Genomic DNA, 143,312 nt, shown 5'->3' with positions numbered 1-143,312 from the left:
ATCATTGAAAGTGTTGCACAATTTCCCAAGTGCAATTCAGCCCACTCTCTTCCTTCTGTTCAATTCTGGAAGTAGGTCATTATCCATCTGTAATGTCTGTCTTAGATATATGTAGGGATGTGTCCGCTCAGTGGGGTGCCCAGCCAACTGAATATCATAACCTGGATAATAGTCATTCTTCATCCACTTAATTTTTCCTGTGTAGACAATAAGATTTTGTGCTTTACCTTTTTCCCCTCCACAACATGGGAGGTTAAAAGAAAATGATTGAAAAGGCCAATTGGTCAGCTTCTCCTATTCATATTACTTTCTACATTGAAAGACAATTGCCTTCTAAATAGGCAGCTAGGAGACTCAGTAGATAGAGTATTGGGTTCAGGATCAGATAGACATCTTCCTGAGTTCAAATCCAGCCTCAGACACTTACTAGCTGTGTGATCCTAGGCAAGTCACTTAACTCTCTTTGCCTCAGCTTCCTCATGGGTGAAATGAGCTGGAGAAGGAAATGACAACTACTGCTCCAGTATTTTTGCCAAAAAAAACCCCAAATAGGTTTGGAAAGAATTAGACATCACTGAACAACAGCAACCAAAGCCATTTAATGAGTGGTTTTATGATACTCTTCAACATAAACAAGGGGAAAAAAGAAAAAAACCCCAAGAGCACAAACATAAAACTTCTGAATCCTAGTGAGGATTTATGAATGATTTTCTCTATACCCAGTACAGGTCTCTGGATGGATAGAGAAGGAATGAGCTTCTTCTCAAGTCTTAATTTGGATGTCCACCAGCTTATCTGAGACTCCAGAGGCACGGAGAAGAAGGGGTGAAAAAATCCTAAATAGCTAGGTGGGAGTGGGAGTGGGAAGGTGTGTGGTGGACGATGGAGAGCACTTTCCCTTTTTGTAGAAAAAAGCCAAAGCTTGTGAAGTCACATATTAGAGGTATCTTAATTTTCTAGTTCCAAGAATTCTAGGTCAGTGATTGGCAGAAAGGAATGATGAGCATATAATCAGAGGGTGCATCTTTCTTAACTCTGATTAAGATTCAGAAATCTTATATATAAGAACTAGGCTGTTAACAAAGAAAAATATTTCACTTAGTCTGAGCAGAATTGTTTTAACCATTTTGAAAACAGGAAGAGATTTTCTTAGCAGTTTAGAAATGTTAGACAAAATAGTAAAATTTCAATAAATTGCATAGGCAAGAAAAAACTAAACAAAACAGCCAAAGGAGTTGTCTCAAAGTAGCTAGGCCCACATCAAGGGTAATTATCTCTAAATTCGATTCTTTAGAAAGAATAATAGAGCCTTTGCTTTAAGAAATAACAATTTCCTCTTTGAATTCTACATACAAATGCTGACTAGATTAAGAGAAGATTTTCATTTGAATTCTAATTTCTAATTTTAAATATAAAGGGCCTCCATTTATCAATATAGCTTCCTAGACTTGTATTCTTTCTCTAGCAAGTAATATTAATTCTTTTAGATTCACAAAAGATGACCCTTACACTTACAAAAGTTTTAAATGCAAACACAATTTAAAATACAGAACTGTAGGGATTAGACATTATAGAAAACATAATATCAGTTAAATGTTTTATTTGACCCACTCACACAAGACTATTTCTTCCTAATGGTTAGGATTCTCATTGAGAAAGCCCTCTGTCATCAGGGGCTTCAAGGAATTAGGACCAGGAGGATGGGATGAAGACCTCACTCTCTCCAGAGAGTCTCCTTCCATTTGGACTCCATGCAGGACATCTCCCTTACTCTAGGCAATGGTCCTACTTTAGGCAAGCATACATGTCCCTATTTTATACCTTACTTAAACATTTTCAGAAAAGAATTGGACAAACTTCTTTCATGATTGTATCTTTCAAGGAAACTGGTATAATTTGTAAGTATGAATATAAGGCATCTAATCGAAAGAATGAGTAAAAAATAATTTAAATGCTTATTGCATGCTAAGTCTGTGCAAAGCTCTGGGGATATAAATGTTAAAAAAAACTACAAAATAAAAGGAAGTTTGTGGTATAAAAAGTTACAAAAAATTTAAGAATGAATGTCTTACACTACTGCTAGTACTGTTATCAAGATTTTCTTCCCCATTGCAATGATTATTGCTATGTCAAAACATAGTTCTTGTTCATCAGTGCTTCTGAATAAGCAGTTAAACTGTATGATTTCTTGGCAGATGCACAATGTTTATGGAAAAGCTTATGAAAAGATCAGAGATACCACATAAATACATTTGCAATTCTGATAAATTCTTGGTACAAAATATCCACACCAACTGAAAGTCTTCTACTATATACATTTTCTAGGAGCACTCTAATGTTAACATAAAAATTGATGTTCAACAAATAGCATTTGCAGACAACCCAAGGGGGAAGGGATGCTATCTTGTTTGTTCCAAACCAACAGCACCAAAGAAAGTATTATATTCCTCTATCTGTATTTCAACTTAATTATGTTTGATGGAAACACTAAAAATCTGACATTAAAAATAAAAGAAAATTTGGCTCTGGGGCAGATGGAATTAGGGAAGTCCCAAGAGTTTGGTAGGGGAGGGCAGGGGGTACAGACGTTGTTGTTACTATGACATCAGGGAGGTGAATGCCATGACATGAAAGTGATGGAGTGCTGTGCAAGGCCACCTGCCTCACTACCTGAGCCATCTGGGCCAATAGTCAGATATTGATCAGGATGACTGGAGATGGCCGGCAAGGCTCAGAGGCCCTCCCATAACTTATATGGTTAATACAAGAGTGCTGGGGGACTTCTGGGGCACAATGGCCATGTAGATGTCAAGGTTTGGCGGTCCTGTATCCTATCAGAAGGGATGGAGTTGTTGACTTCCATTTCCTTCTGCTCAGGAAAGCAGGGGGATCGGAGCTCCCCACGGTGGGCCACCAAAACCCTATGGGTCCCGGAACTGCCTGAGGCTGGAGGAAGGGGCCAAGGAGGGGGAGATGAGGAGGCAGAACGCCGATAAGCTGTATTGTCCCTCTAGGGAAGGGAAGAACCTTCAAATAATGCCTGCTAATGTGCCAGACATTGCGTTAAGCTTGTTACAAATATCTCCTTCAATTGTCACTTTATGAGGAAGGTGCTGTTATTAACTCCATTTTATAGTTGTAGAAATTGAGGCAAATAGCAGTTCAGGATCCTCAGCAAGGAAGAATCCTATCGGAACTTGTTTTTCTGATTCTAGGTCCATCCAGAGCTCTTTCTGGCTTTATCAGGTTAAATGCTTTTAAAAAAATAACTACACACTAAAACATAACTTCTATTCTTCCTACACTTCAGTAAGCCCCCCTATGTATTTACAATTTTTACTTTGTACCCCAGCTGTCAATCCTATCCTTCTCATTAGCTAGTAGTCGCCTGTGAGAACAGTGACTATATCTTACTTTGCACTCCCCTGGCATACAACACAGCTCTTGCTCATGATGGATGTCCATTAAATGTTTGTTGAACGAATAGATAAATGAATGAATGAGTGAGTGACATTTGAACTATGAAATTTTTTATGGAGAAGATGGAAATGTGTCTAGAAGGCTGACGGGGGTGGGATGGTGGGGTAGAGGGCAGAATTGGAAATCTCTAAAACAATGGGGAGACACAGGGAGGACCGTTTTGTAGGTGAACTGCTCTTTTTCCTCTGCAGGGGGCCTGGGGTACACCGTGAGGTATTAAGGTAGATGCTAGGACTGACTGCCTTGTGACAAAGGGAAAGGAAACCCTAGAATGTGCTGCAGACAGTTTTTCCGGGAGATTTTTAACAAAAGGCAAGAAATAAAAATTTCACAACTGAATGTTGACCTTGTTCAGAGTGATGTGAGTTTGTAAAGGTCCCTTCCTGCTCAAAGGCGCTGCTTGAGTCAGCCAGGTTTCTGCAGTTACTAAACTACTGTCTCTGCCATTGAGAAGCCTGGGAAAAACCAACTCGCTGGCTTAGCCTCCAATTGCTTAAATCTGATAAAAATAGGAGCCGAAATACCATCTCCAGGCTGCTATTTTTAAAAAGCATCTGAGGTGCCAGATTGGGTTTATTTCCCCCTCAACAGAGAACAGCTACAGAGCCTTTCCCTTCTTCCAAAAGGCAAGATGCTAACGTGGCACACGTGACAGAAGCCAAAAAACTGGCAAGATGTTTTTCATTGCCCATCCCTCCATCCCCATCTTCCTCTCTTTCACTACCCAAAAGTTGAAAAATAACATTAGTGGAGCCCACAGATGCTCTGACCTACACTTGCCTCTCACGTCTACCATAGTCTGACTTCATAATGCCCTCTTATTTCCCAGAGATTTTTTTAATACACCTGAAAGATAAACATTTTTCTCCCTTCACAGAGAGAGACTGAGGCCCTGAGAAAACAGATGAATTATTAAGTATCAAATAGCACAAAATTTGTTATTCTCAGATAGACTCTTGTATCTCCGACTGCCAGTGGGAAAAAGGATTTGAAATTTAAGGACATGGATTAGATTTTTGCCCATGTGTGACAACAGGTAAATCACTTACCCGCTCTGGGCCTCAGTTTCTGCCTTGCAAATAAAACAAGAAGTTTGAACTAGATGACCAAAAGTCCCTTGTAGTTCTGCCACTGGCTTCCTTTTCTGGGACCACGGACAAGTCATTTTGTTTCCTCTTTTGAGCCTGGATGACAAAGCCTGCTTTATTTACCTTACAAAGATTTTGTGAGAATTAAAAAAGTGCTGCCATGTAAATATAAGCTTCTATTATAGGAAGTAGTTGACTGAAATTCTTTATTTTCCTATCATGTAGAAGAAACACATGATTAAAAAAAAACAACAACCACCTTTTTATTTTTAAAACAGATGCAGTTTTCAACATTCATCTTTGCAAAATCTTGTGTTCCAAATTTTTCTCTCCCTTTCCCCCATCCCCTCCTCTAGAAGGTAAGTGATCCAATATATGTTAAGCATGTGCAATTCTTCTATACATATTTCCACAATTCTCATGCTGCATAAGAAAAATCAGATCAAAAAGGAAAAAAAGAAGTGAAAAAGAAAACAAGGTGTAAGCAAATAACAAAAATGGTGAAAATATTATGTTGTGATCCACACTCAGTCCCCATAGTCGTCTCTTTGCGTTCAGTCCATCACAAGGCCATTAGAACTAGCCTGAATTATCTCATTGTTGAAAAGAGCCAAGTCTGTCAGAATTGATCCTCACGTAATCTTGTTATTGTCATGTACACTGTTCTCTTGGTTCCACTCATTTCATTTAGCATGAGTTTGTGTAAATCTTTCCAGACCTTTCTGAAATCATCTTGCTGATCATTTCTTATAGAATAATATTTCATAATATTCATAGACATAATTTATTTAGCCATTCTCCAACTGATGGGAATCCATTAAGTTTCCAGTTCCTTGCCACTACAAAAAGAACTGCTACAAATGTTTTTGCGTATGTGGATGAAACACGATCAACCAACTTTTTTGTGATCTGCATTATTTTTTAAAATTTATTTATTGGGGCAGCTAGGTGGCTCAGTGGATAGAACTCCAGCTCTGAAGTCAGGAGGACTTGACTTTAAATCTGGCCTCAGAAAAAGAAAATTAATATTTCCCCAATTACATTTATTTGTTTTTTCTTTTTCTCTTTTATTAAAGCTTTTTATTTTCAAAACACATGCATGGATGATTTTTCCCCCCCTGAGGCTGGGGTTAAGTGACTTGCCAGGGTCACACAGCTAGGAAGTGTTAAGTGTCTGAGACCAGATTTGAACTCCGGTCCTCCTGAATTCAAGGCTGGTGCTCTATCCACTGCTCCACCTAGCTGGCCCTATGGATAATTTTTCAACACTGACCCCTGCAAAACCTTGCATTCCAAATTTCCCCCCCCACTCCCTCCCCTATATGTCAAGTAATACAACATGTATTAAATATGTTAAAATAGATATTAAATCCAATATATGTGTACATATTTATACAATTATCTTGCTGCACAAGAAAAATCAGATCAAAAAGGGAAAAAATGAGAAAGAAAACAAAATACCAGCAAACAACAACAAAAAGATTGAAAATACTATCTTGCCATCCACACTCAGTTCCCACAGTCCTCTCTCTGGGTGTAGATGGCCCTCTTCATAACAAAATCATTGGAAATGGCCTCAGTCATCTCATTGTTGAAAAGAGTCACGGTCCCCAAATCACATTTAAAACAATTTTTATTTATTTATTTATTTATTTTAATTAAAGCTTTTTATTTACAAAAGATATGCATGTGTAATTTTTTAACATTGACCCTTGCAAAGCTTTCTGTTCCAACTTTTCCCCTCCTTCTCCCACCCCTTCCCCTAGATGGCAGGTAATCCAATACATGTTAAATATGTTAAAATATATGTTAAATCCAATATATGTATACATATTTATACAGTTATCTTGCTGCACAAGAAAAATTGGATCAAGAAGGAAAAAAAAACACAAAATACAAGCAAACAATAAATAAAGTGAAAATGCTATGTTGCCATCCACACTCAGCTGCCACAGTCCTCTCTTTGGGTGTAGATGGCTCTCTTCATCACTGAACAATTGGAACTTATTTTGCATTTGTTTTTAAAACTTTTGAGTTCCAGGTTCTCTCTGTTATTCCCATCACTAGCACCAAGTAAGAAATAGCATGTGAATTCATGCAAAACATTTCCATAAAAGTCATGATGTGAAAAAAATAGATCTCCAACCCTAATGAAAAAAATCCTTAAGAAAAATAAAGTTTGACAAAGAGAAAGAGAGAGTGTTCGTCAATCTGTATTGAGCCAGAATCAGTTCCTTCACTGGATAGGGATAGGATTTTTCCTTATAAATCTTTCAAAGTAGCCATGGACCATATACTCCTAAGAATAGCAAAGTCAGTTATAACTGGTCATCCTGTAGCATTGCTATTACTTAGTACATTTCACTTTGCTTGAGTTCATGGAAAAGTTTCCTTGGGCCTAGCATTTTTTTTCTGAGAGCATCCTGTTCATCATTTCCCACAGAACAATATTTCATCACAAACATATCACAATTTATTCAGCCATTCCCCAGTTGATGGGCATCCCCTTAAGCCAACTTTCAATAAACTAAGCTTTGTCAAGTTTATAACTTTTGCAAGGTTAGTCAGCACAAATTGGGATTTCACCCTCATAATGTCTGGTCCTCTTCAAGAACCAAGGATGAAGAGCAGCAACTTCAGCACCGACCTACAGCGCATTTATTAAAGGCCTGTTGATTGGTTGAATTGATTGAATTGACTTGTCTCTCTTCCTTCTTTGAACTTCATTTCAGCAACAAGTATTATTACAATTATCTCTTCCACATCAGACTTTTCTCATCCATGTTTCGATATACTGAGGGTCAACATGAGAAATTAAATTGGAATTTTGGGGGGCTTTGTAGAAGTTGCAGATGACATGAGAAAGCCAGCAAAAGATAGAGCCTATGACCAAATATTTAGCCCAAATTTTACAATAAAGTACTATAAATATTCCATAAAAGAAAAAAATTTCAGATTTCTCTGGTATAATAGGAGAGACAAAAATTTTACATGACTTTTCCTGACTTCAGGGGAACTGAGTCTCTAATCTCCACAACGTGGGAGCTACACCGACTATACATAAGACATTGTGCCATACCTTAGGCCTTGGCTGTGGTAAGTGCTAGACTGAACCTGTAGCATTTAATTTTACGACAACCTGGATTATTCTCCAACTGGTCACGTGTGTATGTGTGATCTCATTTGCATTCCACGTCCTTACACACCTCTTACATTCCTCCTAGGAAAGCGTTGGGACACATAATCCAGAACTCCCTGGATTCGTTTTTTAGTGACCAAGTGACCCAATTCATTGTAGCTGCTTTGAGGCTGAGAAAGTTGTGGATTTTTTTTTTTAATCACAAAGGCAGCCAGTGGTTAATGACATTAAAAATAAGAGGCTCTTATGTATATTTACAAATCTTTTACAAGGCAAGGTTTGAGCTCCAGAATAAGTCACTTGGAGGATTGGGGTGGGTCTAAGGCAAAGGAAAGGAAAATTATACATTTCTACCACTAGAAAAACAAAGGTTATAATGAGGTCACTCAGCTGGACAAGGAAGAACATGATGATCCTAGGAGAGACTACCCTTTGGCCCTTATGTGGCTCACACAGATTATATATTTGAATCTGACATGGCACACCCAGGTAGCGTCTTTGGAACTGGCCTGGAACACCCAGGTTTTAGTTAATTCTTTTCACTCTTTCCTGTTGGATGACCTCTTTTAACCCCCCTTGCTGCCTTTGAGATTTTAGAGAAGATGGTGAATTTGAGAGAGATTAAATGATTTGTCCAGGATTACCCAGATCTTGTCAGGCAAGATTCAAAATCAAAATTCAAAATCAGGTTTTTCCTTTTTATTTTTTTTCACTTTATATTTCTGCTGTGATGCCTATATTTTTACTTGACTATAACTTCCTTCAAAGTAGGAATTTTTTTAGTACTTGTATCCCTGGGCCTAGCATTTGTACCTAAGACATAGCAGGTGCCTAATAAGTGCTTATTGATTCACTGATTAAGAGATTTGGACATTGCACTAAGCTCTGAGGATATAAATTCAAACATAACAATAATCTTTTTTCCTCAGGGAACTTACTTTACTTTTCTTTCTTTTTTTTCTTTTTCTTTTTGTGATCAAGACAATTGGGATTAAGTGACTTGCCTAGGGTCACACAGCTAGTAAGTCAAGAGTGATTTGAACTCAGGCCCTCCTGATTCCAGGAGTGTTCTCTCCACTGCCCCAAAGAGCTTAGTTCTGATGTGGTTAACTATCCACTTAGGGGAGTGATGGCCAGGGAAAGGCATTTGGTCAGAAAGAGAATAGAGGGACACAACAGTATAAGGTGAGTTGATTTTGTGGTTTTAGAATTTGGGAGGGCAAGAATGGCTCATTTCACCAACCAGGAAAGTAAATCCAACTGTGGGAAGTCCTCCAGGATATGGTCTTTGGTGTTCAGGTCAAGGCTGCATGGCCAGTTGCTGTTATTCCCTTGTTTTAGCCCCATTTGGGATTTTCTTGGCAAAGATACTAGAGTGTTTTTTTATCATGTCCTTTTCCTGCTCATTTTACGGATGAGGAAACTGAGGCGTACAAGCTTAAATGATTTGCCCACATAGCTGAGACCAGATTTGAAGTCACAAAGAGGAGTCTCCCTGACTCCAGCCCCCCCCCCCCACTACAGCACTGAGTGCTTTCTTGAAATAATGAGACTGTTACAAATTAGGTGGGAGGTCCCAGAGAATGGGGAATGGGAGAGAGGGAGGGGATTACTTTGAAGACTCAGTTGGAAAGAGGGGACCTAGAATCAAGAAGACCCAAGTTCAAAAGTGGCCTAGCTGAAAATGGGAGTAATGATAGCACTTAGCTCCCCAAGGATATTAGGAACAGAATGTCTGTAAAGCATTTAGCACAGTGCTTAGCACATAGTAGGCAATATACAAAAGTATATTTTCACCGACAGCCATTTTTGGGGAAAAAAGACACCTAGCAGCTGTGAGGGGGCTTGCTGAGATCAGATATCATGAGTTTGCACTAGCCCCATTTGGGATCTTTATGGGATTTTCTTTAGAGGAATTCTGAAGCTTATGAATTAAGAGTGAAGAAGGCAGATGGTAGGGTTTGGCAAGGCCTGAGAAGAAACAGGACAAAGGAGCAAGGGAGCCTAGGGGGAGAGGTCTGTATAACGGAACTGGTTATGTGCAAGGTCTTCAACCCTAAAGGGGGGAAGCGGGGCCAGAGAGGAGCTATACTGGGAGAACAGGGCAGTGTGCAAGAATTAGAGACTGACAGAGAGATGAAAAATTATTGTAGAAAATAGTCATTTTACAAAACAGTTTGGACTGAGGCCTCCAGAATTGCAAGCCCTTTGCTGAATGAGTGTGAGAAAGAAAAGGATCCATATGTATAAAAGTATTCTCTTTTTGTGGTGGCAAAGACTTGGAATCTAAGGGTATATTTTGAATTTCAACTGGGGAACAGCTGAACAAAATATGTATACTATAGGACACCATTTTGCCCAAAAAAAATGAAGAAATGGGGGTTCCAGAGAAATGTAGCAAGACTGAGTGAAAGGGACAAGATCAAGAGGATAACAATATAAAGAAAGACAAACAACTTTGAAAGACTTTAAAAACTCAGATCAACCCCAAAGACCAATGACTGATTACAAAGAACCTTACTCTGTTCTTGAATGATAAGAAATGAGAGATGAAACTTGCAGAATGAGACACACATTGGTGCATGAGGCGAATGTGGAATTTGTTTTGCTTGACAATGCTTTATGGGTGACGAGGATTTTTTCCCTCTGTGGAGGGAGAGAGGATCAATGCTTGTTAGCTGAAAATAACAATAACGATAAGAATGGATTTTTAAAAAGCACAGGAAGTGATGGAAAGAGCCGCTGGCAGTTATGATTGGGGACCTCTCAGAGTCAGCTGTGTCCTTTAGGTCAATCATTTGGACAGCTGGGTGAAGGATAGATTTCAGAGTTCTAAGGCAGGGACACTAGGAGGCCCTTGAAACGAAACAGGGGAGACAGGAGGAGGGCCTCACAGTGCCCCGGCTGTGAGCAGGGAGAAGGGAACACAAATGAGAGGAGTTAGGCTGAAATGGCAACCGATTGGTTTTGTGGGAGCAAGGAAGAGAAGGGTATTAAAATATGAGGGTAGATGTGGTAGTTAGGTTCCATCAGAAAAGTGTGGGACTTGAGAGGAGGGAGGACATTTGAATGTTATGGATTTCATGGAGTTGGAGAGCAAAAGCTAGAATTTTTTGTGAAACTTTTCATTTTATAGCCGTGCAAACCGAGGCCTAGTAAAGGTGACTTGCCAAAGGTAGAACAGATTCAGGAAGGGTGGTACATTATTGTAGAGGCTAAACCTCAGCACAAGGTTATAGAGGGGAAGGAAGTTTAAGGTTTGTGGTTTCTTTTTTTCCGGTAAATTTTTTTATTTTAAACTTAAATACAAAATGAGAAAAAAAATTTTTAAAATGCCATAAGAGCATTCATAGCAAGTCATAAGACAACTCAATAGAAAACAATAAATTTCCATTTCAATAAAAATCTATATAATAAATACTACACATTGTTTTCAAAGCTGCCTAGCTTTTCTTGACTTCCTTGTTGATTTTCTTTTATTCTCTGCTGTACAGTTTTTATTTTTTTTCTCCCTTTTTCCTTCCCCTACAAAGGCTACACTTAAGCATGAATATATCACTCTATGTATAGATATAGATGTCTATGTATGTTATATAATATATATATAGAAACACACTCATACCCACACATATAAGACCATACTGTTTATTTTTATCTGTCATTTTTCTGTGACAGTGGATCGCATCTTTATTCATAGGTCCAAGTCTTTTTATGTTTTTTTTTCTACATCAACCGGCTCATTTCCTGCACCACAGCAAAATTCCAACCCAATCATAGATTGTGTAAGAAAGTTTTGAGGTTTATTTTCAATTTCTCTTTTTTAAAAGATTCTGAAAGTACTAAATGGCAAATGTGATCATTTCCATTATCAAGTAGAATAGAAAAAAACGATTGAATGCAGAACTGAAATTTTTTATTAGGTAGTTCGCTTTTTAAGTATAATATATTTTATATGCAACTTTCAAAGTTATCCTGCTAGTTTGTGTTTCCTTCTGGCCTTCCTTCTCTTCTGTGCATTGATAAAAATACTTCAGTGACCTACTTCTTTCTCATAAGCCCATTTCCATCTCCTTCCCTACTCTCCAAAAACAAATAAATTCAACAACAACCGTGGTAATCAATATGCACCAGAAAGAAAAAAACCCCAAACTACACATTGGCTGCCCCTTAGAACTTATTCTGAAAAGTCTTGTTATCTTCTTGATTGTGAATGAGGGAAAAAAGGGCTAGCAAATGGGGGGGGGGGCGTGGGGAGCCTCCATGGGGCAAAGAGGTTATTCCAAGCTGCTGTTTTTCTTCTCCAAGAACCTACTCTTCTAATCATTTCCTAAACCCTCCCCACTTGGTACCTACCCCACCCCCTCTCTGGGCTTGGCTCCTCAGCCTACTCCACAGTCAGGGCTACCGGAGCAGCTCTGCCCCTCTCTGGCCCGGCAGCTCGGGCCTCCTGGCCTTGGGGTCCGGTCTACAGTGGCCCTTGCAGCCTCGTTTGTGTTTAAAGACTTGGAGCTCTCCGTTTGATCCCCTAGATGTAGGGTATCGAGTTAATGCCGAGGAAAGGCAACTTTGTATCCCAGCCCAGGACACCCTGCACTGCGGGGAAGTGCACCAGGGATACGGACACGAGCTTTACTGCCTTGTGCCTTGTTGGTGTCAGAGTCTCTCTGCTCCAGACCAGATTACGGGGCCCATTTTTGGGAGGGAAGTCCCTGAGCAATTCCACACTCCGGGATGTCCGTGCTGTCGGGGACCTCGGCCTGACAGATCTCTAAGGTATCCCCAGCCCTCCTCCCCTCCCTCTCATTCCCACTTCCCCTTCTGCTCCTTCTTTTCCCCATTTTCTCTCTGCCCTTTTCTTTCTCTCTCCTTTCTTCCTCCTTTCCTTTCTCCCTATCCCTTTTCCCTCCCTCTCTTCCTCTCCTTTCTTCCCCCCTTTCCTTTCTCCCTATCCCTTTCCCTCCCTCTCTTCCTCTCCTTTCTTCCCCCCTTTCCTTTCTCCCTATCCCTTTCCCTCCCTCTCTTCCTCTCCTTTCTTCCCCCCTTTCCTTTCTCCCTATCCCTTTCCCTCCCTCTCTTCCTCTCCTTTCTTCCCCCCTTTCCTTTCTCCCTATCCCTTTCCCTCCCTCTCTTCCTCTCCTTTCTTCCCCCCTTTCCTTTCTCCCTATCCCTTTCCCTCCCTCTCTTCCTCTCCTTTCTTCCCCCCTTTCCTTTCTCCCTATCCCTTTCCCTCCCTTCTCCTCTCCTTTCTCCCCCTCTCTTTGAACGTTTCCCTCTCCCCTTACTTTTCGTTCCCTCTCTCCTCTCCTTCTCCATGCCCTCTGCCTCCACCCCTTCCCTTCTCTCTCCTCTTTTCCCCTCCTTTCTCTCCTCTCCCTCACCTTTCTCCTTTTCCTTCCATCCTTTCTTCTCTCCCTCCCTCATTTCCTTTTCTCTTCCCCCCTCTCCCAATGCTTCCCCCATCCCTTCCCTCCCTTCTTTTCTTTCCTCCCCCCAGTCCTTCTCTCCCACCCCACTCCTGCCCCCTTCCTCCCTCTCAGCTTCTCTCCTCCCCCTCCCTCCTCCTCCCTCCTTCTCCCTTCCTCTGCTCCCCCCCCTTCCCGCTCCTCACAGAGCTCGGGGGCCGTGTGCGCAAGCGTGTCCATCCCTGAGCCGGCCCCTTCCCCGCTCGCCGCCGCCCGCCCGGGTCCCCCTCCGGCGCGGACTTTCGCAGCTCGCCGGGCCAGCCGCGGTCCGGACAGGCCCGGGCCCCGGAGCCGCCGCCGCCGCCGCCGCCTCCTCCGCGCCCGGCCGCCCGGCGCCTAGCGGATCGGAGCGGCGTCCCCGCCCTGACCTGTCCGGCCGCCGGGTCCGCCCCGCCTGGAGGGTGAGTACCGACGTCGTGTGGAGGGGGGGGTCGGAGAGGGACCTTCGGCGGGGCTGGGAAGGAGAGGAGGTGGCTGTGAGGAAAGCGGGGGGCCGGGGCCTGGGGCTTGGGGTCAGGCGGGGTGGGAGGGGGCGTGGGAAGGAGGGACGCCCTGCCTCGGCCCGGCCCGGCTTCGGGGCTCCCTGGGGCTCGGCGGAGGGCTGCCCGCTGTGGGGGGCCGCTGCCTCCCGGATGCACAAAGTTTCTTTAGCCCGGATGGAGGGCATCCTCCGGGGCCCGGAGAGCAGGCTGGCAGTGCCCACGCGCCCACCCGCGCCGATTACCCGGGCTCCCAGGGTTCGAGCAGGGGCTTCATTGCCCCCGTAACTGCTCGCCCTCCCCTTTGGTGTTGGACGAGTTAGGCGCCTCTTCAGGCACGGGTCCCCCTGGCACACAGCCTCGGGTTTGCCAACATGTCTGCCCACTGCTTCCCCTCTGTGTTTGGGCTCTCCTGCCCTCCCTTTACTTCATAGCTCTGGCATGTGCCCTAAAAGTCTGCATTTGACCTGATTTTTGCACCTGGGAGAGGGAAGGGGAATGGTGATCCTCCGCCTAGATTTCACGGCCAGCGTGGTCAAGGCTCCGGGGACCCCCTGGGGGGCCGGACAGTGTTTGCAGGAGCTTGGTGCTCCCCTCCCCGGCTCCACACGGTGCCAGAACGGGCAGAATTGGGGGGAACTGGTGCTGAAGCTTCCTCTCCTCCCCACAGCAGAATTCTGGATCCCACAGAACTTTGAAGTCTGGCCCCAGGACTCTATCCTGGGCTCAAACGGTCTTGTACGTCTGGGTCTCTAGCTAGGAGGATTCTTGGGGGTCCCAACTAGGTTCTTTTCTGCCGCGGGTGGGGAAAGCTGCTTGGGGCAGATGAAGGCTTTCCTCTTCTGGCCCTAATAGTGACATCCGTCTGGGACATTGTCTCCCACACCCTCGCTCCTGGCAGCAGCCACTGCCCAGTGACAGACTTGGAGCCCAGGGCACCCCTGCTGTCAGGCTCTTGTTTCCCTGAAACATACATAGTCTGTGGGCGGCTGTGCCGGAGGTTTGTCTTTGAACCCCGTGCCGGGACCACAGCATAAGGCAGAGGAGCGGGCCCCTGGCACTGCCTCCAAGCACTGCTGCTACTTCAGGAACACTTCCCAGCCCATCCCCAAGCTGGCAGCGGGAAGGGAGCTCTGAGATGCAGGCTATCCCCGAAGCCATTGTGGACTTTGATAAAAAGAGAATGAAGGGCTGAGGGGAAAAAAGTAACAGGGCCTTGGCCAGGGTGGGCTGGGGTAAGAAAAGCAGAACCGGCATGTTTCAGGGGAGAGACTGGGTCACTTTAGTCACTTAGCCGCTGTGATGTTGAGAAGGATGTGTATTCTAGTGCCTGGGAAGCCTTTGGAGGCAGCCTGGTGCCTTTTGTTCTGTTTCTGCCCTCCTACTCTACTCTTAGTCCCAGTGCAGGGGCTTGTTTATCTGAAACTGGATGATAATCTGCCCTTTACACTACCAAGGTTTTGTTCCTGACCCAATGGAGGGCCCCTAAGGGCGGCTTTTCTGGGTGGAACCACTTTTCAGTCTCTTGCTCTGTTTATCATGGTTTGGAGGAATAATGCTAATCATAAGGATTGGCAATAAGGTTTGCAAAAGTCTTTACATCTGTGATCTCACTTGATCCTCCTCCCTCCCCTGTAAGATTAGTTAGTGTTTGTTGTTTAGTCCTTGCATCAAGGAAGAAATACTGGAGTGGTTTGCCTTTTCCAGCTCACTTTACAGATGCGGAACTGAGGAAAACGGGGTTCAGTGACTTGCCCAGGGTCACACAGCTACAAAGAACCTGAGGCTGGATTTGAACTCATGAAGATGTGTCTTCCGGTTTTCCCAGTAAGCGCTTGAGAAATCCAAATTCAGGACTTCCTGACTCCAGCTCTGCTATACGGATGCTCCCAGATTACTTCTTCTCTTTGTATCTCTGCTTGCCCTGCAGTGACCCAGCCAAAAAATATATATGTGTGTGTGTGTGTGTGTGTATTTTTTTTTAATCTCCCGCTGGCCCCAGCTTCCCCTGCTTGTCCTAGGTGCAAGTGAGGTCAGTCACCCAGTGGAATCCTCAAGACTGTTTATAGGCTTTGGAAGGACCAGGGGTTTGATTAACCCTCTCTCCTCCCCAACAATTTATCAGTCCTTCTTCCTTCCCTCTGTGACCTTGGGCAAGGACAATACACTGCTGACATTTATGTAACATTTTAAACTCTGAAAAGTTATTTTATTTTAACTTTCTGGGCCACAGCTTCTTCATCTGTAAAGCGAAGGGATGGAGTTGGGTTAGGTTACCTTTAAGTTTCCTCCTTCACTCAAAATCTTATTGGTGGCTGAGGATCTTTGCAGAAAGGGCAGTTTAGAAGAAGTTGGTGAACCTTGTGGTGCCCTGGCCCCCTCATTGTTAACTTTTACCTCCCCAATTCCGTTCTCTGTGGTTGTTCGCCTGCCTAGTCACTTCCCCTCCCTTGGAAACTTTACTCTCTGTGTTGCAGTTGTTTCTCCAACAGCTGTGGTGGGCAGAGTGGGGCAGGGCAGGGCTGGGGTTTCCCTCTCTCTTGCACCCTTCAGAATTGCTTTCAGTGGGGACTTCTGCCTGCCACCCCAAGTGCCCTGGAGCTCTGATAAGCATAATTTACTTATTATCTTAATCCTACATGTTTGAGGGGGCCCCAGATAAAAATTATCTAGTTCAAACCCTCCCATTTTTCATTCTTCAAAGAAAGTGAAGTGGAAAGGGAGTCTGGAGGCCATTGTTTCAGTCCTACTCTGAGCTAGCTCTGTGACTTCGGAATAGTCACTTCCCTGGCAGCTTCTTCCTTTTTAAAATGGAGAGTTTAGACTACACGATCCCTTAAGGTCCTTTCCAGTTCTTGAGAGTCTATAACTGGCTCTCTGGACTGATTAATCTGCCAAAAGTTAAGTCCCGTAGCTCCATAGGAAGAGTAATGCCGGAGTCCTCACCTGGCAACAGTGATTTCAAGGGTCCCAGGTCCAGGCCAGGCTAACTTGGAGGCTGGTTCAGTCCAGATAATTGTACCACGGATAATTTATATTTTTATGTTGTTGTTTGTCCTTCCTTCTCTGAGAGGGCTATGACATCAGGGAGAGGTGGTGCCTTGACATGCAAATGAATTGGACTGAAGTGAGGGAGGGCTGTGCAAAGTCATCTGCTCCACTTTCCCCTCCAGAGCCAACTGGGTCCAGTGGCAAGATGTAGATCAGGACGACTGGAGCTGCCCCTGGATGAAAATTACCTGATCTTTGAAAATGTTTTTATATTCATTGTCTTGTTTGAGTTTCACTGCAGATGCATCCCAAAGGATTGAGGAGATGGTCTATAATTCTATCCTTGAAAGACTGGGTGAGGAAAAAATTCCCGGTACATTTTCTTTGGGGTTCCCTTGGCTGGGACATTGCAGAAGTGGTCAGTGGTCTGAAGACATGAGCTCTGTGTTTCTGCTATTTCTTTAGCTGATCCTTCCTCTGCCAGTGTACTGGGGGGCAGAATCTGTGCACCCGCAGGGGCTTACACATCTTTTCTCTTTCCTACTTCCCTTCCACCCTCATTCCCAGATCTGGTTCATAGCTTTGGGCTCCACTCACCATCTAAGTAGGAACAGTGGATGGACTTTCAGACCTGAAGTCTGGAAGATGAGTCTTCCTGCCTCAGACACAGCAAGTCAGCTTAATTCTGTTTGCCCTGGCTTCTTAACCTGTAAAATGAGTGGGAGAAGGAAGTACCGAAGCATTCCAATATCTGCCAAAAAAACTCCCATCATCCACAGCACCAGTTAGGTGGCTCTTCCCTATGCCTCAGAGCTCCCTCTTTTCCTCCCCATGTTCATTATTTTAGCCTGTGGTTTCTCCAAAGATGAAGCTCAAGATACATGTGAATGGCAGATCTTCATGAATTCTTATTTACTTTGATTCTTACCTTCTTCCAGAATCTTGGGTATGGCATGAAAAACTTAAACAGCCATATCCAGTCACCAATCAGACTTCCCGCTTTTCTGTGGCCCTGAAGGGGCTGCTGGAATCCAGAGGGCTCAGTTTTATTCCTTTGCACCACCTTTAGCACCTAGGTGACTAGTAAGTAGAGCAGTGGGTTTGGACCCAAGTTCAAATTCAGCTTCAGACATGTGTTAGCTGTGTGACCCTGGGCAAATCACTTAGCCCGCGTGCCTCTGTTTCCTTAACTTTAAAGTGAGACTAAAAAGTGCCTACCTAGTACAGTGTCTGGTTCTGTCCCTCCCCTCTACTAATTCACACATTAGTAATTGGGGGTGGGAGGGAGGAGGGTAACCCGCTTTGTTCAGACTTGGGGACCAGAGGTGTCCAGCTTAAAACTAGTTTGCCAGCTTGTCTGTGGAGTAAAATGTAAACTCAACATAGATAATGTTAATTGATGGTTTTCTAAGTCAATATCTCTTTCTGTTGTAATTAACACCCCTGTTGGAGGTGAAGGAAGGGGACAACTCCAGGCTGTTTGGGGTTCTGGATGTGGGCCATGGGGTTTCTTCTGGAAGAGCTGTTGCTCCCAGGTGTGTTTAGACTTTGGTCTGGTGTTTTAAGTGTGGCCTCGGGTGATTCCCCAGACTTCTTACCTCCCAGGCTTTGTCTCAAGTCCAGGCAGGATTGACTTCAACTTTGCTGAGTTTGTGTAGGTCTTGGGAGGCTGTGCAGATCTGGGCCTAGAGCTAGAGGAAGCAAATGCTGCTTCTCTCTGTGGGATTTTAGGCAGATCCTTTCCCTTCCTCTGGCTCTGAGATTTTCCATCCATAAAAACGAGAGGCTGGATTAGAAAGATGCTCGTTCAACCCGGTCGTCCCAAGGAATGAAGTGACCAAGTGGTCCCCTCCCAAGATGAGCGGCAGAGGCAGGCTTGCCCGGACTTAGTGATTAGCTAAGCCCGTCTTTAGCACAGGGCCCGGCGTGGAGCAGGGCTTCACAAACACCTGTTTAATTGGGTTTTCAATTAGAGTCCATTTCTGGTTCTTCAGGAAGAGAAGGACCGGCTGGTTCTGACCTCTCCCTGTTTTCCTGCTGAGACCCACCAGACAAAGCCTCTGTGCATTCTCAGGGAGATGCCAGAGCCGTGAAGACTGCGCAGCTGGATTCCGGATCCGAGTAGTTTTCCCCACTGCCCCATTTCATTCTTGGGCTTTGGGGGATTTGGGCTCCTTGGGGGACACAGGATGGGGAGGGCTGGGGTTGGGAGGTAGGTGACCTTGTGGGCGGGGCTCTAAGAGTTAAGGAGCACTTGGGAGCTTTTCTCCTTTTCGGGGTGAGGAGGAGAGATGACTTTTGCAGACGGGATAGTAGTCCCCTTAATCCCCCTGAGCAAGTGGTGTGGTACAAATTACAGGACTCTGCCTCTAGAGGCTTCGGGTTCAGGCCTAGTTAGTATGGGCCCCTGCCCTGGCCCCGGGCCCTGTGCCTGAGAGCATCTCCGTCCCCAGCCTGCTTGGGCTTGTGCAGAGCCCATATAGTAAATTAACAGAATGTTTTCTCCCGGCACTCCCTCAGAGCCAGCTTCTTAAATTGTACGTAACGACCCCATAGGGGGCCTCATTGCTGAATATGGTGGTCATGAAATTATTAATGTCAGTCAGTGTTCGCTATCTATACCTCTTTCGTATGTCCAGGGGAAAATGGCCGTGGTTGTGAAATCTGTGTTGTGTAAGAATTTCTCGGGCGAAAAGGGGTTGTGAGTGGAAAAAAGTTTAAGAAGCCCTGTGCTAGAGCATGTCTAGTTTGACCCTTCCTCTCTCTCTACAGATTAGGAAACCAAAACCAGCACTGTCTTGTCATGTGTTCTAGTCTCCATCCCCTGAATCTTTTCCTGGAGGCGCAGTAACCTGAGCTCAGCCAGTTGGAATGTTAGCCCCTCCATCCATCGGGTAGGGCTCCATTCCCTCCCTCCCTCCTCCCTGCTTTCCCACTCTTCCTCACCCCCCCCACTGTCTCCCTTTCTCCTGGCTCCCCTCCGCCTTCTCTCCGTTTTCCGCCCTCCTATAATTGCTTCCATCTGGCCGGCCGACTCTGACTCTTCCTTTGGAAAGAGGGTTTCCAGGCTCCGGCTTCCCACACGCTGAAGAGAACAAGCCTCAGAACCGTCAGACCCGACGGAAAGGGATGGTGGAGGCGGCTGCCCAGGCTTGAGCCCCGTCTTCCCGGGGAAACATCGGACGCGGGGCTGAAGTAATGATAGCTAACGCTTCTCAGCACTGCGGGGCTCGCCGAGGTTTTTACGTTTAGTACGTCATCGTGAGGTAGACGCGGGGAGCCTTGTTTTACAGATGAAGAAACTGAGGCTGAGAGATGGGGTGACTTAGGATCACACAACTCGAAAGTGTCTGACCTGGGGCCTCCTGACCCCGTGCTGCCCAGCCTCCGCCAGCATGGGGCAATGGCAGCTTCACCTCGGGGTGCACTCACTCTTTTAGGCCTGCTGTCCTGGGGGACTCGGCCCACACCCGGAACTTCCCACCTAGTTTGGCTTGTCAGTAGCCTTGCTTGGGGGTTTAGAAAGAATGCCGCGTAAGGAGCCTAGGGATGAGAACTTAAGTCTTGTTGCCCAGAGGAACGAATTTATGGCCGTCCTCTCTCACTGGTACCCGACTATCGCTGTAAAACTGAATTAAACAAGCGTTCATTAAGTGTCCGCTCTGTGCAAGGTGGAGAGCCTTCCTCCAAGGCCGGGCGACTTGTGTTCAAACTTGACCTTTGACACGTCCTGGCTTTGACTCTCTAAAATGGGAAGTGGCCGATAGTTACCAGTTTGCTTTGTAGAAGGATGTTCCCCAACGTGTAAGAAGTCGCGGCTGCGGGTCTCCCCTTGCCTTGCCCCTACATGTCTCCTGGAAGCACACCTGTGCCCAGACAAGCATCCAGATCTTAGCAGCTTCACTCTGGCCAGAAGCATGGTCAGACAAAGAGGAGGACTCCTGGCTCAGCTACACGGGGACTCCCCCCGGAGGGGGGACAGAGCCGTCAGAGGGGCCGGGCCGGGCGAGAACCTCCCAGGAGCCCTCCGGGCCCGGCCCTCGCTCCTTCTGAGCACCAGGCTGCTGGGAGCGTAGACCCGGGACAGGGCTTGGCTCCCCCCTTCCTCTTTTCCTGTTCTAGACACTAGTGCGAGCACTTAACAAACTGGTGTAGTCCCTTCACCTCAAGGAGCTTAGCTCTTCCTGGGGCGGCAGGTCGACACTAAGACAGGCTTCAGAAACGTTATGGTGGGACAATCGTGGGAGGCTTCCTGGAGGAGGAGGTGTCTGGAGCGGGGGCCTTGAAGCAAGATTCTGAAGGCAGAGATAAGAATAGGTACCAGGTCTACACATGGAGGTGAATTTAAATTCAGAGGACAGCTTTGACTGGATCAGAGGATCCAGTTTGGTTGGAACAGTCTGGGTGAACTATGGGAACAGGGAAAGCTAAGTTGGAGCTGCAGGTGCAAAACCTGGTTTCTTAAGTAACCCTTGTAGGATTCATCTGGGACCTGCATCAGAATCTGTGTCCTGGGGGGAGGTGGGGCCTTCTCCTCCCTCCTGAGTTCTGGTGGTCCTCCTCCTCCTCCTCCTCCCTTCCCCCAGCACTTCAACCCCGGGAGCTCTGCTGTCCCCGAAGGAACAGAGCCATCTAGTGGCCTCGGGAGGTGCCTGGGGGAGGGGGCTGCCCGGGTTTTCAGCGGCAGTTGTCTGAAGGATGGGAAAGGATGGATGTTATGGTTCTGCACCCTTCGTTCTTCACTCATCCTCCTGGGGGGCCCGGCCCCTTCTCGTTCCCTCAGAGTGGGGGGTCACTCCTGACCTGCCCCCTGTGGGGACGAGCAGGGGCTCTGGGGACTCAGGGAGGGCAGCCGTTGTGACCGGGGCCGCGAGTCACACTCCCTGCCAGCCCCTTCTCGTCCGGGCCCTGGCACTCGGTGCAGCGTGCCCATGGCTGCTGGCTCGGGTCCTGCGGGCACCTCTCCTGGGCTCTGCCTTGGGCCCGGCTCTGGGTGGTGGGGCCAGGCCGTGGGCAGCCCGCCGCTGGAGTCGTGTCTCCTGAGACTTGGGGGGAAGGAGAGGTGGGGCCGGGGTCTCCGCGAGGGGACCCTCAGCCGTGCCCGGGGAAACAGCTGCACTGGCTCCGGGCGGGTTTGGTGTGACAACAAAGATCTCTGTGTGTTCCCAGGCTTTTACATAACTAGAGGGAGAGAAGGGTGGGGTGTGGGAGAGGCAGGGATGGGGACAGAGAGATACCGAGAGGGGAGAGGTCAGGGGCAGAGAGAGGGGAGAGAGAGACAGAGACAGAGAGAGTCAGAGACTGAGAGACAGAGACAGAGAGACAGAGACAGAGAGAGACTGAGAGAAAGAGACAGAGAGAAGGACAGAGAGACAGACAGAGAGACAGAGACAGACAAAGAGGCTGAGAGACAGAGACTGAAAGACAGAGAGACAGAGACTGAGAGAAAGACAGAGAGACAGAGACTGAGAGAAAGAGACAGAGAGACAGATTGAGAGACAGAGACAGAGACTGAAAGACAGAGACAGAGAGAAAGAAGGAGAGAGGGAGGGAGAGAGGGGGAGAGAGAGAGAGACAGAGAGAAAGAAGAGAGACAGAGACAGACAAAGAGGCTGAGAGACAGACTGAAAGACAGAGAGACAGAGACAGAGACTGAGAGACAGAGAGAAAGAAGGAGGGAGGGAGGGAGAGAGGAGGAGAGAGAGAGAGACAGAGAGACAGAGACAGAGACTGAAAGACAGAGAAGGAGGGAGGGAGGGAGAGAGGAGGAGAGAGAGAGAGATAAAATGGGAGAGACTCTAGGAAATGAGAACAGACATGGAAAAAAAACAACATGAGAAAGACCAATGAAGACATAAGAAGAGAGAGAAAACCCTTCCTGCTCCGGGTGGCTGGGCCGCTTTTCTGGGTCCCCTCGGCTCTGCGCTGCTTATTTTCCAGCTTCCTGTCTCTGGGCGGCATGGGAGAAGGGGCAGGCTCAGGAAGGAGAGCTGGCAGCTTTCCTCGGGTCCTTTGCCTTGTTCTCTGGGCGGCCTGCAGAGAGAGGGAAGAAAGAAGAGGGCTGAAGGCGGGGGTCCCAGGACTCATCCTTCTCTCAATCTTCTCGTCCTCTCCTTTCACTGGCGTCCAGTCCCCGCTCGTTGGCCCCGGCTCGGTTGGAAGCCCTCGGCCTGTCGGAGCTGGAGGGAAGCTTTGGCTCCTGTGCCAGGGGACGGCTTCCTGCCGGTGACAGAAGTCGGCGTGCGCCTCCTGATCCCTGTCCAGCCCGGCCCGGGCACAAACCTGGCTGTGCTTGCTCCACAACGCTCTGGGGCCCGGAGCCCTCGCTGATCGGGCTTGCCCCCCCCCAAGGGGCCTGGGTAGTCGGCAGCCCTCTCCCTCTCTCCATCCCCACCCACTCTCCCTCTATCCCAAGCGTGATGAAGCCTTCCTTCTCCCTCTGCTGCCCTTGTACCTCTCCAGAGGGGAGAGGCTGCCCACTTAGGCAGGCAGTGGTTGTTCTCCTGGGGGAGGGGCTTTTGGTCCGTGGGGCCCCAGCCTTCCAGCCCCAGCTCCTCTGGGTCGCTCTTATGGCTGTCTCTGCAGGGGCTCAGAAACTGAAGATAGTCCAGAAGGAAACGACCTGAGACGATTGTCAGGAATCTTCCTCTCTTTATGGACCGGAGCCCGGGCCCTTCTTTCTGGGGTGCGTGGGGGGGCACGGGTCAGAGACTTAGGGCCGGAGGGAACCTTGGGCATCATTTGGTCCAGAGATGGAGAACCTTTTACTGCGGTGAGGGCCGTTTGGATATCCATAACCTCATTCAGACCCTACCATATTGCCAACTTACAGAAGGGAAGGAGTGGAGGTCGTTGGAGGAGGTCGGTCTGCCTAGCTTTCAGCTCATCATTGCCCGGGGCTACCCCACCCCCAAATCCAAGCTTCTCATTTTATAGGGAGGAAACAGGTTCCAGGTAAGGGCAGGACGGAGGAGGGGCTGAGGGTCCCGTCCATCCAGGGAAGTGAGTGGCAGAGGTGTGATTGTGATTGGGGGATGCGGTCCTGAGCCCAGGGCAGAAAGAGGAGACCCAGGCTGCTCCGCTGCCGGCCTTGGGAGTGCAGGAGGAGCCGGAGGTCTGGCCGCCCCCTCTCCCCTGGGCTCCCCTGGGCTCCCGCTCTGACTGGTCACGCCCTTCGGGTGTCCTTACTCCGGGGCGTCCCAACGATCCCCGGGGGAGCAGAGTGGCGGGGGACTGGTAAGGTCTGGGTGGGGTTTGGCGCTGCTTGTGTGTGTGATAGAAGGGGATGAGCCTTCGTGTGACCGTAGTGGTCTGTGCCCATGCTTCCCCCCCTCTGGGAGCCTCGGGACCCTCAGCCCCTCCTCCGTCCTGCCCTAAGCCTTCTGCCGCATTCCCGGACGTCTCAGGGAGAAGAGTGGATGGAGGTCAGCAGGGACTGGGAGCCCTTTCAGACCCGGCTGGCCGCGGGGGGCCCTCTCCCCAGAGTTCTCTCCCGCAGCTAAGGCAGCTTCGGGTGGGGCTGAGGGGCCGGACCCCTCTGGGGAGCTGCCCCAGGTCACTGGTAGGCAGAACATCACGCCTGCCTTCTCCCCAGCAGGGGAGGATGACGAGGTCCCCAGGCGCTCAGGCGGCCGCCTTCCCTTCTACCTGGCTCCCCTGCCAGTTGCTTCTGGGACCTGTGACTTGACAAACAAACTGGCTTTGATAGAGGGAGTGAGAGCATTGGAAAGGGAGAAAGCTGCAGCAGCAGGACCTGGGATACCCCAAGCAGAGGAATGGGGGAAGGGAACACTCCTCCAGAGGGGGTCCTACCGGCGGCTGACACAGTAAGTCCTGGGGCGGACGATGGCCGGAGGGAGGAGACAGAGTAAAGCAGTGCGAGGCCCTGGGAATCCCCACCCGTGCATGACGCTCACAGGGCGATGGAGGAGCTTGTAAGGGCGTGGGATGTGTGTGAGAGAGCTTTCAGGCTCCTGGAGCCGGCGGGGATCTGGATCCCTCCACAGATCTTCCTGCCCCTCTCCGTGAAGAGCTCAGAGTGAGGGGAGATGGGTGCCAGCCCCTCTGCCCTTCCCTCCCCACTCTGGGTTTCAGTGTCCCTCTCCCCTGTGCCAGGTTGGGGGGGAGGGGGCCTCCTGCTCGCTTCCACCACCAGAAGTGCATGTAGAGGCCATTAGAGACTGTAGATGAGAGGCATTTATCTCTCCACCCCCTCCTCTGGTCAGCCCCGGGAAGGGCTTTCAGGAAACCTGGGCACTCTGCTTCCTTCCTCAGAAGCCCTCGTCCCCGTCGGCCGGGCGCCGCTCCAACCCCTTACAGCCGGCGGGCAGCGGGGGCCGGCGGGCAGCGGGGGCCGGCGGGCAGCGGGGGCCGGCGGGCAGCGGGGGCCGGCCGGCCTGCCAGGCCCCGTGGCCCTGGAGCCGGGAGCCGTTGTGGCTCCTCCTGTCACAAGGAGGCGGCCGCTGGGTGACCGCCCCGGGTCTTGTCCCGCCATCGTCAGCTGTGAATGGCCTGCTCGGTCCCTGACTTTGTTTGGTTTCTCGGGAAGTGGGAGTAATGATCAGGAAAGCCTATTCAGACCATTGATTGAGTCCCATCTCGTAATTTTGCAGGTGAGCAAAAGGAAGTTCACCGAGGTTAATTGTCAGGTTACACAGTAAATGTCTGAGGTAGCCTTTGGGTCTAGGACTCTGTGGTACTAAGTCCGTGGCTCCAGGCCACTTCCAGGATATCTGTACCACAAAGTAATACAGTTGTTGTGTCAGGCTCAAGCTGAGTAATATGGGTGATTGCAAACTGTAAAATGCTTTATGACCTCGGTGACTGACGGGGATAGGACTGGGCTGTATGTTTTGACTGCGGGGCAGAGTTGACTGGCAGCAGCCAGGGTAGAAACAGACTTTTTGGTATCAAAAAGATCCCACTGCACCCTTGGCGTGTTCCTCTGAGCTTCAGAATGGGGAGCAGCTGTTCGGAGAGGGACTGCGGGAGGGAGCAGAGGGAAACCGTTGTGACGTCGCCGTCCCTTCTGGATTCACACGGACACTCACTCTGGGGATGATCGCTGGGGGCTGGCCCTGGTCTAAGCAGAGACCCCGTGACACAAGTGGCCTGGCTCTCTGCACTCTTTACTTTTCTCTGAACAAGCGTGGCCCTATCCCAGGAGGCGGTACTGATTCTGCGGCCAGACTGGCCTTCTTCCCCAGAGGAAGTGCACGTCAGGGCGATTTGCTGCGGGAGACCCTTTCTAGGGCGGCACGGGGGTAACTTCCATCCCTGGCGGAGATTTTCCAGGAGACACCTTCCCCTCCTACAGGGACGGGGCGCTGACAGCGGGTGCTCAGTGATGTTTGACGGCCACAGGCCCGGGGGTTTGCTCGCCTCGGCGTCTCAGTTGCGTGGTGACTATTTTGGAGTTGTGGGGCGGATGCTGGCGTCTCTTGTCATTAATCCTGGCCACAGCTGGGTGCCAGGCCCCCAAGCCACAGCTTTCCGCAGCAGGGGGGGCAGGCTTCATCGGTCCCGCTGCACGCTGGGCAAGACAAACACGGAGAGCGCTCCCCCCGGACAGCCCCGTGGCGCAGGGAGGCCAGCCTGGCCCTCCCCTGGTGAACGTCCGCGTAAGGACTCGCGCCTTTGGCTCCCCGAGGACAGTTGGAAAGCAGTGGGGGGAGGGTCCTGGTCAGGAAAGGCTGAGCCGCAGGGGCTCAGAGGGGCAGCGGGACCTGCACCCCCTTGTCCCTGGCTCTTGAGGTCAGTCTGGCCTGGGAGAGGAGGAGAGGGAGAGGAGAGCTCCAGGAGAAGGGGCTGAGCAGAGCTTCCAGGCCATTCTAGCCCGTTTGCCTCTTTGGCGGGGCAGGGTTATCTCCTAGGCAGGACACCAGAGCGGGTCAGGCGGCGCAGCGCCTGAGTCAGCATCTCAGCTGTATTTACATTTGTCCTCCCACTGTCTCCTATCTTATCTATCCCTAGCTCAGCAGTCTGGCCCTGGAATGCTCTGCAGCGCTTGTTATTTCCAGATGATCCCCTGTAATGACGGTGGCTCCCGGCCGGAGGGGCGGCTCCCACTGCTGAGGAGGGGGCTTCTCGTTCAGGGCCCTCCCTCTCCGAAAGGCTCCGTGGGCCAGAGGAAAATCCGCGCTCCCTTGGAGTGGGGAGACCGGTTCAGCTCCGACCGAGGAGTCCCTCACTTCTTCTAGCACCCGGCACAGGCTGCTCTATGAGTTGGGACCACCAGATCAGAAAATGGGTACGAAGCCCTTTGTAAGCGCCAGGAGCCATCAGGTGCTCGCTTCGACGCTGTGGGGACTGAAGGACAGCAAAGAAAAGGGCTCCTAAAGTCAGTCTCCCCCATCCCAGGAGGTTTGCTTTCTCCTGTGCTCTTTGGAACTCGGGCTTTCCCGGGACTGGGGCTCAACCTCTGGGGAGGAAGGAGCCATCTAACTGCTAAACACTTCTCTCTCTCCTCCTCTCCCCGGACTTCCCGCAGCTTTGGACAGGAGGGGTACTTCTCTTTGTTTCTGTGACTATACTGCTCCTACCTGGCCGGCTCCTGCTGCATGTCCTTTCCTGGATCCTCATCCCTCTCCTGACTTGTGGCCTAGGCGCCCCCTCTGCAGATTGAACCTCGATGCCCTCATTACCATGGATTGATGCACATGTCCAGCCCTAATCTCTCCCCAGAACCAGAATCACACTGCCTGCTGGACAGCTTCCTTAGAGAAATGTTCAGTCAGCGCCTCAAATTACCTGTGTCCAAAACAAAATTCATTATCTGGCCTCTTCAACCTGCCCCTCCTCCTGCTCTATTGTGAGAACCCCCTCCTAGTCACCCAATTGCAATCTCAAGTTGGACTTTGGCTCGTGGCTTGCCTCGGCCCCTGGCCTAGTCCAGACCTTGTATTATAGAGCACCGCAGCCTCCTGATTGGTTCCTCTATCTTTAGTCTTTATCCTCTTAGTCTGTGCTCCACTCAAATGCCAAAATAATCTTCCTAAAGCTTCAGAGGCTCCCTCTTACACATAGGGTAAAATACCAACAATTTAGCCTAACATTTAAATAAACTGCTCTAAAACCTGCCTTCAGCGTACTTTTCCAGGCAAATTTATTTCATAGTGTTCCCCTTTTTTTTTTAATTCATTTTTCCAAATTATAGTGTTCCCTTTTGAACAATCAGTACACCTTCCAGCTTGTTAACTCTTTGCTGAGCTCAACCTCTGCCTCTGCAGGTGCAGCTCATCGTTCCCATGTACATCTTCCTCATTCATTTTCAGAATTCTTTTCTTCCTTCATCCCCCATGGAGACTTCTCTTCTCTCTTCCATGCTTATCTTATACTTTTCTGTTATCTGTGGATATGTGTGGCTATATTCCTCTTAGGACACTCTGTATATGTTGTCCCTTCCAAATCTCAAAGCCTAGAAAGATGCTCCTGTACACAGTAGGTACAATAAATGTTCGCCATTTCATCTCAGAGGCTGTGAGAGAACCCAGTAAGTAGAATGGAATTTTAAGGCCTATGGAAATGAAGAACAGCTTTGGCACAGTGGCATGAACTTTTATGAGTGAAAAAGGATCGTTTTAATACTTTACTATGTTTTTAGTATTTATTTTATAATATATCCTTTACTAATATAATGTCCAAAGAGTACTGATTAATGGATCAGGATCAGTCTACAAAAGGAGGGCTCTAGTGGTATACCTCAGCTTTCTGTCCTTGGTCTTGTTCTATTGTTATCATTTCAACAGCTTAGCTAAAGGAATGTATGGGAAAGATGCTTCGAAAAGTTGTAAATAACACAAACTGGAAGGTATTGCTGGTATGACATGAGGATTTTTTTAAGCTTTTAGCAGGCCAAAACAATGAGGTTGAAAGCAAGACAATGACATTTAAGTAAAACAGAATTCAGACTCAGGAGGTACAAAAAAATTACATAATAATATGAGTGGGGAGGAATTTTTCTATAAAGTGGATGTTTAAATTTTATTTTATTTATTATTATTATTATTTATTTCCTGAGGCTGGGGTTAAGTGACTTGCCAGGGTCACACAGCTAGGAAGTGTTAAGTGTCTGAGGCCAGATTTGAACTCGGGTCCTCCTGAATTCAGGGCTGGTGCTCTATCCACTGCGCCACCGAGCTGCCCCTAAAATTTTTTTGTCAAATTGTATTGAAAGACTGACCCTGCATTTTAGTGAACCATGAACTTATCATATTATCTAGCTGTCAAAAAATTAATTTTGTTGTTCAGACCTGTGTGACTCTTTGTGATCCCATTCGGGGTTTTCTTGGCAGAGATAACTAGAGTGGTTTGCCATTTTCTTCTCCAGCTCATTTTACAGATGAAGAAACTGAGGCAGAGTTAAGTGACTTGCTCAAGGTCATGCAGCTACTGAGTGTCTGAGGCCATATCTGAACTCAGGAAGATGAAGAGTCTTCTTTCTTCGGGCCCAGCACTCTGACCCCTGAGCTCCTAGCATCCCAATTTTGTTAGGCTTCACTAATAGAAATAGAGGGAAAGGAAACAGTCATCTTGTGCTGGGCTGGCCTGGCCACATCAGGGGAGTGGGTTCGTTTCTGAGTACCACATTTTATTGGAAGATGACCGCTGTGTATGCTTGAGGGAAAGTGACCAGGATGGTGAAAGGTCAGGAAAACATGCCACACGAACAAGCATTGAAAAAACAGGCGGTGATTAGGGTGGAAAGGGGATATCGTCAATCTCTGTGCATGTGTGAAGAGGAAGGAGACTTATTTATGTAGTATATGGATATAAGTTAGAGAGCCAGATTTTGACTGCAATAAGAAAAACTCTTCAGTTAGTATTTTAGATGGAAAGAAAAAAGCAATACTAGCAATCATTTAGATCATTATAAATTTTTAAAAATAAAATGCAATAAACATCTAAAGTTTTCAAGTAAGGAATGACCATACATAAATATTAATCCCAAATTATTTAAAATTGCCCTCATGTCATAACAACGGGTTGCATCTTGATTTAAAGTGTTCCCCTGTGGACATCCCATGTTCATTCTGTTCAGGGAACTAGTAGCACCACATCGGGCCTCAGGGAGATTTCTCACTCTCTTGGCTCCTTTGGCTTCGGTGGGGCGAGCTCCCTTTTTGTCCTTTTTTCCAGCTGAGACAGAGGGGCATCTCTCAAAGGCTGAGGAGCAGGAGAGAGCGGGCTGAGACTTGAAGGAGGAGTCTGTCTTATTGGACTGGTGCGAGAAAAATCTTATAATCCTTGGTAGGATTTTGGGCTGGAACTGGAGAAATTATTACAGGACAGCCTTTCTTTTTAACCAGAGGATTACAGAACTGGTCTGACTCCAAAGTCAGTCACTTAGCAACTAAGCATTTATTAAGAGCCTCTCCTTCCAATAAGCACTACAAAGAGATGCAAAGGGCAGTCCCCTGTCTGGGAGGCGCGACTGTGAGCAACCCAGGTACAGACAGGACGAATTAGGATCACCTCAGAGGAGAGCCAGCAGTAAGTCCGGAAAAATTTATTAAGCTCAGCTTAGCTTTAAAAGGCCAAGGTCTCCCTCTGCAACCCCGTCAGTGGCTGGCCCCTGGACCCACGGCTCTGGGGGGGGAGTGCGGCGGGTGCCCTGCCCAGCCTCCTCACTGACGCCCCCTTCCCCTGCCTGTCACAGCGGCACCTCCCAGAAGTCCCCAGGACAAGGGACAAACAAGCCCCCGCGAAATACAGTTCCTGCCTCTAATCTAAGGCTTACTATTGGGTGGAGGGAGATGGCCTGCAAAAGGAAATACTCAGCAGGTCCGCAGGAGGACAAATGTAAACACTGATTCTGGTTCGGACCAATTGGGCAAATTCAGGAAATAAGGCAGGGGTGACTTTTGGGCACTAGGCACAGGCCATCGGGCGCGGCCAACCCCCATTACAGAGAACTCATGGCTTTGACAGACCACCACTTCCATATAAGGACCAAAGAGTCCCGCCCGGTGCTTGTGTGAAGAAAGGGCTGTTAGGCCGTTGGGCTTGTCCCCAGTCTGAGGGCGGCGCACAGGTGCCCACCACCTTCTCCGCAGGCTGGCCTCCCTGGGAGTCACTTAAGCACTGCGCCGAGCTAAGGCGGGCTGCAGCGGGAGGAGGGTGGGAAAGGCTTCTGGAGATGAGCCCAGAAGGGAGTCTCCAGGGGGACATAAGGAGGGAGGGAGTTCCCGGCATGGGGAAGGGTCTGGGAGTGGAAGGGAGGGAATGTGGGGCACGGGGCGGCAGGAGCTCTGTGCTGGGGAGTGAGGTCTGCCAGGCTGGAGAGGGCCGGCGGAGCCAGGGCTTTCGGTGCTGCGTCCTGCGGGACATGGAGCTGCTAGAGTGGATCGGACGGGATGGAAGGTTTTAGTCCGGGGCTTCAGAAACCTGTGACCTGCCGCCGCCTCAGCCGCTGGGGTGCTCAGTTTTGCCCTCTGTAAGACGGGGCTGGCGAGCGAGTGCGCTGCCAGGCCTTTCCCTCCCGAAGACAGGCAGAGGTCCGCGCGGGGCGCACCCAGGTTGCAGGGCTCGGCTCTCTGACCAAGGGGAGAAGAAGCCCCGTTGACTTGGGTCTCTTAGGGAAGATCTTGTGCTCCAAGGCCTTCTTCGGTGGGTCATCTTAAGGCCCGCTCCTGGCACAGCGGATCTCCAAGACGAGGCTAACGGGACTCCTTTAAGGTCGCACGCCGTCCAGCGGTTTAGGAGCTAGGGGTTCAGCCCTGGGCATCAACCACCCCCCGGGGGCACTGCTGCTTCCGCTCACTCCCGGTGGCGCCTAACAGCTGTCTCCGGTCCTTGAAAAGCAGTCTTTGGGAAGAAGGGTTTCATGTCTGCTGTTTGTTCCCCCTAGGCAGATCCGGGAGCCGCGGGTGGGGGTGGGGAACTCTAGGAGACCGGTTTAGTCTGGCATTTCGTGTCCTCCGAGTGTGTGGCAGGCTCCTCCTCCACTGGGGAGAGCAGGGCCCGACTCTCCAGGAGGGGGAACTTGTGCAGAAAGATGGGACCTGGGGGAGGAGGAGAGGCCTCTGACTATTTTAACTTTGTCTTCTTGGCATCTCCCTTTCTGAATACATCCCTGCCTCCTACTCCATCCCTTACTTAAAGTAGCGAAAGGCTCACTGCGCGGGCCCTGGGGGACGCGACACAGAAGGGAAGCGGGCTCCCCCCGGAGCCCAGCGCGCAGTTACCTACGCGCTCTCCCGGTTTCCGGGCCCTTTGCTTTATTGCACTTCCGAAGGTACGGCCCTTCTTAGAGATGGAAGGCTTGTGGCCACCAGGCCTAGCAAGCCCGCTGGCCCACCGCGGGCAGCCACACTCTCTGTGCCACATTTTGGCAATTTTCTGAACATTTCGGGCTTTTCCGTTATTATTCCGTGTCGCAGTGACCTGTGGTCAGGGTCGCCGAGGTCACTGCCGTAACCTTCTGGGCAGCACAGATCACATCCGTATAGGCTGCAAACTTCGCCCCAGGGCCGGTCCAGCCTCTTCCCCGCCGCTCTGCTCCCTGAGATACAGCGCTGTTGAAATGGGCCAGTTAGGGGCCTGCCGCCGCGGGAAACGTTCGGGGGAAAGGAAGAGCGAGGGGTGTGGCAGATGTAACTGGTGACTTATTACAAGAAATTGCCCCCGCTACCTGACCTCCAGCCACCCCCGCCCCGCGGGCCAGTCAGCCGGCAGGCGGCCGAGCTTCCGCGAGCAAAAGGATGATGATTTGCTGCCGGCTCAGATGGTGGTCAGCCGTTTTTAACAAGCAAGTCTCTTTTAAATGAAGGTACATGCATTTTCTCAAGATATGCTACCATTTCACAATTCATAGACTATAGTGTAGTTTAAACATGATTTTTATATGCACTAGGAAACCAAAGAATGTATGTAACTTACTTTATTGCAGTGTTCCTTATTGCCGCGGTCTGGAAACAGCCCTCCGCATTTCCAAGCTATGCTGATACATAAGGCAGGGTGCAGGAAATAGATTCAGGGTGATTTGTGAAAGACCTAACGCGGGGGCTCGGCCAGGGTCCCTGGGAGAAGGCAGTCCTTGCGCCGGGCTTCGCCCAGAAGGATGGGGAGGGCTCCGGCGCGGGGCAAGCCAGTGCAGCGGCGGGGAGGCCGGAATGCTCACTTCCGGGAAGCGTCCAGAAGGCCGGCGTGCAGAGACTGCGGCGTGCAGAGGGGCTAAGGCGATCACTTCGGGAAATTATGTTGAAACCATATTATAAAGGGCTTTAAATGCCAGACTGAGGAGTTCAATCTTAGAGGCCATAGGGATCCACTGGAGGTTGATCAGGGGAGTCACGGGGTCAGAGTCGTATTCTTGGTCCGTGAGTTGACACTTTGTTTCCAGTTGATTGAATGTTTCAGAAGGATGCCACACGAGAGGAAAGTAAGACATGGAGAACCAGGACTGGCGCCCCCTAGGCCTGGCTTCAGGTTGCTCAGCTCCATTGTGTGACACTGGGCAAACCATTCAAGGTCTCGGCTCTCCGGGCAAATGAGATTTATACTTTAAGAAAAATCAGTTGTGCTGATGGAAAAGTGAGCGAGGGAGGCCTGTTTGGAGGCTCTTGTAGGAATACCTGGGCCTGAGAGTGAGGGGAGATGTGAGAGAGATGTGAAGGTAAAGGGAACCCCGGGTACGGGGCCTCCCGCACATGGGGGGGAGGGAGAGGGGTGAAGTGCCCGGGGGGCAGCTGGAAATGAAGGCCCGGAGCTGGGGAGAGCTTGAAACAGAGAGCTGGAAGCCCGGGCCTGGAGATGGCAAGTAAATTCTTGTGAGGTGATGAGGTCCGCGACAGAACTGGGGGGAGAACATGCCCCGGATGGAGCCTGGGGCACCCAGGCCCTCAGCGGGTGTGTCCTGGACAGGGACTCGGAGTCCAGAAGGAGCGGGGCCAGGTGGGAGGAGCAGCCTCCCTCTGTCCTCCAGGCGGGGAGGTCCATTGGCCAGGCGAAAGTCTGGCAGACCCCGGGCTGTTCTAAGTCACCACCCATCAAAGGGGGCAACGACAGATTCCACTATTGTGGGAGCAGTCTGCGGGGGAAAGTAGGAGGTTTGGGACCTGGGTTTGAGCTGGGCGAGAAGGGCCCTCTCTCAACCAGCTCCAGCTGCCTGCCCTAGCTGCACCGCCTTTGCAAGGTAGGGAAAGAAGTCCATTCTTATAGCTCTCTTTGGGATCCTGCCTTGTCATTTGTAGTTTACAAGTGATTCGGTTTTTTCTTGTTTCCATTTATAATGCTGTCGTCACTGGAACTTCCTGGTCCTCTTTACTTTGATCAATTCACATAAATAAGTCTTCTTATTCCTTCCTGTATTCCTCATAATTACAATTTCCTGTGTATTATATTTGTGTACCGCAGTTGATTTAGCCATTCCCCAGTCTTTGAGCCACTAATTTGTTTGCAATAGTTTGCTGCTACAAAAACCGTTTTTATGAATATTTTGGTGTATAAGGGAACTCTATTTTATTTACACATATATCACATATGTCTGTATGCATAGTGGGATCTTTGAGTCAAAGGTTATTGACATTTTAGACATTCTTAGCATAGTTCTAAATAGATTTCCAGAATAATTGGACTAACTCAGCTCCCCCAACAGAGCCTACTGTAGCACCGAGGAATCCCATCTTTTGCCATCCTTACCCCTTTATGAAGTGTCGAGGTGAAATCTCGCAGCTGCATGTATTTGCATTTCTCTCATTGTTAGTGCCTCTGGACATTCTTGTGTGTCATTGTTAATAGTTGTCTTCAAAGCCAGCTCTTCCGGGAACTGTTATATCCTTTCACCATTTTCTAGATCTGAGATCGTCAGATTTTGTCCTACCTGTGCAATACTTTATCCTAGGCACGACTCCCTTCCTAGCAAGTCTTCTGGAGATCCAAGTGGGCTTATTTGCATCTCTTTATTGAAATTTCATGTTTACTGTATCATATTCATTACTTTGGCATATTGATATTTGAGGTGATAGTTCTATACCCTCTTTAATCAATCAACACATTTATTATTTAATTACATTAAGCTGCATGCGAGGCATTCTGTTATTACTGAAAACGGTGGCTGTTAAGACTCTTTTGGGCCTTATCTGGAACGACTCTAGGATCATTCTTAAGAGCAGGTGTTGATGTAGAGGGGAAAGAACCTGCAAGTGCTTGATGCCAGAGAGGGGGAAACAAGTGACTGGAGGGATTGGCAGGAAACAGGAAGACATTTATTTGTTTAGGGCTGGTCCTCTTCAGATGGATCAGATTAAAAAGGCCGAGTTGGCGGTGTCTCTCGCTTTGGGAGTTCCTGGGTGATAACAGCAGTCGGGTAAGTTCCTTTCCCTGGATGGAGTGGTGCTCACCCTGTCTGCGCCACCTGCTTTCCAGGCAGGATCCCAGCGGCGTGGGCCCCTCCCTCTGCCGTCCCTCTGCTCTGGCGCAGGAAGATGCAGGGAGCCACTTGTTCACTTGTTTGGTGGAGGGAGAAAGGTCTGATTAAAAGAAGTCCTTTACAAAATTTGTGTTTTTAAGGAAAGTTTACTTGTTAATTTAAAGATAGTTCAGTTAAGTTTTGGTTTCTGTAGTTTAAGGACTAAAAATAGTCTACTTTGTGATTGTGTAGTCAAGTAACATTGGCCTTTAAAACAATGTGAAATTCCCTTAATGTGTATCCTGAAAAAATGTGCTTCCCGGGCCACTAAGGTTAAGGATGGCATTGGGCTCTTCGCCCTAGACCAACAGGTGGGTGAGCCTTGGCAGGGCTTTTCACCGTGAGCTTTTCCAGCTGAAGTGGGCCTCCCAGGTGGGGGGGGGGCTGTGGAGAGAGGAGCTTGCGGCCATTCCCCTTGCACCGGCCGGGTTGTTGCTCAGCTTTGTGTGGTGGATACTTTCCCAGATTGGAAAAGGAGAGGAAGACAGTATCTCTGCATCTCATGAAGATCTGGGGGGGGGGGGGGAGAATAGCCTTAGGGCTGGGTTTTCCTGACTACTAGGGATTTCAGAGATTCAGTCCAAACCTCATTTTGCACATAAAGAAATTGAGATTGAGATTACTGAATTTGTTCTTGCCAGCCCTACTCCTATGTACCCGATGCTTCTTGCAGCTTTTTGGTGCCTCCTCACTGTTGAATAGATGGCTAATTTAATAATGAATATGGTAGTTCCTCCCTTTTTAAAAAAAATGAACTTTTAAAAACTAAAATTCATCTTGTTCTCTTTTCCCATAATTATTCAGCTGGACTGGGTGGTTCCCTGAATTTAAATGTGCCAGATCACCTCTGGGCCATGCCTTCCTCCAGAACGGCACCTGCTTCTTTTCTTTCTCCTCATCCTCTCTCTTCCTCCTAGACATTCAGAATCCAGCTCGGTGGGTACCACTTTCTCCATGAATTCCTGATTCTCCCCACTTGTTAATGATCTCCCCCAAATCACCTTATTTTTAAAATTTGTTTCAGACATGTCACATCCCCTGTCTTTGATGTCAATGACTTTTTTCCCCCTGTGTCTTTGTGACCTGGAGCTTAGGATATTGTCATAGAAACTTCAAAGTTTGTTGCGAAAACTGAAGCAAATATACACTGTATCACCGGCCTCTAAGTTTATATGTTAGTAATGTTTCCCAGTCTGCTGCTGTGGAGGATATTTCCACACTGGGAAAGTCCTTAAAATAAAACCACAAGTACAACAAAGAATATATGATTAGTATAGTTTTATTGGGTGGAGGTGGGGACTGATTATCCCCACGCCTCTCTATTGCCCCTCTCCTCTTCCTCTTCGGCTGGTTATGTTTCCCCACCTTTCCTGCCTCCCTGCGCCCGTTCCCTCCCTCCCAGGGAGTCCTTGGATTTTGTTCTCTTTTTTCCCTACCACAGCCCGGGCTAGAGCTTCTTAGGGGCAGTCATTGCCCTAGCGGCAACCATTTTTTAGAAGGGCTGTGAGCGTGTGTGAAATTTTATATACAAGAAGTGTTTTCAAGAGGCTTCAAAAGGAGCATACAACACTGTCTTGCCCTTTCCCAGCTTACTCTCCGGGTTGGGTGGCGAACACAAATGATGTTGGTGTTAATAGAAATAGCAACTTATATTTGTACAGCATTTTAAGGCTTATAAAGTGCTTCTCAGTGTTTATAAAAGAAAGTACTTTCTCAGCCCCTGCCGGGCGGGGAGTGGGGAGAAGGACGCCATGGCTCTGACCACTCTGATGCTGTGACTCCCGGGGAGTCACATCCGTAAGTTACACTGCGGCCATGACCTTGTGATTTTTGTCTGAAAAAGATGAATGGGTCTTTTGTTCTTCCATCATTCTTATCTTCCAACAGGCCTTTTTTTCTTTTCCCTTTTCCCAAATCCAATAATCAAAAAGGCTAAATAGGAAATTATTTACAGAGGAAGACACTAGAATTAATAGGAGTTGAGAAAGGCTTTGTGTAGAAGGTAGGATTTTAGTTGGGATTTTAAGGAAGCCAGATAGGTCAGAAGCCAGAGCAGAGGAAGGAAGGAAGGAAGGAGGTATATTTTCTTATCTCTTCAGGGCTGAGATTGGTCAATTATAAATACTCAGGATTCAGTTTTGTTTGTTAGCAAATAAGAATTCTCAAGCAAAAGGATACCACACATCGGCTGTATCTGAAAATATGTCTCCTTCCATATCCCTCTAATTCATCACCTCCCGCCAAGAGGTGAGTCATCTGTTTCCTGGATGTGTAATTGTGTCAATCATTTATTAAGTGTCACAGCTGACTTCTTTTTTTCTTTTTTTTTCTGAGGCCATTTGGGGTTAAGTGACTTGCCCAGGGTCACACAGCCTGGACGGCTTTAAGTGTCTGAGGCCAGACTTGAATTCTGGTCCTCCCAACTACAAGATTGGTGCTTTATTCTGTTGCACCAGCTGGAGTTTTTTTAAAGTTAAAACAACTTTTAGTATGTTATAATTATTATGTAAATTGTTACGGTTCTGCTCACTTCACTCTTCCGCAGTTCTTACAAGTCTTCCTGGGATTTTCCGAATCTGTCTCTCATCATTTCTCATGTTTTCCTCTCACTCCATGAAACTCCGGTGGCTCCCTTTTACCTTCAGCAGCAAATACAAAATGCTCGCTTTCCCATTCAGAGCCCTTCATAACCCAACCCCTCCTACCTTTTCAGCCTTCTTATATTTCACTCCCAAACTATACTCACCCGTTCAGGGATACAGGCCTCCTGGCTGTGCCATGAACGAAATTCTTCATCTTGTGGTTCCTGGTATTTTCTATGTCTGTCCCTCTTGCCTGAAACCTTTTTCCTCCTCTATCCTGATTACTGACCTCCCTGGCTTCCTTTTAAGTGCTAACTAAAATTCTACCTTCCCCAGGAAGCCTTCTCCAACTCCTTTTAATTCTAGTGCCTTTTTTTCTGTTAATTATTTCCTGTTTATCCTGTATGTAACTTATTTTGTATATATTTATTTGCCCCTTGACTCCCCCACTAGATTATAAGTTCCTCGAGGGAGGAACTTTTTTTTTGACAATTTTTAAAAATCTCCAATGCTTAGTTTAGTGCCTAACATGTAGAAGGCGTTTATTAGATGCTTGTGAGTTACCTGAATGATATTCCATTACATTTATAAGCCATAATTTATTTATGTATTCCTCAATTGATGGGTACCCACTTTGTTTCTACTTCTCTTCTTCAACCAAAAGTATGGCTATATAAAAATTGTAGGGGGTGTGCATGTCGCATGTATGTGGAAACTTTCCTTTTTTCCTCATTTCTTTGGGGAAATATACTTAGTATTTATATGACATTGCCAATAGATATGTGCAGCTTAGTGATTTTGGGGGGCATGTATTTCCAAATTTGAGCCTCTATTTCTTAACTTGTAAAAAAGAAATGATGATTTGCACTGTTCTCAGAGCTTTTACTATTGTTATAGAAGACATTTGAATAACAGTATAAGAGTGTAAATGATAAATTCTGTGAGATTTCAAAAAAGAGTGATGAGGATGAATACTAGTGGTTTGGGAGAGTTCTGGTAAAAGAATTGAGTCTTTTTTTAATTGCTTATTTAATTTTTATTTTATAATTATAACTCTTTTTTTTGACAGTACATATGCATGGGTAATTTTTTACAACATTATCCCTTGCACTTACGTCTGTTCAGATTTTTTCCCTTCCTCCCCCAAACCCCTCCCCCAGATGGCAGGCAGTCTTATACATGTGAAATATAGTACAATATATTCTAGATACAATATATGTGTGTAGAACCGAATTTCTTGTTGCACAGAAAGAATTGGATTCAGAAGGTAAAAATAACAATTTACACTCATTTCCCAGTGTTCCTTTTCTGGATGTAGCTGATTCTGTCCATCATTAATCAATTGGAATTGGATTAGCTCTTCTATGTTGAAGATATCCACTTCCATCAGAATACATCCTCATACAGTATCATTAGTTGAAGTGTATAATGATCTTCTGGTTCATGCTCGTTTCACTTAGCATCAGTTGATGTAAGTCTCTCCAAGCCTCTCTGTGTTTCTGTTGTTGGTCATTTCTTACAGAACAATAATATTCCATATTCATATACCATAATTTACCCAACCATTCTCCAATTGATGGACATCCATTCATCTTCCAGCTTCTAGCCACTATGAAAAGGGCTGCCACAAACATTTTGGCACATACAGGTCCCTTTCCCTTCTTTAGTATTTCCTTGGGATATAAGCCCAGGAGTAGTATGGCTGGGTCAAAGGGTATGCACATTTTGATAACTTTTTGGGCATAATTCCAGATTGCTCTCCAGAATGGTTGGATTCTTTCACAACTCCACCAACAATGCATCAGTGTCCCAGTTTTCCCACAGCCCCTCCAACATTCATCATTATTTGTTCCTGTCATCTTAGCCAATCTGACAGGTGTGTAATGATATCTCAGAGTTGTCTTAATTTGCATTTCTCTGATCAATAGTGATTTGGAACACTCTTTCATATGAGCGGAAATAGTTTTAATTTCATCATCTGAAAATTGTCTGTTCATATCCTTTGACTATTTATCAATTGGAGAATGGCTTGATTTCTTATAAATTAAAGTCAATTCTCTGTATATTTTGGAGATGAGGCCTTTATAGAACCTTTAACTGTAAAAATGTTTTCCCAATTTGTTACTTCCCTTTTAATCTTGTTTGCATTAGTTTTGTTTGTGCAGAAACTTTTTAATTTGGTGTAATCAAAATTTTCTATTTTGTGATCAATAATGGTCTCTAGTTCTCCCTTGGACACAAACTCCTTCCTCCTCCACAAGTCTGAGAGGTAAACCATCCCATGTTCCTCCAATTTATTTATGATTTCGTTCTTTATGCCTAAATCTTGGACCCATTTTGATCTAATCTTAGTATGTGGTGTTAAATGTGGGTCCATGCCTAGTTTCTGCCATACTAATTTCCAGTTTTCCCAGCAGTTTTTGTCAAATATTGAATTCTTATCCCAAAATTTGGGATCTTTGGGTTTGTCAAACACTAGATTGCTATTTTTATTCACTATCTTGCCCTGTGAACCTAACCTATGCCACTGATCAACTTGTCTATTTCTTAGCCAATACCAAATGGTTTTGGTGACTGTTGCTTTATAATATAGTTCTAGATCAGGTACAGCTAGACCACCTTCACTTAATTTTTTTTTCATTACTTCCCTTGAAATTCTCGACCTTTTGTTGTTCCATATGAATTCTGTTGTTATTTTTTCTAGGTTATTGAAATAGTTTCTTGGAAGTCTGATTGGTATAGCACTAAATAAATAGATTAGTTTAGGGAGTATTGTCATCTTAATTATATTTGCTCGTCCTATCCAGGAGCACTGAATGTCTTTCCAATTATTTAAATCTGACTTTATTTTTGTGTCAAGTGTTTTGTAATTTTGCTCATATAGTTCCTGACTCTCCTTTGGTAGATATATTCCCAAATATTTTATACTATCAACCGTTATTTTGAATGGAATTTCTCTTTGTATCTCTTGCTATTGGATTGTGTTGGTAATGTATAAAAATGCTGAGGATTTATGTGGATTTATTTTGTATCCTGCAACTTTGCTAAATTTCTGAATTATTTCTGATACTTTTTTAGCAGAGTCTTTGGGGTTCTCTAAGTATACCATCATGTCATCTGCGAAAAGTGATAATTTGATTTCCTCATTTCCTCCTCTAATTCCTTGAATCTCTTTCTCGGCTCTTATTGCCAAGGCTAGAGTTTCTAGTACTATATTGAAAAGTAATGGTGATAGTGGGCAACCTTGTTTCACTCCTGATCTTATAGGGAAAGGCTCTAGTTTATCGCCATTACATATGATGTTTACTGAAGGTTTTAAATATATGCTCCTTATTATTTTAAGGAATAGTCCATTTATTCCTATACTCTCAAGCGTTTTTAGTAGGAATGGATGTTGGATTTTATCAAATGCTTTTTCTGCATCTATTGAGATGATCATATGGTTTTTATTAATTTGATTATTAATATGGTCAATTATACTAATAGTTTTCCTAATATTAAACCAGCCCTGCATTCCTGGTATAAATCCCACTTGGTCATAGTGTATTATCCTGGGGATGATTTTCTGAAGTCTTTTTGCTAATATCTTATTTAAGATTTTAGCATCAATATTCATTAAGGAGATTGGTCTATAGTTTTCTTTCTCAGTTTTCGATCTACCTGGTTTAGGTATCAGTACCATGTCTGTGTCATAGAAGGAATTTGGTAGGACTCCTTCAATCCCTATTTTTTCAAATAGTTTACATAGCATTGGAGTTAGTTGTTCTTTAAATGTTTGGTAGAATTCACATGTAAATCCATCTGGTCCTGGGGACTTTTTCTTAGGAAGTTGGTTAATAGCTTGGTCTATTTCTTTTTCTGAGATGGGACTATTTAGACTACTTACTTCTTCCTCTGTTAATCTGGGCAAGCTATATTTTTGAAGGTATTCTTCCATTTCATTTAAGTTATCGAATTTATCGGCATAAAGTTGAGTAAAGTAGTTCCTAACTATTGTTCTAATTTCCTCTTCATTAGTGGTGAGTTCACCCTTTTCATTTTCAAGACTAACAATTTGCTTTTTCTCTTTCCTTTTTTTAATCAGGTTTACTAAGGGTTTGTCTATTTTGTTGGTTTTTTCATAGAACCAACTCTTAGTTTTATTAATTAATTCAATAGTTTTTTTACTTTCAATTTTATTAATCTCACCTTTTATTTTTTAAATTTCAAGTTTTGTGTTTGTCTGGGGGTTTTTAATTTGTTCCTTTTCTAGCAATTTGAGTTGTAAGCCCAGTTCGTTGGCCCTCTCTTTCTCTATTTTATGCAAGTAGGCCTGTAGAGATATAAAACTTCCCCTTATTACTGCTTTGGCTGTATCCCACACATTTTGGTATGATGTCTAATTATTGTCATTTTCTTGGGTGAAGTTATTATGTCTATGATTTGCTGTTTTACCCAGTCATTCTTTAGTATAAGATTATTTAGTTTCCAATTATTTTTTGGTTTATTTTCCCCTGGCTTTTTACTAAATGTAATTTTGATTGCATTAGGGTCTGAAAAGGATGCATTTACTATTTCTGCCTTTACTGCATTTGATTTTGAGGTTTTTATGCCCTAGTATATGATCAATTTTTGTATAGGTTCCATGAACCGCTGAGAAGAAAGTATACTCCTTTCTGTCTCCATTTAGCTTTCGCCAAAAATCTATCATATCAAACTTTTCTAGTATTCTATTTACCTCTTTGACTTCTTTCTTATTTATTTTGTGGTTTGATTTATCTAATTCTGAGAGTGCAAGGTTGAGATCTCCCACTATTATGTTTTGCTATCTATTTCCTCTTGCAGCTCTCTTAATTTCTCTTTTAAGAATTTAGATGCTGCACCACTTGGTGCATATATGTTTAATATTGATACTACTTCATTATTGATGCTGCCCTTTAGCAGGATATAATGCCCTTCCTTATCTCTTTTAATTAGATCAATTTTTGTTTTTGCTTGATCTGAGATGAGGATGGCTACTCCTGCTTTTTTGGTTTTGCCTGAAGCATAATAGATTCTGCTCCACCCTTTTACTTTTAGTTTGAATGTATCACCCTGTTTCAGGTGTGTTTCCTGTAAACAACATATAGTAGGATTCTGACTTTTAATCCAGTCTGCTAACTGCTTCCTCTTTATGAGGCAGTTTGCCCCATTCACATTTATGGTTAGAAGGACTAGTTCTATATTGCTTGCCATCCTATTAACCCCTGCTTATGCTTTTCCCCTTTCCTTCCCTTTTACCCTCCTATCCAGTATTAAACTGGTAAACACCACTTGCTTTTCCCAGCCCTCCCTTTTTAGGATCCCTCCCCCACCTTAAAGTTCCTCCCCTTATTTTACCCCTTTTCCTCAAAATTTCTATATTCCCTTCCCCTTAGTTTACTCCTTCCCTTTCACTTTTCAATGAAGTGGAAGAAGTTTCACCATAAATCGAATATGTCTATTGATACACACTATGTTCATCTCCCTCCTTTCTTTCTCTCAGATACAATAGGTTACCTTTGCCTCTTCATGAGATGTAGTACCACCACTTTACACTTTTTTATGATATAATTTCCTTTCCACCTCTAGTTTCTAAGACAAATTATACATTTGTTCTTTACATATTTTTTTGGCAGAAGTATAGTTCTCAAGATTTCTTTTTACCTTTTTAGAAATCTCTTGAGTTCTGTATTTGAAGATCAAACCTTTTATGTAGGTCTGGTTTTTTCATCAAAAATAGATGGAATTCATTTATTTCGTTAAATGTCCATCTTCTTCCCTGGAAAACGATGCTCATTCTTGCTGGGTAAGTTATTCTTGGCTGCATACCAAGTTCCTTAGCCTTTCAGAATATCATGTTCCAGGCCCTTTGTTCTTTTAATGTGGATGCTGCTAGATCCTGGGTTATCCTTATTGTGGCTCCTCCATATCTGAATTGTTTTTTTCTAGCAGCTTCCAGTATTTTTTCCTTCGTCTGATGGTTCTTGAACTTGGCCACTATATTTCTTGGTGTTTTGATTTTAGGGTCCCTTTCAGTAGGTGATCGATGCATTTTTTCAATGTCTATTTTACCCTCTGTTTCCAGAACGTCTGGGCAGTTCTCTTTGATAATTTCCTCGAAAATGGTGTCCAAGCTCTTTTTTTCCTCACATTTTTCAGGGTGTCCGATTATTCTCAAATTGTCTCTCCTGGATCTGTTCTCCAGGTCTGTTGTCTTTCTGATAAGGTACTTGACAGTCTTTTCAATTGTTTCATTTCTCTGGTTTTGCTTGACTCCCTCTTGGTTTCTCCTTGAGTCATTCATTTCTACTTGTTCCAGTCTAATTTTCAATGATGTATTTTCTTCACTCACTTTTTTTTTACATCTCTTTGTAATTGTCCAATTGAGTTTTTATCTTCTATGGAATTTTTTTTCCATTTTATCCATTTTATTTTTTAGAGAGCTGCTTTCTTTTTCCAGCTCACTAATCCTGTTTTCCTTGGAGCTGTTTACCTTTTCCAGCTCATTAATCTTGTTTCTCAATGATTTGATTTCTTTATCCACTCTGTCTTTGAATGCACGGGATGACTTCTCCAGGCTCTCTTGCCAAGTTTCCCTTTCCTTTTCCCATTTCTCTTCCAGCTCTCTTGTGAGAGCCTTTTTGATTTCCTCTATGAGGTTCTTTTGTATTGAGGAGCAGCTCATATCCCCCTTAGGGGGTTCCTCTGGGGACAGTCTGTTTTTAGTCTCCTCAGTGTTTGAAGTCTGCTCCCTCTCCATACAAAAGCTGTCAATGGTTAGAGCCCTTTTGAATTTTTTGTTCATTTTGTCAGAGCTGGAATGGAAGAAAACAAACTGACAAGAGAAACAATTGGTCTGTTTTGGGGGGGATGGGGCTGGATGGTATTAATGGGCTTCCTCTACAGACTGGGGGAGACAGCAGAGAGCCACCAACAGAACAGCAATGACTGTACTGAGTCTGCGCTCTGAGGCTCCGAGAACGCACCGAGTCAGTCCAGGTGGGGGTGGGGGTGGCTGGTCCTGAGAGAAGCTGGCTTTCTGGGGTTTTAATCTTCACCTCAGGTGTTTACACCCTCTCCGCTGCTCCTGGCTTGCTGCCAAGACGGAGTATCCACACTGGGGGAAAAGTCTTTTCTCAGAAAAGGAAGAGATTGTACCCCTCCCCCTCCAGTCTGACCTGTGTGAGCTGCCAGTCTTGCTCTGGCTGCCTGCCCTCAGTCTGCGCCCAGTCTGATTGACCCTCCCCCGAGCAAACACAGACCTTTTCTGGCGAATTTAAGGATGTCTTCTCTTGGTGATTATTTGTGGATTTCTTTTCTGGTCAAGCATTAAGTCAGAGGCTTGTCATGAAGTAAGTTCTGAGAGAAAACGAGGAGCTCAAGCAGCTGTCTGCCTCCACGCCGCCATCCTGGCCGGAAGTCTCAAGAATTGAGTCTTAAGATTTGATTTGGGGAAGTAGAAAGGAAGGGAGGGGGCAGTGGGAGCAGGAGGGGGAACTTGGTGAGTTGGGGACAATGACTGGACTAGTCTGGCTCGTTGAGAAAGTCGGTATCAGCGAATCCTAGCAGGTAAAATTGAAGCCTGATTGTGGAAATTCCTGACTGCTTGGCAACATACATTCCTGTTTAATGATGATTGTAATTTGACAGTCATCTTCTTACAATGCAAGTTGGACCCTACCACCCTCTTATTCACCAAAGTACAATTCTGTATTACCTCCAGAATTGAATAGAAAACCCTTTTTGACTAATATTAATCACTCATTTTCAGTTAACTCTAAGTGACTCCTTATTATCTTCAGGACCAAATAGAATATCCTCTATTTAGCTTTTAAAGCTCTTCATGCCAGACACCCCTTCTTACCTTTTCAGTCTTCTTACATCTTAATCCCCTCCCCATATGTTTCAGTCCTGTGACACTGCCTTTTCTAATCTTCCTTACGCACAACAGTCCATCTCCCAAGTCCATGCATTTTCACTAACTGTTCCCCATTTCCGGAAGTCTCACCTGCAGCTCCACACCCCAGACATACTCCTTCTTTGAGTCTTAACTAAACTACTTTGGGCAAGAAGACTTTTCCTGATCCCCCTCAGTTCTGGTGCTTTCTCTTTGAAATTATCTTGTAAATCTCCAGTTTGTATACTGTTGTTTAACACAGTACCTGGAACATAGGAAGTGCTTAATAAATGTCAACTTACTACTGACTGGTCCTTTAGCCTGTCCATAACAGGTTCAGTAGTTATATAGCTTAATGGGAAAACTCTCCTTTTGAAATCAAGAAAAAACCTGGGTTCTTAGTTCCTAAGCTTCCTTGACCATGTGCCAAGCATTTCTCTTTCAGCCTCAATTTCCTGGGTTGTAGATGGGCAAATTGATTCTTGTACTACTTATTTAATAATAGGGTTGTCATGATTTGGAAGGTAAATTACAAATTTTTAAATGCTCTGTCTCTCTCTGTCTCTGTCTCTCTCTGTCTCTCTATGTATGTGTGTGTGTATATATATATATATATATATATATATATATATATGCTTATTCTATACATCCTCTAAATCTCCTGGTTAGGATTTTGGTCAGTCAGTTCAAAAGAAAATAAGTAAGATTGTGCTGGACTGAAAGGGAAGTTGAAAGGGAGGTACTTGCTTGGGGCATAGGGAGTATCCTCGTGGCTTGAACCCTGGAAAGGCCAACAGCCTCTGAGCCATTGTTTCTGGGTTTTCTCTCAGTGGGAACTTTTCGGAATATTTCTGCCTGCCATCCTGCTCTGATTTCTTGTCAGGGACAACGATAGCTGACCTTGGGTGGTCGTCTGCGTGGTGGGAACGTGAATCCAACCCTTGCCGGTCTAGTTTAACTAAGATGGTGGCCGTCTCCTGCCACACTGATTCCTTCTAGGGGGGCGAGCGGGGTGGGGAAGAGGAGAAACTTTCTTGCTGCAAAGTGGATGTGAGACAACCCACATTTGTCCATAATACCTGAAAGCAGAGCTGCAAGTCAGAGGGATTCAGCTACAGATGTTAAAGCCTGAGTTCTGGTTTTTACACTGGGCGGAAAAAGGCCTTTTCTAGACCAGTGGTTGCCCTCTTAATTTGTCTCCTAGGATGTCAGAAAGTAGCTGAGGGAGGGGGAGGGAGAGGGGTCCTCAGTAAGGTAGGATTTGGAACTTAAGATATGGAGCAGGCAGTCAGCTAAAATCTAGGCCCAGCCCCATACCTCCTCAGGGTGGGGAGCTGGCAGGTGGGCAGGGAAGCAGTCAGCCAGCCCATAAGTATGGTCTCCTCAGAAGGTCTAGAAATTAACTTTCTGGAGCTGAACAAACACCTGTTTCTTTCTTCCCAGGTGGCCCGAGGCAGCCGAGATGAAAGCTCTCCTTGGGAGCCGTGCTACCTGCTGAGAAACATGATCAGCAAGTCTCGTGAGTGTCTTCCCTGATGGGGAGGGGGCGGTGACCCTACATCAGTGGGGTGGTGCTGCCTTGTAGATTAGAGCGGACCATTTCTTCAGGAACGAGAGAGAAGGGAGCCCCTTTTGTATTGTACGAGATGTGAGAACGTGTCCATCTTGAGTTGAATGAGCTTGCTTGGCTGGGGTGCGGGTGGAAGGATGTCAGTGGGAAGGAAGGTGGGTGTGACTGGGAGAGGTGGGAGCGGGGCCGTGGTCCCACGCCTCCTCTAGTCTCTTTGGATGTCCTGTCTGTAGGCTGGAAGATCTTGGCCGTGCTGGCTCTGTTCCTGGTCATGGCCTGGTACTCCATCTCCCGAGAAGACAGGTACGTGGTGCCTGAGGATAGCTTTTATCTCCATTACATTACTTTGTCCTCCCCCTCAGACTCCTGAGCAACTGGTGGGGAATGGAGGTGGGGCAGGGGCAAAGCTGAGAGCCGAGGAGAAGCTGACGCCTGACAAGGCTGTGCTTGGCCGGTAAGGGGCACGTGTGCAGCAGGTGCTCCCCGTCACCCCCTCTCCGTCTCCTTCTTGGAGAAGTGGAAATGAGGTGCTGTACTACCTGCTTCCAGGGCTGTGCCACGATCAGCCCAGACAACTTTTTGCTTAGAAGGAAGTTAAAGAGCTTTATAGATTAAGGGTTGTCCTTCAGATGTCCCCTGAACAGGGGCGAGCCTGGGACCCGTCCCCGCCATTGGCCAGGATCTGGGGTGGGCCTGTAAGAGTAGGGCTTGGGACGCTCTCTTAGGCCTGGGAGACATACAGTGGGGACACAGTTCTCCTCATGGCGCTTACATCCTACTGGCTCAAGGCTCATTCTCTCTACGTCCTGGACGTTTCTAAGAGTAGCCCTAGTTGGACCTGTCAGGTTGGGGGGCAGTCTTGGGTGCCAGGCTCCCGGTGTCCTTGGCAGGAGAGCAAGGGAGCCCCTAACTCCTTTCCCTCCCTCTGTTCTAGTTTTTATTTCCCTGTCCAAATGGAAGGGCTGAAGTGCCCCCAGGGTGAGGTGGAAAAGAAGGCTGCTCAGCTGATTGGCAAGTATGTGGGGATGGGGTGGGGGGAGAGGGAGGGGCACTGTGGGTAAAAGTCGAGGGCGGGGCTGATTTCTGGGTGAGCTGGCAGGTCCCCTGTGAAGATGGATCCATTCCTAGTAATGGCAGCCTTGTGAGAGTTGTAGGGAGAGTCAAACTGCGAGTCTGAGAACAAGGTGGGCTGGGGCTGGTGGGCCAGCCAGTGGGTGTGGGAACGGTGCGAGGCAGAAGCCTGGCTCTGCTTTTAATGGGTGGGTGCACTTCACCCTTCCCTTTCGCCCCCTTCCTCTGCCCGATGCTGTAGCTACTCTCGAGACCAACCCACCTTTTTGCAGTTGAAGGATTTTTTCTGGATACAGACAACTTCCACCTACCAGCTGCCTTATGGTGTCAAGGGGAGTGGTAAGTGCGAGTGCTTGGGCTGGGCTGTTAACTCCATTCTGGGGCTCGCTTCCTTCTCTCCTGGTTCCGATCTTACACGTTGTTCTCCACGATGCCAGCGGACTTAGCCCTGAGCCGCAGAGGGACTCTCAGTGACTCAACCAGCAAACGTTTATTAAGTGTCTCCTGTGTGCCAGGTTATCTCCTAGCTGCTGGAGATGGAGAAGCAGAAGCCAAAAAACCCTGCCCTCAAGGAGTCTTCATTAGTGCTGGTGTGCATAGAATAAGAGAGGCATCCAGCTCTAGAGACCTAAAGGGAGGAGCTTAGCTGGGCTGTTTGTGTGTGTCAGGAGAGACTGCGATACTGGGGGGAGGAGAAAGAAAGGGGGGCCTGGGGACCACGCTGCTGCTTCTACCACCTCCCTAATTCTGTTGTTCTTGCAGAAGATGTGCTCCTGAGGGTCCTGGCCATTACCAATTATGCCATGCCAGAGAGCATCCAGAAGTGAGCAAACCCCCCCTCCCCTCGCTCCCTGTCCCTTTAGTCTGTCCCCGCTGTAGCACTAAGTGCTGCCCCTCTTCTCTTCTCCATCCTCTCTCTGTCACTGCAGTCTGGGGCTGTAGGTTACTTCTCTGCCTTGATCTGTGGGGACACAGTTCTCCTCAGGGCGCTTACATCCCACTGGCTCATGGCTCATTCTCTCAACATCCTGGATATTTCTAGGGGTAGTCCTAATTGGACCTGTCAGGATGGGGGGCAGTCTTGGGTGTGGTTTCTGGTCCTGGTATAACCCTTCCTATCCTTGGTTTTCTTCTTGCCCCATCTTGAGGCATTTGTGGCCACAGATCAGTTTCAGTTACACCTGGTCCCCCGAGTCAGAACCAGGCCCAAAGCCAAGTCTCCTTTTCTCCCAGGTGCGCCAGGTCTGCCAGTCCCCATGGTGACATAGACTGCTGTAGGTGTCACCTTGGTGACAGGATGGAGATGGGTAGAAGGATGCTTAGAAAGTCAAGAGCAGAATTCTACTGATTTCTGCCATTCATAATACTCTCCCTGTCTCCTTCATTTTCTTTTCCATCCCCAGTTTCTCTTTCTCCTTGTCTGTCTCTCTCCACTAAATCTTCCTTTTCTTCTCCTTCCTTGGCACCCTTGAAGTCCAATCTTAGGAATTGGATTCCAATTGGATGCCAGGTACCCCTGGGACTCTGTAGTAAACCCTGTGGGGAATTCTGATTAATGAGACTGAAGGGGGGGTTGAGATTTTGGCACTTGTCCATGATGTGTTGACGAGAGGGGAGTCAGTAATTGGTTGTCTGGCTGTGGCGGGGGGTGGAGGAGGGAGCAGGTAGGGTTCCCTGATACTCTGCCCACTCTGTGACAGGTTGAAGTGCCTCCGGTGCGTGGTGGTGGGAAATGGCCATCGACTAAAGAACAGTTCTTTGGGGAACACCATTGACAAATATGATGTGGTCATCAGGTTGGTGCCGTGTTCTGGGATGTCTTTCCCAGCCTTCCTCCTGGAAGTGCAGGTGGTAGCAGCCACACTTGTGTGTCTGTCCAGGAGAGGGGCCACCTCCTCACCTCGGAGGGATCACCTCAGCGCCCTTGTGCTCTGATGATCTAGTGACTGTGGGTGGACCTACATACATTTCTTCCACTTATGTGTGGTCTTGGACAAGTCATTTTTGTCCCTGGGCCATCTATGAAATGAGGAGTTTATTGTTGTTCTTTTAAGTCTCTTTTATCTCCAAATCAGAGAATGTAGGGGACAAGCAAAATCCCCATGAATGACGAGCAGACCGTTTCCTCCATCCCAGGCTGAACAACGCTCCAGTGGTTGGCTATGAGAGTGACGTGGGATCCAAGACCACCATGCGTCTGTTCTACCCCGAGTCTGCCCACTTTAGCCCCAAAGTGCAGAACAACCCTGATACCCTCTTGGTGCTGGTACCCTTCAAGGCGATTGACTTTCACTGGATTGAGACCATCTTGAGGGATAAAAATCGAGTAAGTGCAAGGACCCTGCAGAGTAGGGTAAACCGGAGATCAGGACCTGCACTCGGAGTCAACCTCCACTCCTTCTATGCCCGGGATTCCAGCCCTGGGCCTCTGGAAATCAATACATAATTACTCTCCCTTTACCTGGGGTCGGTGTCTAGCAGGCTGGTGTCCCAGGCCTTGGACCTGCTGGGGAAGATTGGCAGAGGGTGGAAGGTTCCTGAGAGGAGTAGAGGCTGTAGTAGGTATGGAGTGAGAGTGGGAGGCAGGCCCCCAGCACCGGCCTTCTTCCCCTTCCCCCACAGGCATTCCTGGGGCTTGAGAGCTGTCTGCCTGAAGGGAATGAGCTCGCGCGTTTTCTCTCTCTCTCTCTCTCTCTCTCTCTCTCTCTCTCTCTCTCTCTCTCTCTGTCTCTCTCTGTCTCTCTGTCTCTCTCTGTCTCTCTCTGTCTCTCTCTGTCTCTCTCTGTCTCTCTCTGTCTCTCTCTGTCTCTCTCTGTCTCTCTCTCTCTCTCTCTCTGTCTCTCTCTCTGTCTCTCTCTCTCTCTCTCTTGTCTCTCTCTCTCTCTCTCTCTCTCTGTCTCTGTCTCTGTCTCTCTCTCCTCTCTCTCTCTCTCTCTCTCTCTCTCTCTCTCTCTCTCTCTCTCTCTCTCTCTCTCTCTCTCTCTCTCTCTTTCTCTGCTCTCCTCCGGGAAATAGAAAATTCCATGCAGATAAGGGCCCTTATCTCTAACTTATCTTGTCCTGGGAGCCGGACTGCAGTTTAGAGCTCTAGGGGATCTGTGGTTCACTCCCTGGGAGATCTTTTAGGAGATTCCACAGCCCCCCACCCAGGGCATTTTCTGTGCCTCCAGTCCCTCTGGGGAGGAGAGTAGGCTACTGGGCTTGTCTCGGCAGAGACAGAGAACAGCTGTCTTTACTGTGACCCAGGCTGTACAAACTAGGACAGCTTCTTGCTGCTTCCCCTCACTGCCTGCCCTCCAGCCCCCTCTCTTTTCTCCTCCCTCCTCTCCCTGCAGGGAGCCCCTCTTTCGGCTTTCCCCTGCCTTGGGGCTGGGCTCCTCCACCTCTCATCTCAGACCTATTTCTCCTATCATTTCCTCTCCCTCTGCCATGCCAGGCTAAAGCCTACTCTTTAATTCTTCTCTTACTCCAGGTGCTAAAGGGCTTCTGGAAACAGCCCCCCCTCATCTGGGATGTCAACCCTAAGCAGGTTCGGATCCTTAACCCCTTCTTCATGGAGGTCACTGCTGCTAAACTGCTGAGCCTGCCCATCCGGCCATCCCGGAAGATCAAGCAGGTGACCAGCTGCCTGGGAAGGGGAAGGCAAGCAGAGGGGCGGTGGGATGGGTTGGGGTCCTGCACCTGGAAGCAGCTCAGAGGGATGGGACCTGCCCTCTGGGGCTATGAAACCTGAGGATTTCTTCCTAAATCCTTTCACTGCTCCTTTCCTCCCACTCCCCACTTCCCCCTAATCCTCCGCCTCCTCCCAGAAACCCACCACCGGGCTGCTGGCCATCACGCTGGCGCTACACCTCTGTGACCTGGTGCACATCGCCGGCTTCGGCTATCCGGATTCCTCTAACAAGAAGCAGACCATTCACTACTATGAGCAGATTACTCTCAAGTCAATGTCTGTGAGTCTCAGACCATTTCTTGGGGATCCCTGCCATCTCTTATGAACTTTAGCTAGGGAGAAAAGGAAGTCAAGGCCGTGGAGGGAGTGATCGATGAGCCGGGAGAGAAGGGAGGGGCGCGGCGTGGGGGCAGGTGGTCCGGTTCCTCAGAAATGGGGGCCAGGCTAGTGCTAGGGTAAAAGAGAGTCCGTGCTGGGGACACCGCACCTAGCCCCGGCTCGGGGGGAGAACCAGGAGATGTGGCTCCAGACCAAGGTTCCCTCTGCACTGGGTTACTCGTGATTTACAATCCCAGCCTTTTTTCTATTGAGGAGTCAGGACCTGGGAATGAGGGAAGTCCTCCGGGATGGTGATCGTGGTGAGAAGGGACTTTCATGGGGACTGGAATAGGACAAAGAAACCGTGTGAGTTCCTAAGTGTGTTCTCTTGAAATTCCCAAAGGCTTCGGAACACAACGTCTCTCACGAGGCCCTGGCCATCAAGCGGATGCTGGAGATCGGAGCTGTCAAGAACCTCACTTACTTCTGACTTGGACAAGAGCTGTACCGGGCGGTCTGTCCACCTTATTGCCAGAGGAACCACTCCTGCGTGGCTATGGGGAACCCTGGTGCTTGTGAAATGCACTTGGACCCCTCTCTCTTCAGCTGCAGGAGGCGGGCCCCGGGACTGGCCAAGAGTGGGTTGGGGGCAGTGCCCCAGGCTACACCTGAGAAGTCCAAGGCCCAGCAGGTCATGAGGCCGTGGAGTCTTAATGAAGAATATGGAGTTGGTGCTTTCATGACCACTTTCCCCACTGGGGCCAGGAGACTGTTTAATGTTCTATTTAATTGGGATATAGGGGGATGGCAGGAAGAGTCGATGCCTTAGCCACATGGGAGGGAGTTATGGGCTGGACCCATAGGACTCCCTGGAAGAGAGAACCGGGCCTTCATGGGCACAATACAGTATTTTTTCCATTTTTTATACCCATACAAATGTGATGGGGCCTTTGAGGCCTGGACTTAAGAGTACTGACAGCCCGAGAAGTAGGCACAGATTCTGAAAATGTGGTTTGGGACGGGGGCTGCTGCCTCCTAGCTGGCATGGGAGGAGAACGCAGGCATGCAGGGCTTCTTCAGGGGAGGGCCCCCTTTTTTGAAATAGGTTTATGAACCTGTCATTAAATATTTTTCCTCAAAGGAAGATGGAGTCACATTTTATGATGAGGTGGGAATGGGATGGGGGGGGGGTTCCGGTGGCAGAGGGGTAGCTGTAAGAGCCAAAGGGATAGCTCCCGTTTTTGGCACGGGGCAGCAGTCTTGTTGTTTGTCATCTTCCCAGCGTCCTTGGGGCTGGGAATGCATGGGAATCAGGCTTGGCCTTGTTGTGGAGGGAGTGTTCCCTCTCCCCCGCAGCTTGTGCGAGTCACGGCCGGGAGCTCTGGCCAGAGCCCGTCCCCGTGTTCAGAGCTGCGCTGCCCACCGTGTAGCGTCAGGTTTGGATTTCTGACAGCTGCCTCTGCTTCCTAAAGGGCTGGAGACTGGGGGCCCAGGCAACAGGGCAGGCGACGAGGGTGGGGCAGAGCCTACTCTCTTCCGCTGGGCATTTGTGCCCGCCCTGCTTATCACTTCACAGAATCCCAGGACGGCAAGCGTGCTTTGGAGAGTGGGGAGGACTCCCCTTGTCTTGATGCTCCTAATAGTCAGAGCTGGTGCAAGCCAGGTGCTTTGTGCCAGTTCCAGGAGGTGACGGGTAGGAGAAGGCAGGGGGCTGGGTCAGGCCAGCGTTCCCATCTCGAGTCTCGGCCCTTCTCGGGCTGTGCATGCTGCTGCCGCTCTCCCTCCACCCACTCCTCCGGCCGTCACTGCCGGCTGCCAGCTGGGCCTCCTGCCACCACACATCTGGGCCCATCTGTCCCGGAGCGGGCTGGGACCCACAGCTGTGTTCTTGGCCTTTCCCAGGCTCTGGGAGGTGGCCAGTCCCAGGCAGGACAGACGGAAGGGCTGGAGAGAATTCCTGTGGGGATGTCGGGGTGTGTGTGCATGTGTGTGGGGGGAGGCCCTGATCCCAGGGAAGAGGAAGAGGAATCCTGACCACAGAGCAGGGGTGCTTAACTTGGGCTCAGAGACTCCGGGAATTTGGCTGCAGAAAAGTTTTATCCTTATTTTTACTGATCATTGACTGAGATTTAGCATTTCCTTCAATTGTATAAAAACATAGTTCTGAGAAGGGCTTCTTCGGCTTAACCAGATTGTTGGAGCAGACCGGGGAGCAAACAAGGCAAAGAATCCCGAGCCGAGCTTCATGAGGGGAGGGTTGGACGCCTCTCCCCGTTTCAGACAGTGCAGACATGGCTTGGACCTACTTCACGACCACCCATTTGACTTCCCAGCTCCCCAGCTAAGACCTTCGGGGACATCAGCGCCCACCACCCACCACGGGGAGTCCTGGGGGGCAGGCCCTCTCCTGGCGGTGCCTCGTCAGTGCTGGCATCTAGTACCCCGCTTCCCCTCTGTGGGACCAGCAGGAAAGGCTGCTCTCACATGCGATCCAGCTGTTCTGGACTCCGGCCACAGCCCCTTACTGAATGTGCCTGAGTGTGAGCCAGAGATCCGCCCCCATCACGGTCCTTAGCTGTGCAACACACGCACGCTCACACAACCCACCCACATGCACACAGCACACACGTCCGCCACAGCCCACCACACACAAGCACACCCACATGTACACACGCGCACACATACACATGGATATACGCACACAGTACACACTCACGCCACACGTATGTGGCCATGCTCCCACAATAGCCGCGGAGAGATCCGGGCGCACGTGCACAAACGTTCATTACTCAGCCATGGGGGGGGGATCACGTGACAGTGGCTTTGGGGAAGGAGCCACACTTGGGTCGGGACGCATGTGTAGGAAGGTTCCCGCTCTGAAAGGAGGAGGAAACGGTCCTTTCTAGAACCGCTCCACGATAAGTTGAAGGAGCTCGGTGCAGAGCCTCACACCTCCCCCTTTCTCCCCCACCCCCTACTTCTTGGGACAAAGCCGCCGTGTCCTGCCTGCGGGGCTCTGGAGAGGAGCCGGAGTGCCCCGGGGGTCCTTGGAGACAAGTCTGGGGGGGAGTTTTCTTTTATTATGCTGTTTCCCTTGTGAGGCCATCTAGAAGACACTCCTGCAGCTCAATGTATGGTAGGTGGGAGCAAGAGGGAACGCAGGGAGAACCCTGGGGAGGAAAGGTGACCCCAGGAATCCCAGCGGGGTTCCGGGACAAAGGTCAGGGGGCTGGGTTTTCTGTTCCGGTGTTACCAGTGCGATCTCGGATGAGTGTCCCAAGCAGCTTGACCGTAATAAATTTCAGAGGTGCAGCCCCCAGTGCCCTTGGAGGGTTCTCCGTCTTTCCAACACAGGGAGTTTATAGAGCTATAAAATCCCAACTCTGTACCTCCTCCTCTAATTTAAAAAGTCTCAAGGTCAAAGGGTCCCAATCGCAGTATGGGCGGGCACCAGGTAGCCGACTCAATCACTAAGGCCTGCGCCAGGCCCTTTCTTTTCCCTTCTCCATCGAGTGCGGGACACAGGGCTGGTCACATCCGAGCCCGCTCCCCCTCCCCCTCAGGGAGGCTCTGCTGTGCAGGTCGCGTGGGGGGTGGCATACCGGGCCGCCGAAGCCTCCAGGGGCCGTCTTGGGGGAGGGTCACGGGTCCTGGGAGCTAGCGTTCCTTTGGTCATTGCTTTAATTAGCCGGATGAATCCCTCGCCAGCTTGTCTGGCTTTGATTAAGCCATGTTCTACTCCCACGTCGGAGAGAGGGGGAAGGGGCGCAGGCCGAGCCAGGAAGTGAAGCCCGGAGGGGAGGGGACGTTGCACTTTTGGGGCGGAGAAGGGAGGGGGCGAATGGGACCAGAGATCTGGGGCTGGAGGGTATGAAGAGGTCACCAAGTCCAAACCCGCAATTTTACAAGTTAGAAGGAGGAGCGGAGGCAAGGAGGGGGAGGGGAGTTTAATTACGCGGGCGCGCCCGTTCTGTGGGGGTGCTTTGAGTGGTGGACCAGCGCCCAGTAACATTTCCGACCACCTGCTGTCTTCAAAGTCACCGGAGTCTGGTGTGGGCGGCATGCGCTTGCGCAGTCCCGGGAGGCAGCTTCGGCCCGCGTTCTCTGCCCGCTTGCCCCTGCGGCTCGGTTCCGGAGGGTGGGGGGCTTTTTAAGCCTCAGCACGTGCTCGGGGGCCCAAGTTAGAGGCTCCTCCCGGGCCTGGCGGCCGCGGGAGAAAGAGCAGCCCGGGCGCCCCCAGCCCCGAGCGAGGGACCCCGGCCCGCGCAGGGGCCAGGCTCCCCTTTGCGCACCGCCGCCGCAGCGGGAGTGTCTCGCCTTGGAAACTGCAGCCTTCCGTGGGGGGCAGCCTTTATTGCCAGTCCTTTCAGCTTTCAGTAAAAATGTGCACCCAACTCCTGCCCTCCTTCGTCCCCAAACCCCGGCTCCGACAGTTATGGCTCGGAAGGAGAAATAACGGGGGGGGGTTACCTCTAGGGGAGAGCGCCGGGCTGGTGACTCGGCTTTGATGGCTGAAAGTGCGCCCCAGAGTTCCCCTCAGAAATAGATCGCCCGCTCCCCAGGGCAGCGCCCAGCGGGGGGGGGGGGGGAAGGGGGAGGGCGGGCGGAAATGGCGCGGGGAAGATGCTCCTGCTCTGGTGTGCGGCGGTCCAGCTGAGAGAGGGAGAGGATGGCGGGTGAGGTGGGGGGCGGCCCGACGCGATCGAGGACAGGGCCCAGTCTGGGTGCCCCGTAGTAGAGGGACCGAAGCGAGCGGGGGAGCGACAGACCGCGAGGGAGAGGTGACGTCATGGGAAGATGGAAGACTGGCGGAGGGCTGGAAACGTTTAGCCTGGAGGATGTTAGCCCATAGGCAGATCACTCTTAATATCTGAAGGAAGGACTGTTACGTGAAAGAAGGATGAGATTGGTTCCGCCTGGCCCCCGAGGGTGGGACTGTGGCGGGAGGATGAAGAGAAGCAGATTGTAGCTCGGCAAACGGAAAAACTACTGCCAAGTAACTAAGAGGGGTCCAGAACTGAAATGGGCCGCCTGGGGGTGGGGGTCTCCGGAACTTAGCGCAATACAGTCCGGCTAGGAGAGGGCGGCGAGCTCCCGACCCCGGAGGGGTCCGAGCGCAGCCCGCTGGCTTGGGAGTGGACGCTCTGAGCCACCCACAAGGTCCTTTGGGGCCTGCAGTGAAAGGCCCCTTCCAACGCTATGGATTTATGAAAAATTATGAATAATTATTAAATGTAGATTTATAATTATGAAAATGATCCTTGGCGCAGGGAGTAGGTGCGACGTTTAAAGGTCCGGTTAAAAAAGAGACTTGGGGATATAGGAGATGGATGCCATTGAGTAACTACAGGATTCTAGGAGAAATTGTGTGATAACTTTGTGTAAGAACTAAAAGTGAGGGAAGTCAGACCAGTAACGTGACCTCAGGCCTCTCTGAGAGTCGCGGTGCCCGGCACTGGGAGTGATCATTCCTGTGCACTCTGCCCTGGCCAGACCGCGCACGGAGGGTTCTGTCCGAGTCCACGGCCCCACTTAAAGACATGCGTACATCATCAAGGAGCATTCAGCTGGGGGGGGGGGGGGTGACCTGGCAGGGGAAGATGAGGATCAGCAGGAAGACCCGGAGGAGAAAGGACTTCGGGCGCTTTTAGACGTCTTGTTTCCGAAGTTTTAGAGGGATGTTGGGGTTAGATTTCTGCTCAGCCCCGAGGGGGGACAAGGAAATAGCAGAGGAGCAGAAGCTGGGGCAGGGGGAAAAGGACAAACAACTTTAAACCAATTCGCTCTAACACCTAAGGATTGCCTTAAGTCCTATGGTCTTCCTCCCAGAAAGTGTTCAAACAAAGGCGAACGGCTGCTTGTCCGACTTGCTGTAGGGCGACTGTACGAGGTAGTCTGAGACATCCTTTCTGACCGAGATTCTGTGAACTGACCCTTATACAAGTAAAGACCAGGCGAGGAGAGCGCTTGTGAACAAGGTTTGTGAAACACTCCCGGGGTTTTGGAGAGTAATAATAAACTGCATCTTATATAGTGTTTTAAGGTTTTGATTTTCACAGCAACCCTAGGAAATAGATGCATCATTTTCTATTTTGCAGATGAGGAAACTGAGACATGAAGAGGTGAGGTGACTTGCCTAGAGCCGCACAAGTAATAAATGCCTGTGATTGGATCTGAGCTCTGCTCTTCCCGGTTCCACTGATTGCGTCCTATCAGGGAAACAAGCAAACTTGTGACGGGTGATGAAGGTGAGGGATGATTTTGCAATCACAAAATTTCAAAAGTCTTCTTATGCTAAAATTTTTTGTTATATTTAGCATCTCTTTGGTGTTCCACCAAAATAAGTGCCCCCTAAGACCCATGTTTAGCAATTCAGTCTAAGGAATCGGTTATTTATTTATCATTGGTTTCCTTTTAAGTGGTTGCTGTTGACCCTTTTGGATAGGCGGCATTTTGAGGTTGTAGGATGTGTCCAGTGCTGGAAATTTCCTATGCTTGCAATCTCATTTGAGGGGGGAAATCATTTTGGAATGAAGTCATTGGGGAAAGGAAAGTTCCGTCTGAATTAATTGGGAGACTTATCTGTTCATGAGAAGGGGAAAAAGAAGGAGGAAAACAACAGCAGCTTTGGGAGACTGAAATACTCTCACAATTATAGAACTTGTTCAAGCAAAAACTTATGAATTCTGGAAAGTCGAAAGTCTCATATGCTATTTCAAGCTTCCAGAGAGGGCCAAGCTTTTCTCCACTGAAAGCAGGCATGGTTCTTTCTCATGTAGGGTCTGCAATACTTGCAGTGCAACAATTTGAAGGAACCCCAAGAGCCCCATCTAGTGAGTTGCTGTGATACTTCTACCTACTTAAAAATTCTAATCATCAAAGGAAATTCTCATTCCAAAATATATGAAATGCTCTATTTACATACAATGCTTAATTCACTTAAACTGAATAATAACTAACAATAATAAACTGGTAAACTTTAACTACTTAACAGAAAATCAATTTGTTCACATTTATTCAGGGTCAATTACTCTGGATCTTGTTTGTCTAGGGCAGTGCTCCTCAAACTTTTAAAATAGGGGCCAGTTCACTGTCCCTCAGACTGTTGGAGGGCCGGACTATAGTAAAAACAAAAACTCACACTCTGTCTCCGCCCCTCAGCCCATTTGCCATAACCCAGCAGGCCAAATAAACGTCCTCAGAGGGGCCTCATCTGGCCTTCGGGCTGTAGTTTGAGAACCCCCTGGTCTAGGGAAAGTGACAAAAGCAGGCAGATGGGAGCTCTCTTCATTTTGTAATTAAAATATGCATGTAGGGTTCTCTGCAAAATTTGCTTTCCAAGTCAATTTTTGGGTGATTTCACCTTGGGGGCCTTCTTATCAGCATTGCTTCCAATAGCAGCATTATAAATTTACATTTAAACATCAGGCACCATTCTCATAATATTGGAAGAAGATTGGTTAGGCCAGACCACCTGAACTGTTCTTCTTGCCTGAGCAATTAGAGGATGGTCTTTCAGGATGGATAATCTCATCCATGAGGACGAGTTACACAAAAATATGTGGAATTTGTCTTCAGTTACCTTCATTTTCAAAGGTTGGGAAAGGAGGTCAACTCCATTCAGACTCCTAAGGTGACAGAGAAGTGAACCTCAGATCTTGGAGAAGACATTCTTCTAGGTTTAATTTGCTTTATCAAGATTCTCCCTAACCTTCTCACCTATACCCTCCCAGAACTTAAACTTGTAGCATGGGTAGTGAATGATCAAACTTGACTCTGGAGCTGCTATATCCCTCCGTCCCAAAAGATTTCTGCAAACTCCAGGCTTATTCTAAGAGTTTCCTGGGCGTATGTGTGTGTTCACGCAGGTGTCTGTGTCAAGGTGAGATAATATAGTTGGTAGAGAAGAATTTTTTCAGTTGTACGGCACCTCCTCTGGTGAAATAACCCTTTTCTCTAGGAAAGAGGAAATATTGCCTCAGAATGTTGTGTTTATTCATGTCTTAATATAAACTTAGGAAATGCCTTTCAGACACTATTGTTGAAATGACTGGTATATGAGGAACTCTTACTTCATCTTCTCTTGTAACAGGGTAACTGACGGGTAGCATAAGAGGAAAAATCCTTAAGAAATTGAGAAAGGAGATTTTTTTTTTGGTGGGGAGGGCAGAGTTTTCAAGAATTAAGATGCTTTGCTTTTTTATTTTTTATTTTTTGATTTACTTTAGGAACTTTAAAAAAAAACTAATTTTGTCTAGATTGAATTCTGGGAGAAGTTAATTTATCTCAAGGTAAAAATAACTAAGGGAATCTGAGTCACCCCTAGGATCCTGGTGTGGTAGTGGCAAATGTGACAAATATATGGGACTTGTGGAGGGAGTAAGATAAACTTCGGGTTAAGGAATACTTGGAATCTGGTTTTACTGACTAGAATATTCCCTTACTCCTTTTCATTCAGAAACTCAAGATTCTAGTCCTGGAGTTGGATATTTTCATATTCTCCCTTAGGGAGAGAAATCATGTGAGTTCTTTGTGCTTCTTGTTTCAGAGAAGGGAGTATCAGAACACAGAACAAGAACACGGAGACAGACATAGACTGGATGGATAAAATCTGTGATCTATGATCTATCTTTAAATGGCTTAAAAAGGAGGAAAAGACTAAAAGCTATATTTAAGGAAATTCTGCTTAAGTACAAGACTTTTTAAGTGAAGCAGTCTATCAAATTACAGAGTCTGCAGCATCAAAAACTTTCATTTGTCTGCTAAAGACAGTCCTCGGAAAGGATGAGGAAAAGTGAAAGTTAGCAAGTAGAAAGGGAAGCAAGTAAACTATTCCCTACATTAATAATTTAGTTCTTCAGTTATCCATGACCTCACTAGAAGAAAGCATAATCTGACTTCTTCTTTTTTTTTTTCCCCAAATTTCTGTTTCAAACTTTTGGAGAGAAGGGAAATTATGATTATAAGGAAAAGTTTGAAGATTTATCAGAAACTAGATTGTTTAATGAGAGAAGAGCATGAGGCAAAAGAGAATATAATGCTGATAGTGATTCATTGTTGTGCCCCAACTTTTAAGAGGTTGCTTTAATTTAAAGGTTTTAAAAATATACTGATAAAATTTAAAATAGTTAAGAGGACATTAGAGAAAAGGTGCCAATTTGTACCTAAGAATTGATATTTTCTTACCTCTTACTTCAAATAGCATTTTAGTTTAAATTTAACACTAAATATAGAAGATTAGGCGAACTAAATATTTATGCTACCTATTAATCAATGACTTATTTTTATTGAAAAAGCTCACATAAATGTGGACTTAACTAGGAAAGACATTAATTGCTTTGTCTTTTTCTACACAAAACAAACATCACTTTTTACCTACTCAGTGTGACCAACTATAACTGAAGGCCTAATGCTTAGAAGGAATTCGGGAAAGTATCTGAAAAGTCAATCTTGTTTCAATTATGGCATATATCACAAATAAGATGATGAGGGCCACTGTACTTCTGTATCTTAAGTAAAAAAAAAAAGGATTTTTGATAATTCCTCTTATTATCATAAATAATATCCAAATAATCTCCAAGAGATTGAAGCAGATAGGTACCAAATGATGTTTTCTTGTAGGGTCTCTTGAAGAAATTAGACTCTTATCATTGGTATGTGTATCATTATCTGTATTATCACTATATAAAAGTATATTTGATACTGAAAAAGTTAAAGATCTCCTTTTGAAAGATGTTTGAGGAGGAATCATTAAAGAGAAACTGACTTGTGCCAGGAAAATCAAGAGTTAAAAATGTTTCTCCTGCCAGTCTCAGCTCTGGCCAGTGTATTCTGGATCAAAACCAGAACTTAATGGTATGTGCTAATGGGAGGGTGTTTCTTTAAACAGAAAAAAAAAATAACAATTCAGTTGGTTTTGAATATTAGCAGATGGACTCAAATGTACTAATAATGATTTTAATGACCTCAGGGCAAGTCTACTTAGGATAATAGATTTAGAATTGAAAGGGACCTCAAAAGTCACTTAGTTTTTGATTTTACAGTTGAAGAAACTATGAGAACCAGAGAGGTTACCAAGGTCACACAGATGATGGTCAGTTACTAGAATCAGGAGTAAAATTCAGGTTCTTGTATTTTAAGTTCAGTGTTCATTCTAAATTGATTTTGCAGCCTCTCAAGAAGGAAAAAAAATTAAGTCTGACTTTTCTTAAAAGATAGAATTTGCCTGGAGAAAATGTTCCATATATATAAATTCTGGACAGAAAAAGTAGATTAAAGTCAATAAAGTCTTCCTAAATAGCAACATACCCAAATCTCATATATTCTGAAAGAAAAAAAAAATCACTCAGGTCCTACCATCTCCACAAACTATCTTTTCTCTTTTCTTTTAGAGCCAAATTGCTACAAAAATTTCTCTACACACACAGCTTCTACTTTCTCTCTTTATTTACTTTTTAATCCTCTGCAGTCTGACTCCCAACCCCATCACTCAACTGCAACTGCCCCCTCCAAAGTCACCAGTGATCAGTTCTAAATCTGAATATCTTTTCTCAGACTTCATCCTTCTTTCAATAGCAGTTGATGCTGTTGATCTCCCTTCTCAGAATACTTTCTTCCCTCTGGGTTTTCATCACAATACTCTCTTTTGGTTCTCCTACCTGTATGAAAGTTTCTTCTTTTCTCATATAGTATATCCCATTACTGTGACTGTGTCCCAAGGCTCTGTACTATTCTATTCTTTCTCCACATTCTCTCAATTGGTGACTTTATTGGTTCTCATAGATGACTCCCAAATCTATTTAGATATAATTGCTCTCCTGATTTTAAGTTGTTCATCTTCAACTACTATTAGATATTACAAACTGAATGTTCTGTTGGCTCAATATGTCCAGACAGAACTCATTATCTTTTCCCTTTTTTCTTTCTAAACTCTGTTTCTGTCAAGCTCACTATCATCCTTAGAGTTACCTAGGTTTGAAGATTCCTCAATTTACCTCACTCCACATAGCTAATCAGTTGCCATATCTTGCCATTTCTACCTCTCACATCCCTCCCCTTCTCTTTACACACTTAGCTACCACTCTTGTTCAGGTCCTTGCTTGGACTATTGCAATAGTCTAATTGGTCTCTTCCTGCTTCAAGTATCTCACTTCCCTGGGAGTCCACTCTCCACTCATCTGCTAAGTGATTTTTTAAAAAGCCCAAGTTTGACTATGTTACTTTAATCAATACACTCCAGTGACTACCCATTGCCTCATGGATCAAATTTAAGCTCCTCTTTTTAGTTTGTAAAGCTTTCCATAGCCTGTCCCTAATGGACCTTCCAGCCTTCCCTTTCCTATATTCTATGGCCCAACCAAACTTTTTTCTTCCTGTTTCTTACACATAACACCTTTGTGTATTTGTGTTGGCTGTCCTCTTTGCCTAGAATAAGCCTCTATCTCTCACTTCTTAAAATACTTTTATTTCCTCAAAACTTTTCAATATCACTGTTGCTATTGAATCACTATATACCTTCTATTTAACGTTTTCAGGAAATTCCCTCCCTATCCTATTTCAAGTTCCCATTCCCCAAATTTAACTTGTCTTTATCTTTACATATATTTATATGTTTGTGTGTGTATATCACATATACATTTAAAATATATACATACACACAAACATATATATGTATATAGTCTTTATAGAATATAAGCTACTTGAAAGCAGGAACTATTCATGTTTTTGGCTTTATTTTCATTGTCTAGCTTATAGCAAGTGCTCAATAAATGTTGATTGATTGATTCCAATGGCCACAGAAACTTTTTGGAGAAGATATTTACTAATTTATTGTGGGATTCCTTGAATACTGGAGGGAAGACTCTGGGACCCAGGTAGGCAGGGACCATCTCCAATCAAAAATTCCTCAGAGTAGAAGCAAGGAATAGGAACTTAGACTGTGACATTTAAGTTCATCTATGGGGTTAGACTGAAGTTATCTAGGGAAAAGATTTCTATATCCTTTAAAATGATCAATTCTATGCTTGTATAAGCTATTTTAATTTCCTTTAGTATTCAAGCTTTTAAAAATAATCCAGCCTTTTTTTATTATGGAATAAGGTAAGAAGGTGTTTGTACTATTTGGTAGGGGTGGTAGGAAAGGTAGTAACCAAATATGATAGTGGCAATGTTAGGGATGCTGGAAGAGGTACAGAGCAGAAGGAAACTTTCAGATCTATCAGAACTTCAGTTAATGAGTACTCCCTACCTGCCCACGTGCCTTTCTTTACTCAGTAAGCCCAGAGGCATCATCTACCCCCAAAGGCAAAGGGATTTAATATGACATTTATGAAAGAATTGCAGCCTATTATTCTAGGAAATACAAAGAAATGGTAAAAATAGCCACCTATGTCTACTTGAACTATGCTACTAGAACTTGAGGTGTTCGAGGTTCTAGGGTAGCAGCAAGACCCGACCCCGTGCAGCCTTGGTGACAGGTGACACCTGCATTTCCTGATGGGCTTGTCTTTTGGAGGTCACAAGACTTAACCCTTATTTCCAGTTTATCTTGTTTGAATATAGTTGCTGGCATGATGTTTCTCCCATAAGAGTGTGATCTCCTTGAGATAGAATTTTCTTTTACCTTTCTTTGTATCCTTAGCAAGTAGTACAATGGTTGGCACTTAGTTGGTACTTAATGTTTATTGACTGACTTTCTATTCCCTCCCAGTCTTTCAGTATTGTCTCTGAAACGAAGGCCTAGGGGGCACTGTCTGATTACTGTGTTGGAAAAGGAGCTTCCTCTTATGGATCCCAGAGCTCTCCCTGTTTTCCTGGGCTGTCCCAAGTTCTCCAGTAGCCCTGACTGCAAGGGTGTAAGTGAGATATATGCAGGGTAGAAGGCCATAGACTGGCTCTTGGCTCACTTCTCATGGACCAGCTGCTGAGGATCTTCAGAAGAATGGAGAATCAGCAAGGGACTATTCCCACTGCACCAAGTGGGGTGAGAGTCAGACTGTGCTGCCATCCCAGAGAGTGGAGGATCCTAAGGAATGCTGGGGCCCATATATTCCTGTCCACACACTGCCCATATTCCCTTTGCAATCCCGTGTTCATTTTCAAAATACCTGCCCCACCTTTCCACTGAAAGAAACCTCACCAGAGAAACTCTCACACCTCTTATATTAACTCCAGTTGTGCTATGGGGGTACACAAAGCAATGGGGAGCGCAGAGAGGTTCTGTTACAGAAGGAGGGATAGGTTTTGGCAGGGGCTACTTTCCGGGCAGAAATTCTCCCTCATCCTTCTCCCTCTCAGTGCCATCAGCCTCCAAGTGGACCAGCCCCTGCCTCAGAATCCAGGGATGTTGAGTCCAAAGACAGAATTGCAATAATATGGACACAAAACACCAAACAGAAATGGGGGGGTCCCCACCAAGTTGGTTGGGGGCGTATCCCACTCAGGGCTGCTATTGGCTTCCCAGTCTCCAAAGAAGTAGCTATGAACAGCAAGGAAAGATAAGGGGTGCCCGGGGTGACTTAGGAAGAGGTTCCTGGTTTCCCCAAGACTGCAGAGGAGCATAGGAGGAGGGCGTGGTGGGGGAGTGTGGGTACCTGGGGGAGAGCCCCAAGAATGAAAAGCAGTTTCATTAAAGCAAAGTGGCAGCTACTCCCGGAACCCGGGGGAAGGAGAGGTAGCAGAGCCGGGACCCTGGGAAATGGGCTGGGGGCTGGAGTGGTCCAGCACTGGGCTCTCCGCCTCCGCTACACTCTGCGTCCTTGTTTCCCAGCCGGGACAGGGAGGGAGATTTGTGCTTGTTCCGAGCTCTGCAGTGGGTCGGTGCGGGGCGCGATGCCGTCCCGGGGCTCGGCCGGTCCCGGGGCCCCCGCACAGTCCCCTGGGCTGCCCCCCAGGCCCTCCCCAGAGGTTTGGGCCCTCAGACGTGAGTCTGCATCCTCCGCTGCAGGGGCCGGCTGGGGTCCGAGTTCTGCGAGGAAGACTGCGAGTGGTGGGAGGAGGAGGCGGACGCTTTGCTGGCCTTATCGAACTGCACGTAGCCGTCCTGCTTGCCGCTGCTGCTGACGCTGCTGTCACACTGCGTGTCCAGGAAGGAGCTGCTGTCGCTGAGCGAGCCCCTCTGGAACTCGCGCTCGCACAGCTCGATGGAGGAGCTGCCCATGCCCAGCACGAACCTCTGCCCGTAGTCGTAGAGCCGGCTCTGGCCGCTCAGGGTGCTGTAGATGTTGGTGAAGGACATGCCCGTGGGCACGCGCTGTTTGCCGGCCGGCCGCAGATCCGGCTGGCAGCTGGAGAGGGAGATGGTGGGGGTCGAATGGTGCTCCTTGAAGGTGTTGACGCTGTAGTAGCCGTTGGTGGGGTCCTGGACAGGGAAGAAGGATAAAGCTTTAGAGACTCTAGCCCGGCACTGGTTCTGGGGGGGGGGTGTCCGCCCCAAGGGATCCACGGAGGGGAAGAGTAAAAGGGAGCCATCGTGATGAGAACGGCCGGAGGGGCTTTGGGATCTAGGGACATGGGACCTATTAGCACCGTGATAACCCGTGCTGAATTCTATGGGTATCGTGCAATTTGAATAATCCTGAACTTCGAAAAAATAAGACTCTCCCTGGGAGTGGCCGCGAGGAGCCAGGCCACTTTGTGTGTGGGGAGGGGGTGGGGGGGTGGATGAGTGGAGGGTTGTCCCTAGGAAGGCCTTCTCCCGCTGTCTTGCCCAGCGGTCAGTGGAGGGGCCCCGGGCTCTCTCCGGATGCAGCAGCTGGATGTTGGAACCTGGATCTAGCTGTACTATGATTGCCCTCCATCTCTGCCAGTCCGTCCCACAGCTTCTTCACAACACCTGCTTTTTACCTTTAGATTCTGGAATTCTTTCTCCTCCTCCTTGAGCACCTCGAGCTGTTTTAGAACCGAGTCCTGCTGGAATTCCCCTCGGTCCATCTGCAACACAAAGGAGGACTTTCGGAGAAAGGAGATGGGACTCATACCCAATTTTCCCCGGGGGAGATAGACGAAGTTGAACTGAAGGTGTTTTCCCTAGTTACTTTTCCGGAAGGATAGAGAAGCGCAGATAGAATTTCAGACTTTATTATTTTTGCTTCTCAGACTCACAATGGGAGAAGAGAAAGAGGGCAATAGTGTTCTTACAATTTCCTTGTCTTCATTTGGGCCTTGGAGCTACCCTCTAAAAGCTCTGCTGGAACCAAATATTGGCTACAAATCAGTCCCTCCCTCGCTGAGTAAGTGGCAAGCTTCATCTAAAACCATGTCAGATTTATGAAAATGAGCTTCATCTGCCAGAAGATGGAAAACAATTAGACATAAAGCTAATAAACCCGGGTCCCTAACATTGATAGTGGATGCTCCATATGTTTTTGTTATATTAAATTTACAACCATCATGACGCATATTGTGATCCATATCATTTCCTGTTTCTCACATTTCTGATTACTTGTGATGTTTGTCCAAGGTCCCAGCCTATTCCCTGAACTGGGCCTCCTTTCCTGTCTCCCACCCTTCCTTCTAAAAGGTCTCTTCTTAAAGTCTTAGGGATAGGCAAAGACTTCTGTCCCGCCTCCTCTCCTCCCCCTGCTCCTGCCCTGTCCTTTCCTCCTCGATTCTTATTTGTTTTGGGATTCTTCTAGTTCTCCTGCCTACAGATCATCCTTTGAGGATGTCTTTCCTTGGCCGTAAAATAAGTGGAGGGAGGGTGGCTAGAGTGAAAGACACAGGAGGGTTGGTTTGGACCTGGACTTTTCTTAGCACTTTCTTTCTGCCAGAGCATATGTTGATCTTCCTAGGGAAGTGGTGTCCTGAAGGAATGGATCAGGGTAGAGAGCTCAAGCAGGAGGCTATCAGATTGGGAAAATGGTCTGGTCCACATCCCTAGGGACACCAAGGAATGGCCCTCTGTGGAAGAAGCTGGGCCCAGAACTTATCCAGGAAAACAATGAGTTACCACCGAAGGTTGGGCTTGGGCTCTCCTTGTCCCATGAGACAATTGGATAATGTGAAAGAATTACTTTTTTTTTTTCTTCTGGAGTTGGGATTACAGAAGAAAGAGTTATGGAAATGATCTTGGGCAGAGCCCCTGGACCTGCTGCTATATCTGTCCCTGTGGTAATTCGCCCTGATTGGCTAAAAAAGGAGGTGGGGAGGGACTTGTAGATTGGAACTGCTAACTACTTTATCCTTCATGCCCAGAACCTTAAGGAATAAATTCGGGGGATGAACAAGGGGCAAGAAATAACATTTTTACCATCAGCTGCTTGATGGTGGGGTGTTCCTCAGCATCCCTCCCAGAGGTGGGTTCCTTGTGGACAATTTCTACTCGAATGTCATTCTTTGCTGACACAACACCTTTCAGATCTGAAGAGAGAATGGGAAAAGTCAGATGATAAAACTATTCCTCCATAGGGAGCCGTTTCTTTCATTCACCTTTGTTCTTGGGATCTTTCCCTGGTACCAAATGGGGTTTCCGGATTCATGAGCAAAAAGCCTTGATTTGAAAATGTAGCACTGTTGTTTGTGGCTATCTGGGTACTCAGTATTTGAACCGTGTGTTGACTGGGTATTCAGTGATCTCTAAGGTATTTCTTAAAGATCATTGAGCATATTTTAGGATCCTCCACTTACATAGCACTTTTTGCAAAGCACTTAACAAATCCTAAGGGAGATAGGCTCTATCTTCTTCCCATTTTACAGATGAAGCAGCTGAGGTTACCTGACTTGAATAGGTCCCACAGGTAGTTAAATAAGTGTCTGAAGCTGGAATTGAACCGAGGTCTTTCTGAATTCAAAGTTTATTATGTTAGTATTTGGTATATACTAGATATTTAATAACTGGTTATTGACTGAATCTAAATTTATAATTCTCTCTACCTAGCTGCTTCTCATGGATTTCCTAGTTCAAGAAACTTAACAGTGGGGAAACTTGACCCATCAGTTCTTTTCTACCTCTAGGGAAATACTTTGGGGCACAAATTAGTTTCAGCTTTCCTGATCTTTACTTTTCCTGGCTGACATGTCTTTGTCCTTTGCTTTTTACACAGTGGCTGCTGTAGGTTTGTAGTCACTTCAATCATCAAATCTTATCACTTTTCCTCATGCACAATTCCTTTATTGGCAATTGAATGATGTTACTACTGGAAGTTTAAAACAATTGAGCACTGTGAAGTTGTGAGGCTAGGGATGGGTGGAGCTGGCAGCTGGACTAGGACAGGTGTGAAATATTAATTGAAATCAGCTGGTGTTAAATCAGCAACTTTGCAATGGAGAGACAAAAAGAGAGTCAGAAAGAGACAGAGAGAGAGAGAGAGACAGAGAGGGAGACAGAGAAAGGGAGACAAGGCAGAGACAAAAACAGAGACAGAGACACAGGGAGAGAAAAGGAGAGGGAGAGAGAGAGGGAGACAGCAATACAGAGAGAGAGAGACACAAACAGAGAGAGACAGAGAGGGAAACAGATAGGAGAGAGAGAAAAAGAGAGAAAGGGGAGAGACAGAGGAGACAGACAGACAAATAGAGAGACAGAGAAGGAGACAGAGACAGATAGACAAAGACAGAGAGAGGGGAAGCAGGAAAGAGAGAGAGATACACACAGAGAAGGAGAGAGAGACAGAGAGATAGAGAAGACAGAGACAGATAGACAAAGACAGACAGATAGGAGAGAGAAAGGGACAGAAAGGGAGGGGGAAAGAGAGAGAGACACACACAGAGAGACAGAGGAGAGAGAAATAGAGAGACAGAGACAGACAGACAAAGACAGACATAAGAGAGAGAGAGAGAGAGGTGGGACAGAGAGGGAAAGGGAAAGAGAGAGAGACACACACACACACACACACACACACAGAGACAAAGAGGCAAACTCATTGCAAGCGGGATATCGTGGGAGGAACCCTCCAGAGTTTTGAAGTCAGAAATGAAAAGGAGTCGGTTTTAGGAGTTGGCTGGGGACAGCTATGTCTGGGACCATCTCCAGGAATCCTAGCTGCTGACCAGATGGTGCAGCCATGCCTAGATGCGCATGAAGCCACAGGCCAAGGAACAGCGCACCGTATAGGTCAGGGCACAGTCAGATATATAGAGACAGTTGGGTTAGCCCCGGAAAACTGTGTTGGCCATCAAGAACTAGATTCTGGGTAACTTGAAATAAAATGCCTTTATCTTTTTATGTGTCTTCTCTCCTTTAAAATGTAAGTTTTTTGAAGTAGGATGTCTTTGTTATATTTGTATGAAAAACTTTTTCTCTGGCTCTCTCTCCTTCCTTCTTTTTCTCTGGCTCTTCCTGTCTCCCTGCTTCCATCCAATCTGCCCACTAAGTTAATGGTTTGATAGTTATTTGTTAATTATTTTCAAAGATCTAACATTTTTCTCAGGTGAATAAAATAATGTTTTCTAGCCACTGATCTTTGGCTGTTTTGTTTTGTTGTTTGTGTTACACACACACACACACACACACACACACATTTTAGCAATTTGTAAATCTTTTACTACTAAAATTCATATTTTTAAGAGGCAGATAGCTGGCAGATAGAACATTGAACTTGAAGTCAGGAAAACCCGAGTTAAAATTTAACCTTAGATGCTTAACTAGTTATTTGACCCTGGGTATATCATTTAATTTCTATTTGCCTCAGTCTTTTTAACTGTAAAATGGGAATAATAATAGTGCCTACTTGTAATGTTTAGCCCAATGCCTCTCTATACTAGGCTCTCTATAAATTACCCTTACTTCTTAAAACCCCAAACATAACTTGGCTTGAGCCTTGGGGAGTTCCCATTCAACAGGGCTGAGCAGTCAGAAATAAAGAATTTAGATCATTTTATTGGATAGAGACACAATTTGGATTGGGAAATATGGCCTTTCAGATCACATGGCTTCTGGTGGCTCACTGACAAGATGAAGAAGCTATGAATCTGACAACTCTGTGTTGGCTTAAGTCCATTAGAAAGAGAATAAAAGAAAACTTTAGGGTGCATGATTTTTCAGGTGCAGCTTCAGATGTTTGAGACTTTTTCCAGTCTTGCTTCCTATATTTTTGCGTCCATTTTTGAGCCTTCACATTTGCTTGTAAAACCTTCCTCATATCTGGCCATCTCTTGCCTCCTTCCTGCCAGTTAATGCGTGTTCTATTCTTCAGAACTGCTCAAAACTTACTCTGTGGGGAAAATCTTTTCAGGCTACTTCTACCTGGGCTTGTTCGCTTCATTCACAGAATCAGGGAATATTAGAATGGAAAAAGACTTGAGCGGTCATTTAAGAAAATTCCTATCCAATGCAGGAATATCTTCCATAGTATCCCTGGCAATTGATATTTCATAACCTGAACACTTCTAGGTTTGAGGTTGTTATTTCACTTGGATGCCCATCCTAGTTTCAGAAAACATTTTTAGAAAATTCCTTCTATTGAACTCAGTGTTTTTAATCAGTTCTATTTATTGGTTTAAAACTTTTGTTCTTTGGAGATGGCACAGGAATAATTCTCTTTCAAGTGACAAAGGACAATAATTTTTATCTTGTGTAGTTTTTCTCCACTGTAAACTCCTTCCCCCATACTCTTTCCAGGAGAAAAATTCCCTGTTCCCCTAACCATTTATTCCCAACATTTCTTTTAGCCACTTATCTGCATATATTGTCATATAATTGCATAGTGTAAGCACTTGTTGGTATACATTCTTTTCATTCTTTCTTTGGGACTGTTTAAAGTCCAATTTTGCCTGTTAAGCTGGAAGCCACTCAAGGACAAAGAGAAAGCCTCTCTCCCCAAACCCCCACCCCTCTTTCTTTTACCTCCCCTTCTTTCTCCTACTTTATTTCTCTTCCCCCTTCTTTTTTTTTCCCTCTTCCTTTTCTTCTTCTTTGTTTCACATCTCTGCCTGGCAAACAGGGCAGGGGGTTTATCCACTGAAGGAAACTGATTGCAAATGTTGGGATGACGGTCCCTATTGTGATGAGGTTCACAGCTTTTCTAGTCACAGGACCTACTCAAAGTTGAGTGCAGCTCTGTATTCTCACCCCCACCCCAGGCCCTGAAAAGTCCCCAATCCCCTGTTCCTCCATACTTCTCTGGGACCGGGCACAGCAGAAGGCCACAATGGTTGCCATGAGGACAAGGAAGGCCACACCGGCTCCCACTGCTACCCCAATGATGACAGACATTGGCACGGACTCTGTAGGGAAGAAGAAAATCCCCATTATGGTGGCGGTGTCTTTCTTACACTGTCACAACTTCTTGTAGCTCTTCCCTACCACGTCACAGCTGGAGGAGGGGGCCACACTTAGACCTCCCTCCTTCCTGGGAAATGGAGATTGAGGCGATATGGTAGAATCCCACCTAGCTTAGACTGATTGAGGACCACTGGTGCGGAAGAATTATGGCTGGGCGTTGGGGGTGGTACTGAGGGAGGGAAGTGGTATGAAGGTGACAAGGAGGAACTGAAGAAGGGATGGGGACTGGTGGGAGAGGACTGGCAGGTACAAACATTGTGGGGGTAAAGGGCAGACGTGCTGAAGGAAGGGGGAGCAAAGGGACGGGGAACCAGTCACTGGTAGGAGAAGAGTTCTGGGAGGCAGAAGGTGAGGAATGGTTGGGGCAAAGGAGGATGCCTTTGGGTAGTGGACAGGAGAGAATCATCAGCTCATTTTTGTTTATCTTGGGAAAGAGCTCTGCCTTTGGTGGCTCAGAAGCCTCTGCCAAGTTTGGACACAGAATGGATGGACAAATGGATGCATGGGCAATGTAACTTAGTGGGAGAGCCTTTTGAAGAACTTCCTGGCTATGCAATCTTCAATATGGGCACCTTTTCCCCTCCAGGAGATGGGTAGAGATGGATGGGGTAAGATCAGGTTTCTTATCCCCTGAAATATTGTTCTCTATGGACCCTGAACCCACAAGGAGGGCTAGGGAGAGGACAGTGAGATAGCTTTCAAGAAACAAAGGGGGACATCCCCTTTAATCTAACGGAGACACTCCATCTCCTCAATTCCCTTTTACCCAGCATTATTTTTTGATCTAAACTGGTCTTCTGAACTTTACTATTCTCTGATCCCACTGGTTTGTCTAGCTCTCCTTGTGACACTTCTGCCACTTGCATTCAGACCTGTCTCTAATGAAAAGGCATCCAGCCCTTTCCTTCTTGGGAGTCTCAGACTTGGGGAGCTGTGAGCAGCAGAGTGGATCACTGATTCTTCTTTTGGGAAGTCTTGGTCCCTAATCTCTCCAGAGTTGAAAGGTTCCCCTAGTCTTGGTGAACCAGCAGTGTGTCAGCTCCTCAGGCACCTAATGTTGGAGTGGAAAAGGACTTTAGGGACTCTACTCCCTTCATCTCCTCTGGCTAATAAACTGAAACCCTAAAGAATGAGGGGACTTTTTCAGGCTCTTACAACTTGTTAGTGGCAGATCAGGGTTTATTGAATGACACTTCCTAACTCTTTTCACTATACCATGCTTACCCTTGAGCATCTCACCAGGACAGGAAGTAGGATAGCAGGTAAAGATCCTCAAGAGTGAAAATGGTTTGGTCCGGCCTGACTCAGGCTCCAGTGTTTAGTATCTCAGCCTTCCCCTAGTTTTTTCTTTCTTATCTTCCACCTTGGGAATACATGTCCAGTAAGGCAGGCAAAGCCATAAGGCAATTATATTTTCTTTGGGCAACTCTAGAGTGGTTTTGTTCCCACCCAAGAGAAAAGAGAGATAATAGTGGCCCAAGGCCCTGAGACTCTGGCTACAGGGCTGGCATCCTAGGAACTCTCCTACATAGACTGTTTGGATCATCTAACACTGCTATCCAGGACCCCCTTTTTGTAGTTTCCCAGTGGTGGGTAGAGGGAAATATAGGAGAGATGGGGAAAATAATCCCCTGTCCCAATGCTTTCTTCTGTCTGGCACCAGGAGTCCTTGTAATGAGAAGAGGGATTTAGCGGATCTGGGGGTGACTGTTAGCAGACAGATGGGAAATGAAGACAGGTAAAAGAAACTTTTCTGCTTTGCCAATGGAAGGTTTCTGCAGGGGTGCTACTGAGACTATTTCCCTATGGTTCATGACCCAACAGTAGGAGGAAGATCAGAGTATTTAACCTTTGCCTGACTGTGCAAGGAGCACTCAATAGAGAGTAGGGTTGGCCAGTCTAGTCTAGGAGAAATCCAACAAGTATTTACTGGGCTAGAAAACACTGGAAAGAGGCCTGGGTTTTTGGTCAGAAGAATTGGGTTTGAGAATCAGCCCCCACTCTAGTGTAACATTGAGGAAGTTACTTAAGACTGAGCCCCAATTTCCTAACCTAAAAAGGTTTAGTGCTTGTACTACCTTCCAGGATTGTTGTAAAGATTAAATAAGATCCACAACTACAAACCACCGAGTATTAGTTATTAAGAACAAGAAGGAAGAGGTAGGATAGCTTCACATGCACTTCCCCAAGTCCGGCTGAGGTGGCTGCAGGATCTCCTGGGTGCCAGGATGATTGGTGGGATCTACAAGAGGGCAGGGCATACAGAGGTCCAGGAAGGACACCAGCGCAGTGAAGCCAATGGGGCAGAGGCTTCTTGTTATCTGCCTGGGTTCTGATTGCCTTTTTAGGTTTTGTACCAAGCCCCTGACATCTATGTCTCTTCATCTAGTTCCTGTGTGGTACGGGGACAGAACCCTTCCAAGCACAAGAGTTTGGAGCTGTTTGTTGCCTGGTGATTGGGGAGATGGGCAATTCCCAGGGATCTAAATCTGATGATAAGGTGCCGAATATCAGGCAGGTGACCCCAGGTAAGAGGGACACTTAGCACATATCAGGGGTGCAAATGTCGGGACCCCGAACATTCCAGCAAGTGACAGACAAGTGGTTGCAAAGAAGTCAGAGGCCTTCTGGGAGCCAGGGACAGACAAGGGGAGTGATACCCAGGGACACACAGGGTGCCAAAGGGCAGAGCTGTTTCTGAGAAGGGAGGGAACTATAGAGCAAGAGCAGCAGGCTCTGGATGAGAAAGCAATTGGGGGTGCTGGAAGTTGTGACAACTTAGGGGACAGGTTTCCCAGGGTCCCTGTTCTGACCCATGTTGGGGTAAAGAATAAAGCTCACTGTAGAGCCTCCATTCCAGCTCCTGTGGTACAAGTTGTAAAAGTTCTCCCTGAAGTGTGGGAGTGGTCAGTCTGGGGCCTGAGAAGCCTCCACCTCCCACCTAGCCAACCGGCCCTTCCCACCCCTCCCCTGGGCAGCTCCTTTCATACCTGCTTCCAGCCCAGCTCCCGACTTCATTTCCGTACCTGTTTGGAAATAAGGCAAGTGTCCACAGCTGGGCCAGGGTGGGGGTGAGGGGCAAGCTAGCTGGGAGGGCCTGGGTGAAGGCTGGAAGGGAATGCTCTTCCTAATCATAGCTCCTAGACCACCCAACAGGCTCAGCCCTGCAGAGTCGAATTTAGAATTTATTCAGCCAGAGTTAGAGACACCAAGGGGGAACAAGGTGGGTGGGGGAGAGAAAAGCAACAATGCCTGGGGACGTGGGATAGAGGGCTAAGGAGGGGGGAGAAGCGAGGGCTGAACATCGGGGGACACGTGGAAAGAGGCTAGGAGCTTTGGGATGACATGTGGATGATGTCATGCAAATTAGGTGCCAATAACCATGTAAACTAGAACTGCTGTTTGGAGTATGGATGCCAGGAGACAAGCATGATGGCACTGAGTATCAGAAGAACCTAATAAATCAGGAATCTCCCATCAGGGGCTGGGTACTCAGAGCTGGAGAGTGAAGTGGAAATGGCCGGGACTGGGGGGGATGGCCTGACCCCAACTCCTCTGCCTTCTGTACCCAACATCATCCTTCCAAGGAAGTCAGGGCCAGGGCCAGTCCATTCAGCTTGAATCATCTGTGGGGCATTTCCTCCAGGGACAGGGGAAATCCTGAACTTTTCTTAGGGGGAGAGCACAGTTGTAGCTTGAAGCTTGGGAAAATGGTCCTATGACCTAGCTTCCTAGCAGTTGGCTGTGTGGGCAGACATTGAGCATCTCACTTCCTCTTCTCTGTTACCTGGCAGGAGTTCTGGGCCTGCAGCTTTTGCTGAGCACCCAGCCATGGCCACCTCCCCAAACTGGAAGAACCTATTCACTCTGGAATTTGGGTTCAGCTCTCAGTCAGGGTTCAACTAGAACCGTCTCAGCAATAGAAATTGTTGGTTGCCAGATGCCTGGGGAGGCGGGCACTTCCTGGGATCTAACTCCGATGATAAGGGGCCAAACCCCAGGTAAGAGGGCACACTTAGCACATATCAAGGATGGAAATGGCAGGGCCTGAGCACTTCAGCAAGGGGATGCAAAGAAGTCAGAGGCCTTCTGGGAGTGTGGGGACAGACAAGGGGGCTATTCCCATGTCACTGGACAGCTGCTCAGCTGCCTCTGTATTGTTTCTGGTCCCAGAGCAGAGAATAACCAAACGTTTGGGCCGTCACGGGGAGCTGGGACTCTCCTTCCTTCCCTTTCCCCTTGTTTGGTCGCCCTCCCCTTTAGCCCAAGGCCCTGACCTTTCAGCTGACATTTCTAATTCTATGTTCATGGCAAGCTGCAGACAGCCCTTAGAGAGGAGAATTCTTTCCTGCCGGTTTGCCCAGGGTTGGGAATCCTCTGGGAACTCCCATCCAGCTGAGCCATTTCCACAGAGCCAATGTTCCTATCATACCAATGCTCTCTCTGATCTCTAGTGGCCACCTCTAGGCCCCAGCTGGACCCCCTTAAGCTTAGGGCCATCCCTACTGGCCCGACAACAGGATTGATTGAGGATCTTTGTAAAAATGGGAGAAGGAACAGGAGCAGGAGCTCGCTGCTGCTTGGCCGGCTTTGAGGCATCTGCCAAAATGGACCAACAGCTTGTTCAAGGGTAACATGAAAGTCAGGAAAAGACTTTGAGTCCTGGTATCTTGCCATTTGTTATGGGCTAAACTTTGACTTTGGCCAAACTATTCTCTACTGGGAGACTTTCTGAGTGTGTCTCCATGACAATGGAGACTTTTGTCTCAGTGTTCCAATTTCCTAGTAGACTTCTCTTCCCAGCCCTGAGTAAGGGACCCCCCCCAACCCAGATTCTGCTCTCCCATCATCATCTCCCTTAACAGTGCCCACCTTGCTCCTTGAGCCGTATTATCTCTGTGTCAGACCCAAAGCTATTCCAGGCTGTGCAGTTATAGATGGTCTGAAAGTCAGCCCGGACAATGTTGCTGATGGTCAGTGTGGAGATGACCCCTTCTTCAGTGCTGACCGTCTCCACTGTGTAACGCCCGGAGGTCCCTGACTCCAGGACGTTCTCTTTCCAGCTCCAGGCCTGGGAAGGGGGGAAGGCAAAGATCGGTCACTGATGCATCCTAAGGGCAACACCCTCACCTTCTGCTGCAAGCCCCAACTTTCCCAGCTTTCCTAACACACACATGCACAGTCAGAAGGCTTTGCCCAAGGGAGCACGAGGAGGCACCCTGCTCTGTGTTTTTCCAGAGAAGACAGGGAGTGGCAGCTGTCCTGCCTGCTTGGGGGAACCTGTCTGACTTCAACAGAAGCATCTTCCTGCAGGAACAGAACTTGCAAATGCACGAACATGGGCATGCGCCATTCTACACTTGCAGATACAGAAACACCCCCTCCTTCTGGATGCCATCCTTCAGAGAATGGGAACTGGAATCTTAGTCCCAATATGTGTCTGTCAAATCATATAAAGGGATCCCTTTACTTCCCTCCTTGTTTTTTTTCCTCCCCTGAGGCTGGGGTTAAGTGACTTGCCCAGGGTCACACAGCTAGGAAGTGTTAAGTGTCTGAGACCAAATTTGAACTCTGGTCCTCCTGAATTCAGGGCTGGTGCTCTATCCACTGCGCCACCTAGCTGCCCCCTACTTCCCTCCTTGTACAGATGGGAAACCAAGGCCAAGAATGGTAAAATCACTTGCCTAAGGTCACAGAGGTAAAAAAAAAATGATAGAATGTGAATGTGAATTCAGGTCTCTTAATTCAGAGAGTGCTTAAGGGTGCAGATGAATGGAAGGATAAATAAATGTGTGTGTGTGTGTGTGTATAAAATATCTGAAGGTGCAGGAATGCAGCCATCATTGCTCGAGTTCTGATATATGTTAGAATGTGTGTGCAGGACACTAATGAAGTGTGTGAAAGAATAGGCAGGGTCTGTGCTCCACAGTGTGACCACAGGGTCAGAGAAGGTTAGTAATCAGCTGGTACAGATATCCTTAATCTTTTTTGTGTCACGGTCCTGTATGACATCCACTGAACCCTTTCTCAGAATATTATTTTTAAATGCATAACATAAATATATATAGGAGTAAAAATGAAACTTAATTATGTTGAAATTAGTTAACAAAATCATAAAAAAAATTAGTTCATAGAGGACAGGTTAAAATCTCATCTAGTCTAATCCTTTCATTGTACGCATGAGGGAGGTGAGGTTCAAAGGTTAAATCACTTGTCCAAAGCTGCAAAGCTAAAGAGTTCTGGATTCTACCTAGAACCTGCAGCCTAGAGATCTTTCCCCAACACCAGCGACTCTCTCGACATGATAGTAGTAGTAGTACTGTTAGTACCTACTGACTGAAGGACATTATACCATGACAAAGGCTAGTACCATTCAATAGTGCTTTGAAGTACTTTATGGCTACATGAAGACCAAAATCACAGCTCCAGGTGGATTTGTAACCCTTAAAAAAAAACAAACTCTGGCCTTCCTCATCCATGGGGGTCTTAGCCAGGTTATTCCTTGGCCTCTGTAGCTGCATCAGCAATAAGTATTTCTTTTATATAAAGCATCTTCATACCTGTTTCCTGCAATCCCTGACAAGGAAACGAGATGAACAAGACTCAACAGCTGCCGCTCTTGTAGCCCGGATGTTTAATTTGGTGTGGAGGGCACCTACTCATGTCTGGCCTGCTAAACTGGCCCAATGCTGACTCATATGGCTGTTCTCCCTGAGCTACAAGTTCAGAGAGGCCCCAAACAGGAGTTTTAAGTCAGAGCAACTCAGAGAAAAGGGTAAAGGGGATTATAATTTGTGTCCCCTCTATGGGGTTAATATGGTGACAAAAATAATTGGTTCTTGGAGTATTTCATTACAAGTGTTTGGGGTAGGGGACGGCTTAACCTTTAAAAAATTATTATGCACATTCTAGTGAAGCTCGTCAGTCTCCTTTCAGAAGGAAATGAAATGTTTCAAATAATTGAAGGAAATACTAATTTCCAGTGAGAAGTTAGTGAAAATAAAGATGTACTTTTTATTCATTTATTCATTATTTTTTCTTTCTTTCTTTTTCTTTTTTCTTTTTTTTTTTTTTTGCCAACCCAAGTATATGTACTGCTTGAAATCTATTCGTGAAGTCCATGCTAAGAACCCCAGCTGCATTGTGAATGCAAAAGGATTTTATGAGTTAACAAACAATTGTTAATAATTCCCACTTGTTTCTTTGGAAAAATGCCCTCTAAGCTGGAAACAATTGACCAAATCATTAGTAAGTTAGGGTCTCTCATTTTAGGATAAATCTGAAATAGATAAGCTCAAGTTTATTGTTATCTTGTAGATGAGGAAGCTCAAGTCAAGAGACCTTAGTTGACTTATCCACTGTCACACAACTGTTTAGGAGTAAATCTTGGACCAGTTCTTTAAGAGTAGAAACGATTGTATTTTTGCCTTTGAATCTGCCCAGGGCCTGGCTCATAGTAGTCACTTGATAGATAAGTATGGATTGAATGATCCTTACTTCAGCTTTTTGTTTTTTTTTTCCTGATCCTCACTTTGTGTATATACGTTTCCATCTAGCCCTCCCTGCTCCAGTGTAGCGAGGGGCAATGGTCACCATTACTCACAATTCGGTCTGGAGGAGGGGTGCTCCGGATAAAACACTTGATTTGCCCTTTCTCGCCATGCAGGGCATGCTGGGTCTGGGTGCTGGAGATGATGGGAGGCCCTATGGAGAGAGATACCAACACATGTTAGGGACAGTGTCTAGTTTCTTCCCTCTTCACCCCCCCTCTCTAGAATGCATCTGCTAGAGGACTGGAGATGAACATGGATCAGCAGGAACTGAGGAAGAGAAGGAAGAACAGTCAGGGAAGGAAGTCTTTGCCTGGGTCTCTGAGGAACACCAGTGCCTCTCTAAAATAAGTCCAGGGTCCTATAGCTAGGTCAGCATGTGTCAGAGGTGGCAGCCCGGGGCTTTCTTGGCTCTGAGGGCTGCCCTCTTCACTATGGTCCCTAAGCATTCCTAAATAGCTCTCATTTCCCTTCGGGTTTCTTCTGATGTGGTCCAGCTCCTTTAGCTGATGCCATTCTAAAGAGAGCCGGCAGGGGAAGCTCTTGCCTAACACATATAGCGTCCTCTTCCCTTGAAACAGCTGCTCCAAGAGGATGGGATCTGGGAAGAATCCTGCTGGATCTCCCTGACAACCTGAACTGATGAAGCTATTGGGGGCATTTGGGCTTCCAACTCCACCAAACGGTCCTATATAGATAATCATAATAGTTTAAATTAAATTAAATTTTATTTAATTATTTATTAGTTTATTAAATTAAATTAAAATCAGTCTTATAAATATCTAATAATTAATATTAAGGAATAAAACAACAATAGTATCAAACAAATAAATTAAAAATAAATAATAAATAAAAATTAAATGACTTTTAAAAATTAAATAAATATAAAATTAAATTAGTTTATGAAATTAAATTGAATAGTTTAAATTAAATTAAATTTTAATTAAATTTTTAAAAAATCCTCTTAAGCAACAACCTTGTGAACAAGGCAATGTTATAGTAGCAGCATTATTATTTCCATTTTACAGATGACGATACTGAGGCTCAGAGAGAGCTTAAAGTGACTTGCCCAGGCATATAACAAGTAAGTGGTAGAATGAAGACTTGAACTGGGGTCTTTTATTTCTAAGCCCAGGGTTCTTTCCTCTACATACAATGTTGCTTCTTATTTAGTCCTCCTAATCTACCTAGTATAGTTGATAGAATGGCTAGGGAGATTAAGAATATTTATATTTTGAATGTTGAAAATTGGTCATTATCTAAACAATAGCCAGTATTTATGTAACACTTTATGGCTGGCAAAGGGCTTTACAAATAAATTTTTTTACAAATTTATTTACAAATAATATTTGTATTATAGCAATTATGGGAAGTAGGTGTTATTGTTTCTATATTTACAGATGAGGAAACTGAGGCAGACAGAGCTGTGCCCAAGGTCATACAGGTGGTATCTGAAGCCAGGTTTGAACTACCCATGTAACATCATTCTACAGCTATCTTCAGCCATATCCCATCCAACGGTAGTCCCTGAAATCACTCTAGCATTCTATTTTTCTGTGGCAGGTTTCATATATAATTTGCCCTGTTTCTCCTTCCTTTTTTCAAGAAAAGCAGTACAGAAAGTGCTTGAAAAGGCCACCCAGTCAACATTTTTCCCTATCAGGGAGTTCTTTCTCAGAGCTTATCCCAGTTTTTCATGTTACAGGGTAAAAGTATTACTACCAGGTCTGATTATGGCAGAAATGAAGAGGAGCAGCTGTGATGATTCTATAATAGCCTTTGAAAACCTGAAGATGTTTATTGCCCAGATATCTTCTATTATTGGATGTTATTTTGTACACTGGCTAATGAGTAATTCATTTTCGCTGTATAATGAGTTTCCAATTCATGAATATCTAATATCCAAAGGACTTAAATAAAAGAAGGGCTCCCTTAGCAGGGGACTGTCTTCTTCTTAGAGTGACCACGGGAATTCTTCTTTACCATTGGGGCAATTGTTTTTCAGCTCCCTCTGGGGATTTCTCTCCCTTACTAATACTCTTTCCTAAATGTTTGAGACTCACAAGACACTTTCTGTGTATACTATGGCAGGGTAAGAGTAGGGGAGAGGGAATATCTGTTTCCATGGCTTGGAGTTCTAGAATGGATTTTGAAATGAGTTTTCCCACAGAAGCAAGGCTATAAATAGTAATTACATTCAACAATATCTGATAACTTCAAACTGTGCATACCCTTTGATCCAGCAGTGCTACTACTGGGCTTATATCCCAAAGAAATACTAAAGAGGGGAAAGGGACCTATATGTGCCAAAATGTTTGTGGCAGCCCTTTTCATAGTGGCTAGAAACTGGAAGTTGAATGGATGTCCATCAATTGGAGAATGGTTGGGTAAATTGTGGTGTATGAAGGTTATGGAATATTATTGCTCTGTAAGAAATGACCAACAGGAGGAATACAGAGAGGCCTGGAGAGACTTGCATGAACTGATGCTGAGTGAAATGAGCAGAACCAGAAGATCGCTGTACACTTCAATGCTGTATGAAGATGTATTCTGATGGAAGTGGAAATCTTCAACATAAAGAAGATCCAACTCACTTCCAGCTGATCAATGATGGACAGAAATAACTACGCCCAGAGAAGGAACACTGGGAAGTGAATGTATATTGTTGGCACTACTGTCTATCTACCTAGGTTACTTATACCTTTGGAATCTAATACTTAATGTGCAACAAGAAAATTGGATTTACACACATGTATTGTATCTAGGTTAAAAATGTATGGGATTTCCTGTCATCTAGGGGAGGGAGTAGAGGGAGGGAGGGGAAAATTTGGAAAAATGAATACAAGGGATAATGTTATAAAAAATTACTCATGCATATGTACTGTCAAAAATTTTATAATTATAAAATTAATAAAAAAACAATATCTGATAACTTATGGATGAAAGAGGCTTTTATGAACTACTTTGGGAACCTAACCACTATTTATAACATTGCTGTTATATAGATGATATCCTAAGCAAATATACTCCAAGTTCTTTTAACCTGGCTTACCAACTTTTGGAACACAATTCTTTGGTACATTGGGGACTTCTTGTGTAGGTAATAATGCCACACACAAATGCCAGGGTTGGCTGACTCCACCTGGTAGATGGAAGGCTGCTTCCTTATGAAATAGAGATCTCAGAGGCTTACGTAAGAGGAAGCTGGGCTATCCCCCAATACCTAGGACAGTGCTTACACAGCGATGAGTTAAATGTTTATTGAATTTAATCAAGATCCTCTTGGCTGTGAAAACAACCAGAAGCTACCAGTCATTAGGGGAAGGAGATAGGCAGGTCTGAGCAGACCATGTTTTGGGATTGGATGGGATTTAGGTAGAAAGGAATCACAGAAACCCAGAATTGGAAAGGACCTCAAAGGCCAGGGAATCCAGCTTGGACCCGCACAAAATTCACTTTTTGTCAGGGGGATATCATGACTTCCTGAGGCAGGTCAATCTACTTTTGGATTGCTCAGATTGCCAGGGAGTTTTTCTTTATGGGGTTAAGGGCTAGGGTCTCCCATTTCACTGGCATTGAGTACTCTCACATGAGGAAACACCCTCCACCAAGCAGGTCAGCATATTTTATGTAACAGAGTTTTAGAGAGTTGCTTTAAGCATGGAGAGTCTACTCTAAATGATTTAGCAAGGATCACATAACAAGAATGTCAGAGATGAAACTTTAACTGAGTTTTCCTGGGTATAAGGCTCTTTCTTCTACAGTATGCTGCCTCTTAAATTTAATCTGCTTCTTTTCAACTTCCATTTCTCTTAGTTTTGCCTTTGGGATCAAATAGAATAAATCTATCCCTCTTCAATCAGTCAACATTCAGTAAGTACCTACTATGTGCCAGACACTGGGTTAAGTGCTAGATACAGAAAGAGGTCAAAGAGTTCTGCCTTCAAGGAGTTTATAATCTTATGGAGAGAATACATGCAAACAACAGATACAAAACAAATTATCTGCAGGATACATAGGAAAAAATGAAGAGAAGGAAGGCACTAGAATTAGAGAGAGGTTGAGCGAGGTTTCCTGTAGAAGGTGAATTTCATTTGGGACTTAGAGAAAGCCAGGGAAATCAGTAATCAGAGCAGAGGAGGGGGAGTATTCTAGGCTTGGGGAACAGCCAGAGAGAATGCCTGGAGCTAAGAGATGGAGTGCATTGTTCATGGAAGAGCCAGAAGGCTGATGTCATTGGATCAAAGAGTATGTGGCAAGAATTAAAATATAAAAAGACTGGAAAAGTAGGAGGAGGCTATTATATGGAGGACTCTGAACACCAAAGAGAGGATTCTGTATTTGTTCCACTTCCACATGACACCTTTATTAGAACTTTAGGGATCATCTAGTCAAATCCCTTTATTTCTCAGATGGGGAAACTGAAGCCCAGAGAGGCTATGTGGTCCTCTGATTCTAAATCAGTGTCCTTTCTGCCACACTGCACTGCCTTTGTCTGGGAGAAGATGGGGATGGGGTAGGTCTTGGGTCTCAGAAGAGCCATCCATTTTCAGAGAGCGCTAAAAACAGAGATGGGAGAGCTAGGAAAAGTGGGATGGGAATTAAGTTATTAGAAGGTGCCATTTGCTCTTGGGGTACAAGGATCCCCAGGGAATAGAAAAATCGTCTGCTATACTGGGTTCCTGATTCTCCCCCTCTCAATTCAACCTCCAGTTCCACCTAGAAATAGAAAAGTAGGATCGCTGAGGTCTTTACAGTGTGGACATGGTCTATATGGGACTCCATTCTGTGCCAGGGTAGTGGCTGAGATGGAGTCTTCTCTGAATGTTTCTGCATCACTCCTGGGTGGGGGATGGGGAGATCATGTCTCATCAAATACAGCAAAGAAGCCTGGGATGAGGGGTGCAGAGAATAGTAAATCACACTGGGAACAAAACAAAAAGCTGCAAATATAATTGTTGTTTTTTGGCCCCTTTAATTAAAATAGATTTGCATTTCTATGAGCAGCTCCCAGCTAAGGGGAAAAAAAGACTAGGTAGTTTATGACAGAAGCTGACTCCAGTATATGAATGAGGTAGAGAAGAAAGAGGAAAATGTAGTTCTCATTAAGAGTGGGACTGAGAAGCGATCTCTGAGTTCCAGGAGCCTCCCAGACCAGAAGGCCTGAGGTTTGCCCTGTCTTCCTCACCCACAAATTAGGAAACTGGACAGCTCCTGTCCATGGCAAAGATGGCCCTTAACTTTCTGACTTCCTTTAAAGTCTCAGCTAAAATCTCATCTTTTACAGGAAACCTTCCCCAATCCATCTTAATTCCAGTGTCTCTACCCTCTGCTAATTATTTTCTATTTAGTCTTTGCTTTGTATACATTTATTTTCACATTTTCTTCCTCATTACATTGTAAACTCCTTGAGGCCTGGGACTTTTGCCTTTTTTGTATCCTCAGTCCTTAGCACAGAACTTGTCACATAGTAGCACTTAATAAATGATGATTGATCAATTGATTCATGGTATTCTCACTCAAAAACTCCGCCCCCTCTTTCCACTAGGGCTAGGGCTTTTTAGTAGCCGTAAGAGCTAGGAGACAAGTGAATGCATGTTGCCCATGAGGCAGAGAGACTGAAGGAAAATCAGGCAGGCAGTCAGAATTAGAAAATAGGCTATGTCTCTCTTCCATGGAGACTAGTTTTCGCGGTTGGTAGGGAGGCCATGCCTAGATCACTACTGATTCAGATTTTTGATGAATCAGGTGAGACCTGTATGTCCTTAGAGATGGAAGTTGAGACCAACTCACTTCATTTTACACAGTAACATCAGCAACCATCCTCTCCCTTCCCTATCCCCCAAATATCATTCAGTTTCCGTGAAAGATTCAGCCCATTCCTGACTTTGTCACTTGAACTCAAGAGTTTCCTAGGCTTCTCTCCAATGATCTAAAAGCTATTTAATACTCACCCATTCTCCAGATAGTAGCTGGAAAATGTAGTTCCTTAGCTCAGGCCATTAATTAGCCACTAATTAGGACCTGCCAATTCCTCTCCTATCACTGAGTAAATCAATTCCTACCACACATAATGGCTTTAATACCGCATTATAATGTTTTAGCATCTTGGCTAGCTTTTTTACTTCCTAAGCTTCCCTTTCCCTTCTGCTAAGTTGGTTGTGGAAGAGGAGAAAGTTGAAACAATAGCTATGTGGGTGGGCTCCTGGGATCTTTTAGAGTGGGTGAAAGAGATAATTTTCCCAAGTATGGCCATTAGGCAGAATATCCAAGGGAGTGAGTGAATGAATCTCTACTCAATGAGGCTGCCATCTTGGGGAGTTCTATCAGGAGCAAACTCTGTTGCTTAAACTCCTAAAGGGACACTGGTAATATTGGTCTTCATAATGGCCACTATTTCCTTTCTCAAACTCTTTTTTAAAAAATTACTGGATCTATGATTTCATGGGTATAGAGACCTCTCTAGGAGGAAAACCTAACAAAGCAGATCAACACTCAGGGTTATAGAAAATTGTCTGGGGACACTGAGAGATTGAATGAACTTGCCTCTAGTCACACAGTCATAGAGCGTCAAAGGCTGGATTTGCATCTAGTCTTTTTAACTCTGAATCTGGCTTGCTACACAGTCTACCACCTTGCCTTTTCCCCCAGCCCTGTCCATATGAAATGCTCTGATGTATTTCCTCAGAGGAGGTTTTTATTTCTTTCTCTCTCTGTCCAATACTCTAGATTAATGGACTTAATAATGGGGTATCTGGGGATAACCTCTATGTCTTGGGAGTTCCAGTCTGGGGGATAGTGAGTCTAAGACCTGACCACAACTAAAATTTAGGGAATTTACTGGATTGGGAACTCAGAGACTCTAAGATGATATATGGTTGTCCCCTCCTCCCCCAACCCAATTTGATTTTAGGTAGCATTAATAGAAGTAGAGAGTTCAGGAAAAGAGATAAGAGAATCCTGTTATATTCTATTCTGGTCAGAATACAGCCACGTTTTAGGAAGGACAATTGACAAGAAGCTAGAGGCCAGGATAGTGAAGAATCTGGAAACTATCCTTTGAGAGTTATTTGATGGAATTGTAACTAAAGGCACAGAAACTGTTTTCAGGTACTTGGAAGGATATTACATGAAAGAGGGATTAGACTTATTTTTCTTAGCTCCAAAGAGGAAAATTAAGGATTAAGGCAGGTTATCTCTCTCTCTTTCTCTTTTTTCTCTCTTTATTCCTTCACATCTATCTCTATTCTCTCTCTCTTATATATCTCTCTGTAATATCTAGCTAACACATCTATCTCCCTATTCTTTCTATCACATCTATCTTTCTATTCATCTCTCTATCATATCTATCTTTATTCTTTATCATATCCATCACATATATCTATTCTATCACATCTATCTCTATTCTTTCTCTCATATATATATATCTATCTCCCATCACATCTCTTTCTTTTATTTCTCACTATTGTGTCTGTTTCTCTGTTCTATCACATCTATCTCTCTATTCTCTCTATCATATCTATTTCTCTATTCTCTCTGCTATATACATCTCTCTATTATATCCATCTCTTTATCCCATCACAGCTATCTCTCTGTTTTATTTATATATTATATCTACCTCTCCATGCTATTACATCTTTCTCTCCTATCTCCCTATCCTATCCATCTCTTTTTCCTATCTATTTATCTGACATCACTTGTTTCTTATCTATCTATCCTATCTTTCTCTTGTTATCCTGTCTATTGCATCTATCTACCTTTATCCTTCTCTTCCTCTTCCTCCTTCTCCTCCTTCTTTTCCTCCTCTTCTTCTTCCTTCTCCTCCTTCTCTTCCTCCTCACCTTTTCTCTCTTTCGGGCTCTTCCAGCATATGGAAATTATAGGGAGGATATTGAAGAACTTCTTAAAACTCAGCCTGGCCCAGGCTGAGAAGTGAGTTCTGCATCACTGGTGGTATTCAAGCACAAGATGACCACTCATCAAGGATGTCATGAAGAGAATTTACTTATCAGTATAGGAGTTGATTTCCATGAACTCTAAGGATGCTTCCCTAGCAGATAGTACATGATTTTATAGTCAGTAGTGCCTGAGCAGGACTGGCTGTACAGAGCTTAGGACCTCTTTCTTCTCTCTAGAGATGGCAGCAGGGTGATGGCTGAGCAAAGTGTCAGACAGCTTATGGGCAGGAAAAGACTCTAGCCTCTGTTGCCATGGATATAAACGGAGGCGCGATCAAATGCTGTTATTTTTAGCCCCGCAGTGCCAGTTTATTGGTGGCATCCTGGGGACATTAGAAAAAGCAAGATAACTGCAAGCTTTGGACCCTTACTGGGACAGGCTCTCAGTCCAGATAGACTTGCCCCTTAGGACTCCCAGGGTTTGGGGCAGAATAATCATGGGGCACTCAGGATGGGACACTCAGTGACTCTGAATCAGTGGGTGATTCAACAGAATGGTTGAACAGACCTACAATATTTGAGGAAGAATCTCTAGCCAAGGTGACTGAGGAGAGGGCAACTGCCAGTGGACAGTGTCCAATGACTGTTACAGAGCCTGGTGTCAAAACAGCAGGAGAATGGGAAGATGGCCCATCTCTGTGCTATTTCTGGGGGCCAACTCAATGCCTCTGCCCCATGGAGCTAGGATGGAGTGGGAAATATCAGGCATGGAGTAGGAACAATGTCAAGGAGTCTTAGAGGCAAGGGGATAATAACAACAACTGTGATAACAATTAGATTTTATAATGCTTAAAAGTTTTTCAAAGTTTTTCTCATGACCTTCAGAGGTAGATACTATAAAGGATTATTGCCTTCATTTTATAGATGAGGAAACTGAAGTTAGAAGAGATCAAATGAAATGATCAATATAAAGTGTTTGCAAACCTAAAAATACTATTTAGGTCCTAGCCATTAGCTATAATTACTGTAAAGTTATTTGCTCAAGATCAGGTTGCCTGACTCCAGGGATTTGCATTACCTTACTTTTGTAATGTATTTATATAAGACTATATAGGTGCTTCCCAATCACCCTTCTATTAGTTTCTGACCATACTCTGAATTCATGCCTAGAAGTTTTAGCCCTTTTATCTCTGGACTGTCTTTTCCCTCCTCTTGATTTGAGCCTTTCCCCATCCTCCATTCAAGTGCTTAAGTTGTCTTCCTAAAGCACTTCTGATCATTCCTTCCACCCCCAACCCCAATAAATTTTAATGGCTCCTTATTACCTTCAGGATCAAATATAAAATCGCGTTTGCCTTTTAAAGCCCTTCACAATTTGTTCCTTTCTTATCTTTTTAGTTTTTTTACATTTGACATATAGATTGTAAAGTCTTTGAGGGCAGGGACTTTTTTTGTTTCTTTTTGTATCTCCAGTGCATAGCACAGCATAGTATCTGGCACATGGTAGGCATTTTTTATTGATTGATTGGTTTTACTCTCCACTACAGAGTCTATGGTTCAGCGATGCCAGTTTATGGGCTGCTCCTTACCTGAGATGGATTATCCATCTCCTGACTCCTGTCTTTCCTCTGGGTGTCCCTCATGCCTGGAATTCTATCTTCCCATCTACTCTCTGTCTTAAGCAAATCTAACCTTCTTTAAGAACTTTTTTGGGAGAGGCAGCTCTAAGGACAGTACTGGTATACAGCAAGCACTTAATATATGTTTTTTCATTCATTCATTATACTAAGGATGTTTAGGGAAAAAAGTGGGACTTTTATTGAAAGGGATGGGACCTTTCTGAACTATCCATAAAACCCAATAGGGGTTAAGTGTGGTCTTATAGATTGATTCTGTTGCCTTCCTTGCTACCACCCCTCCAGGAAAATGGGAGTGGGATGTTACCGTTCACAGTCAATGACACTTCTCTCTCCCCAGCCCCGACTCGGGGAACAACAGCTCTGCACACATATTTGCCAGCGTCTTCTTGTCGGACAGTTTTCAGAGTCAGAGTGTTTTCATTGCTCAAGACCTGGGAAAGGATAGAAAAGGTCAGGTACCAGGAGTAAGGGAAAAGCTGATCTAACTCTAGGATGGTGGAGACTGACACAGCTCTGAGGGAAGCTGAGAAAAGGGCAAGTAAGTGGCTTCATTTTATTTTAGAAAACCCAGCCTCAGCATTCTCAAAACAAAAACATGAAACCCAGGATCTGCAGGAGAGGAAGACATTCCAGTAGTGGTAGGTGTCATGGAATGCAGAGCAGGAAGGGAGCTTAGAAAGAATTTAGTCCAACTACCTTATTTTAAGGACGAGGAAACTGAAGCTCAGAAAAATTAAATGAGTTGTCAAAAGATACAAAGTAAGTAGCAGAACGGAGATTTAACTCTTGTCCACTAACTCCAAGTCAGGCACTCCATATCTAGTTATAGTGTTTGCATGAGCTCTCTGTCCCTGTCTTTGTCTCTCTGTCCCTCTCTCTCTCCTTCCCCCCACTCCGTCTCTTTCTCTCTCGGTTTCTCTGTCTCTATCTCTCTTCCCCCCTGTCACCCATCTCTGTGTCTCTCACTTGCTTTTTCTGTCTCTCTCTCTCACTCTCTATATCTATGTCTTTCTGTCTTTTTTTCTGTGTCTCTATCTCTTTGTTTCTCTCATCTATCTCCATCTTTCCCTCTTCCTCCCAGCAAGGATTTAGTTACAAACTTAGTGGTTATGGAGTTTTGGGTTGAAACTAGGGTTCTCTCTATGGCTGTGTCCTGTTTTCCTTGCAGTGGTCCTTCCTCACCTGGGAAGCAGTGGCTAACCTATTTGGAATTTGTCTTCCTTGCTATGGTTGGGGGGGCAGGTGATCCAATCCTGAGTTCTGTTCCCTTCTTTTAGTCTCTGGATCTTCATTGCTCCTACCCTCCCATCTTGGACTTTCATTATGTTTCTTCTTGTAGAGCAAAGGACTGGTTAATTTATTCACACATGATTTATTACCCTCTATATTTTAAAAGAGGCTCAACCCAGTGGAATCTCAGGTGCTCCATATGGATCTCTCTGTCTCTCTTTCTGTCTCTCCCTGTATTTGTTTGTCTGTTTGTCTCTCTCTGTGAATGGTGGGAATCTTAGGGATTTTGGTGGTCTAATGGGGAAGATCCTTTGGGAGATAAGAAGAGCCTTCCTAATGATCCCTAAAATCGTAATAGATTCATCTATGATGCACAGGTAGACAACTCAGTTGCTTGGGATTCTCTCTACCATTTCATAGATCCTTCTTTTAAATGAGGATTCTTTTAAAAGATCCTTCTTTTAAAATGCTTTTCCCCTAAAAAATTTATGGAGAGCTCATTTAGTCCCTTTCCCTTGCAGTTTGAGAGCAGAAGGGATAGCATCTCTCAGATTGGGACCAGTAGAAAGAGGTCCTTGAGGACGCAGTCTTCCTAGGGCCAGACACCTACCACTCCAGAGCCACGTTTCATCCACACAATGGTTAGTGATGGGTTCCCTGTCCAGGCACAGTTGAAGACAGCATCAGAGCCCAGGTCCACCAGCAGTGACTGAGGCTCAGAAGTCATTCGAGGACCAACTGCATTCAGGGGAAGAGAAGAGGAGATAGGTCTGTTAGACTTTAACTAAAGGGATGAAGCTTTAGTTGTAGAACTTCAGGCATTTAATATAAGGAACTGGGGGAGGTATTTGGAGAAGATCTGGAGTGGCTTTCCCCCAGCCTTAACATCACACCCTTTATGGAGGTTGCTGCCTGCTTTGTCTATTTGGAATGATGATCTTGAGGTAAAAAGAAAAAGAGTAAAGTTGAACCTACTGCCTTCCTTTTGTTGTCTTCCCAGCCCCTTTCACCATTGCCTCATGAGGATACTGGACCCTGTCTATGCTCAGGGTAAGGGTGGAGCAGATGTGGGACTGACCCAAGGCAAAATGGTGGAATAGAAAAGTATATTTTTATGGGGTCTTCTGGAGACAATGTTTTACTTCAGAGAGCTACTCAATGAAGCCTTCTATGTTTTTCCTAGCTAGAACTTGCTGCCTCATATGACAATTTTTAAAAACTTATCTTAGACTCCCTACCCCCTTTCCATCTTCTTAGATTGTAAGTTCTCTGAGGCCACAAGCTCCATCTTATTTATTTTTGTATTCCCAATATAGAAGGTTTTCCTGTAGCAGGTAGTTAATAGATGTTTGCTGAATTGTATTGAAATAGTGGCAGTTTGAGGTGTTAGTCCGGTGGAGGTAATCTTTTCAAATTCAGAAAGCTTCATGTACTTAAAAAATTACATCAATAAAGTGTCCAGTTCTGTCTACAGGATAAGATTTTGGATCTATCCAGATAAAGGATACCATTCCCAAATTACCATCAGTAATCTAAGTGTGAATTTCTCCTCAAGTTACCCCCCAATATCACAAGATAAGGGAAGATCCTGAAATAATTCTCCTTCTTCCAGAGACACTCACAGTAGACATCCACCGTGCGACTGATGTTGGTGCTGCCCAGTGCATTGGTGACTTCACAGGATACTGGCTCGAAGAAGAATGTATGATCCACAGTGGTCTCATAGGAATCCTCAGATCCTTCCTTGATCACTTGGCCCTTCTTGGCCCACCTGAAACACAAGTGTTCCCCCCAACATGGTGGAGACCTCTAGGCAGCGAGGCTTGTGAGGGGGGTAATTATAGGGAAAAAAAGGTTAAGGGGTAGGAAAGAAAGAGGATGGAGTTCGTTTTTCTAAGAATCTCAAAGCAGTGTTCCCAAAATATAGAGAGGAGTAGGGATTCCTTTTCCCACAGGGAAACAGAAACATGGAAAGATATTGGCTCTCAGCCATTCCTTGAGATCACATCTCTGAGTAGGAGAAAGTAATCCTTGGGCCTGGAAGGAGAACCAAGCTGTTTCCTATTCAGCCAGTTTGTGTGAAAAAGGGTTTGAACCTTTCCTGACTTCAAGGCCTGCTCTATATCCGTTAAGGCAAGCTGATCTTATGTTTATTTTATGTCTTTGAGGAGCAGCATGACATGATGGATAGAGAATTGGTATTGAAGACAATGCTGTGTGACTCTGAGCAAGTTCAATCTCAGTGCTTGAAGGAACTCTCTAAGACTCCGAAGTTACAGAGAAGCTGTCAGAAATTTTCTATTCTGCAGAAACCATGCATCCATCCTTATGCTTATTTGAGTAGAGATGTTTCCTCCTAGTAGAGGACAATCTTTTGGAGGGGAGAGATCATGTGGTTTTTGGTCTTTGTATTCCCCATATAGTATAATGTCTGATACTAAATTGGAGCCTAATAAATGCCTTTAAAATGAAGTTAGAGTCTTTACTGAAAGTCAGCATGATCCCCATCTGCTTACCTTGATAGCGAATCAAGGAGACTTGCATCCAAATTTGACTTCAGATCTTTACTCCTATGTGATCCTGGCCTTAAACTCTTATCTAACTACTGAATCTGTTTGTCTCAGTTTCTTCAGTCATAGAATTAGGGTAATAATAGCCCTATTTTGCAGGGTTCTTTTGAAGATCAAATGAGATCTCCTTTTACCAAAACAAAAATTGTAAAAGTGCTTAGCACAGTGCCTGGTACATTCCCTGCCCTTCTCTTCAATCAGTTCCCTCTGCTCTTAGGCAAGGTGGGCTCTTAGTTTATGGAAGGCTGCCTGATTTCTTAGAAAGTCCTTCCCCCTCCTCAGCTTGACACTGAGTAGATCATCCTTCTCTGTGCAGGTCTTGATTTAGAGACAGAGGGAAAGGCCTTCTCTGGCCAGTAAAGGTAAGCCTTGGACTGGGCAGATGGGGATCAAATCCTTCTGGGAGGGACTCCAGTGCTCTGGAGAAGCCCCGGGGTCTCTCAGAATGGACAAGAAGGCACTTATACCAACCCAAGATCTCTTACAAAACTACCCTCTCTCCAAGAGATACACTCTTTTAATGATTTAGCTTTTCCACTATTGAACAATTTGCACCTTTTGGTAAATTTCTTTTGTGATCTACTTCCCTTGGGCTGCATTTAAAACCTTTTTTTTGGGGGGGGAGGTAAAAATGGAGATCAGTTATTCCCTTCCATCCAATTAAACATTATTTTTGCCTTGTCCTTTTCTCTCTGAAAGTTGAATTAAGTAGAGGGGAAAGGATGAGGCAGGATAGTTTTGGATAGTGGATAGAATATTGGACCCAGAGGCAGAAAAACTGGATTCGAATACCACCTCAGGCATTTATTAGCTGTGTGACCTTGAGCAAATTAATTAACCTCTCTGAGTATACCTCACTTTTCCCCTACATCATATGGTTGTTGTGGGCATGAAAGGAGAAAATGTATATAAAAAACACTCTGCAAACCTTAAAATATGTCAGATAAAATCTTTATTATTTTCCCCTCTTCTTGGGCTTCCACAGCTATTTCCCTGGTTTCCCATTCTCTTCTTGGCTTTTTTTTTTTGTCCATCCCCTTGCTCTCTCTGCCCCAAAAGAAACCCACCCACTTTTCTGCAATACAAGGGAACCCCTACATGGGCACTGAGAGGTTAGAGTCATAAATCAATATTAGGTAACAATTAAGAAGAGCACAATTAATACTAATAATATGATTTGACTACAGAACACAATATCTTTCCCCAAGTGCTCAAGGAGGTTCCTAATATGCTATTATTCATGAGTTATTCATGAATCATTTCAATTTTTATTTTAATTTAATGATCAGACTTCAGAGTCAGACAGTGCTTGTCCAATGCTAGGAAACTCTGGCTTATCACTTGTTAGAGATCTGTGTCCCACATTTCTTGGAGAAGGACAGAAAGGGAGGGGGAATTGAGATGGAGAGCAGGGATACCTGGAAGGTTGATTTCCAGGCTAGAGGCTGAGGCATTTTGGGGACTGTCCATGCATCTATTCCAGACACTTAGACTCCCTTGTTTTTCTCAGGGCAATACAGGGCTGAGGGACAAGCTGCTTGGGCATGATGAGTGGCAGTCTGGTGCAGGGGAAGGAACACTGGATTTAGAGCCAAAGGAATTGGAATGAGTCTTAGCTTTTCCTATGTGACTTTGGGCAAGACATTTAGCTTTGCCCCTCAGTTTTCTCATCTAAAAATGGAGAGGTGGGTAAATGATCTTTACAATTGCTTCCAAATCCCAATATAACCTAAGTCCAGTTTTGGGGTGAAGAGTGGTATCCTCATTCCTTAGTCTAGCTCTCTTTTCTGTCCTAACCCAATCTAAATTTAAATACTCTCTCTCCCTCCCTCTCTCCCTTCTGCCTACCCTTCTCTCCCTCCCCCCACTCTCCGCTTCTCGGTCTCCCTGCTTTTCTCTCTCTCTCTTGCTCTTCTTTCTCTCCCTTCTCTCCTTTTTCTCTCTCTTCTATACCTTTTTCTCTCCATTTCTCCTTTTTTCCTCCCTCCTTCCTTTCTTCTCTTTCTCTATTTCTCTCTGTATCTCTTTCTCTTCTCTCTTCCTTTTCTCTCTTTCTCTCTTCTCTCTTCCCTTTTTCTCTCCCTTCTCTGCCTCTCTTTCTCTCCATTCTTCTCTCTTTCTCTCTGTATAGGTATATATATATATATTTTTTCTGTGTCTCTATTCTCTTTTTCTTCTATCTCTCCCTTCTCTCTCCTTTTCTCTCTCGGCCTCTCTTTCTCCCTCTCCTCTCCTCTCTCCCTTTTTCCTTCTCTCCTTCCCTCTCTCCCTCTTTCTCTGTCTCTTTCTCTTCTCTCTCTTTCTCTCCCTTTTCTCTCTCCCTTCTCCCTCTCCTTTTTTCTTCCTTCTCTGCCTCTTTCTCTCCATTCTCTTCTCTTTCTCTTTGCTTGCTAGTTTAGTGCCACTTTTCTCCCTAAAGGTACATGCAGTGTGGAATGGAGATGAGAGGAGGAAGGAATAGAATAATCAGGGTAGTAGGCACTGCATGAGTAATGGAAATACAGACTAAGAAGCAGAAATGGTCAGGAGCTGGATTTGGTAGTGACATAACTCTAACCCCTTCCCTAAATCTGGCTCTGCTTGGGCTGCCACCTTTCTCCCTTCTGTTGCACCTTTGATTTATGTTTCATTTTTCCTTTTCCTTTTCCTGTCCCTAGTCTTTGAACCTCAAGTTCATAGTCAGTGTAGTGCTTCCCCCTTACCTGGCAGGAGGCCCTGGCAGGGGCCTACTTGTTTTCTGTGTTTGCTTGTCATCCAGGGACAGACTCACAATTAGTGCTTCCTGGGGTGAAGGGGGTTCATGGTAAGAGGCTTAGGTCCTGTTGGGGAGGGCAGTGGCACTATGAGTCTATGTGTGTCTGTGTATATCTCTCTGTACATATTGTATGACTGGGACCTCTGTTGCCCTCATTAGCACTCACAAGGAGCACATAGGCCTAGAGTTTCCTTTCTGTTGAATGAGTTCCTATTCATGTTTCATAGGAAAAGATGGGTTACCATTTTTATTTCCTTTCTCCTGAGGAAAGGAACCAGGCTGATTTCTCCTTTCCTGAGAGGGAATGACCAAAAGTCCTGGCTGAACGTAAGGTACATGGAAGATGTTCTAGGATCGCCAGCCTAAGAATTCTAATAGTCAATGTATTTTTGGTTTGGGTTCTAATAGTCAATGTATAATTGAAGATGCTATTAGCTTCCCCAGGCCAATACTAGAAAAAGTTTCTGATCCCAATCTTTAACTGCCCCCTTGAGGTGGATGGCAGCTGATAGCTAATAATAATATATTGTAATAATAATATTTGTAAAATATTTTAAAAGAATGCATATTATCTTCCTTTAGGCCTCAGTGTACTGGAGTAGTTTATTCTTTATTCCCTGATAAGTAGTGACTATTATCTTCATTTTAAAGATGAGAAAACTGAGCCTAAAAGAGACTAATTTAAGTGATTTACCCATGATTCCATAGCTAGTGAGTGCTTGAATCAGAATTTGCACTCGAGGCTTCATACCTGCCCTTGAATTAATATTTCATAAGGCTTCTGGGGAAGAGAGTATGTGGGAATTAGCTCCTTGAGTTACTCAATCCTAAATTCTCTGGAGGGGGGAGGGGCTTTAAATCTTCCAAGGATATACTGCACACCCTAAAATTATTCCTAATTCCTGCTACCTTAGCCCTTTTCTCTCTTCTTTTTCTCTTGTTCCTTTTCCCCTTCCCTTTCTTATCCTTTTTTTTCTTCCTCCATTGTTTTTCTTCTTTTATCTCCTTCTAAAACAATTTGTACCTGTTCTACCTCGGAACATAGAATATAGCCCAAGAATATAAGGTTATAATCCCTTGTGATCTCACAGCTTAGAGGCTTTTCCAAAATTCAGATAAAAATTATTAGTTGTTGTTAAAATTATGAGAGTAACGAATATGAGTATGATGTTTATAAAGTGTTTTCACATACATTATCTCATTTGATACTAAGTAAGGAGCAATTAAATACTCTCTGAAGCTGAGAAATAATATTTAGATATGAAGGCATAAGATAGAAGTAAAGCCTTTTTTCCTTCAAGTTATCTCACCCCCTTCTTTTCTTCTCCTTTTTTCATCTCCTCTTTTTTCCTCCTTCCTCCATCTACTTACTACCTCCCTCTCCATTTCTCAGCTTAAACCATTCCCAATCAATGCTTCATTTGGTCTGAGCCAATATAAGAAGATTAATTATTTATATCAACAGAAAGAAAAACAGCTTCGTGTGTTATGAGGCACTCAGCCTCAAGTATCATCACCAAGTTGGTTTTTCCACTCCTCCAAATCAGGACAGAAAATGGAATGGGGTGGGGGTGGAGTGGGGGTCACAGAGAACAGAAATGGAGAGTGATGTGGACCCCTGAGGAAAGGGGAACAGAGTATGTGTGGATGAGAGGAAAGATTTCTTGAGATCCTCTCTGCTGAGAGGCCCTGCCTGTCCACCCAGGAGACTAGGCATTTTTCTGCCCCTCCCCTGAGTTTCCCTCCCCCTCCCAAGTATCTAATTTTGAGAGAAACAAGAGGAAAAAATACAGAAGAATTGGGAGTGGACAAACCAATTCATCCTATATAATCTTGTAAAAATCAATTGTTTGTGTGAGAAGACTGCCCTCTTCTCTCAACATCTTCAATCCTCCTGGAGAGAGAAGCAATCTAGAGTAGATTGTGGTGGGGGTAGAGATGGGGCTTGGAAGGAAGGGCAACCTCTCCCTTCTGCTATTTTAGAACAAAGGGGATCTGAGTCTCTGCAAAGTCAGCTTAGTGGCTTGGAATACTGGAGACTTTTTACTTTCACCTTTGGGCTATCCTGGTCATCCTGAAGTGAGGGGCTTTGCCTGTTTCAATTATGTCAGGTCCTGGAATGCCCAACTGCCTGACAACAGACCCAGTTTCTGTGGCTGTAAAGGTCTATTGGTACAGCAGTAGCTAACAATTATATAGCACCTACTCTGTGCCAGTCACTGTGCTGAGCATTTTACTATTATTCTCATTTGATCCTCTCAACAACCCTGGGAGCTAGGAGTTATTATCTCCATTTAACAGATGAGGAAACTGAAATCAAGACAGATTATTAAGGCACACAATTAATAAGGGTCTGAGGTAGGATCTGAACTCAGGTTTTCTAGATGTCAAGTTTAGGGCTTTTACCCATTACACCCTCCACCTCTAGTGACAGAGGAGAAGGGAAATGAAAGCCAGAGAACTTATCACCCACAATCCTTCTAAACTGAGGTAAAGCTTTCTGCATTTTCTTGCAGCCTGAACTCTTCTGATTTCAGGAGGGCTCCCAAGCACTCTGAATGGTTGTGAGGACTGATAAGTGGGGAGAGAAGGAGAGTGGAGAATTGATGTTAACCAGTGTCCTGTTGCAGTAATGAGGCTGTATAGACAACTGGAATTTAATAATAACAACAACAATATTTATTTATTCCTTTACATACTTTATCTCAACCTATACCAACCTAGAAACTAAGGCTATTTATTATTAGTCTCATTTTGTAGATGTGGAAGCTAAGTCTCTAATGAGGCAGCTAAGTAGAGTAAGGAAGCCCTAAATTCAAATCTAACCACAGACACTTTCTAATTGTATGATCCTGGGCAAGTCACAGATCTTGATCTAATAGTAACAGTTCATATTTCCATAGCAATTTAAGGTTTACAAAGTTTTTCCTTCACAACAGTCCTATTAGGTAGGGGACACAAGTACAATTGCTCCCATTTTCTAGATAAGGCAACTAAGATTCAGAGATTATTCTGACTTAGCTAATTAAAATTCAGACTAGGTGTCTCCTGCCTCCAACTTATGTGTTCTTTTCATTAGATCATCCAACCTCTCAAGCCATCTGAGGGAATCAAGGAATTTTTGTATTGGAAGGGATCTTAAAAAAAATCAACTCTTTTGTCCTTTTTTTTTTTTTTTAAGTTTCATCCAACACACACACATATAATATATATATATATATATATATGTATATATATATATATATATATATATATATATACATATATATATATATATATATGTATGTAATTTTTTTTGCTTGATATTTCACATACTTTGGTGGTAGAGGGCCCTAGGGAATAGAGGTAATTTACAAAGTCCCAATTAGGACTATAGGCCAGGGGACCTGAGGATAACCACCTGCCTTAAGAATGAAGGGGCTCAGGTGGGATAGTAGCTCACTATCTGGCTGGCTACATCAGATGCTTTCAGGGTAATGAGAGAAGATACTACAAATATAGTAGAATATATGTAAGTTATACTTTGTATACAACTTATTTATGATATGTTTGCATGCAACTGTTTCCTGTCTGTGATCTGTGTGTATAAACTTGGAAATATTTTCAAATATAAGATATTATGTAACATTTATATATTTATCTTTGTACCTGGCATAATTTGCAGGGAATGGTAAATTTTTCATGGGGGTGGGTTGTAACAGATTCAGTAGGGAAAGGATTACAATTCTCAGGATACCTGAACACAGATACGATTGCTCTTTGGAGGAAAGACACTTTCCCCATAAGAGTGTGTCTGTGAAGAAGCTGTGGGTTGGCGGGATGGAGATTTCTGGGAAGAGAGGGAAGAGCAGAAATCTCTGATGAGTTCATAATCAGGCTGCATGTGATAACCTGTGGGCAGTGGGGAGATGGTAATTGCTACTGGACAAAGGGCACATAGAGAAGCTAATCTGGGAGAGGCGAAAGAAAACATGAAGCTGGAATCAAGAAACTGTCTATACCTTGAGTCCCTAAAAAAAAACTGAGTGTTTAGAGGAACTTGATTCCAAATCCCTGGGGTGGGAGGGAAGGAGGGAGGGTGAAGAAGCAGAGGAAAAGACAGGTTTGGGATTATTTTCATTTGGTCATCTGAACTGAGATTGTTTTCTGTTGCTTTCATATTCATTTCTGGTGTGAAGTTTTCTCATTTTGTCTTTTAGCATGAGTAACTGAATCCCTAATTCTGCGTCTGTGGGATCCATATGTCTATCTATATCTAAGTTATACATACATGCTTGCACAAATGTATACTTGCAGAAATGTATCTGGGTACGCATAGCTGTCAACAGATCAAAACTGATGTGTCCTGGAAAACCCACAATGGAATCTTTTATCATTCCATCAGTTCCATGTATGTTCCATGCAAGACCAGGCTTCCAAGTATGGATCTTTGGATCTTCTAGGATTTTCTCACTTCATCTCTCAACATTCCTCTCTACTTTGTGTTCTCAAAAGTCAGAGCCAGCCAAACATGCATTTTCTTATTAAATTGTAGAGCTTTCCAGAGTATACAAAAGTCTATCATTCAGCATGGTATTTCCAATCAACCTTCCCTGAGCCCAGTGTCTACCATATAATAATATAAAATGTGGGATAGGGACAGTGATATGCTGGAGCCAGCTCAAATTCAAGAGAGCTGCTTGTTAAATTTTCAATGTAAATTGGGAAATGCTGATTTGCAATCAGGGCTTTATTTATTGTTTTGCTGATTGTCTAGACCTAAGGACATGATTTAGAAAATGTTAACACTGCAGATTAATCTTTAAAGTATGTCATGGGCACCTGTTCTTTCTCTGGTTATTAAACATTTACCAGCATATCCCTGACAGAGGTGATCTTTACCTGCACAGATATGTGTATATATATATATATATATATATATATATATATATATATATATATATATATATATATATATATATATATATATATATATATATATGTTTGAAGGGGACAAATGGATGACCAGATGACCAGGTGGTAGCTCTTACCTGTACTGGGTGACTGCTGGGTTAGCCTTTGCAGAACAGTGGAATTTGACATCATTATTTTCTAGCACTGGCTGTGGCTCCACAGACAGATTGACAAGGGGTGGATCTGCAAAGACAAGAATATAGTTAGATTTGAGGCAAAAGGAATAGTGGCTACCGTATGGAAGAGTCCAGGCTAAAGACTTCTTCTTTGTAAGAGAGAGACAGCCTGGAGTTCAACTACAGGAAGCATTTGTGTAGCTGCTGCTCTAGCAGCTGCCACACGACTGAAAAGACCCCCTTGTAATGCACAAGAAGGATGTTCCTGGAAGGAAACCAGGACCCTTTCTTAGCAGAAATGGGCGTAGGCACTTGGCATTTAAACAGAAACTTTATTCAGGAACTCACAGCTATTATAAACCCTCTGGGTCAACATTGGCCAACTCCTGACTTTTAGGAAGAATGATCAACTTCCTAAAAGGATGTATGTATTTGTGTGTATATTTAAAGGCAAACTTCCTGCCTTTGAAATGTCTGTATAACATTTCCTAGAATAATCAGTTTGGTGCATCTGTTTAACTTGCAAGTGACATTTATGCCCTTTCATCAGTTTAATCATCTCCACTGAGTTCTTATTGGAGTCACAGGGTTTTCAGTTCCTTGATCAACCCAGAGAATTTTCCTTTTATATGATAAGCAGTTAAACTTGAGAGTGTTGAGTTAGATGGGGAGATACACACATACACATATAGAAGAACTTCAGGAAGACAGTAAAAGCAAGAGATTTATTATTGTCTAGTTGTGTCCAACTCCTCGTGACCCATTTGGGGTTTTTCTTTTCCCATAACCAGCATTTATTTATTAATTTTTTGGGAGGATATGTGATATTGAAAACATAAATGAAGCATTTTTTTTAAAATGGTTGTGAAAATTAACATTTCTATATAATAACAAAATCCAGTAAAAAATTCAAAATTGCTAAAGAATACATACATTGTCTGAGAATCAATCTGCTGAGGAACACTGAAGACTTATAGGGGTTTACCAACAATCATTCTTTAAAGAAAACTGAGGCAAACTGTATTAAGTGACTTGCCTATAGTCACCCAGCTAGCAAGTGTCTGAGACTAGATTTGAATTCAGTCTTCCTGGCTTCAGGCCCAGGACTCTATCCAAAGCAATACCTAGTTCAGCCCCCAAAAGCATATACATTATATGTTTATAAATTATGTCTATAATATTATATATTTAATTATATATAGTTTCCCTAGTGGAAAACATGATGGATTTGACTTCAGAAGACCTGGTTTCAAATCCCATTCTTGCCATTTTTTTTCCTGTATGACCTTAGGTAAGTTAATCTGTTGCTGGGCATGGTGGTAAGCACCTGTAGTCCTAGCTACTTGGGAGCTTGAGGCAAGGACTGGGGGATTTCTTGAACCCAGGAGTTCTGAGATGCCGTGTGCTATGCTGATTGAGTGTCTGCACTAAGTTTGGCATCAATATGATGATCCTCTGGGAACGGGGGACCACCAGGTTGCCTAAAGAGTGGTGAACCAGTCCAGATTGGATAAGTTAGTCTGTGTCTTGACCTCATTTTCCTTACCTATAAAACAATAGGCTTGAGTTAGATGATTGGTCAGGTTCCTTCCTATTCTAAATTTATGGTTCCAAGAAAGACAGAAGAGAACAGGATGGGGAAGCAATAAGAGATGAGTCACAACAAAGAAGAGACAGAGGGATAGGGAGAAATCAAGAAACAAAGACAGAGAGATAGATGCTAAGAGTTATTAGGACTTTGAATTTAAATAAGAGAAACAGAACTCAATAAGCCAAAGGACAACAGCATCTTCCCTTCAACTAGAAAGAAAATAAACCTAGATAAGTCAGCCACTCTCTCTGCACATGTCTCTGTCATCCTTTAGCTGTGTCTTATTTCTCTGACTTTGATAACTCACATTTATAGAGCACTTCAGGGTTTGCAAATAATACTTTAGATACATAATAACTGTATTTATTATTCCCATGTTGTAGATGTAGAAACTGAGGTACACTGATTTGCCTATGATTATGGTGATTGGGTGGGTGAGGTGAGTATGGTACCCAAAGCTGAGCTAGATTTCTTTTTTTTCCCACAGAGGTTGATTTCTGTCAAACAAGTTTGAAAAATAACTGAGATTCCAGGTCATGGAATGCGTTTTGTTCTTAATTAAACAGAAAAAAAGTTATGTTGATACTCTTTTGCTTTTAACATCATTGTAGTTTTTACTACCCTCCACATTTGTAGTAAAAAGTAAATAAAATACAACAAATTGATGTATTAGCCATGTCAGAAAATATATGTCTAATGAAGCATAATCTCCAGGACCTTGGTCATTGCTGTTTGGATCATAACTTTATTTCACAATTAACTAGGCAAAGAGCAAAGAGTTGGACTTAGATCTGATTTGGTCCAATTTGCTCATTTCACAGATGAGGAAATTGAGGCTCATTGAGTTTTAAGTGACTTCCCTGAAGTTACATGGTCGGTTGGTGGGAGATGAAGGACTAGAAATGTGTTCTGACTTCTACACCAGCTTCCTTTTTGCTACAATCTTGGAAAATCCCATTTTGTTCCCATTCAGTGTCCCCTGGGAGATGCAGAGCTTCTTGATGGAACTATGGGAGAACAGTGAGTGACTGGAAAGGACACTATCCCTCAATTTTAGGTGAAGTTTATCCTGGTCATCTGGTCTATCTATCCCAATAGTCAGGACATCTCCTGGAAGTGTCCAAAGATGGAACACTTTGGGGTGGGGAAAGAATCTGCTCTCTCAGAGCAGTGAGCCCAGGAATTGTGAGAGGAAATATTTGTGCTGGGAATTCATAGTTTGGGTGACTGTGGGCAGCTGGGAAAGACTGGGATGTGGGAGCAGGGAAGGGGAAGACCAAGCTCCCTAATTAGCAGGGGATGAATCACCATGAAGGAACTCTCTTCCCTTCCTCTCTTCCTATTTTCCCTACCTCCCCCTGACTCTGGCTGGGGATTATTTACTCTGGAAGGTGTCTGCCACCCAAGACGCCAACCCACCTGTCTTTTCATGGAGAATTATGAGGCAAATTATAGGTATTTGCAATTTACTCTAATCTCATTTTAAAATGTGTAATTCAAATGACAATAAAGACAAGTATAGTGACGAATACCAATGAGAGCAGTGCACATAGCCAGCCCAGATTGGTGCAGGCTTTTTCAGGCCCCTTGCCTCCTTCTGACTCTGCCCTATCATTACCTAACTGCAGCTAATCACCTTCCTTTGTTAAGTATGAATCATGAGGCTCCTCACTGGGATATGGCTCACGCACATGTGATTTGGGGATTTGATAGAGAATTCTTTCTACATATACCGAGACCCAAAGACTAGGGGTATTACTCTTGATATCTCCACCCTAACCCTGCCCTTGCCCCAATTGGAATGGGGTTGTGATGGGCAAAAGCTTAATAACTGATGCATTAATAATTATTGTAATAATCCAAAATATATGTTGCATTAGTCAACCAATAATGACTTGTTATGATAATTGCAAGAATGAGATTACTTGATTTAATCCTATTGAAAGCAAGCACTGTGTAAATGTGTTCATTAGTCTGAATTCAAGAATCTTATAGGAAACTCTTTCTGCTGCTCCCCTCCCCCTTGCCCAAATTATTATGATCCTTCCTCCCTTAGACCTCACATAACTTTCTGTTTGTGTTTTCCTTATGTACTAACCAGTAATCATTTTGTATTGTAGTTATTTGCATATATACTATATCTCTCTACTATTCTGTAAGTTCTCTGGGCAGGGAGCAGGTTTTAGAGTTTTATTTACTCTTTAAATTAGACCTCTCAAATGCCTGGCAGTGTTCAATGCATAGAAGGAAATTAATGATTATTTGTTGCTGTTGGAATCTGCAAGAACTATGTGAATGCATTTATTAATATCTCCAAAAGTACAACTAGAAAGAAGTTGAAGTTAGGATGGAAAAGATAACACTAGGCTCAATATCACTTCATTTCATCTCACCTTAGTTATGATACTATGATACTAAAATATCTTCAGAAAAGTATAGTCAATTATTTTGGAGCCACCATCTTGAGTTAGACCAATGGCCTCTAATCCTGAGGGTGCCTATGTTGGTTCTGACACATTGAAAAAAACTAAAGGTCAATCAAGACCAAGTCATTACAAACTAGTCAATCTAGGTCTCAGTCATAGATGAGGCAGTTTAGGCAGTGATAGAACTTTTGGAATCCAGGTCTGGAAAGAAGGGTGATGTTGGGATGTCTACTCATGTACTCTTCTGGCCATGAGGTTCTCCCTTCCCTTTTTATACTTAATGTTACAGTTATACTGATCTTCTCTCTGTTCTTCACACATAGTACTCTGTCTCCCATCTCCATGCCTTTTTTTCCAACTGTCCCCCACGACTGGAATGTATTCTTTTTGATCTCTGAGTAATAGAATTCCTCATTTCCTTCAAGACTCAACAAGATCACTATCTTCTCCATGAAGTCTTTCAGGATACTTCCAATAACTAGTGTTCTTTATCCCTAAATCTGGTATTTGTCTCTGCATATAGAATGTAAAGATAATTTCATTTTTTGTATTTGTATCTCCAGCTCCTAGCACTTTGCTTGGCACATAGTGGTCACATAATGAAAACTTGTTGATTGATTAATTCATTCATTTGCTTGGTTCCACAATTTACTTCATCATAGCATCCTCTCCCTCTCCATTGATACCCTGACCAGCAGTAACGAATTGCCTCTTAAATATCTTTCTCCAGGCATTTAATCCAGCCTCCCTGTTGCCTGGATTTCTCCTAATTCTGGAAGGTCTGCCTGAATTGTGATTCCCTCAGCACTGAGTTTTCTTGGTAAGATTTGCACAATCACACTGAGGATTCTGAAGCACCTAAACCCCTCTACTTTTTTCTTTCCCAAGGTATAGAATATGAATTTTCAGGCACCTGCTGAGATCTAGTGATATAAATAGTTTATGGCATATTCAACTATTAAACATGATTTTAATCCCACTTGTGGTGTCGGCTGCATAACTCACAGGAGGGCATCTTTGATGTAGCTGGTGGAACCAAAATCATATCGAGCAGATGTTACAACTGTGAGTCTGTTAGTGTTTTCAATCAGCAAAGGCTTGCATTTGAGGGTTGGGTGGTGTTTTCTGGTGGGGGAAGAGGCTTATATTTTGGAGAGAGTAGGAGGAGGGTTGATTTTCTGACTCAGCAATTTTGCTAAACATCCTTTTGAAATTTGGCAGCTGGCTGCAGTGTTCAGATATGATAAGGTGTTGGGGGGTGTTGTGCATTCTCTCCCATTAGTCAATCTTAGGGCTTTGTCTTCCGTTGGGATAACACATAAAGACCAAGGGAAACAAACAAATAAACAAACACGTGGCTTTCTTGAGTTCAGATGTTTCTCCTTGGTTAACTAGGAGATTTGCAAAGGCAGCGCTGATTTTGTCCCTGGTCTCCTTGTTAACTGTTAGATGAGGGATCTGGGAGGGAAAAGAGTGACTGGGAAGGGTCTGTGAGTATGTGTATGATATTACATAGGGTGTATATTTACACACACGTGTGTGTATATGTGTGCATGTGAGAAGAAAAGATTTGGGGAGAGGAGACACAATAGCTACCTTCAAGTATTTGAAAGACAGGCATATAGAAGAGAGATTAAACTAACTCTGCTTGGCTGGGGGTGCAATTAGGTGGAATGAGGGGCAATTGAAGAGAGAGAAATTCAGCCTCGAAGTAGGAAAATCTTCTACCAGCTAGAGCTGTTTAGGAGTAGATTGGATGGGTGACCTTGAGGAGTGGTGGGCTACCCTGCTTGGAGGGCTTTGAACAGAAACTGCATGACTTTGCTGCATGTATTATTATAGGGATTTCTTTCATGTCCTATTTGGACTAAATGGAGGCCGAATTTCCTTTCAACTCTCAAATTCTGTGATTTTGTAATTCTGAATGAGTTTATATGTTTATATATGTGGATGGCCACATTAAGGACTTGAAACAAATCTCATTGTCCAGGGTTCCTTAGGCCTTCTTCCTCTTGGACAGGTTAAAATCTGTAAATTGTGGTTGGTTCAATTGGCTTGGGATAGCTGTTATACCTGTCATTAGTAAGTTATCACATTTGTACAAAGAAAGGCAGACGTGAACTCAAGTGACTTTGTGTATATGGATTAGGATTTGACATCTCAACAACTTCTGGAAAATACCAGGCCAATGCTTAGTTTTGATTGGCTAAGGCCTCTATTGTTCCCTTTTTTACCTAGGGAAAAATACAAATGGAGGTTACCAATGTGCCAATACCTGACTGATTTGGAACACTTGACTGAATGTCCTACACTAGAGGGGTTCCCCTTTTTTTCTCCTAGTGAAAATTTTAAAAATATTTTTCAACTTTAGTAAAATAAGAAAGAAGATTAAATAATTTATTTTGAAAATCTTTAATGCCTTTTTATTGGGGGGGAACTCATAATGAAATTACATCTAAAAGATGACTCTTCTGGACCTTTTTCTTCTAATGAATTAATTTTCTTTATTCTTTCTGGAAGTGATAGTCTGAAAAATCTATACATTATTCTGGATATGTTTATTAGGAGAGAACCTTTCTAACAAATAAAAAGTTTTTAGCTTGTTCAAATGAATAATGTCTTGCATAAATTCCTAGCTGATAAAGCTGTATCTTGTTCCATTGCTGTATTAATAATAATGAATCATCAGACAAAATGACTTACACCATTACATTCTTGACTAAATCTCTGAGACTTAATGATATTGATAATTCTCACTTTAGTAAGTAGAGCTTCAGCTTGTAGTGTTACTATATATCAACAAAAGTAATTTTAATATTAAGAAGTAAAATTGTATTGAAAAATCTGTGAAAATCACAATCAATATATATATATACATGGGGAATCTTCATTCTTTTTAAGCTTAGAGTCATGTATTAAGTATTGTGAGGGACTTCAGAGGTTATTTAGTACTAGCTATTCCTGGGCAAGAATGGTCCTTAACATAAACCATTCTTCTTGACTTCCTAAAACAGTCCATGCTGCTTCTATACAGCTTTGAGTGTTAGAAAGTTTCATTTCTTCTTTTCTCCCCCAACTTTTAAAACAGACATTTGCTCAGCAATCACGTTGACCTTCTCCTGTGGAATCCCCATTCTGTTGTTGTTCTTGTTAAACAACAAAAACTCTTTTTTTTTTGGTATCAGTCTTCTTGTCATTTTCCTTCCATCTTATTGTGGCTTTTCCGAGGTGACACTGCATTCCAGGCCATGTTTCAAAGGAGGAACCTTCTTCTGACTTACTGCCCAAGAGGAGGAGTGAGTGAGCTTCTGGTGGCCCATGGTTAATCCCAAGGCCTCTCCCTACCATTGTGTTTCAGCAAATCTGCTCTTTTGAAGGACATTATTCTATCTATCAATCTACAAAGACAGGCTGCCTAAAAAAGCGAAGGCCATAGTGAGATAGAGACTGCAGATAAATGGGGAGATGGAAAGGAATCAGAGTGTTATTCAGCAACTCCTTTTTTCTTTTTTTTTGAGGCAATTGGGGTTAAGAAACTTGCCCAGAGTCACACAGCTAGGACGTATTAATGTCTGAAGCCAGATCTGAACTCAGTTCCTTCTGACTTCAGGGCTAGAGCTCTATCCACAGCACCCCTATCTTTTTTTTTTTTTTTTTTGACTAAGTAAAAGTAAAAGTAGAAAACATAATCATTCACTGGGCACAGCTTCAGTCAAACTGAAACCTGTTAAAGACTTTAGCTTAAAAAGGCTAAGGTTTCCCATTATACCCAGAGCCATGTTCAGTCATTCTGATCTGTATTTGGCCATTGGACCCAGATGGTTCCAGAGAAGAAAATGAGATTAGTGACCCTCACTTCAATCTAATTCACTTGTATGTCACAGCATCACCTCTCTAATGTCATAGTTCTCTTAGAAAATGAAGGACAAACAATAATTCCAATAATGGGGATGTTTTGTGGATGAGCAGTATCTTTATCTAGGAGTAGATTACTGCTGTAGGTTAAATCCTATGGTTCTGTGGTTCTGAAATATTATAAGGTTTCATGAGCAAGCTGAAGGTTTGTCTCTGTGGCCTGTGGTCCTGGGAAGTGCTCCAGAGAAGGTGGTCAATGACACAGAGTGGGAAGTCAGCTCATCTGGGTTCTAATCCTCACTTAGATCTCCATTCCTCAATTCAGCTGACTCATCTTTTACTTTAGTCTTAATGGGGATGGGAGTAGGGTAGGACCATGATCCTTACTTGGAAATCAGGGAGCTTATCAGCACCTGGCACTGCCTTCTCCAGCCCTGTGAAACATTTGTCATCTGAGCCATCCTTACACTGATAATCTCATTAGAGCACATGTAGACAAACAGCCTTTTAATAGTCAGATGGGCTATTATGATGATGATGATCTTGTTTATGAGGGAGATTCTCCTCATATGGTGGATAATGGGTTAGAGCTGAAACCCTGCTGTTTTCCTGCGCCTCCCCTCTTAGAGCCCCAGCTGCTAGTACCTAGAAGTCGATCCAAATAGAACCTGGGAAAGACAATTAGAATTGAAAAGCTGGGGTTCAAACCCCAGCTTTCCTATTTCCTGGCTATATCACTTTGGGGAAATCACCTCAATTCTCTGGTCCTTCCTCTAGAGGATAAGGGCAATGGACCAGATCATCCCTTGGGTTTCTTCTGGCCTTAAATCTTAGATTTCTCTGTTTCTTAAGATCAATCATGTTTTCTAGACAGACTAAGGGCGGGTCTGTGTGAAGGAGGGATGGCTCTGGAGATATTCTTTGTAGTGGGGAAATGATGTGCTGTCATTTCCCATCTCCCATCTCCCATCTTTTGACAAGGTTTAATTTGAGGCTTAGTGAGGATCATTTATTGAGGGTGGAGGAATCTCTGTCTTTTGGAATTTAAGGCTTTTTACTATGTGACTCTTTCTTACCTTTCCAGTTGTCTTACATTTTTCTCCCCTTCACAAAGGCTAAATTTCAGCCACACTGGTCTACTTTCTGCTCCTTCCACAGGACACTCCACCTTGGTACCTCCTGCCTCACATTCCTAAATGCTCTCCCTCTTCATCTCTACCGCTTAGAATCTCTGACTTCCTTCAAGACTCAGAATAAACTTCACCTTCTACAGAATTTTTTTCCTAGTCTCCTCAGCTATCAGAATATTTCCATCTTAGACTACTTTCCATTTACTCTGTATATATTTTGTATGTACCTATTTATTCACATCTTGTTTCTCTCATTAGAATGTAAGCGCCTTGAGGGCAGGGACTATTTTTTTTCCTCTTCCTTTTTGTATCCCAATTGCAGTGTATGGCACATAGTAAACACTCAATTAAGTGTAGGTTAATTGGTTGTCTGATCAATGGTTCCAATGACATTATGAAGGTAATGTCTTAATTTGTGCACAAATTGGATTTAAGTGAGGTAAAGCTGTGCAAAGTCTATAGCCTCATTCTCTCCTCCATAGTCACTGAAGTTCAGTAGCAAGACATAAGTCAAGAAGACTGGCAGTAGTCTGAGATACAGTGGATGACCTTGGAATTTTTTTTAAACTCATTTTTTTTCCTACAGATATAGGACATTAAATTAATCAATAGACTCTACTATGTGCCAAAAGCTAAGTGGAATCATTATTACTTGGAGAAACAGTCAGGGTTTGAAGATCCTTTCATGGATGGTAAGTTCTGTAATCATTTGGATGGAAACCCAGACCTCAGGGTAGGAAGGAGCCAAGCAAAAGAGGATGCTTCCCAGACAGAATGGGAAGAAAAGAAATGCCTGAGTGGGTCAAGGTGATAAAATTTAGCATGAAGATGGAGCTCCACTTCTCAGCAGTCAAAACAACGTAAGGCCCAGACTGTGGTATAATAGAACCCAAGTGATGTCTCCTACTCTCTAGAATTCAAGCTCTATCTTCTGTATGCTACAGATCAAATCATGCTCTTCTAGAGCAGGGAATTAAAATTCTCAGGGACCTGAGATGATCTCTCTAATATCTGGAATCTACCTTGTATCCTTATGAGTCAGTTTATATCAATACAGAATCTAGAATGGTTCTATAAATTGCTCAAATTTCTAGAATTACCCAGAATTAAGAAGATCTAATTCATATTGTGGCATAGATTGCCATGAAATTAATTTTATTAAGAACATGAAAAAGTAGACACATATGTATTACAAAGAGCAGAAGATCTCAATTTTAACTCTATGTGATCTTAAATGTTACCTTCCCTTCTTGGGCTTTAGTTATCCGCACAAGAATTTGAACAAAAATTATCTTTGAGAGGTCTTCCTGTTCCAAAAGTCTACAATTCTATGATTCTATATTTTAATTTCCGGTTAACAGTGTCTACTGGCAGGTTGTTCAAACCATGCAACCAAAAACACTGCCACCTGGTGTCCTAATTGTGCCCTAGTTGCAGGGGGAAATGACACAAGAAGAGGCAAAAAAGCTCCATATCTTGAGTGCTACAAATAATTATTTAAATATATCAAGTGATGTCAGAAATGTCAAAGGGAGCCATCCAGTCAGCCGTCATTAAAACGTTTTTACATTCTTTGAGGCTGATTAGCAGTGATTGCTCTCTGGGGGCAACTCTAAAATGAAATGCTTTCCTGAACTTTAAACATTTGCATTTCCTCCCCTAGGGCAGCTAGGTAGCACAGTAGATAGAGTCTGGAGTCAGGAAGATTTATCTTTCACAGTTCAAATCTGACCTCAGACACTAGCTTGTGATCCTGGGCAAGTCCTGTTGGCCTCAGTTTCCCTACTTATAAAATGAGCTGGAGAAGGAAATGGCAAGCCACTCCAGTATCTTTGTCAAAAAATCCCCAGATAAGGTCACAGAGAGTCTGAAATGACTTAAAAGAGTGTACTCTAATTTTTCCCCCAAAGTGATAGTATGTCTCTCATGAATCATGTAAATACAGCCAAACTAGCTATTGACCTACAAATTAGTTTTACCAGTCAGTTCTTCTGTGTGTACGGGCACAGACAGAAAATGTCAATACTGACCATGGGTAAATTGGAGACAAACTCTTCCTGTGACAATGAACTGGACTGTTAGACCCTCTGTCTCCTATCTTCATGCCTTGGTGGGATCTGGGCACAAAGCAACACTTACGCTGGATGTCGATGGTGACTGAGGTCTCCTTCCCTCCTGGGATGGCTTTGTTGGTGGCTCGGCACACGATGCGCTGTCCATTTTCCACATCAGCAGGTGAGACAAAAAGGGTACTCACAATGCTTTCCCGCTTTCCATCCCGAAGCAGGGTCTAGAGGGAGGAAAGGAAAAGGAAAGGAAGACAGAACACTGATTATTCTAGCCCAGAAGCCATTAAGGACTCAGAAAGATGATCCCATTTCAGCAGAGGTAAGGATGTAGCCTTCAGTGTAGGCTGGGAGGGCAATGAAGTGTGAGGAAAGACATGAGATTTGGAATTAGAGATTCTGACTTTACACCCCAGCTATGCAACTTATTAGTTATATGATCCTGGACAATTCATTTCGATTCAACAAGCATTAAAGAGCTTATTATGTTCTAGGTATTGAAGACAGAAAGCTGAAAATTAAGCAGTTAATATGCCTGAGGAGCTCATATTCTAATGGGAGGGCAAGTCTATCCACTCTTTCTAAAGCTCGATTTCTTCATCTGTAAAAGGAAGGAGTCTTTTAGTTTGAAATCTATGATAATCCAGTGATTTTAGGAACCCTCTGAGTGAAAGTCTGACCCATATAAGGACAAAGGCAAGAAGACAAAGTCAAAATTTTCATTTGCTGTGAAAATTGGTTTAGGTTTCCAGAAGTGCAAAAGAAATCAGGTTGATCTAATGGAAATCAGGTAGAAGGAATGCTGAAGATTAATTATATATAATACTTTAGTATTGTATTTCCTACTCCTATTTGCTTTTCCTGGGTTCTTGATTTTTTTTCGTGGATCATAGACTCCTTAAGAAAACTGGTAAAGTTTTTTAGATTGAAATAAAGATGTATTTATCCTCCTCTGCTTTTTAAAAACAAATCTCCTGAAATCTGTCTATGCATTCTTTGGGTGTATGCAGTCCCCAGATTAAGAACTCTAGTGCTGAGAGACCACTGAGTATGTTGTAGGCTGATGCTTTGTCTTTTATGCCTGTGTTCATGTTTCAAGTTTCTTAAACCCTGCATTGTGAATTTCTTAAACTGTGGGGTCATGTAAATAAAAGTGGGGAAATCATGATTTATCATCAGCAAATATTTTATTTGTATACCTTTTTTATATACCTATGTATCTGGAGTTGCATAAAAATTTCTTGGGCAAAAAAGGATCACAAGTGGAAAAAGTCAAGAAGCCCTGTTCTAGATCACTTTGTGACTCCCCCAACCTGGGCAATCTTTTTCCTGCATAGAATATAGCAAAAGGGAAGAAGTCTGTGACTCTGGTATGCTATACAAGACTCAACCTGATATTCTCATTGGTGATTACATTCTGCTGGTACATATCAAAAGGAATTGGATGCTCTCTACCCAGTCTTTCTCCCACCTACTCCCCATGCATAGCTGAGATACCAAAGCTCTACACTTGGTCTGAAATGTATTGTGGACTGATTCATTCATATTCTCTGCCAACCTCAATGAAACAAGAGCTGTAACTAATAATTCTCTCACCCAGGGTAAGTAATAATATAAATTGAGTTAAGGCTCTTTGGGAAGAGAGAGCCCAGACATTGACTTAGGATGGGGAGAAATGGATGTAGGAATTTCTTCAAGTCACTGCTGGGAAGACAGAGGCTGGATAGGTGCAGGCAGGAGCTCACCTACAGTTTAGGAACCAGGAGGAAGAAGCCCACCATTTGGTCGTTTCTTATTTGAATGAATTTTTCTTGTTAGTTGAGCTTGAGCTTCTTCTACTCAAGGAGTACAAATGCTATCATTGCCTCTAAATTTGGGGGACCTGGGATAAATTTCCTATGACGCTATCTTAGTTATTGATATGATAGAAATAGAAACTCATTACATACTCTCATCATTATTGTTGGTGAGCTTTCCTTGTTCCCTTAATTATTCCACTCAAGCCAGTCTTTTAACTTTCATACCAACACTAGCCACAAAAACGACTCTCTTCCTCTTAAGAGCATTGTTCAGTCGCTTCTGACCCTTCATGATGCCATTTGGGGTTCTCTTGACAAAGATACTGGAGTGATAGGCCATTTCCTTCTCCAGCTTATTTTACAGATGAAGAAGTAGAATAAATAGGTTAAATGACTTGCCTAGAGTCACCCAGCTAGTGAGACCAGATTTGAACTCAGGAAAATGAATATTCTTGATTTCTGGCATAATACACTATCAACCGAGCCACCAATTGCCTCAACACTGAGGTGGAATTTTAGGTACCTATTTCCCTTGAAGTTTTGGAGGAGCAGCATCAGTTCCTCCTGTTTCTTGTTATTGTCCCACAGCTGAGCCAACAGAAAACATAGCAGTAGTTATGGTTTGTGAAAATGTTGGCAAGGCCTTTATGAATTGCTCCCTTTACAATCTCACCTCGTCTCATTTTTTAATCTCTCCAAAGTGCTTTCATTTCCAATATCGTTGGGAACCTTCAGACCCCCTTGTGAGGTAGGCAAGGTTGTTCTTATCTCCCCATTTGAAAGATGAAGAAGCAGTTAAGTGACTTGTTCCTTTCTACCACTGTGATCTGGGGCAAGCCACTTAAACCTCTGAGCCTAGTTTCTTAATATATGAAATGGTGAAGCTGAATCAGATAGATCAGCACTTAAGATCCTTGTGATTTAATCCAAAAAAAAAAATCCATTAAATGATTATTATGTGGGAGAAACTGTCCTATCCCATTTTGTTCTATATTTAGTAGAGATGGAAAACGGATGGACATGAAGACCTTCACGTGGTATCCCTTGGCTTACTTCCTTTACCAAATCTTAAAAGGCTTTTTCCTTAAGCCTGTATAAAACAGTCTAGAACAAGCCTCTGCCATTAGGTCACCAGGGAGAATTTATAAGAGCTAGGCTATTGTTATTCCCTTGATTTCATTATGGGGAAGCACTGTAGGTGGAGACCTCTATCTCCTAGGCCCTTTAGGGAGAAGAGGTGTCCCATTTTTCCACAGGGTAGGTCTTATTAGTGTCTTTGTGGAGGAGGATGCAGAAGTGTTATTTCAGAAGAGCTGAGATGCTGGGGCTGGAGAGGGGAGAGCATCACTCAGGCCCAAGCTGGAGCTCAGATCACATTAACACGTTGGCTTGGGGCTCCTCAGCAGACAACACACAGACTATAAATAGCCAAGCGATAATAAGAACAATTTCCTGGATGGAAATAAAATTCTGTGTGTGTGTGTGTGTGTGTGTGTGTGTGTGTGTGTGTGTGTGCTGGTGGAAGGGTAGAAAGGTTATTTTTTTTTTCTCATTTCTTTTAGCTTGCTTTTTCATTTTGCTAACAAGAGACATTTGCATAAGTTTGACTCTGCCAGGAGTTCCTTCGATTGATCTCCCCTAGTTTCTGCAGAGAAGTGGAGAAGGGGCAGGACTGGGTGCTGGTAGGAGTGGAACAATGAGGCCCCAAGCCACTAATTAGGCTCCTGGCTGCTTCTCCCACCCATTGGTGGTTCTCTGTCTTGGAATGATGATTAATGACATATTTACTGTGTCCGGGCGTTTGCTTTTCTGGGAAATAAAAATTCTGGTTCAAGTCTGTTTGTTGCATCTAATTAGAGAAAAAGGGAGATGTGTTCATTAAACAAGGACAAAGGAGAGAAGAAGGAATGCAGCCCAGGAAGAAGGCTAATCGGCTGATGGCTGTCCCCCACTCACCAAACATACACATTCACACACCTGGCCCTAGGGAACCCATCTTTTTTTTTTTCTGATTTCCTGAAGTAAGGAGGATGGCCAAGGGCATCTAAATGTTACACCAGAGTGGGTGCAGCAAGATGAAGCCCAGTTGGAAATTTGGCAGGCTAGGATAATCGCCAGATTGCACAAGATCTGTGGGAATTTGTGGGAAGCAAAACAGAGAGTGGGGCATTTGAGGAGAAGAACTGAGGTGGGGAGGGGTGGCAGAGTAAGTGAGGACTGGCGGGGCATGAAAGGCTAAAACTAGGGGTATGCTACACATGGGATTATTTTCTCTTCACTCTTCTTATTTCTTGCCCATTGTTTTTGTTCCTCTCTTTCTTGCTTTTTTCTCTTTTTTTTTGATAAAAAATGGAACCCATAAAAATGAGTTTCAGGAGCCTGTAGGGTATGTCCCTTAAAATAAAGATCACGTGGAGAGCTATTGGAGCAATACTGAGGAAATTAAGCTGATTTTCATGCTGGGAGAGTATAACACATAATATTATTTTGGATATGTGTGTAATTTCATGGGTTGGTATATTTGTACCACCTAGACACTAAAGTTGAAGAAGAAGGCTTCTATCTCTTTGGTAGATGCTCCATGGAGATTAGACAAGAATTGTACCTAAGAAGAAGGCAGAGAGTGGTTCTTATATCCGCTGGGAGAAAGATCTTCCATCTTTGAAATCATGGAGCTACCAAAGTGCATCATTAAATATTTTAGAGAGAAAAATCACTGATAGTACAGAACTGTTCCTTTGTCACACTGAGGCACAGAATGTCAGAGCTTCAGGGAACACAGTTTGGGGATTGCCAGTTTATCTGTTCTTAATTCTTTTTTTTCTCCACTCATCCAATTCTCTTTCCTCTTTTATCTACTCTTTTCTTTTGTTCTTTGCTTCCTTCCCCCCCCCCCCCCCTCTGGTTTCCTTTCCTCTTTACCCTCCTCTCTTCTCCTTTCATTTCCTGGGAGTGAGTCTGATTTTTGAGACACCCTAGAGACATAAAACTGCCACCCTCTAGCTTCAGAAAGGTTCATTAGCATGTAAATCAGCTCTGGGTTAGGAAGGGCATTCATTATTAGGCACTAGTTAAGGAATTTCTTTTTACTGTACTATCAGAAGGACCACACTGCTAGAAGGCTCTTGCTGCTCACTCTTTGCCTGTGTGTGTGTGTGTGTGTGTGTGTGTGTGTGTGTGTGTGTGTGTATTTGTGTAGTGTAGGTGGGAGGGGAGAAAGGTGTCTTGGTTTTGACTAGGCCTCTTGGTTTCCCTTCCCTGTACCAGGCCTGGACAATGTCTTGAACACCAAAGTATAGATGCGACTGAGGATCTTGACATCTGGGGATGGGACTCCCCTTCTGATGGTCTTTGCTGTCTCACCTAGACCTAGGCCCTCTCTCCATCATTGCTTCTGGCCCCCCACCATACTCACAGCCAGGATCCTGTCTGTGGAACCTTGGGCCTTGTCTTCCTATTAGCCCCTCTCTGCCTTCTCTGAGGGGGTAGGGAATTAGGAGCCCTCAGCCTTAGTGCACTGGACTCTCTTGGGCACAGACCACCCTCTCTTATGATGCACCTGGGGTGGTCCATTTTCTGCCCTACTCTCTCTCTTCTCCCTCAGACTGTATTTTCCCTGAATGTAAGTAGTCCTAGTTGTGGCTCTTGGTGGTGTAGTAGACAGAACTGTGTACCTGGAGTCTGGAAAACCAGGGTTCAGATTCAGTCTCAGACACTAGCTATGTGATCTTGGGTATGTCACCTTACCCTCTGTTTGCCTCAGTTTACTCAGTGATAAAATGAGGATAATAATAGCTCCTACCTTCCAGGGTGGCTGTGAGGATTAAATGAGAATATTTGTAAAGCACCTAATGCAGTGCTTGACTTATAGTAGGTGCTATATAAATGCTAACTGTTATTACTATTATTATTAGATCTGCTGTGACAAAATCCCATTACAGCCACTTGAAAGACCTAGAGCCCCATATCAAGTACTATAATTAAGATGTAATCACCAATTTTCTGGGACCTGATCTTTTTTCTTTTCTCCATTTATTTTCCCTATGATCTCTCCCCACCCTGTCTCTTTCTGTTTCTTGGTTTCTTTTTTTCTGTCTCTGTCTGTTTCTCCTTCCCTCTCTGTCTCTGTTTCTCTCTCTCCTTTTTCTTTTTCTATCTCTCTTTCCTTCTCTCCCTCTCCCTCTCTCGTCCTCTCTCTCTGTCTCTCTTTTCCTTTCTCTTTATTTCTCTGTCTCTCTATCTCTGTTTTTGTCTGTATCTGTCCCTGTCAATGTCTCTCTGTCTCTGTCTTTCTCTCTGTTTCTCCCTCCCTTTTTCTGTGTGTCTCTCTCTGTCTTTCTGTTTTTGTCTCTCTGTCTCTGTCTCTCCCTGTCCCATAGGAGAATACATGTGCATTTACATATATGTGTATAAATTAGGAAATGTGCATGTGAGAGTATATACCTTTATGCACATATCTGTGAATGGGATGTCATAGAAGGGAGAAGGATTACTAAAAAATGGACACATAAAGACTTCCAGCCAAGATGGCGGCGTGGAGGCAGATAGCTGCTTGAGCTCCTCGTTTTCTCTCAGAACTTACTTCATGACAAGCCTCAGACTTAATGCTTGACCCAGAAAGAAATCCACAAATAATCACCAAGAGAAGACATCCTTGAAATTCGCCAGAAATGGTCTGTGTTTGCTTGGGGGAGGGTCAGTCAGACTGGGCGCAGACTGAGGGCAGGCAGCCAGAGCAAGACGGGCAGCTCACACAGCTCAGACAGGAGGGGGGAGGGGTACAATCTCTTCCTTTTCTGAGAAAAGACTTTTCCCCCAGTGTGGATGTTCCGTCTTGGCAGCAAGCCAGGAGCAGGGGAGAGGGTGTAAACACCTGAGGTGAAGATTAAAACCCCAGAAAGCCAGAGTCTCTCAGAACCCGGCCACCCCCAACCCCGACCTGGACTGACTCAGCTCGTTCTCAGAGCCTCAAGCACAGACTCAGGGCAACCATCACTGTTCTGTTAGTGGCTCTCTGCTGCCCTACCCCCAGTCTGTAGAGGAAGCCCATTAACACCATCCAGCCCCATCCCCCCAAAACAGACCAGTTGTTTCTCTTGTCAATTTGTTTTCTTCGATTCCCGATCTGACAAAATGAACAAAAAATTCAAAAGGGCTCTAACCATTGACAGCTACTGAATGGAGAGAGAGAAGACTTCAAATACTGAGGAGACTAAAAACAGACTGTCCCCAGAGGAATCCCCTAAGAGGGATATGAGCTGCTCCTCAATACAAAAGAATCTCATAGAGGAAATCAAAAGGGCTCTCACAAGAGAGCTGGAAGAGAAATGGGAAAAAGAAAGGGAAGCTTGGCAAGAGAGCCTGGAGAAGTCATCCCATGCATTCAAAGACAGGGTGGATAAAGAAATCAAATCATTGAGAAACAAGATTAGTGAGCTGGAAAAGGTAAACAACTCCAAGGAAAACAGGATTAGTGAGCTGGAAAAAGAAATCAGCTCTCTAAAAAATAAAATGGATAAAATGGAAAAAAATTCCATAGAAGATAAAAACTCAATTGGACAATTACAAAGAGATATAAAAAAGTGAGTGAAGAAAATACATCATTGAAAATTAGACTGGAACAAGTAGAAATGAATGACTCAAGGAGAAACCAAGAGGTAGTCAAGCAAAACCAGAGAAATGAAACAGTTGAAAAGAATGTCAGGTACCTTATCAGAAAGACAACAGACCTGGAAAACAGATCCAGGAGAGACAATTTGAGAATAATCGGACTCCCTGAAAAATGGGAGGAAAAAAAGAGCTTGGACACCATTTTCGAGGAAATTATCAAAGAGAACTGCCCAGACGTTCTGGAAACAGAGGGTAAAATAGACATTGAAAAAATTCATCGATCACCTACTGAAAGGGACCCTAAAATCAAAACGCCAAGAAATATAGTGGCCAAGGTCAAGAACCATCAGACAAAGGAAAAGATATTGGAAGCTGCTAGAAAAAAGCAATTCAGATATGGAGGAGCCACAATAAGGATAACCCAGGATCTAGCAGCATCCACATTAAAAGAACAAAGGGCCTGGAATATGATATTCCGAAAGGCTAAGGAACTTGGTATGCAGCCAAGAATAACTTACCCAGCAAGAATGAGCATCGTTTTCCAGGGAAGAAGATGGACATTTAATGAAATAAATGAATTCCATCTATTTTTGATGAAAAAACCAGACTTACATAAAAGGTTTGATCTTCAAATACAGAACTCAAGAGATTTCTAAAAAGGTAAAAAGAAATCTTGAGAACTATACTTCTGCCATAAAAATATGTAAAGAATAAATGTATAATTTGTCCTAGAAACTAGAGGTGGAAAGGAAATTATATCATAAAAAAGTGTAAAGTGATGGTACTACATCTCATGAAGAGGCAAAGGTAACCTATTATATCTGAGAGAAAGAAAGGAGGGAGATGAACATAGTGTGTATCAATAGACATATTCGATTTATGGTGAAACTTCTTCCACTTCATTGAAAAGTGAAAGGGAAGGAGTAAGCTAAGGGGAAGGGAATACAGAAATTTGGAGGAAAAGGGGTAAAATAAGGGGAGGAACTTTAAGGTGGGGGAGGGATCCTAAAAAGGGAGGGCTGTGAAAAGCAAGTGGTGTTCACAATTTTAATACTGGGTAGGGGGGTAAGAGGGAAGGAAAGGGGAAAAGCATAAGCAGGGGTTAATAGGATGGCAAACAATATAGAATTAGTCCTTCTAACCATAAATGTGAATGGGGCAAACTGCCCCTCATAAAGAGGAAGCAGTTAGCAGACTGGATTAAAAGTCAGAATCCTACTATATGTTGTTTACAGGAAACACACCTGAAACAGGGTGATACATTCAAACTAAAAGTAAAAGGGTGGAGCAGAATCTATTATGCTTCAGGCAAAACCAAAAAAGCAGGAGTAGCCATCCTCATCTCAGATCAAGCAAAAACAAAAATTGATCTAATTAAAAGAGATAAGGAAGGGCATTATATCCTGCTAAAGGGCAGCATCAATAATGAAGCACAGTATCAATATTAAACATATATGCACCAAGTGGTGCAGCATCTAAATTCTTAAAAGAGAAATTAAGAGAGCTGCAAGAGGAAATAGATAGCAAAACTATAATAGTGGGAGATCTCAACCTTGCACTCTCAGAATTAGATAAATCAAACCACAAAATAAATAAGAAAGAAGTCAAAGAGGTAAATAGAATACTAGAAAAGTTTGATATGATAGATCTTTGGCGAAAGCTAAATGGAGACAGAAAGGAGTATACTTTCTTCTCAGCAGTTCATGGAACCCATACAAAAATTGATCATATACTAGGGCATAAAACCCTCAAAATCAAATGCAGTAAGGCAGAAATAGTAAATGTATCCTTTTCAGACCATAATGCAATCAAAATTACATTTAGTAAAAAGTCAGGGGAAAATAGACCAAAAAATAATTGGAAACTAAATAATCTTATACTAAAGAATGACTGGGTAAAACAGCAAATCATAGACATAATTAATAACTTCACCCAAGAAAATGACAATAATTAGACATCATATCAAAATGTGTGGGATACAGCCAAAGCAGTAATAAGGGGAAGTTTTGTATCTCTACAGGCCTACTTGCATAAAATAAAGAAAGGGCCAACGAATTGGGCTTACAACTAAAATTGCTAGAAAAGGAACAAATTAAACCCCCCCCCCCCCACAAAACTTGAAATTCAAAAAATAAAAGGTGAGATTAATACAATTGAAAGTAAAAAAACTATTGAATTAATTAATAAAACTAAGAGTTGGTTCTATGAAAAAAACAACAAAATAGACAAACCCTTAGTAAACCTGATTAAAAAAAGGAAGGAGAAAAAGCAAATTGTTAGTCTTGAAAATGAAAAGGGTGAACTCACCACTAATGAAGAGGAAATTAGAACAATAGTTAGGAGCTACTTTGCTCAACTTTATGCCGATAAATTCGATAACTTAAATGAAATGGAAGAATACCTTCAAAAATATAGCTTGCCCAGATTAACAGAGGAAGAAGTAAGTAGTCTAAATAGTCCCATCTCAGAAAAAGAAATAGACCAAACTATTAACCAACTTCCTAAGAAAAAGTCCCCAGGACCAGATGGATTTACATGTGAATTCTACCAAACATTTAAAGAACAACTAACTCCAATGCTATGTAAACTATTTGAAAAAATAGGGATTGAAGGAGTCCTACCAAATTCCTTTTATGACACAGACATGGTACTGATACCTAAACCAGGTAGATCGAAAACTGAGAAAGAAAACTATAGACCAATTTCCTTAGTGAATATTGATGCTAAAATCTTAAATAAGATATTAGCAAATAGACTTCAGAAAATCATCCCCAGGATAATACACTATGACCAAGTGGGATTTATACCAGGAATGCAGGGCTGGTTTAATATTAGGAAAACTATTAGTATAATTGACCATATTAATAATCAAATTAATAAAAACCATATGATCATCTCAATAGATGCAGAAAAAGCATTTGATAAAATCCAACATCCATTCCTACTAAAAACGCTTGAGAGTATAGGAATAAATGGACTATTCCTTAAAATAAGGAGCATATATTTAAAACCTTCAGTAAACATCATATGTAATGGCAATAAACTAGAACCTTTCCCTATAAGATCAGGAGTGAAACAAGGTTGCCCACTATCACCATTACTTTTCAATATAGTACTAGAAACGCTAGCCTCGGCAATAAGAGCTGAGAAAGAGATTCAAGGAATTAGAGTAGGAAATGAGGAAATCAAATTATCACTTTTCGCAGATGACATGATGGTATACTTAGAGAACCCCAAAGACTCTGCTAAAAAGCTATTAGAAACAATTCAGAATTTTAGCAAAGTTGCAGGATACAAAATAAATCCACATAAATCCTCAGCATTTTTATACATAACTAACACAACCCAACAGCAAGAGATACAAAGAGAAATTCTATTCAAAATAATGGTCGATAGTATAAAATATTTGGGAATATATCTACCAAAGGAGAGTCAGGAATTATATGAGCAAAATTACAAAACACTTGCCACAAAAATAAAGTCAGATTTAAATAATTGGAAAGACATTCAGTGCTCCTGGATAGGAAGAGCAAATATAATTAAGATGACAATACTCCCTAAACTAATCTATTTATTTAGTGCTATACCAATCAGACTTCCAAGAAACTATTTCAATAACCTAGAAAAAATAACAACAGAATTCATATGGAACAACAAAAGGTTGAGAATTTCAAGGGAAGTAATGAAAAAAAAATTAAGTGAAGGTGGTCTAGCTGTGCCTGATCTAGAACTGTGTTATAAAGCAACAGTCGCCAAAACCATTTGGTATTGGCTAAGAAATAGACTAGTTGATCAGTGGCATAGGTTAGGTTCACAGGACAAGATAGTGAATAAAAATAGCAATCTAGTGTTTGACAAACCCAAAGATCCCAAATTTTGGGATAAGAATTCATTATTTGACAAAAACTGCTGGGAAAACTGGAAATTAGTATGGCAGAAACTCGGCATGGACCCTCATTTAACACCACATACTAAGATTAGATCAAAATGGGTCCAAGATTTAGGCATAAAGAACGAAATCATAAATAAATTGGAGGAACATGGGATGGTTTACCTCTCGGACTTGTGGAGGAGGAAGGAGTTTGTGTCCAAGGGAGAACTAGAGACCATTATTGATCACAAAATAGAAAATTTTGATTACACCAAATTAAAAAGTTTCTGCACAAACAAAACTAATGCAAACAAGATTAGAAGGGAAGTAACAAATTGGGAAAACATTTTTACAGTTAAAGGTTCTGATAAAGGCCTCATCTCCAAAATATACAGAGAATTTACTTTAATTTATAAGAAATCAAGCCATTCTCCAATTGATAAATGGTCAAAGGATATGAACAGATAATTTTCAGATGATGAAATTAAAACTATTTCCACTCATATGAAAGAGTGTTCCAAATCACTACTGATCAGAGAAATGCAAATTAAGACAACTCTGAGATATCATTACACACCTGTCAGATTGGCTAAGATGACAGGAACAAATAACGATGAATGTTGGAGGGGCTGTGGGAAAACTGGGACACTGATGCATTGTTGGTGGAGTTGTGAAAGAATCCAACCATTCTGGAGAGCAATCTGGAATTATGCCCAAAAAGTTATCAAAATGTGCATATCCTTTGACTCAGCCATACTACTCCTGGGCTTATATCCCAAGGAAATACTAAAGAAGGAAAAGGGTCCTGTATGTGCCAAAATGTTTGTGGCAGCCCTTTTCATAGTGGCTAGAAGCTGGAAGATGAATGGATGTCCATCAATTGGAGAATGGTTGGGTAAATTATGGTATATGAATGTTATGGAATATTATTGTTCTGTAAGAAATGACCAACAGGAGAAACACAGAGAGGCTTGGAGTGACTTACACCAACTGATGCTGAGTGAAACGAGCAGAACCAGAAGATCATTATACACTTCAACAATGATACTGTACGAGGATGTATTCTGATGGAAGTGGATATCTTCAACATAGAGAAGATCTAATCCAATTCCATTTGATCAGTGATGGACAGAATCAGCTACATCCAGAAAAGGAACACTGGGAAATGAGTGTAAATTGCTATTTTTACCTTCTGAATCTAATTCTTCCTGTGCAACAAGAAATTCGGTTCTACGCACATATATTGTATCTAGAATATATTGTACTATATTTCACATGTATAAGACTGCCTGCCATCTGGGGGAGGGGGTTGGGGGAGGAAGGGAAAAAATCTGAACAGAAGTAAGTGCAAGGGATAATGTTGTAAAAAATTACCCGTGCATATGTACTGTCAAAAAAAAAGTTATAATTATAAAATAAAATAAAAAATTAAATAAAAAAAAAACCTAAAAAAAATGGACACATAAGAAGAGGAAGTGTATACATGCATCCAAATAGTTACAGAACATGAGAGCTCAAAGACATTTCAGACATCATTGACTCCATTTACAATCCTAGAGAGATGAGCTGATTTATTCTAAATCTCAGCCATATATGTATATACATACATGTATTTAATTTCATTCCATAAATTATATTTTATTAAGTGTCCCTAGGCTAAGAACTAGAGCTAGAGAGGCACAATAAGGTTGTTTTTGCCTATGAGGGGTGTGTGTGTGTGTGTGTGTGTGTGTGTGTGTGTGTGTGTGTGAGAATGTGTGAAATTTAGACAAGATTAGGCAATTGGATGTTTTCCTTGAAATCTGTAGGGTAATCTCTACCATGAAACCTCTGATGACCAGAGCTCACATCAATCTCTTCCTATTAAAATTCCCTAGCACTCTTAATCTATATATGCCATCTTTTATCAAATGAAATATTGTGTGTAAACCTTAAAATGTTTGACAAAACCAGTTACTATTCTTATCATATTAAAAAAAACCCTACCAATGGTTTCATGTACATCAGTTTAGCTTGCTCAGCTAGACTGAAAGCTCCTTTAGGATAGGGATCAGGTAATAAATTCTTCCTTTCTGCTCCCTATGATGTTCCTAGAGATAGTTAGGACTGGCTGAGCTAGAGGGACTAAGCAAAACCTAAGTAACATCACCAGGGCCTTGGCCACAGCTATTGGATTTACTCTCCTTAAAGGCCTCTGCACCTCTGATGCTTTTGAGACCAAGCAGCCCCTTTAGGGCCACAGAGTTATGAGGTCTAACCGACCAGGAGTATGAGTAAGCAAGGCTAAAACTGTAGCTTCCAGTCTCACTGGGGATTCCATCCCTTGGGATTCCCCACAGGTTACTAGGCAAGAAGCTAGTTTGGCAATCTTTCCCAAATCTCTTTTTACCCTAGTGTGGCAGTCATTGGGGGAGTTTGCTTCTTCGGGTCCACAGCTGGGGCTGGGTGGGGGGCATGGGAGCAGAAGGAGAGTGCACAGCTGAGAGATCTGTGGTGATTGGAATTCGTTCCTAATTCCTGAGCCCTAATTAATTTCATAGGAGTCAGTGATGGTAGGGAGAGGACCACCTTTCATAGCTTCTAATTAGCATGGGTCCTGAGAGCCCTGTGGGCCAAGGTGTTGGTAGAGGGAGGAGAGAAGTGGGTTTATTTGAGCATCATCTGGTGTATACCATGCCAGCAATGGGGACTTCTAGGGCTGGAGAGGCAAGGTCTGAGATGACCAACCTCTGTGGACTGTTCCAGAGGGTTACTTTACTGGGTGTATTTGCCCAGTAGTATGGGGTCTGTGATAACTACAACCTTATCTGTACCTTAAAAAACACACACATACACCAAACCTGTGATTTTGCTTGTGTATCACACTCCCAATGAGGAAACTGTCTACCAACACCTGCTCTGCAATTTATAGAAGTTTCAGAGAGCCGTCTGGGGCTCCAAGAGGGTGAATGACTTATTCAGTGTCCCACAGCCATAAGATGCCAGAGGCAAGTTTCCCCAACTTCAAGACTAGCTCTTTATCCATTAGACAGCACCACTTGATCATCTGTGTTATTTGTACTAAATGTGTACAAAGCATTCGGTCAACCTTAAAGCAACACACGGATATCCGCTATGATCCTTGTTTCATTGTTTTGCTAATGATTTCACTTGTGTTAGTTCTGTCTCCTCAGCTGAAGTATAATGGCACTGCAGTCTTACTTGCACAGCCACTTACTGTGTGGTGCAGCTCAGGCGCATCCGATGCTCCATGACCTCATCTGGGGTTTTCTTGGCCAAGATACTGGCGTGGTTTGCCATTTCCTTCTCTACCTCATTTTGACAGATGAGCAAACGGAGGCAAAAAAGCATGAAGTGACTTGCCCAGAGTCACATACGTAATAAGTAACTGAGGCTGAGTAAGTATCTGAGGCCCAGTGTTCTATGCGCTGTTACTTATTGCCTATGTGATATTGGGCCAAATATTTTACTTTTTTAGGTCTTAGTTTCTTCATCTGTAAAATGGGACTGGAGGTTGCATTACATAAGCTCAGAGCTCCTTTCCAGCCCTAAGCCTCTGATGGTATATAATGGATTGGAAAAGCCTATGCTTGTGAGCAGAAGCTCCAGTTTTTGACCAAAGCTTGAGCTGGGCTTGGGGTATGGGGAGAGTCTGGCCCTGAGGAGGTGATCCAATTGGACCTCGGATTATAGCTTGGTCACAATCCAAACCGAAGGTGCTTCAGCATATATTCTCTTCTCTTTGCTCTTGCTTCAGTATCTCTGCTCAGTAAGCATTTCTTCCTCCTCCTTCTAAGGAGATCAAACCCTCTTCTATCACCTCTCCTCCCACTCTCTTATCTATTTATTTGTTGGCATTTCAGATGATAATGCCACTGCCAACTTCAAGGCCCAGAAGGCCAGATCAGACCACATGGGACGGAAGGGCAGGCTCCTTCTCAGACAGCCTGACCATGCTGGCTGTCTGGAGGAAGGGGGCAAAGAAAGGAAAGGCAACACAAAGAACTTGGAGCGCTGTCTTTGATGTTCTTCTGTGTAATCACCCACTTCAGAGGCACAAGAGGGAAAAACCAACGAATCCAAAGTTGCATGGCCAGATTAATCCAGGACCGGGAAAGAGAAATGTGGAGTTTCTCCTCCTTTCTCTGAATTCTATTTCATTTTAATGTGTCAGTTACATGTCGCCTCATCACAGATCATCCTGAGACATCTCTTGTCACGACTGATTTTGTCAGTTAACTTTTTATGTCTCCTTGTCGACGTAATTCAATTCAATTTATCAGACTCTCGGAGTATCATGTATTATGTGCCAGGCACTGTGTAAATTATGGAGAATATAAAGTCAAAAACGAAACGGCCCCTATTCTCGAGAAGATCACGTGCTATTGGGAAGAGACAATTTGTACATCCATGATTTAATACAAAATTTGTACAAAGTATTTTCAGGTTGAGGGAGGCCGCTAACAATTGGGGAAATTTAGAAAGATTTCTTTTAAGAGGTAGCAAGTACTTCAGATGAGCATTGAAAGGAAGATTTCAAGATGGAGAGATGAGGAAGGTGAATGCTGGAAAATGATGGAGGTGGGGAAGGCAGGACACAGTAAAAGCTTGGGGATGGGAAATGTCAGGTATGGGGAAAAGTATATGGGTCTGGGACATAGAGGTAACAAAGAAGAGAAATATAAAATCAGTCTGGAAAGGGAAATTCAACTCAGATTGTGCAGGATTTTTAGTGCCAGATAAAAGGATTGATATCTGATCGAGCTTCTTGAGCAGGAAAGTGAATGACTTGGTCAGATCTGTGTTTTGGATATACCAATCTGGCAGCTGTGTGGGAGGAGGAATAGAGGACGGGTGATATGTCATATTTTTTGGAATATTCCATGGCATCCAGTGGGGAGCTGGATGTAGTGGACGTACTTAGTTGTTGTTATTTCTGATTCTTTGTGATGCCATTTTGGGCGTTTTCCTGGCAGAGATACTGGAGTGGTTTGCCATTTCCTTCTTGCTCGTTTTACAGATGAGGAAACTGAGGCAAATAGGGTTAAGCAACTTGCCACATAGTTCCATAGCTTGTAAATGTCTGAAGCTGGATTTGAATTCTTGCTGACTCCAGACTCAGCACTCTTATCCACTGCACCATGTGGCTACTCATGTACAGCTTAGTCAATGCTTACTGATTGAGTTGAGTACAAGCTTTATCCGGAAAGCCTCTTTTGGTAAAAGAATTCTAGCTCTGTACACTTGACAGGATTTTTTGTCTCTTCTAGCTGAATGGACTTTTATTGCAGTACACCTTTAAAGCAAGGGAGAGGAAAATGATTGCTTTCAAATGTCGTTCTTCCAGTTTTATCCACTAGGGAAAGGGTAGCTTCCATTGCTTTAGTGTCTAGCTTGGTGTTTATAAGTATTTATTGGATTCTATTCTTTGCCTTTTCTGCAGAAAGTTTGAATGCCAAACATAAATTTGTCTAAAAAACTATTTTATGGAGAACTCACACATGGTAAGCACTCACAAGGTAGTCAGAAAAAGCAATACAAGGACACTCTCAAGGTCTCTCTTAAGAACTTTAGAAATGGTTCTGTGACATGGGAGACACTGGCACAGGACTGCCCAGCATGGCATGCTCTCCTCAGAGAAGGTGCTGTATACTCTGAGCAAAGCAGAATTGAAGTAGCTCAGAAGAAATGCAAGATGTGCAAAATTAGAGAATCCACCCCAATGTTCACATGGACTATTTGTGCCCAATTCTGGTAGGGCATTCTGGGCTTGTTTTGGTCTGATCAGTCACAGTCAGATCACTGTAACTTTACTCTAACATGGTCATGTCATTTTGCTTTTTTTTTTTTTTTTAACCATAACCACCTAGGGGCAGCTAGGTGGCACAGTGGGCAGAATACCAGGCCTAGAGTCAGGAAGACTCATTTTCCTGGGTTCAAATCTGGCTTTAGACACTTACTAGCTATGTGATTCTGGTCAAGTTACTTAACTCTATTTGCTTCAGTTTCCTCATCTGTAAAATGAGCTAGAGAAGAACACCGTGAGTTCTTCCAGTATCTTTGCCAAGAAAACCCCAAATAGAATTGTGAAGAATCAGATTCAACTGAAAACTACCGAACAAAAACAACAAATCTTTTACCTGGATGTCTGGAAGGCTTAATTCATGGTCAAGAGGAGCCTAGGGTATGCTGGTAAATGTTTAACAACTGACTCTCTGAAATAGAAAAGTGTATGCATGATATATTCAGTTTAATCTGCATTATTCACATTTACTCCCTCTCTTTCTAAATAAACTACAAAAGAATAAGTCAAGCATGGATTCTTAGTGTTGCCAATTTCTAAGGCGTAAATGCTTATACTGAAAATTTAACAGTAAAGTTGGTTGGAGCTGACTTCAGCACACTTGTGAGGGGGAGAATATAAGTGACAATCATCTAGGAATTTCTGTGTTTGAGAGAGAGCCTAGCATAGAAGACTTGGACTCAGGGACTCTGTGTGTGTGTGTGTGTGTGTGTGTGTGTGTGTGTGTGTGTGTGTATGTGTGTGTGTGTAACTACCCTCAGTGTCTGAAACATAGGAGATGCTTAAGAAATGCTTATTGACTGACTGGCTCCCTTTCGTGCTCAGATTTTATTTTAGACATAATTTTGGAGTAAAGGTACTATAAGGTGATAACAAAGATGATTATATTAAACACAAAATAAACCTCATGAGATATAATCCTTTCACATCACATTTCTCAACTCCTTAGTTTCTTCCTTTTCTTTAGCAACAGTTAGAAAGAACAGTCTATTTAAGGTTTGGAGACCCAGGCTCCAATCTTGATGCTCGGATGAGCTAGCAGTATGACTGCAGGTAAGCAATTTAACCTCTCTTAGGTTAATCATCTGGAAAATACACCATCACAATAATAGTTAGCGCTTACATAGCCCCTAAAGGTTTCCAAACCCCTTTACAATATATTACCCCATTGGCTCCTCACAACAATCCTATAATGTAAATGCTATTATTGTACTTATTTTACAGGTAGGTTGAAAGAGATTAGGTGACTTGTCCACAGTCATACAGCTTGTAAGTGACGGAGGTAGGATCAGAAACTCAAGTGTATCTGGTTTCATGTCCAGCCATCTCACTGCCTAAATTAATAGCATCTGGTCCCTCTTTATCCATCATTTTGAGAAAAATATTGCCTTGAAAAATATAAAGTGCTTGAATAGCTCGAGGGAGGGATCACGGCCACTATCATTAATATCATTATTAATTTAGCTCTTTGGGGAGACCTCCTGGTGGGCTCCTCCCCTTCTCAGAGAAGCTCCTCTCCCTTCCCCACTTTTGGCTGCTCCCAGGACTACTCTTCATCACTTACAGAAAACAGATGTGACATTTTGGTAAGAGTCACTGCTGGGTGCTTTAGCAGAGACAAGAGGCAGCAGTGTTGGAATGTAAATCTTGAAACGGGGGAGGGGAAAAGAAAGGACAAGTAACTGGATGGAAGATTAAAAGTTTCTTTATGATCTTGTCTCCCCAACAAAACTGTGAGCCCCCAGAAAACAGGAGTTTGAGCTTCATCCAGCATTCCTTTCAGAGCTTTAGGCTTCCTCGCAGTCTGTATTCCCCATGTGTCTTTGGCAGAGAGGAGGCAATCAGTAAATATTTGCAGAGTTGAACTTGATATCCCAATTTCAGGCTTTGGAATGAGGGACAGGAGGTCGGGTGAGTTTTTGGCAGCTGTCCTTAGCCCTTTCTGCCCTCTGCTGCATCCCGTTGAGTTCTATCTTTTCTTTTCTGGGGCTATAGCCCAGCTGTTGCTTAGGGCTTAGGAAGGGAACGGGACCTGACAAGTCTGGGAAGAATGTCTGCTTCCTTCCCCTCTGCCCTCATCTGATTGGAATATTCTCATTGTCATATTTTCATGTTTAATGATACAGCTGGGTGGTTCCCAAATGGAAAGACAAGCTGGAGGATTTATCTCCTAATAAGCTGGTTCTCAGAGCCTTGGGCTTGGGACTATGCTGGAGGGAAAATGTTTATCACCCATCCTCCGGTGCGTGGGTGGGGGTGAAGAGAGCCTGGAGCAGGCCTGGTGTGGCAATTTTTGAATGCAGGGCAATCCTGGAGCTTAAAAAAGGATGAATTGCTTTGACTTTGAGAGTTCAGCTTCTTGGAATAGGAATGGGAGCGGCCAATAAGACCTAAAATCCACCACTGATGAAAAGTATGTCGGGCTGAGGGAGTCGGTGTTAGAGAGTGAGAAGGGTACCTGAGTTTGAGGTATCTCTGCTCTCTACTGCTGCCCGCGTGATCACCAGAGATCCCGTCCCTTCTGGATCTCAGATTCCTGACCTATAAAATTAGGAGGTGGAGAAGGTGATCTCTGAGGTCCAGATTTAGCTCTATGCTTGTATTGTCATTTCTGAGGTCCTTCCCGCCTTTATCGTTCTGGGATCTTGTGGACTGAGAGAAAAGTCCATGTCTGCTACCCTCCCCCAACCTTCTTCCATGCAATGTCTCACCTTGGAGTAGGTGGCCCCATTCATAACCTCTCCTTTTCTCATCCAGATAATAGAGGCAGCGGGCTTCGCATTGTCAGCATGGCAGGTGAGGTTGAGGGGGTCTCCCGCACGAAGGCTGATCACTGGTCCTCCCAGGATGACTGGATCATCAGGAGGCACTGAGGAAGAGAACCATTATAGATGTCAGTTTAAAAGCCAAGAAGTGGCATTTTCCTTGGGCTTCATGGTTTCTTTCTCTGTAGGAGGAAAAGCAGTGGTGGGTTTCTACAACATCACTCTGTTGGGCTACTTTAGGAGGTATGTCCCCAATACCTAACACAGGGCCTAAGCTGTAACTTGTTAATCGACTTGGATGGGGGGGGGGTGTTTGGCCAAGGAGTATGCTCTCTGGTGGATCAGATTTGTCAGAATAGGCTAAGTAAAGCCTCACAGTAATTGAATTGAAATATAAAAATTAAATTTATTTAAAATGATGAAGCTTTTTGTATTTTCATGTGCATTGGGAGTAGGGATGTTTCCATTCCTTTTATCTGTACACAAAGAGCCCAGAACAATGCCTGGCACATAGAAGGTGCTTAATAAATCATGTTAACTGATTGATCTCCATTTTGGAGATGAGGAAGCAGATGCTCAGCAAGGGCAAAATTTACAAATGGTGCAAATTCTCCCGTACTGCCTCCTCCCTTCCTTCATGCTCTTACTGCCTTGCTTCTTCCCCTGGAGTCAGAGGGTAGTCTGTTTTGGAGGCCTAGGAAGTAGCCAGCAGCCTTTGATCCCTGGAGTACATTAGAATGACAAGACAGTAGCACTGGCTTAACATAAAGGGGGCTCCCTCTCCTGGTTACCATAGGTTACCATGGGGATAGGAGTTGATAGCTCTTCACTAGACAAGCTGCTATTCCTCCCTCCCTTCCTTCCTCCCTTCCTTCCTTCCTCCCTTCCTTCCTTCCTTCCTTCCTTCCTTCCTTCCTTCCTTCCTTCCTTCCTTCCTTCCTTCCCTCCCTCCTTCCTTCCTTCCCTCCCTCCCTCCCTCCTTCCCTCCCTCCTTCCCTCCCTCCTTCCCTCCCTCCTTCCCTCCTTCCTTCCTTCTTTCCTTCCCTCCCTCCTTCCCTCCCTCCTTCCCTCCCTCCTTCCCTCCTTCCTTCCTTCCTTCCTTCCTTCCTTCCTTCCTTCCTTCCTTCCTTCCTTCCTTCCCTCCCTCCTTCCTTCCCTCCCTCCTTCCTTCCTTCCTTCCTTCCTTCCTTCCTTCCTTCCTTCCTTCCTTCCTTCCTTCCTTCCCTCCCTCCTTCCCTCCCTCCTTCCCTCCCTCCTTCCCTCCCTCCTTCCTTCCTTCCTTCCTTCCTTCCTTCCTTCCTTCCTTCCTTCCTTCCTTCCTTCCTTCCTTCCTTCCTTCCTTCCTTCCTTCCTTCCTTCCTTCCTTCCTTCCTTCCTTCCTTCCTTCCTTCCTTCCTTCCTTCCTTCCTTCCTTCCTTCCTTCCTTCCTTCCTTCTTTCCTTCCTTCCTTCCTTCCTTCCTTCCTTCCTTCCTTCTTCTGTCAATAATTGCTCTGTCCCAGAGCCCACTGGACACTGAGAGGTAGTATAAAACAATGGAAAGACCACTGGCTCTGAAATCAGGAGAATGGACTTTGAATACTGTCTCTGCCACTTTCTCCCTGTGTGATCTTGGACAAATCTCTAATTCTAGTTTTCTCGATTGAAAACTGCCAAGGTTCCAGTAGATGTCCTCTGGGGGTCCACTTGGGCTATTATTCTTAAACAGAAGTCCCTCCCCCTCAGGGTCATCCCAGCTCTCCTCCTGCCTCCAGCCAGGATTCTTCTCTCTGGCTAAACATCCTGACACCATAACTGAATTTTAAATGGCTTCCTCCTTACATTTTGGATGAAAAAATGCATACTCTCAGTGATTCTAATATGAAATCAGTAACTCCTGTTCTTTCACATTCCCTTCCTTTTTGTCTCTCTCCCTGGCCTTTTTGAGGTCATCCAACCCCTCCCAGTTCTTTCTCTTTTCAGCCAGAGGCTTGCTGGGTGGTCCCACAGCTCAGTGCAGATGGCCTCTCTGGGTGGGGCGGCCAGGGCCCCGGGGGCTCGGCAGTAATGACAATTCACTGGCCCCACACGGCTCACAGGCTTTCATTTGGGGGCTTGCTAAACACTCATTAATCCTTGGCTCGCCCTCCCAGGGCTGATCAGGGCTGGTCAGAGCCCCAGGATCACAAGATGGCTCAGGGTGGGGAAGGAGGATGATTATGGGCTCAGATAAATGGGGGAGTGCAAAGCAGCTAATGATTAGCTCTCAATAACTGGAATTTCATCCCAAAGATGCAGAGAAGGCCTCTTCCCACTCCTCTCCAAGCTGATCCACGGGGGAAAAGCGACCGGCCTTGACCCTTTCACAAAGACTTCGTAAGGGCTCTTACTAATTCTCCTTGTTCACCACCTGAGCCTGCTCTTGTCCTAGTCAGGCTCTGAGATAGAGGAGAGCTAGTAAGGCCCCAGTAGTCTCGGCCTACATAACTGGTATTGTAGGAGGAAGAAGGCGATGCCGTCTCTGGACGCCCTGCTGTCCGCGTCCCCCTTGTCTCTGCTGCCTCCTAAAAGGCCTCGAGTGTCTCTTGTGGGAATCTTTCTGAGTCATGCTGCAGCCCCCCAGTCCTACGGAGGGTGCCGGCTGACCTGGTCCTCATGCCTCAGGTCACCAGAGAGCACCTCGGTTATTTAATTCTCTTGGAACATTTCCCAATATCTATTTGCTTGTGCTTCAGTCTATTGAATTAGAGGTAACAGAGACAGGGAGATAAGGAGAAATTAGGCTCATGTACACACACACACACACACACACACACACACACACACACACACACACACACACACACACACACTCTCACTCACACTCAGAATGGGCCCTGATTACATCTTCCCAAATAAGTGGTTATCATCCTGGTTATTCATGTAGGCATGCATTATTGATTGGCCCTCGGCTCATTACACACCAGATGGGGGTGAGGGTGGGAGTGAGGGGTGCGGAGGGGGCCGTGGGGGGGGTGCGTGTGCGAGCGGGCCTAGGCAGCGGGAGGAGAGGCTGGGGGAGGAAGCACAGGGCCATCAAGCTGAATAGAAATCAACAGTCCTTCTCCGCAGCTGTAACTTTACCGGAAGGAGAGCAACTCATTACCTCTCCATTCAAACTTGGGCAGAAGAGAGGGAGAGGGAGGCGGCGGAGGGGAGAGGAGCAGCCAGCCGAGAGATGCATTATTCATACATCACACTAGCTGGATTGGTTATTATCCTGTACCACTATAGAATTTGGTCTCCTAATTTTTAATCACAGGGAAGGTGGAAGCGTTAGCCTTTTGTGATTAATTCGGGGATAAAAATAGTTGCCTGTTTTGGTGGGGTGTTTGTTGTCAACCAGGGAAAACCAAATTAACCATTGGGTGGCCAAGGGGGACGGGATAGTCAGTGCACTGGAGGAGGTGACAGAAAGTGCGGAGTGATAGAAAACACCGTGTGCCAATCAAAAGGCTCTGCCATTACCAGCTGTGAGATCCTGGGCCAGTCATATAATGAAAATAGGAACGAAAAAGAGCCGTTTGAAGTTTGCAAAACATTTCGTATATGTTAGCTCCATTAATCCGCAACACTGGAGGTAGTTTAAGTACTTTTTTTTTTTTTTTTTTTTTCTTTTGGTTGGGGCAATTGGAGTTAAGTGACTTGCCCAGGGTCCCACAGCTAGGAAGTGTTAAGTGTCTGAGACCAAATTTGAACTCGGGTCCTCCTGACTCCAGGGCTGATGCTCTCCCCACTGCGCCACCTAGCTGCCCCTTAAGTACTGTTGCTATTCCTATTTTACAGATAGGGAAACTGAGGCTGAGAGAGATTGACTTACCCATATAACTAGTATTAGTTTCTACCTCCAAGCCTAATATTCTATCCATTGTATCACCTAATCAACTCTTCAGCTTCCATAAATCTCAATTTTTTCATCTGTAGAATGTTGAAGATTTTTTGACTAGATGATCTCTAAGGTTTCTCCCAGCTCTAGCATCCTATTATTCTTAAATGAGCAGAATCCTTGACACAGGCTGATGTGAAATGAGGAGCGCAGGACTTGCTTTTGTTGTTGCTTATGAAAAAAAATTGTTTTGATTAAGAATCCACAGTCAGTGCAGTGGGGATCCTGGCTTTTGCAAAGGATTCTCTGCTATCCTCCAGGACACAGACAGCTTGGTGTCTCCTCCCTTCCCCCACCACAGAGCGATGCCCTCAATTGGCATGGCTTTGCCAGTGGCTGTTTATGCTCAGGGCATTATCCTATCCCGTTCCTTCCATTCAAGGGATTAGGGAGGCGTGATGTTATGCTTTTTCCTGATTTTTTCCCCCTTGCATCCACCCCCTTCTCTCTCCCTACATAGGTGCTGCCTTAGTTTAGGCCCTCATCAGGGCCTTCCTTCCTGAGACTCTTTAAAATAAAGTCCTTGAGTCTCCCTACTATAAGTCTTTTTTCCCACTCCAACCCATGCTCCTCATGGTACTGCCCTACTCAATAAACTGCAGTTGTTCCCTTCATATCCAGGACCAAATATAAAATCCTCTGTTTGGCATTTAAGGCCTTTTGCAACCTGTTCCAAACTACATTTCTAGCGGTATCATACATTATTCCCCTTCACGTGCTCTAGAGGCCAGAGAAGCTGGCCTTCCTGTTCTTTCTTAAACACAACATTGTCTCCCATTTTTATGCCTCTGCACAGATTATCCCCCATGTTTACCATGAGTCTTCTCACTTCTTAAAATTCCTGGTTTCCTTGAAAGCTCAGCACTAGTCTCAATATCTACCAGGGGCCTTGCTTGATCCCCCAGGAAGCTGCTAGTGCTTTTACCTACTGCCTAAATTATTCTCTCTTTATTCTGTATATATTTACATGGTTCATGTTGTTTCCTTCAATGCACTAAACTCTACCAGGGCAGAGTATTTCAGTTCTGTTCTTCTTTCTCTATTGCTGTTGTTCAGTCACGGCAATTGTGTCTTATTTTGGGATCCCGTTTGGGATTTTCTTGGCAAAGATACTGGAGTGGTTTGCCATTTCCTTCTCCAGTTCATTTTATAAAATGATACACAATGATAAGGAAACTGAGACAAACAGTTAAGTGCCTTGCTCAGGGTCACACAGCTAGTAAATGTCTTAGGCCGGATGTGAATTGGGAAGAAGAGTGACTCCAGGCCTGGCACTCTGTCTACTGTGCCATTCAGCTGCCCCTTTATCTCTTCTGGATTTTCCCTTTGGGTTCAGCCCAAGGTTCTAGTCAGTCTGCATCTTTTTAGTTCCTTACTCTCTTTTCTGACATGTTCCTTTCCCTTCTAAAAGAACCCCTGTCTGGGCCATTCCCCTACCTCTGGACAGAAGTTCATTTGAACACATTTCATTTACTACTAAGTTATTCAGTCAATAAACATTTATTAAGTGCTTCCTGTGTGCCACACATTATATTGATCACTAGGGACATAACGAAGGGCGAAGGACAGTATCTGTTTTCCAGGACCTCATGGCCTAATAATGGGGGTGGGGGTCAGTGTGCTATGTATGAACCAGCTACGTACAAAAAAGTTATATATGGGACAAATGTGAAATAATCAGTGGAAGTAAGTCACTAAAATTAAAGGGAGGTGGACTTTTAGCTGGGACTTGAAGAAAGCCAGAGAAGTAGATACAAAGAGCAAGAATATTCCAGGAGTGGGGGATAGTCGAGAAAATGTTCAGAGCTAAGAGATAGAGTGTTATGGGGGAGGGTAGCCAGGGGACCAGTGTCAGTGGGTCACAGAGGACACTCGAGAGGGCTGGGATGGTGTCTCCTGTAAGAAAGACAACAAATTGTAGTGAGATCTCTATTTTAGAGCTTGGCCTTATGAGAAACTTAGCTAAAATCAGGTTAGACAAGTTAGTCTTGAAGGTCCCTTTCAGTCCTAAATCTACATTACAATTATAGGTTGTGCAACCAGGATATAAGTTCAGGTCCTTTGGTTCAACTAAACCAGATGTCCTTTTGGCATTTTGGAATCATACATAAACTCTAAAAACAGAAGGGAACTCAGGCCATTTTGCTCAAGTTCTCATTTTACAGATAGGGAAACTGAGGTCTGGAGGTGAGAAGTCACATAGGTAATAAATATCAGAGATGGTTTTTGGACTCTAGGACCAGTAAGCCATTCGCAGCCCTTTGTGGCTTTCAAAGGTCAATGGTTATTAGAGTGTGGCTCCTGGGATCTCAAGAGGCTTCATAGTGTGGTCACCGTGGACAGCTGGGGGAGAGGGGAGGAGGGCAGGTAGGAGCAGCTAGTTGGGCATCTGGGTAGAAACTTGTCCTTTGCTGCATGTTTTTAAGAAGAACTGCTGTGAGCTAGGTTTTTGCCTCATGGTCCTAGCTCTGACCTGGGGGTTGCTCAGATTGCTTTCTGAATGACATCCTGACCCTGAAGTTGGGTAGCAGGAAAGAACCCTGTTCTGAGGCTCCAGTCCAAGGTCCCTGTGCATCATCCCAGACCCTGACTGTATGTCACATTTGTTAGAGTCACAGTGGGGAATGTTCAAGTTGTAGGAGAGCTTTAACAACAAACTGGAGACAGTTTGCAAATCAACTGGCTCCTGTCTGGATGAGGTTTCCCTGCTTGCAGTCTGGCTCAGTCTGCAGCCTTGGACATACTGGGCAAGGAGCTGATCCTGCAGAGAACTAAAGAACAGCAAAGGAATGAACCTCTCAGGTCTCAGGAGCAGATTGGAAGGGGGGAGAAGGCTTTTAGTTCCCTTTATTTTGGCCAGTATATTTGGGCCCTTGCAATCCAAATCCTTCCTCCACTGTAGTTCTCCTTCCTTTTTTTCCCTCTTTACAATCCATTACACCCAGGGGGAAGTCTTCACATGCTTGGGGGGAACACCCTCTTAATTCACTGGATTTGAGGCCTATTGATTCCGTCTGGTTTCGACAGTTTGCTGAGAGACGTTTATTGGGGTATAGCTGCTGTGCTTCTTGGAGCCATAGGTGAGAACTGAGTGCCAGGTGGACACCAAAGGTGAATGAAGAGCCCTGAAAAGGGTTTGGTACATCTCTGAACACCAGCACAGTCTTGATTAATAAATGTTTATTGATTCACTATTGACTGGCTCATGCCTCAGGAAGAAAGGGGCAAATGCAATTATCTTTGAGAGAGAGAAATCCTTTAAGTTGCCTGTATGTATTTGCTAGGGGTAAACTCTCTTTTTTCTTTTTCTGCTTGAAGCAAATGCTTTGTTGATACTTTTTTCCTTTTTTTTCTTATATCACAGTGACTTTCAAGTGATTCTTTTTACCTCCTCTCCTCCTCCCATCAGGACCTTCTCTCGGAAAAGAGAAATTGTTATTCAATTGTGTTCAACTCTTTGTGACCCCATTTAAGGTACTCTTGGCAAAAATACTGGAGGGATTTACTATTTCCTTCTCATTTTACAGATGGGGAAATGGAGGCAAACAGGGATAAGTGAGTTGCCCAGAGTCACGCAGTTAATAACTGTCTGAGGCCAGATTTGAACTCAGGAAGATGTCTTTCTGACTTCAGGCCCTGCACTCTCTCCACTGGACCACCTAGCTCCACCAAATGCCTTATCCACAGCTACACTATGTCATTCTTCTGCTCAGAAGAGACAGGATTCATCATTAGGCCTTTGGACTTGACTGGTCACTGAACTGAACAGAATTCTGATGTCTTTTAATGTTATTTTTTCAGACATTGCAGCGGCCATTGTATAGATTTGTCTTGGTTCTGCTTACTTTTTTCCAAATTGCTTCATCTGAGTCTTCTCAAGTTTTTGTTCATTCTTCATTTCTTATGTTTCAGTATTGGTTCAGTATGACATAAAATATCTCTTATTAATACAATAATATTCTATTATACTCAATTATCACAATTTGCAGCCCTAGTAGAGAGAACACTGGCTCTGGAGTCAGAGGACTATGTTTGAATCCTTCTTCTGATGCTTACTACCTTTGTGACCTTGGGCCTGGACTCAGGCCTAACTTCCTTTCTTGTAAATTGGGAAGGTCAAATTAGATGGCTTCTGGGATCCCTTACAACTCTCCAACTATGATCCAATAAATCTATGATCCTATGAACCAATCAATGGAGAAAGATTGGTTACCTTCAGGAAGGCTGCTATTTTGTTAATAAAGGAAATATCTACATAAATCCCTGGATTAGTTTAGAATTTAGGATAATGAGAGCCTTATTGAATAATAATGAGCCAAATAGCAGGTTGAGAAGCGGATTATCAGTGTTTTGTTATTCTAAAGAACGGGCTGCTACAAATAGAGAATGTAACCCCTCTCTTTGATATCCTTCATGGAATATACCTAATACATGGATTGGTTGCTAAGTTAAAACAAATATAGAGTTTTCTGGTTTAATTCCATATTATTTTCTAGAATCCATTCAAGCTCCACCAACAATGTACTTGTCTTTCCATAGTCCCTCCAACATTTGTTAAATTACCTCCAAACGTTTGTTGTTTTTGTCAATCTGATGGGTGTGAGCTAAAACCTCAGAGTTGTTTTAGTTTGTGTATCTCTTATTAGGAGTAATTTTGAAATTCTCTTATATGGTTATTGATGTTTTTAAAAACACTTACTCTCTCTCTCTTTCTCTCTCTCTCTCTCTCTCTCTCTATATATATATATATATATATATTTTTTTTTTTTTTTTCAATTGCCTGTTCACAGTATCTGATCACTTATCTTTTGGGTAATGGTTCCTTTTTATGTATTTGTAGCAATTCTTTATAAAGCTTAGATATCAGATTTTAGCAGAGATTCTGCTAAATCTCTGTTAAATTGTAAAAAAAATTTCCCCAGTCAACATTTCTTCTTATAGATATATTTGTTTCTGAAAATTAGATAAAATTATACAACCAAAACTTTCTATTTTATCTTTTAAGATTACCTTTATCACCATGTTGGATGTTATGAATTGGTTATGCCTCAAGCAAATTGAGAACAAAATTATCATGTAAACACTTCCTAACATTTTGTGACATGAATTAGAAATGTTGCATTTTCTGATTGTAGAAGATATCCATTCTAAAGTGTTAAACTTTGCTCTTTTTATTTATGCTTTTGTAGGAAGACTCTTGTTCAAGTTGTACTAATATGTAGTCCTGAAGACAAAATTGTCTTTGATGTCATTGATGCTAAAAGTTATTTTATATTGTGATGTGATCATGTTATAAAAAAATACACCTAAATGTACCTCTTTCCTTTAAAATATATCTTTCCAGAATTTTTAATTTGCTTAAAGAGTAAAGTGATTTGGAGTAAATATGTTAATATCAACTACAATAAAACTATAACTTAGCAATAACAACAAAAAGATGATCTTTATCCCTATTTTGGTTAAGAATTTCTCACCTTCATGGTTGTATAAAGTACCACCTTCCATCATTCTCAAATTGCCCTTTTACTTTTAAGTTGAGATTCCATTTGGAAATTATTATGGCATATGATGTAAGATGTTGGTCTATACCTAATTTCTGTCAAACTGCTTTCCAGTTATTAAATAAGTAGTCTTTATCTTTGTAGTATGTGTTTTTCAGTTTATGGCTGCTATGCTTGATCATTTCTTGGTCTTGCTTGCTTAGTCTATTCTACTGATCAAATTTTCTATTTTTTTAAAGCCAGGAAGAACTGAATTTTTGAAGATTATTGTTTTATAATATAGCTTGAGATTTGGGTAATAGTTTCCTCTTTATTTCTACTTTCCCTCCTCTATTTCCCTTGAAATCTTGACCTCTGTTCTTCTAGATGTGTTTTGTTATTATTAGCATAGTTCCAAGTGAATACTCAGCCTAAATATAAAAGACTACATTGAAAAATAATTATAGGAAAATGGAATTATACAATTGTGACTTGGGGGTAAATTCTTAATCAAATAAGCAATAGAAATAATCTTAAAAGACAAAAAAAAAAACCTTTGCAGGAATAAAACAAATATGACATATAAAATAATTCCATGGTACTTTGATTGGTATGGCACTAAATCTATAAATTAATTCAGGTACTACCATCATTTTCATTTTATTGGTATAGTTCCACTATGAATAATGAATCTTTCCCCAATGATTTGTCTTCGTATCTGTTAAAAGTGTTTTGTAGTTGCAGTCAGTTAAGTCCAAAGTTGTGTCTTGGTAGGCTTAAGTACCAGATATTTTATGCAATTTTAAATTATTTTAGATAGAATTTTTTTATATCTCTAGCTGAGTTTTGTTTTATCTGTTTCACGTGTATATGCTTCCCTTCTCCAGTTGGATTATAAATCCTCTAATGGCAGACACTCTTACATTTATTTTGTATCTTCCATAATGGCCTAGAAAGGTGCTTTGTATGATACTTAGATTCTTCTATAGATCTATAATTTCATTGGTGTGAGTGCTTTCCTTACTGATATAAATCTCAGTCTCTTTATACCTTCTCATTTTGTACAATCCTTGTCTATCTCTTTACTCAAATACTCCACAGAAAATCTCCCCCAAACTCCAAAATTATTATTCTTGTTCTTTTAACACCTTGGGAGCACCAATGTACTATTCATTTTTGCCCCTTGGCCACTCTATTCTTTCTGGTCATACATATGCTTGAAGGTCTCCTTTTTTTTTAAACTAAATTTTTTTTCCATGAATAAAACTCTCTTATCTTCAGGTTATCTTGTTTGTACATTATTGTTTGAATTAGATTGTGAGTTCCCAAGAGGGATTGTTTGTCATTTTTTGTATCTCTATGGCTTAGCACAGTGTTAGATACAGAGTAAGTCTGAAAAATAATTTTTGACTTGACTTGATTTCAACTACTACTTTGAAAAAAAGAAAGGAAAAACCCTTGTGCCAGATATGTACCGTTGAACAGAAAGAATTTCTGTATTGGCTATGTCCAAACATGTATATGTATGTATGTGTGAGTATGTGGAATAATGAATATACTGTTGGAGGAAATCAATGAGTAGGTTGGGTTTTTTTTAAACTGTTTTTTCTTTGTTTTGAGGAAGTGCTCAAGTGACTGACATGTAAGCAAAGACATTAATAAAACTTATGTAGAGAATAAATAAATGGCTTGCTTCACTTCCCTTCTCCCTATCTTTCTTTTCTTCTTCCTCTTCCACTAGAGAGAATTCATTCTTTAACTTGGTTGGTACATTGGCTCCTTGTATTCCTGGACAGCTTTAAGTCCCTGTTCTCGTGACTATCACCTCTCCAAGCAACCCCTACCCCCCATTAGGACTTTGATTTTCTCATGTGTCAAATGAAATGTTTGGCTAGATAGTATTTTAGCTTCCTTTGAGGTC

At 44.1% G+C, this 143,312-nt stretch overlaps 2 protein-coding genes and 1 long non-coding RNA gene across 9 annotated transcripts; 2 read left to right on the top strand and 1 right to left on the bottom strand.

Annotated features, from left to right (window-relative positions):
* The first annotated feature begins 12,093 nt into the window (after positions 1-12,093).
* ST3GAL4 (ST3 beta-galactoside alpha-2,3-sialyltransferase 4) lies at positions 12,094-53,303 on the top strand. Of its 7 annotated transcripts, none has more exons than XM_074303837.1 (11): positions 12,094-12,480; positions 46,971-47,046; positions 47,331-47,400; positions 48,032-48,112; positions 48,410-48,507; positions 48,931-48,991; positions 49,869-49,964; positions 50,305-50,494; positions 51,641-51,784; positions 51,978-52,121; positions 52,563-53,303. In XM_074303837.1, exons 2-11 carry the CDS (start codon positions 47,031-47,033, stop codon positions 52,647-52,649), a joined length of 987 nt encoding a protein of 328 aa, XP_074159938.1. In that variant the 5' UTR covers positions 12,094-12,480; positions 46,971-47,030; the 3' UTR covers positions 52,650-53,303. The 7 variants fall into 7 exon arrangements, with proteins under 7 accessions (XP_074159938.1, XP_074159941.1, XP_074159936.1 ...); XM_074303840.1 differs by having other exon boundaries at positions 12,095-12,480; positions 48,934-48,991; XM_074303835.1 differs by lacking the exon at positions 12,094-12,480 and adding an exon at positions 13,337-13,570 and having other exon boundaries at positions 48,934-48,991.
* A 3,642-nt stretch (positions 53,304-56,945) lies between these two features.
* Positions 56,946-58,336, top strand: LOC141563153 (uncharacterized). The gene is made up of 3 exons (XR_012488351.1): positions 56,946-57,155; positions 57,989-58,137; positions 58,258-58,336. It is a non-coding gene; the product is annotated as an uncharacterized LOC141563153 (long non-coding RNA).
* A 6,965-nt stretch (positions 58,337-65,301) lies between these two features.
* KIRREL3 (kirre like nephrin family adhesion molecule 3) lies at positions 65,302-132,812 on the bottom strand. The gene is made up of 14 exons (XM_074302223.1): positions 132,800-132,812; positions 131,955-132,112; positions 112,234-112,384; positions 101,054-101,159; positions 92,321-92,469; positions 91,309-91,436; positions 89,773-89,899; positions 79,984-80,084; positions 77,253-77,451; positions 75,371-75,406; positions 72,215-72,322; positions 68,409-68,518; positions 67,004-67,090; positions 65,302-66,518 (listed from the first exon to the last, which is right to left on the bottom strand). The coding sequence occupies exons 1-14, from the start codon at positions 132,810-132,812 to the stop codon at positions 66,075-66,077; spliced, it is 1,917 nt and encodes a 638-aa protein (XP_074158324.1). The 3' UTR covers positions 65,302-66,074.
* Between the last annotated feature and the right edge of the window lie 10,500 nt (positions 132,813-143,312).

The sequence above is a fragment of the Sminthopsis crassicaudata genome, chromosome 3, assembly GCF_048593235.1.
Source record: "Sminthopsis crassicaudata isolate SCR6 chromosome 3, ASM4859323v1, whole genome shotgun sequence".
Classification (NCBI taxonomy): Eukaryota; Metazoa; Chordata; class Mammalia; order Dasyuromorphia; family Dasyuridae; genus Sminthopsis; species Sminthopsis crassicaudata.
Note: the sequence above shows the minus strand (reverse complement) of the source record. Positions and strands in the feature narration are given on the sequence as shown.

Excerpts from the sequence above, each read along its gene's own strand:
- ST3GAL4 (XM_074303836.1), top strand. Across the intron at positions 47,401-48,031 it reads TCCATCTCCCGAGAAGACAG|TTTTTATTTCCCTGTCCAAA; the intron begins GTACGTGGTGCC and ends CCTCTGTTCTAG. Across the intron at positions 48,508-48,930 it reads TTATGGTGTCAAGGGGAGTG|AAGATGTGCTCCTGAGGGTC; the intron begins GTAAGTGCGAGT and ends TTGTTCTTGCAG.
- KIRREL3 (XM_074302223.1), bottom strand. Across the intron at positions 91,437-92,320 it reads TCGCACGGTGGATGTCTACT|TTGGTCCTCGAATGACTTCT; the intron begins GTGAGTGTCTCT and ends CCCTGAATGCAG. Across the intron at positions 77,452-79,983 it reads CCCCTCCTCCAGACCGAATT|GCCTGGAGCTGGAAAGAGAA; the intron begins GTGAGTAATGGT and ends CCCCCTTCCCAG.